General features: G+C 42.5%; 1 protein-coding gene across 1 annotated transcript; it reads right to left on the bottom strand.

Annotated features, from left to right (window-relative positions):
* Window positions 1-20,159: 20,159 nt before the first annotated feature.
* GDA (guanine deaminase) lies at window positions 20,160-92,906 on the bottom strand. The gene is made up of 14 exons (XM_080820710.1): window positions 92,659-92,906; window positions 56,648-56,736; window positions 49,585-49,756; window positions 45,022-45,109; window positions 43,179-43,284; window positions 41,477-41,504; window positions 40,303-40,410; window positions 37,482-37,589; window positions 34,647-34,744; window positions 32,229-32,296; window positions 26,445-26,591; window positions 23,254-23,384; window positions 22,845-22,872; window positions 20,160-21,554 (listed from the first exon to the last, which is right to left on the bottom strand). Exons 1-14 carry the CDS (start codon window positions 92,779-92,781, stop codon window positions 21,484-21,486), a joined length of 1,365 nt encoding a protein of 454 aa, XP_080676836.1. The 5' UTR covers window positions 92,782-92,906; the 3' UTR covers window positions 20,160-21,483.
* Window positions 92,907-108,477: the final 15,571 nt, after the last annotated feature.

Raw genomic sequence — 108,477 nt, 5'->3', positions numbered from 1 at the left:
TGGAAACATCTTTGCCTTTTATCTTCTAGGAACTGAGGTGACTGACTTGAGCAAGCCTCATTTGAGATTTTATAATTTTGTTTCATGTTCTCCCTTGTGAAACTGTCTTCACTAAGAATGATGGGTAAATGACATCTGTTTGCATTGAGAATACAGTTTTCTTTATGTCTGGTCTTTTTTTTTTTTTTTTTTTAAGTCTGGTCTATTATTGAGTCTGGATTCGACCTAAGAGATTATTCAGTGTTTGCAAAGGAAAAGAGTATGTCCAGCTTGCTACTAGAAAAATACTCTCCCAGATTTTACTGTATTATTTCAGTATTTTATGAAAATTGTGCAACTGTGTCCTGCTGGGTGTCAATGTAAAATTAATTTGGTCTTTTTCTCCCTCTGCATCTTGACTTTTTGGTGGGGGACTTTGGTTGTTGCCCAGAGCAGTTTGTTCAAGCTTTGGCCACTAGGTGGTGCACTCGGTAAACATTATCTCCACCTCCTGGGACTGCTTGCAATCTCACCTCTTACTCTCAAAATGCCCATTTTCTATCTTGGGCCAGAGGGCCAGTTTCATTCACTATGAAATAATTATATTTATCTTAGCATTTAAGCCACAGCGAACTATAATTTCTTTCAACCCGATACATCCCCTTCGAATTCATCTATGTGGTCACAGAATGAAATTGAGCTGCTTAAAATGAGTTCCTCATCAGTGGGGGTATGCAAGCAAAGGCAGGAGAGCCATCTGGTGGAGCCAAGTTGGAAACACGATGACGCTTTATCTCGGAATACTTTTAAGTGTATTTTCAGGTCATGATCCTGGGGGCCGGATCGTTTCCACCACACTGTAGGGCCTATTGTGTTACGGAAGGAACCTTGATTGGATCCTGACGGAAGAACCAAGAGGCACTGGGAGACTTTGGAGGTTTATTTAATAAAGGGGGTGGGGTGGGGGTGGTGGTGGTGGTGGTAGGGGGTTGAGAGGAGACTGTTCTCCAAAGTTCTGAGCCCCGAGCACAAGCAGGGAGGGTAATTTATACCCTTCTACTTCCACATACTTGGTGCTTTTGGTGCGTGTGGGAAACGGGGTAGGAAAGAACCCGGAAGGGCTTTGAGACAGGGACTGGAATTCCCATGCTGGTTTGGTCGGCCATCTTAGAGTACAGTTTTTTCCTTATCATTCCTCTTCGATGCTCCTTTAAACACCTAGTTTAGAGGGCCATCATTATCATCTACTATGGGCTGATAGCCCTGCAAGGCTAGTATCTGGGCAGCAGCTTGTCTGGTACCAATGCTTTCTGTGAACTTAGCAATCCACCTTAAGGTTCCCAAGGTTGCCCAAAAAGCAATACCAAGTTTTTGGGAGAAAGTCCAGTCAGAAGGGGCAGCAGCGTAAAGTCCAACTCCTGAAGTGAGGGATATCACGCCGATGATAGCCAGGGACCATAGCAAACAGATGTCCATCTGTCAGTGGGTCTCACCGAAAGTCAGCTGGGGCGGGTCCATGGGTTTGGCTGGGCTTTCCACTGGTGTGATTCATCCGACTGGTGACCCTTCTTTACTCTAAAGTGGGGGACCCACTGGTTGATACCTGAGACCTTGAGGGCAGTAGGCGTGGTCAGAACAATAGTGTGGGGCCCTGTCCACTGTGGTTTTGGGTTTTGAGGGTGTCCTTTCTAAAACTTCTCAGGAGATGCGCCTTAGAGTTTTTCCCAGGGTTTGGAGTTGTTGGGACACTTCTAAGCTTCCAATCTGTTCGAGGTCTCCTCTAAGCCTGCTTATTATGGGCGGTGGCCTGCATGGAGCCTTTGAGGTGAATTATAGCTGCAGCAATCTTTTAAATCCCGTTGACTAGAATAAACAGTATCAATGATTGCCAACAGTCATGCTGTACAGAAGTATGACGTTCAGGTCCAGCCATAAGGGTAGCTGGGTTTCAAGTCTGACAGGTTTTAGGTATTATTTCAGGTGTATCTGCAAGCGTAGCCTGGTATTTAATAAGCCAGCCTCCATCATCCATGATGGCATTAGGTTTCTAAAACAAACCTGGACCTCATGCGAAGTCATTACAGTCAGGGACTGTCCCACAGTGAGCTTTGAGCATCCTTTTACCAGAAGGGCTGTTGTATAGCTTAGCTAAAGCCTTTGTTTGCAATTGTACCTCAAAAGAGGTGGCTTCTAGGATAAATATGACTAAAAAATTTAATACCATTAAGAAGACCTCTTTAAGGTAAAGTGTTAATCTAATTACAAAGGATCACTGGCTGAGTGGGAGAAAACTTATCTCAGGAGATAAGGGCATCCCCAAGCGCATCATCCAATCCAACCACAGAGAAAATGGGGCCATCCATTATCTCTACAAGTCTGTAGTTAACCCTATGGAGTGGTGCATGCTCTGGCTTTTAGGGAATGATTTCATCATTCCAAACACACAGAATTGGTCAAAGTGCTAGTTGAGTTATACAATTGTTGGGGAATTAATCCCATTTTCCAGCTGTTTAAATAATTATGTGTTCATGGAATTCTGTTATTATCCCCACAGAATAACAAACAAGAAGACTGTCTAAATGAGCTATTGTGCAACTTCCCTGAAGTTTACCTCAAGTTGTCTAGCTCAGGTAAACAACAAACATTTGAAAAATCAAATCTAGGGGCGCCTGGGTGGCTCAGTGGTTTAAGCCTCTGCCTTTGGCTCAGGTGGTGATCTCAGGGTCCTGGGATCAAGCCCTGCATTGGGCTCTCTGTTCAGTGGGGAGCCTGCTTCCCCCCCACCCCTGCTCTCTCTGCCTGCCTCTCTGCCTACTTGTAATCTCTCTGTCAAATAAATAAATAAAATCTTTAAAAAAATAAATAAAGAAAGAATCAAATCTAGAATTTAACATCCACAAAGGTGGGTTATTTAAATGTAATTCTTCTAAGATAACCCTCATTTCCAGAGACAGCCAAATTAGGACTTATTTATTTGAAAAACAAGTCCAGGGGCACCTGGGTGGCTCAGTGGATTAAGCCTCTGTCTTTGGCTCAAGTCATATCTCAGGATCCTGGGACTGAGTCCCGCATCAGGCTCTCTGCTTGGCAGGGAGCCTGCTTCCTCCTCTCTCTCTCTCTGCCTGCCTCTCTGCCTACTTGTGATCTCTGTCAAATAAATAAATAAAATCTTTTTAAAAAAAATTAAAAAGCAAGTCCAGTTTTAACAAACTTGACCTAATTATTTACATAAGCTCAGCAAGAACAGTGAGTGATCATATAGATCTTTTAGAATCTGCTTTGCTAGAACTTTTTATAAGGAATCTCTAGGTTGAACTTTCAGGAGCCTCTCCAAGGCAGAAACCAGGCCAAGTACTTGCCATCAGACATGCCTGCAGTACCTGTAAGATTTGGGCAGATTCCTCTTCACAAGGTCCCCAAAGTATCCAGAGGTTCCTGCACCCGCCAGGAAGTGACATTCTTTACTCACCTGGTGAGGCTGCTGGGAACTCTGTAAGCAAGGTACCAGGCCAACATTTCCAAGGGGCTTTATGGCTCCCGGTTTCATAAAGCTGTTTCATAAAGCTGTTCATTCCTTAAAGCTGTTTGGTCCTATCTGAGTCTATGCATGTCTCTCTCAAATATGACATTCCAGTCAAAGCCTTGGTAAAATAACCAATGTTTCCAATGGTGTCCTGTTACATGGAGAACGGATTCTTAATGAACTTATGCAAATGACTAGGACGGCCATGGAAGAAGGACTACTTACCGAGACTTTTGAGTTTCAGAGAGTTCAGATAGAAAAGTTGAATGCTTTAATTTGCTTACAAATGATTACTTTATCATGTTTCTGTAAGTCATAGAAATCTTAAGTTTCCTTAATCAGGAAGAGCGAACATTAAGGAACCAGCAATGTTTTTCGAACAAGGATCACAAAACTACGATCGCCTTTTTAGTTCATTCAGTCCCCGTCACTGATTCCTGTTCAGTCTGAATGCAGCTTTTACTTAGTTCTGGAAGTTCTTTATTCATTTCAGTTCTGACCTTAAAGATACTGGGTACCTGCATTGTCCTAAAAGTCCTTTATATTAACCTCCTTGAAGATGAAACTCATTTTGTAAGGCATTAAGAACAATTATAAATGACAAAAAACTCAGAAATGAACATTGTTAATGATCTGACAGGAGATTCCACTATGATACAATTGACAAGGAAACTCAGTTATTCTGTGATACACTTCAACACTTCAACAGCCAGAACCAGAATGTTACAAACCAACCAAGCAAGCCTAATTCGTCGACTTTTTTCAGGATTTTTCAGGATTTAATCAGGATTTAAATCTTGGGGAAGTTTGTTAAAACCTTAGAAAGTTTTAAGCATATGCCTAAATAAGATTAGGGATGTGAAAGACGTAATAAACGTTAAAGACAGAGAAACTGGTTTTCCTAGGCAGGCAGAGAGAAAACGACTATTTGCATTTTCTTACCAAAAGCAGACCAACAATTGGAGAATACTTTCTTTTTGAACGGAGAGAAAGCAGAATTTCAATCTTATACCAATGCACTTTAAAATCCATTCATTTCAATCTTGGTCCGTCCTGACTACATCTAAAATTCCGTTCCAAAGTTTTCCCTCCATAAACCTTCTACAACTTTCCTTTGCATTCAGATTTTGTCCCAAGCCATTTGCTTCCAAACGACCATCTCATTTAGGACAAAATTACCTTCTTTTACCTTCGTCAAAAATTCATTCCCATTCCTCATCTTTCTTATGTATCTCATACTTTTCCACATACAGAGTTGGTTCCCTTCTTTCCATCAGTCTTAGCAGAATTTTGCACTCCTTAGAGACCTTTATCTCCAGTGAAGACTAAGGAGTAACCAATTGTAAATTGTTACATCAGAATTCTTTAGATGGCAAATCTGTGAATCAGTTAAGCACAAAACATGTTTACCAACAGATTTAAATATCCTTAGTTTCTTTCTTTTTTCTTTTAAGACTTTTTTTTTAAAGGTAGATTTTTCTTTTAAGATTTTATTTGACACAGAGAGACAGCCAGATAGGGAGTAGGGGGAGTGGGAGAGAGAGAAGCAGGCCCCTCGCTGAGCAGGGAGCCTGATATGGGGCTTGATCCCAGGACCCCAGGATCATGACCTGAGCCGAAGGCAGATGCTTAACAGACTGAGCCACCAAGGCGCCCCAATATCCTTAGTTTCTTTACAGTAGGAAGTCAAATTACAAATCTATGTCCAGTAGTTAATGATTTAGCACTTCATCCTATTTGGGATGTCCAATGAACTCAATTCCCATTTATCATCCAAGCAAAACTTTAAGGTTTTAGTTCACCAAAGACTTTGAAAGCTCTTTCAATTACCCAAGAAAACTTCAAGACAATTCACCACCAGTGTAGTCATCCTTTTGCTAACAAATTGCAACAGAGACAACAAGACCTTCAGTAAAACTAAGACAACATTTGACCTTCAGTAAACCTTGACAGAATAAAAGTTTCATGTTTACTGCTGATAACTGCAAAGACACGTCTATCTTAATTAAACCAAGAAACTTGAACACTGAATTATGTTCCACCTGGATCCTCCCCATGATCACTTTTCACCTGAGAGACACGTGGGGAAATCTGGAGTGGGTGGTGTCAGGTGGGGGGGGGGGCACTCTTCTCACTCCTAGACAGTGAAGGGAGGAACCACGGTGCCTGAGGCACAGGGGATGGTCTAGAAGCCAGTAATGCAGGCTGCACCCAAGGTGGTGCAGAACTGGGAGACGGGGCGTGGGGAGGCAGAAGAGACAAGGTGCTGCCAGAGGGCAGAGAAAGGGTTTTGGGTTCAGGAGCTCATTAACTCCAGAGGGGCAGACGGCCATGTTTTACTGCCAAGAAGGGTGGGGTTGGGGGGGGCGGAATAGGCAGTCCATGTGGGGCCAAAGACTGGGAATTTCCCCGAGAAACAAAGGGAGTTTCGGCAGCTGCTTGGGAACATTCCTTAAAGTCCCTGACCTGAGGTACGCCTTGGATCATGACCTGAGTGGAAGGCAGGCGCTTAACCGACTGAGCCGCCCAGATGCAACCCTCCCACCCCACCCCACCACCCCTTAAACGTAAGTATGAGAGCTCCTGTTATTTTACATGCTGCTTCTGTCTGGGTCAAGTGTCCCCTGGGCTGTCAGAGCTGCTAAATCAGATGTCTCCCCGCACATGCCACTGAGAAGCAGCAGGAGCACTGTCCTCCTGCAACTCAGCTTTAGGCCCTGGGTCGGAGGAGGACTGTGGTCCCTGTGCTTCCTGTTGAGCTCATCCTTGTCCAGAGCTCATCCCCGTTGCTGCCCCTGATGCCCCTGGGCAGGGCCTCCCTGATAGGCTTTGCTTCCTCACAGCCTTTGGGCTCTTTTACTTGGGTTACAAATATCCTACTTTGGTCCTTCCTACTAGCACAGAATTGGACCCATGGGGGCAGAGTCTGGGCTACCTGAAGCCAGGAATCAATATATGGGAATTGGTCAGGGTGTCCAGGAGTCCCAACCATTAATTCTGTAAATGACCTGGATAGTGGGTAGGTCTCAGGGCACCCTCGGAGGGCCAGTCGACCCCAAAGGTGGCCCATTCCAGCTCACACAATGTGCCTAATTTTCCAGGACATGTTTTGATCTCATAGTCTCCTGAGAAACCCTTCTTAAAATTTTCGAGCTTACAGTCTAAGACTGTAGGTTTTAAAGAGTTTCCACCCATGATGAGCAGGGGCTCTCTCATCCACCTTGTGTGTGCCCTCCCTGCATCGTTGGCGCAGAGACAAAGGTGAGTGCCTCTCCAAAGCACAGACCAGTCAGATGCCCGCCGGTCCACCCTTCCAGAGGACACCTGGGTGTCTCCTGGCATGAGCGAGTCTGTGTAAACTCTGGACTGGTGCCCCAGGGGCTCGCCTTAGACCTTATGAGGTCACCACGGAAACAGGTTAGGGCCCACTCGGACTCTGTAGGCTTCTGGGGACCCTAAAGGTGCCCGCCGGTGGAGCTGTAAGGGCCTATTCAGCCAGAGCGGCCCCACCCCGGTTGAACTGCCATTTTGTTGTAAAACTTAAATTGACACCCCCCCCCCAAGGGGAACTTACTTAAAAGCAAGTCCGGGAAACCAGTCCCGGGTAACAAAGTTCAGATACAAGGGTGGGTCAGGCCAGGTGGAGGTATTCAATCAGTGGGGGTGCATACTGTCTCCTAGCTACCAAGGAGTATGGGCCCCGACCTTTGGGCACCTTTTGGGTGCCAATTCTGAACTAGGTGATAGGCTGGTTCAAATGTCTACTAGGGTAAATTGTAATTCAATGGGTCACCTAGCATCACTGTGGAGTTTCCTGTGTGTGTTACAATCTCATTGGCCACCTGTGCGTGGCCAGGCCCAACCACATGGCCTTTGCTCTATAAAAGTTAGTCTGGAAAGCAGGGAGGGGTCGTCCTCTCTGTAGGGGCGGCCCCGACCAGACGGTCAGTCTGATTCCTGATGCTTGGTGCGAAATAAAGCTTTGCTTGACCTTCGCTTTGTATCAGTCTCGCTCCTTTAATCGCGGATCCATTATTGGGGTACGCTGTTTTTGGGGGACCCAACAGAGCCACAGTCAGTCCGCCTGACAAGCCAGGTCAAACAGCACATTCATTCCGGCATTCACTCCAGAAGTTATTACAGTTCCTCCCGCCCTGGGAGGCCCTGACCTGTGGTATTCCTTTTGGAAATTCCTTCCTGTCCCCCCTTTGGGGGGGTGGGTTCCTGACCCGAGGGGCCTCCCCCCTCCCTGGGAGTCCCTACCTGTGACTCCTCTAAGAGGTCTCTGGGAAGTAATCAGTTTCCCCTTCCACCCTGACTGGCGGGGGGCGGGGGGGAGCGCTGACTGGTCCTGGGGTCCCAGGCCTTACCAGAATCCAACGTGGGGCCCAGGTCCTCAGAGGCCAAGTCTCCTTTGAGTCCGAGTGGGAACAGCGGGGCGGGGCCGGTCGCGGGCGACCCGGCGGGAGACTGCCGGAAATCAGCGGGGCGCGCCTTCTCCTTTACGACCCTCCTTCCGTCCCCACCGGCCGTGGCCCCAAAGCAGTGGCAGCAATGGGCCGGTGCTGGCGGCTTACCGGGATGTTATGGAACCTGGACTGGATCTTGGAAGAAGAACCAAATGGCCCTCAGAGACCTTGGGGGATCGGAAGTTTACTTAACACCGGTGGGTTCAGAGAAGGCTGATCTCCAAAGGTCTGAGCTCGGAGCACAAGCAGGGAGGGGGATTTCTACCCTTCTACTTCCGCATACTTGCTGCTTTTTGGCACACGTGGGGGAAACGGGGTAGGAAAGAAGAACCTGGAAGGGCTTTGAGACCTGGAATTCCCGTGCTGGTTTGGTCCGCCATCTTAGAGAACAGTTTTTCCCTTTATCAGTTGTAGCTATGGATGCTTTTAAATAATGGAGAACTACCTAACAAGTGAAATTTACGTGAAGTTCTATTTTTAGTGCTGCAGAGACAGAGTTGAGTAGTTGTGACAGCGACTTCTGAGGGGCTCTCGTTGCTGGCCCACAGAGCCCCAAATGCCTAGTCTCTGGCCCTTCCCAAAGACAGTTTGCAGACCCCTGATCTAATCTGCAAACATTATTCAGATCTTGCCAATTATCCCACCAGCGTCCTTTACCAGGCCTTGAATCCAACCCTGTTATTTAATTTTTGGGGGCCTCAGTCTCTGTTGTGAAAGTAAGATGATGATGGTCCCTTCCCGTTAGGTTCTTGTGAAGATCGAGTGGCTTCAGTATGAATCAGTTGGAACAGTGTGTGGCATAAAATAAGTACTCCTCTCATTACATCAATCTTAGTTTACTTCTCATCTTTTAAAGAAAAGTAAGAGAAGACGTCAGGAAATTCTGTTCCTTTTCACAGAATGGGGGGTTGTACCCGGTTGGGGTGTCCTCCCTCTGGGGCATTTGTGTCACCCTACCAAGGACTGCAGAGTCCTGCATGACTCACATGTCCCCTCCTCTTAGAAGCTAAGAGACATTCTCTCCTGTCCAGTGTGTAGCTGAGAAGCCCGCAGGACATGGCAGCTATTTAAATGCAAAGGATTAATTTCACAGACATAAAGAATTTCATTTGGTGGCCAAACCAACTGACGGTCTGTGTTTCACCTCACCAAAGAAGAATCCTAACTCTAACTTGTGTGACTGTCAAAATGGCAGAAGATAGAGCCCCACGCCTGCCTCAAGGCGATGGAGTGTTACTAAGCGAGGATACAGAGAAAGCTCTCAGGTGTGAGAAGGGGTCCCAACTGGTTGCTGTTGGGGACTCTTCATGGGCACTCTTGCTGAGAACTGGCCCAGAAACATGTGGCCCTTAAATTCCCATGGCATGGGTTGTTTTGTTTTGTTTTGAGTAAGGATTCATGAATGGTGAACTTCTCCTTTGAGGCCTGGTCATTTTTTATTTTCTGTGGTCACAAGTGTAATTATTAGGAAAACACTTGAACCCCAGCAGTTGGGAGAGGGTGGTCTGGTTTTTCCTCCTCATCTTTGTTTTTGTTCTGTCTTAGCGTCTGCATGCCTGAAATACCTTCTGAGCCTACTCAGGGACCTCTTACCTCTCCGTCTACACCTGGACCCTTTTCCAGCTCAAGTTCAGCTGCATTTGCCGGGGCGAAGGGATGACAGTGTTGCATTTTAATGGCAGATAGGTCTTTAGGTAAGAGTTGTGGGATTACCAAAGAAGGGATAAAGAAGAAGAAGAAAAAAGGCTTTAGAGGATTTAATACAATAAATCTTTTGGGACCTGCAACAAGGAAGCACATACAGATCTTTTGGGAGTCTTTTTTTTTTATGATTTTATTTATTTATGTATTTGAGAGAGAGAGAGCGTGCGTGTGTGTGTGCATAAGCAGGGGGACCAGAGGCAGAGGGAGAAGCAGACTCCCCACTGAGCAAGGAGCCCAACACAGGGCTCAGTCCCAGGACCCCAGGATCATGACCTGAGCTGAAGGCAGATGCTCAACCGACTGAGCCAGCCACCCAGGTGCTCCCTTGGGGGTCTTAATTGGGGCCAAAAAAAAAAAAAAATTACCAGAGATCCAACACAGCTTCTCTTCTCTGCTTCTCCCTGTGGTCCTATTTTTCTCTGCTGGCTGAGTCTGCTTACACATCTGGCACACCCACGGCTGGTAAGAGCCAACCCCAGAGGAAGACACACCCTCGGCCTCTGAATACAACTGTCATTAAGGATCCTGCCGTATAACCCAGTGGTAAGTTTATTTGGGTCCTGAATCCTAATTCCAGGAAGACAGCATTGGGTTGGCCTAGGTTGGATCAAGTACAAGGACTAATCATCTATGAAGGTGGGGGATCCTACGTGCAGGAATGACCCTAACCCTTTTAGGATAGACGGTTCAGCAATGGCTGCCTGCTCTCAAGAGAGCACATTCCTTTTTTTCCCCCCACAAATGAAACCTTTTTGACTGCATAAAATTTGAGATGTTTTAACAGCAAAGAATATCCTTAACAGGATAATTAGGGCTAAAAAAGCATTACAAAAGGAACAAGTACTTGCAAAATATCAACTCCTCCAAAATAACATAAATTTAGGATAAAACTAATAAAAATATTCCTATGTTTAGCTGGGAGTGTGGTTATTTGAGGGTTTTTTAGCATTGTATTTAAAACTTACTGATATGAATATTTAGTAACTTCTTAGGTTTCTGATAAAAACTCACGGCATATACACATAATCTTTATTGTTTTAAACATCTTCATCCAGTCATGTCAAACCTCTATCAATTTTGGGTTAGTGTAGTGGACTTTTCATTTCAATCAAAATAAAGTACTTATACTATCTTAGAGGAGACAGAATTGAAGTGGAAATAATGTAGTCATAAGAATTATATTAAAACCATCTATATTGGGGGTGTTGTTACTTTAAGAGAGAGAGGGAGCTGTGGGGGGGAGGGGCAGATGGAGAGAGAGAATCCCAAGCAGACTCCATGCCCCAGTGTGGAACCTGGTGCAGGGCCAATCCCATGACCCCGAGATCATGAACCGAGCCAAAATCAAGAGTCGGACACCCAACCTATTGAGCCACCCAGGCGTCCCTAAAACCATCTATATTTGAAAAACACTGCCTTTGGCAATAAGAACAAATGTAACACTAATTAAGTAACTGCAGTCAAACTTGAAAAGAGAGGAATCAAAGTTATTCCTAAAGAGAGAAATCAGGTGATTGCAGATGTTCAGGGTCACCTGTTGCACACCTAACCAAACCCACAGGTGACTCAGATCCTGGCCTCAGTGCTTCCTTGGGGACCTGATGATCCAGGAGATTGTCTGACATGGGGCCTCTGCCCTTGGCTGCATGCGGAGCCGCAGGGAGTCATGAGGGAAAGAGCTGGAATCTAAACTCAGCTTCAGCCAGTTTGTGTCTTTTTGGACCATGTTCTTTGCTATGTCATTGAGCTTTCTCTCATGGACAGAGCTGCCCACCAACCATCTCTGCTGGCAGGACGTGGTTCTTTCCAGTCCTTTCTCCAAGGCTTCTGCTGTCTGCCAGTAGGGGGCGCACTTCTGAGGGCAGTGGCTGATGTTTTCACACACCGTGGAAAGTTTCTCCTCTCTCCAGGGGTTACTCCCTCCTCAACTGGTTTTCTGTCAAGTTGCGTTACATTCTTGAGGCAGTTCAGGCAGTATTTCAAGGCTTAGCAGAAGCTCTTGAATCTCACTTGCGAGGTGTGAATGTTTACCCTGTAAACATACTTGCCCAGGCTGCTGACTTTTTTTTTAAATTTCCGGGCTCCTTATTCCGTTGGCTTTCTTCACGTAATTCTTCAATATGTCCTTGTTTTTCTCTTTCAAGTCTTTTAAGTTAACAGCGTCAATGAGTTTCTTCACATCAACTTCTGCTTCACGGACCAAGCAACCTCCACTTTCTGATTTATTCTGTCTGTTGTCAAGTTACCATCATGTAACATTTTCTGGAAAGAACAGGCAAACTTACCATCTTCGGTGCAGTTTTGAGTATTTGACCAGTGCTTGTCATGTACCCCCTTGCTTCCTCCTCAAACATTTGCTTCCGCCCCTGAGGTTCCTGCACCGCCCCTTCTCGGAGCTTCCCTACTTGGGAAAGCACTTTGGGGCTTCCCTGAAAATGAGTGTTTTCAGCCAGAGCATCCATAATCTCCCTCAAAAGTTGTTGTACGTTCTTCTGAGATGCTCCTAAAACGTTGTTGCCATCAGTCACTAGGGGGCGATGGGATTTTGATGCATTTTTCAAGTGGTTTTGTCTGTCCTTGAAGTCAAGCTTTTCTGTTCTTTTTGGACAAGGTCTACCCTGTCCTCCGGAGAAGATGCTAACCTGTTGGGATATTCACGGACTGCTGCCGGACTCGGCGTGGGTGATTCAGAGGACTGGCCTCCTCCCGGATGACTCTGGGGCTCCAGCAGCCTCTCGTGGAGTTTTTAGTATCCTTCAAACCGAGCAGAGAATCTCTTACTAGCTCTTTTCTCTCCTTGTAGTGGGTTGGTTCTTTTCTGAAACAAAAATCACGGCACCTTAGACCAGAGTCTCCGAGAGAGACCCGAGGACACTCAGGCCTGACCCAAGCATTTCTCCACCTCCACAGGGCACTGAGCAGCACCCCAGGGCTGGCTGGGGAGATGACATATGGCCTTCGTCAGGCCCTCTGTGACTCCAAAGGGACCGCGGCTCTGTCTCTGGTTGCCAGTATCCTGTGGGCCACCACTGACCCATGTAGGTGCCTGGCAGACAGGAGAGGCCATCAGGGGGCTGGAGGTCAGGCTCTGTTAGAACGTGCTCTCTGATACACGTCTGCTTCCTGCACAAACAGAAAGTGATCTTCTTTGTCCACTGTCATTTGCACTTGTGGAAAACACTGCTGCCTGAGGAGTCCAGCCATGAGGTCTGAGTACTCCAGACCTGACCTAACACTGTGGGGCGCTGGGGAGGTCAAAGCAGTGCCATGTCATTACCCATTCTCCACCCAGGAGAAGGGCAGGGCATAATGACAGGGCACACAGCAGTAGAGACTCCTGGCCCCACACCCAGGGGTGAGGTTCACTCTCCTGAGTTCAAGTTTCCTTTGGCAGTAGGGATGCCTGACCCTGCCTACCAAGGTCACAGGGGTCTCCCTCCCCAGGAAACTTCCCACCTGGTTTTTTGGTCAGTCCAGCTGGGTAGGGGCAGAGCCCTGAAAGGCCTCAACAAAGGTATTAACTGACAGCCCTGGATTTCAGTGTCAGAACAGCTGTGTGTCAACAGCTGGTGAATTTTCAGTGGGACCAGCGTTCTCCTTTACATCCATGGATTTCTGGATCAGGGGGGTTCTACTGGGGACTTGAGCCAGGCCACTTCCATCATGTGACTGTACCATCTTTAGCTCTGACTCCCAAGGTTGTCCCCCAATTTTCCTCCACTCTGTGAAGTCCCTTTTGGAGAGGGAACAGGTTCTTGTTTTGGCTACACTTGCCGCCATTCACTTCTTTAAGCAGCATCTGACTCTCCTGGTATCCCACCTGGGACTCTGCCAGGAGCAGCTTGTCCCTAGTTCCTTTACTGGAGCGAAGCTAGAGAACCGTGAGTGGAGGCTGGTCTGGGGTCCCGGAGGGCACCAGGTTCAGGCCCTGGGGGCCCCTATGGATGTGGAGGAGAGAGAGCCTCTGAGCAGGCTTGGGCTGTGGACATGGCCAGATTCCTGGTGAAGTGGTCGTTTCTTTGTTTATCCTTCAGTCCTTTCTTTAAGAAGAAAGTTTATAACCTGTTCCTGAAGAATTCAGCCATATGAGGGGAAAAGAGATTAGAGGGATGTTAGTCTCGGCTCTTTGATTTGCAAGTGGCAGAAACAAAGCTGGCAGGAGCATGAGCCCCCGGAGGACAATGAGGTAGCCCACAAAATGGCAGAGCATTGGGAGCCCCAGCAGCCCTGGGGTCTCTGGTTGGGTCAGGCAGCACAGGAGCTCCTCGGTCTCCAGTCCCAGAGTCAGGAACAGGCATCTGGATGATTATGAGCAGGGTTCACCCTCTCACATTTCTCCTTGTGGCAGGAACGTGGCCGTCAGCATCTCTCCCCCCACCAGCTGGGGTGTAGGTCTGTCTGTACTGTGAGCTCATCACGTATTTGCCCAGGGAACAGGTAAAGGACCCTTGTTGCTCACAAGGCTCCTAGTTCTGGACTCGGTGGCTGACACGTCTTCTCTCTTCACGTTTCATGCCTCTGATCCCATCTGGTCCTTGTCTTCACCAGGATGGTCCTCGTCACTACAGCAGCTTCCTGTCCTCACCAAGGTACTTGTTCGTAATAGTTTGGAGGTTCTAGTCCAGACCCACTGAATCAGAGTTTCTAGGATGAAGGACCTGGAAAACTTCACCCCTGGTGACCTTTATGGTCAATGGATTAGTCCACCTCAACCTTATCTTACTTTTTTTAGAGGTCCAGCTCATGGTGACTGCTGTTGCTAATGCCAAAGGCTCCTTTGGGAACACCGTTTGGAGAATCTTCACATAGAAAAGTCCCTGTTCTTCACAGCTCAGACCCTGCTTCCTCTGTGACACCTTCACCACTAGACTTTGCCCTCTCTTTTCCCTGCCCACCATACACCCAACACGCCCTAGCTTGCCCCTCTGAGCACTCCATACCTCTGTCATTGACTTCTCTACATCTCTTACCTACCATCCCAGGTTGAGTTCCTCAGAGATGGACGTTGTTTTTAACCCTCAGCACTGGGCCATGTGCCTGGTATCTGGTGTGCATTTACTAAAACATCACTTGAATGAACATGGTCTAAAAGGTACCAACTTCATGATCAGCAAATTAAACATTACTTGATAGGCTGTTATTTATGCTTCCTGCAGATACGGATTTCTGTCTTTTTTAAAAGAAGCAACTCGGGGCACCTGGGTGGCTCAGTGGGTTAAGGCCTCTGCCTTCGGCTCAGGTCATGATCCCAGTGTCCTGGGATCGAGCCCCGCATCAGGCTCTCTGCTCAGCAGGGAGCCTGCTTCCTCCTCTCTCTCTGCCTGCCTCTCTGCCTACTTGTGATCTCTGTCTGCCAAATAAGTAAATGTTAAATAAATAAATAAATAAAAGAAGCAACTCATTAATCTTCAGTATTCAGTTTTACCAACACATGAAAGGCCTAGGAGAACAGCTACGTACATTTCAGGGCAATTTGACTTATTATCTGCAATTTCTGTTAGAAGCCATCATGCCGTGAGACATGGCCTATAGTACCACAAACTAATGAAGTCTTGCACATGTATGTTGATTTCTCTCTTATTTTATCTGTGCAGTAATTTTACAAGGAACATGAGGATTTTGTACAAGTTATACATAATGGGTTTTTTTCCTCCTATAGGTTATAATAAAGAACCCACTTGCGAGAGAGGGCACAGTTGTCCTGGGCATTTAAAAAAAAAAAAAAAAGGAAAAAAGTGTCCCCAAGCTGAACACAACAAACACAAGCCCCCCAAACCCCACAGCTTCTCTTTCACACCCATATCCCTGAGTCATCGCTGTGTGGTTTTACTTGGATGCAGACATCTAAGACATGTTCACGATGCCGGAGGGTTGGTGGTGCTTACATAAATTAATCCAGAATATGTAATTGGCCAAGCCTGATTCATCTGTCACAACTCTGCCTGGAGAAAAATGTACATGAATTTTGAAAGAAGTGTGAGCACTGCTTTTTCTGAGCCTCTGAAATTCTCCTTTGAAATAACAAAATTCTCTCATTTCCTTATCTATGGGTTTGGCTTCCATGACTCAGTAGAGATTTCAAAGTGCTTTCCAAGCACAAAGCCGTCCCTCGATTTGTTCTCAAGTTCAGGTGGCAAAGCAACTTTTGCAGGAAAACAAAAAACAAAAACCACCACCAAAGCTGCTTAAAGCCTCTCAAACGCTCCAGGAAGCAAATTGAGCCATTAACACACAAGAGTCAAACTCATCCTTGGATTACTCACGTATGCACTGTGGCTTTGTTGGACAGAAGTAAAACACAAGTCTGATTTGGAGACCGTCCATGATTAGAACAGAAATTAATTTCACAGTGAAGCTACAAGTTTCAGTCTTCAAGCAAATATGAGAACCTTTTTTTTTTTTCAAAGATTTTATTTACTTATTTGACAGACAGAGATCACAAGTAGGTAGAGAGGCAGGCACAGAGAGGGGGGGAAGCAAGCTACCTGCCAAGCAGAGAGCCCGATGCGGGGCTCGATCCCAGGACCCTGAGATCATGACCTGAGTCGAAGGTAGAGGCTTAAACCACTGAGCCACCCAGGCGCCCCTGTGAGAACCTTTTGTCATCAAACTGAATGACAATCTTTCCAGGGACTTTATTTCTTGTATGTTGGATTTTTCTGCTATGACTTTGAGCTCTCTTTCTACAAGAGAAGAGCGAATGTTTGCTGACTTCCCTGTAAGGATGGGCAGAGTCCAGGCAATCGAGGAGGGCTCAAGGGGCTTACGAAACTCCATGTCAGCTATTCATATTTTCTTGATCACTTTTTATGTTTAGGTAAAAATGCTTTTTTTCTGAGTTTCCGTGGAAAGATTGCCCACTAAAGGTTTTCCCATATTTTTTTTTAGCAACCTCTCTTCCCATCCCAAAATACAGACACAACCAATGTAGAAGCATGGAAAAACCCAAGAAGTATGACAGATCTAAGGTAATTTTACAGTGATGGTGGAGGTAGGCTTGATTGTAAGAGGGGATGAGTCTGAATTCGTGAAAAAATTGAATTATACTCTAAAAGAACGTTCTATCACTTTAAAGAACAGAATGCTTTCCTTAACTCATTTAATTTTTTTCTCTTATCCCATTTTAAAACAAGATTAATAAAAAACCCCAAAACCCAAAACCTGCTCTTATTGGTGACAATACTTAAGGGTCCTTGTCCTCTAAATGAGTGGCCTCTAGAGGCATGTGGTCCTGAAAACACCCTAGTACAGGTCCTATTTTGCTATTGACAAGTATTTTTATATCTAAACCTTACTTTATTTAAATGACTAATTTAGTACCATGCAATAATTTGCACGTGCCTGTTGATTAACTATTAACAGAACTCTGTGCCCAGTTACAAATTAGGCATACATTTTTGCTAGATTACTCACCTGAGAATTCTCTCGAGTTTTTTTTTTTAAGATTTTATTTATTTATTTGACACAGAGAGAGAGTGAGAGAGAGAGCACAAGCACAGGGAGCAGTAATCAAGCAGGCAGAGGGAGAGGGAGAAACAGAATCCTGCTGAGCAAGGAGCCTGATGTGGGGCTCGATCTCAGGACCCCGGGATCATGACCTGAGCTGAAAGCGGACGCTTAACCAACTGAGCCACCCAGAGGCTCCTGTGTGAACTAATTCTTGATGTTAATGTGCATTTCTTACTCTGTTGTGACTTTAGGAAATATGAAATTTAACTATGCTGAAATCAAAAGCAACAGCAATCTAAACGGCTGACACTCTATAGCTTAATTTTTAAAAGTTATGTATGTTGTCTATCATAAAATGGAAGATACACATTGGCCCACAGCTACATATTCTATTCTACTTTTAAAAACTCATGTTAAAAGGAGAAACACATTGCAAGATTAATCTCCCTCTGTCAGAGCGATAGAACTCACAACAACAAAAAAATGTAAACACAAAATCTCATTTATTTTTGTCTGAAGCACAAAGGAGCTCACTCAGCACATGAACAGGGAAGCAAATCACACAAATACTGAGTAAAAATGTCCTCATGAATACACACATACATGTCCTTAAGAGCAGCAGTCCGGAGTTTGACATATAATGTAAGGTGGTTTTTGATAGAGAATGCTTTCTGACAGGCTCCTGAACAGGAAATAAACAGGCAACTCAGTGCCCCATGACGTCTGTTCCCCGTGGACGCTGAAAGCGAGTTCCATCACTGGTCTCTCAAGTTTTGCATTTCAGTAAATTTGGACTAGATTTACTGACTAACCCCTCAGCTCTCAATCTCTCACCTTTGGGACTGTGGGCGGGAAAGGGAGAGGCTGGGTGTGAAAATATGCATGGGGTTCAATGCTAGGGCTTTCCAGTAGTGTCTGTTCATCTGTGTACTTCTTCACACACTTTCCTTTACAGACACTGAAAAGGGTCAGGGCCCAAAATCATACCGAAAGGGGCTAGGTAGATCTGAGGTTGCAAATATCTCTTCTAAGACTCACCAAAAAAAAAAAAAAAAAAAACAACACTTAAAAATTCATAACAACCAAATTAAATCAAATCAAATTAAATCAAATTTAATTTGAGAATTATTTCAAGACATTGCCGTGACACATTTCTTAGTCTACCTTTTAAAAACTCAGAACGCTCCTTTTAGACATGCGAATGTGTCCAGCAGCATCAACAACCTTAAAAAATGGACAACAAAGAAAAGATGTCCACTAGGGTACAAAAGCACCCAGGTCTGGGTATCTTCCGTGTACGCACAAGGTAGAACTGATACAATATGCCTTCCAGCTTGCCTTGAAAGCTTTCCATATGTCTAGTTCTGAGGTGAAAAGATTAAAAATAGAAGAGTCTGGAAGGGAATGAAGATTCAGAATACATTGCTGGATCTCACATCCACCATGTTACCTCTGTGACATCCCAGCTGTAGTTGCCAACAGGGACACTCCAGGGCTCAAGAGCAGCTAAGCATAACAGGAAAGTTTGCAACCACTTTCCTCCCTTTGCTATGCAGAATTCTCAGGGAAGTGAAAAAAAGATTCCATGGGGTTCAGTGCTCACAATAGTAACTTAGAAAGACTTCCTCCTGGCATGAAGGTAGCTGGGTCCAAGATATTCTCTTGGATTCTAGAACCTTCGACAATGAAATCAGAGAAAGAACCAAAGAAGGGAGCAGATTCTTAGTCTCAGGTTACGATTACCAGGACAACCTCTCAGTCCTAATCCCATGTTTCATTCCCTTTTAGAAATTCAATTCACCTTAGCCCATCAGCCCGCTTTTGTGTTCTGTTGTAGAAAATATCTTGTAGATGTAGGACTGCCAGCACTATTAACTCTGTTTTTACCTGTTACAGTGTATTCCATTAACAAATGCCATAAAACCCGAGGCAACCTGTACAGGGCGAGGTGGGGGGCTGATAAGAAGCCTTCATTCTTTCTTTCCTGTCAGAGAGCAAAATATTCGAACATAAAGTGACAAATAGGGTTGGCTTGAAAAAACGCCTCTCCACAATTCAGAAAGTCAAGCCACATGAGGCCAAGCTAACATTTCTAGGTGTAGAGGCTCTGACCACATGTACGGCCAATGCCTGCCATATTGCACAAAGCCTACGCCGCATTCAGGACCACTGCGCCGGGACCCATGAAAACACAGAAGTTCTAAGAGATGCAGGGAGAGCGAACTACACGTAAACATTTCAACATATCCTATTTTTACCAGAAAAGATAGGTCTTAACATACTCCCAGGGCTAAATGGAATGTTTGACAGACTGGTTGTAGATGGCCACTCTTCTTGCTGCTGAGGTCACACCTGTTTATATACAGAATCCTTCTTGGAGGTGAAAGCTGGTGCTGGACATCAACACGTACCTCCTTAAGAAGGTACAAGTGTAGGATCTTGCAAAGGCTGGGAATGTAGCTGCTGCCTATGAGAGGATCTTACACATCTAATCCAAATTCTTAAGCCCATTCCTGTGGGTTAGACACCAGGGAACCATGTTCCTTTGGCCCCTGGAAGCTGAATTTATGGAGTCACTTAATATCCCACAACACAAACTGCTCCTATGTCAAATTGTATGTCAACTGTATTCAAGAAAGAGAAATTCTTTAAAAGAGAAATTCTTTAAAAAATGAAAATAAGACCAAAATTGTGTTCCATCATTAGATGTTGTGTGTACGCAATCAAATCTAAAAGTGTTTCCACCGGGAAAAACAGAAAACACAACGTGGGCAAATGACTGCTGATTTAGCACAACTAATCGAGGATCAAATTTATAGTACAAGAGGGGGAATTTTGTTCTTAGGTCTGTAAGTACAGAGTTAGCTATATTCTCTTCTATTCTCTACTCTAAGGTAAATTATAAGGAGTCACACTTAAGTCCTAGGTGGGAGTGTGAAGATACAGTAAGAAAATCTATTCCTTTTCCACATTGGTTCATAGTATTTGAAATTAAATGAGAAAACTGTAGTATTTAAATGACCTTCACATCAGTACTTCTTCAGAGTTTATTTAAAAAATTTGATTTTAATTGTAGGTTATGAAAAAGCACACTGTACTGGAAAGCATAAAAATACTCTTTGTTTTGTGTAATGTTCCTAGATGTCTAGTGCAGGTTAGTCCTATTACTATAAACCTTAAATGGGGCATGTACTTTCATTATCCTAAAATTCGAATGTCCCCAAAATCATTAGGAATTAAAAAGACAACAGGATAAAATGGAAAAATCCAGTGCTTTCAGTAAGCAGGGTTTAAAGATTTTTAATAATGTATTTAACTGAGTTTGTCTTTCATTTTAAAGTTCTACCAGATTGAGATCTGAGGATGAAATTTCAGCAACCACGGCATACCTCTTAGGGAGACCCCATCATTGCTGTGAAACCCTTTTAGTATTGGTAGCTCCTTACTGCCCAGCACGTGACCCAGTTTATGAAGACTCCAGTCTACACTACAGTGGAGTATGGAATTTGTTTCTTTTCAAATAACGCTGAAGCAATAATAGCATCACACATTTATACATTAAGGTGATTTTAAAGTACACAAAAATACCACTATTTGTACCCTGTAGTTATATGAATAATATTCCTAAGAGACTTTAAATCTTTAACACCCAACCTCTGTCAAATACTCTGCAGCACAGAACTATATGAAGAAAGCATGTAGCATTCAATTTCTGACATTTCATCCCCAAAGAAGGCAAAGTACAACAATAACACGTCTCTGAAATGCAAATTCCATTAAGTGCAAACTTCAGAACACAAGGTCAATCTAGAAACACATTTTAAAATTCAACAAGTTCTCCTCTGAAATTAATTAATTTCCTCTGAAATTAATATGCTCAGTACATAATTTTCAATCATAATCTGAAGTGATTTTCCAATGCATGTTCATAGTCTAACTTTTTCTCCCTCATAAAAATATATTTACTAGTTCATTTTCCATTTTCTGATTTTTCACATTTATTAGCTCAACATATCTAGCCTTACAGGAATACCTTTTCTCTCCACATTTCCAAATATGAAATCAATTTGACTTAAATCTCACAATAAGAACCCCACCATGAATAACATTCCCTTATATTTGAGCTTAAAGTAAATCCAAACAGCTCAAAAGGGAGAGATTTTGAATCCTCCCAACCGGAGGGCTGGGAATTAGCACGACCTCCTTCAAACGATTTGTCAAGTGAGTACTGTAACTAGACACAGAAAGATAGAGTCATCCCAAGAACAAGATACTATTTTTGGACTTTCTAACTCAGCCTGGGCACCAGGGAGATGCAGAACCACGTGATCCCAGGAGAATTCGTAGAGGCCGAGGGTCTTACACCGAGCTTGAAAAGGGGACGACCTGTTTTCCGCCCACATAAACCTCCTCAATATTTCGGTCATCTCCTGAAAGAAAAATGAAGGAATCATTCATAAAGTGTTTTTTTTTTTAAAGATTTTATTTATTTATTTGACAGAGATCACAAGTAGGCAGAGAGGCAGGCAGAGAGAGAGGGAGGAGGAAGAAGGCTTCCCGCTGAGCAGAGGGCCTGATGCGGGGCTCAATCCCAGGACCCTGAGATCATGACCCGAGCCGAAGGCAGAGGCTTAACCCACTGAGCCACCCAGGCGTCCCTCATAGAGTGTTTTTATGTCAAAAGGTATTTTTTAAAAAGATTTATTGATTTGAGACAGAGAGAGAGTATGTGAGTGTTGGGGGAGAAGAAGGGCAGAGAAGGGAGAGAAGCAGATGCCCCACTGAGTGTGGAGCCCGACTTGGGGCTCAATGCCATGACCAAGCAGAGATCATGACCTGAGCTGGAACCAAGAGTCCCGTGGCCAGCGGACTGAGCCACCCAGGCACTCCTATGTCAGTAAGTATTTTAATTGCCACAGGGAGGGATTTAAAAACAAATACCACTTCTAAGAGGGAAAATACAAAAGCTACATTTTTTTCCTCTCGGACTGTTCATAATCTGGACAAGGGGACATGACCAAGACAAGGGGCTCCATCGAACTGGAGGATTAGGGTCTGAATTCTGCACCGAAGGCAGAAATGACAGAAAGTTGAGTTCACTTTCCGCGGGCAGCCCTGTCAGCTGGAGTGGTTTGCATTTCCAGCCCTGGCGGTAAAGGAAATGCTTATCTTTACAGGCCAGAATCATCCTCAGCATGGGGAGCTGGAGGGCGTCCAGGAACGGAGCTCTAGAAACGGCACCTGCATCTCACCTCAAGTTCACCCAGGACTCAGAGCTCCCCAGACCAAGCGGGAGGCAAAGTAGAATCTTCCGTACTATTTATTTCTCTCAGTGAACGGAATCAAATGTGAGTACACTTTAAAACGAAACAAAACAAAACACACACACACCAAACATGGGTGGTGAGACTCCACCACAAACTTATCATAAATAGAACATGGTAGGGAGGACTGGGGCGGGTGTTCAGAGTGAACGGGGAGCAAGGGACCCGACGGCCTCTTCCCTGCACCTGCCATTCCTCAGCTTTGGATTTATCTTCCAGAGGAACACAGGCATTTCAGATAATGCCCTGAAATGGGCTTTGATGCTGAGGAGTGTTAAAATAATAAATGAAATGGTCACGCATAGAGTTTAACCTATGGGGCCAAACATGCAGGGAGCCATACCCAAGAAAGACCAGGAAAGATTTTATTTAGCACAGAGACATATATCCACCTACCTAGATAGAGGAACTTCTGGATTACAGCCTAAAATGCAAAATGAAGTAATAATAAGAAAAAATATTCTGTGCATTTAGAAGAGTAAATTCACAGTCAACAGGGGTTGGTAAAGCGCAGACATACAAATTTATTTCTCAGAGGCAAAATCTACTTCCGTTAATGAAAAAGAAATGGACTTATTATAGTCAAATAGATTCAAATATACAAATATATTCAAAATACAAGTTTTTGTCAGTACCATTATTCTTAATAATACATTGACAAATTGAAAAGGATCTACTTTCCCTTTTAAGATTCCCCTGTATTCCCTTAAAATGTTTCCATTTCTATTTTTTTTTTTTCCTCCAGGGAAGATATGGTGACTACTTCATGAAAAAGATGCCTTTTGACGAAATTTGTTTTACTTACTTCAGATGTATCACCAGCCAGATCCCCAGAAAATAAGTCAATGGGAGAGTCAGATGCTTTGGGGTTGATCAGGAGGGCATCGAATTCCTTGCCCACTTCAAAGTTTCCAATCTCTTTATCCAGCCCCAGGGCTACAGAGTGGAATAAATTAGTAAACAGTCAGTATTTGGAGCCATCAGATGGTGAAAATGTCCCCATTTGCAAGGACAGAGTCTGTCCTTGCAGACTATCACTAGAAAAAAACTATCTTAATGGGAAGCAGAGAAGCTCTCATTCTAAGAAATCCTAAAACATTGACACACAGGAAGCAGAAGAAGCATGTGGAAAGCAAAATCTGAGAATAAAAACAGGTCCCCTCATCACCACGATCTCTAATTCAGATGTGTCTGTCTGTTTCAGCTCTATTAGCGCCCTTCACAGTCCAGCTGGCCTATGATTTCCATTCATCCCTCTAAGAAACATGGCGATTGACATAATGTCTTCTTTTCCCTTCCTATTCTCCCCCCACACTCCAACTCTTGCCCTTTTTGTTCTGTGAAACAGCTGACGGGATCTATTTTCATGGCAGTGAAGTGAACCTCAAATAAATAAAATAAGCATCCTTTTGCATCTTCGTCAGTGCAGGCCTGTCCATCCTAAGTTCCTTCGTTTAAATCCTCTGAATGGAGAAAATTGACTTCTGAAAGTAAGTATGTCCTCCTAACTCAAGAGTGCCAATGCTTTGGAAAGCAGACCAATTTCTTGGTAACCTCAAGGACTTTCTGGTTGCCAGGGAAGAATGGTTTTCTAAAATAGGTCAGTACTATCTATTGACTTGATCCATCTCGTAACGAGAATTCACGTTCCATGAATATCGGATGTCAAGGAGGAACATCTGTCATTTTTATGATTTAGTTTCAGAAGATGGGAGTAGTTGGCTTTCCGAGTCAATAAAGATATTAAATCTAAAGCTCCTTAAAGCCTGTAATCTGAGTGCACACTGAGCTACCCAAAGGGAGCGCGCACAGACAAAGGCCAGCTGGAGGGCACCACTGTTTATTTGAATTTTTGCACGTGTTGGTTGAATTCTGTCCCATCAAGATAGAGTCCGATGTGAAAATATTGGATCAGGTACCTCCATTAGACACAATCTGGTACATTCTCTTTCTCTGTATGGATATCCAGCAGACTTTTTGGCAGTTCCCTAAGCACTGATTAAGAAACCCTTCTTGTTCTTAAAAGATTTAAAGGGTAACTCTTTTATTCTCAGAAAAGAACAAGATTTTATAGCTAAAGAACTCTTATAGGCAGACAGGGGTGCAAAAGTAATTAGAAAATGTTAAAGGCAGTTAGGTGACTCCTACTAACTGTGTGGGAAGGACCGAATGTAGTAGAAAAATCATTGGAAATTCTCTCCTCCTTTGCCAATTACAATCTTTCTGCCTTTGATAAAGAAGCTTAACAAAATAGAAGTTTTAATGACTGTATTCAACATAAAATTATTGTGTGTTTAATAGGTCAGATGACCAGCTTCATTTGCCAGAGTTTTGATGGTACGTATATATATAAACTGAGTAGATAGTTCAGACCTGAAGGTCAGGCATGTGCTAACCAAAAAAAGGCACAACTGCTTTAACAAATTTGTAAATTGGTCTAAATTCAGATTATTACAGAGAGGCCCGGGAGGGCTGGTAAGCCGTTCAGACGCATTTCAGGAAACGCAGTCTCGCTGCCTTTGGAGCACATGTGCCTGTGAAGGGGATTTATGCACATCTTGGTCTTGAGAGTGAAGGGAAAGGCTGTGACAAGCTGGGGAGGTGCCGCCATTTAAACAGTGATCCAGTCATCTCATGTCACTCAGAGTCTCACAGAGACACGCACTTAGGAGAAGAAATTCCATCACAGTAAGCGCGGGGCCCAGAAAATAGATCTAAAAGCTACACAACAAGATAGACATGATTTGGTAAGCACCCCATGCCAGCTTGATCTCGTACAGGATCCGGATGAAGCACCTCGCAGAGAGCCTAGAATACAGAAGGCACTTAAGTACAGTCCACTGGCACCATGAAAATCAGACGGTGGGCCAACAATACCAACAGGGATGGGGAATTCTAAAAAATGGATGATTTAAAACTTGGAACTTTAGAAAACAAAATCATAAGACTTAAGAAAATGCAAAGAGCATGACCTCTGCTTGTTTTCCCTGAAATGTTCTTTATGGCATTCATCATAGCCCAGAATATCCAAAGAGCCAGAAGGTTTCTCTTCCCAGGACACTCTCAGCTTCTATCATCCTCCATTTTCTAAGACCCTGGGTATCTTTCATAAATCTCTCTCTATATCTACACTGTCCCTGTTTCGATGTTTTCATTTCCCAATAGCTACCTGAGTTTCATGCTGCGTTCACCATGCTCCATCCAGATCACACTAAAATATGGAAGTGACTAAAAGCGATACAATTACCAATTTCTTTTTTTCCTAAAAATAGGGTTACAGGTGAGAACTGGAAAAAGCTGATAAACAGTCTTTATATATCAATCAATTACACTTTTACATCTTTTTCCTTTTAAAGAGTTTTGGGTAATTAGTGTCCTTAAATATATCAACAAAATGCAGAGTTGAAGTTGGGATTTCCAGAGGAAAGGTAGGAACCTGCACTCTGGCACCAGATTTTCTGGATTCAAATCAGGGCACTCTGTAGCTTGACAACCGTGTACGCCTGGCTCAGGTGCCTCGCTGGTCGGAGGAAATTAGCAGCGGTCGTGAGGTTGAAGTCACAACACAGCATGACGCACAGTGCCTCTTACCTGGTAAGAGTGAAGTCTGGGCTATTATTTTACTATTATTATGAATATCATTACTCTCATCCCTCAGGCCAATAGAGAACATGTTACTCGGCTCAGTGGGAAAAAGCTGATGATTTTCAAAAACTCACCCACATGCGACCATGGCAAATATCCGTCAAAGCATTAATATAATCGTGTGTTGAACATGTCCTCTGCCAAAGACAGGGGATTTGCTGAAGAAAGGATACCTCCACCACATGTCTGAACATTACCCACTAAATTTGGAGTATGGTACATGAGACGCAACATTGGGGTATGAATATGGGGTGCCTGCTGATGCCACTCTCGTGAGCCTTCATACCGTTTCCAAGGACACAGACTGGCGCAGTTATATGCTGCTCAAGAAAGAGACAAAATGGTCATTACCTTGGCTGCCTCCAAGCGTAGCTAGTCTGAAGACCTCTTTGAGGGTAAGGCTTTTCTCGTTGATCTTATTAATTAGAAGGATATTGGAAACCATCACTGCTCTTCTGATCGCATCCAGCATGGAGGCTGAATAACCACCAGCCACATCTACGGTAGATGAAATAAAGCCACAAGAGTAACCTCATTCGATAAATGGAATATTAGGTGTATGACATTGGTTTGGGGGTTTTAGTGACTGATACTCTGTCTGGAATATACTTCCAAGAAAAGATCTTATCTAGACACAGAACAGACACAGACTAACAGTTGAAAGAATTCAAAACCTGCAATTAGTATCAAATGCATATCAAATGTATTCATTTCCTAGGGTCCCTACAAAAAATTACTACTGATGTGGCAGCTTAAAATAGTAGAAATCTATTATTTCACAGTTTTGGAGGACAGAAGTGTTAAATGCAAGTGCTGGCAAGGCTGTGATCCCTACAGAGCTTCTAGGGAGGACTCCTTCCTTGCTGCTTTCAGTTTCTGGAGGCTCCTGCAACGGTTCCTTGGCTTACCGCAATATGATACCAGTACAACATCTGCTCCTGCCTTCAAATGGCCTTCTTCTCTGTCTTTATGTGTCATTCATTTTCTCTTATAAGATATTAGTCATTGCATCTAGGGCCTACCCTAATTCAGAAAGACTTCATCTTTAAATTTCTACCTTAATTGTAACTGCAAAGAACTTTATTCCAAATAAGGTCACATTTTGTTCAGTAGACATCTTTGGGGACAAGGAGTGACAGTTCAACCCAGTGCAATGCCCAAATGGCTAATAAAGCTAAGAGAAGAAACTCTATCTGGATAGTCCCTGCACTCTCACAGAAATATGCCTGAATAGTTATGAAGATAATTTGAATAACATGAGACTTAAAACAAGCTCACAGTTCTATGCCCTTAGAAACTCATCCTAGGGGTGCCTAGGCTTTAAAGCCTCTGCCTTCGGCTCAGGTCATGATCCCAGGGTCCTGGGATGGAGTCCCGCATCAGGTTCTCTGCTCAGCAGGGAACCTGCTTCCTCCTCTGCCTGCTTCTCTGCCTACTTGTGATCTCTGTCTGTCAAATAAATAAATAAAATCTTTAAAAAAAACAAACAAACCTCATCCTAGCTCTATTCTAATACAGATGAGAACTTTGGGAATTAAAAGCTACTTCTTTATGATAATTTTTCAGGGAGAGCTTTTAGAGGGAATTGTGTTTATATTTGTTGTTGTTGTTTATTGACTTTATTGAGAGCAGTTTAAGGCTCACAGCCAGCTAACTTTTTTTTTTTCCTGCTCACTTTTTTAAGGTATTACTTTAATACTGTATATATGCTCTCAAGATACATTTTTGATTTTTGCTTTCATTTTTTAAACTCTTTTACAACTTTTTATGTCTTATTTCTAGTTTAACTGACCTCCCTGATATGCTGTTGTCCCTTCATTTCCCTAGACCTTGGCCCATTGTTTTGTCTCATAACTCACTGAATGCTGTACATTTTCAAGTAATTTTTTCCAAGAGTTCATGGGGAGCATATTTTCCAAGACTTTGTATATTGGAGAATTTTGTTGCCTTTGCAAATAAAGGAGGATCTCGTCCAATATAATATCCTTGGGTAACAATGATTTGGCTCTAAACTCTTTCTTGATCTTGCTATTTTTCATGCCAGCAAAAACACCCGAAACCAAACTGGTTTTTAATTGTTTTATTGATAACTGACTTTTTTCTCTGCCTTACCGTTTTCAGATTTTTTTTTCCTTTTTCTTTGTAATTCCAGTATCTTACCAATCAGTTACGATTTAGCGTGGAACAGGGTAAGTTCTTTGAATATGATACATAGTTCTATCTTAAGCCTGGAAAAGATTTATCCTTCACAACTTCTGTTCAATTTGCTCTGGGTCCCGGGTCAGGAAAACCCCCCGTGTTGTTGTTATTCTTTCTCTGCTCCATGTGGATCATTCTCAAACACCCCCTTTGATCTTTGATCGATGTTGTTTTCCACATCATTGATTTAATTTTCTGCAATAGTTCTACTCATAGCTTCCTACACTGTTTGTTATAATTATAATTAAGACAACATAAAATGCATAGAACTCAGGTGTCTAGTTCGACGAATGCTAACAATTATACTAGCCATTTAACTACCTTTCAGAAAGACAAGATGTTAAACATTTCCATCACTCCAGCAAGCTCTCTCTCAGTCCTTTCCAGTCATTTGCACTCCCTGCCCCCATCCCCAATCCTTGCAACCACTTTCTGATTTCTATCAACATAATGTTAGCTCCACTGGTCCCTAGGTTTCATGCATATGGAAACATACAGCATGTGCTCTTTTGTGCCTGGCTTTTTCCACTTAACAAAATATTTGTGGATTTACCTTTGTTTCACATAGATCAGTGGTTTCTACTTTCTTGAATGCTGAGCAGCATTCCACTCTAAGAATACACCACAGTTTGCTTATCCATTCCCCAGGCCATGGGATTTTGGATTGTTTCCTGCTTGGGGCTATTACAAATACAGCTGGTATATACATTCGTGTACGACTCTTTCTGCAAACATATGTGCTCATTTCTCTAGGGTAAATACCCCAAAATGGAATTACTGGGTCATTTGTCGATGTATATTTAACTTTATAGGAAATAGCCAAACAGTTTTCCAAAGTGGTGGTTGTTGGGTCCATGGTCAAAGGAGCGAGACTGATACAAAGCGAAAGTCAAGCAAAGCTTTATTTCGCGCCAAGCATCGAGAATCAAACTGACCAGCCAGGGACGTCTCTTGCAAAGAGGCGACCCCTCCCTGCCTCCCAGACTAACTTTTATAGAGCAAAGGCCATGCGGTTGGGCCGGGCCACACTCAGGTGGCCAATGAGATTGTAACACACAGAGAAAGCTGCACAGTCATGCTAGGTCCCACACGGGTGGCCAACTGAATTACAGTTCACCCCATAGTAGCTATTTGAACTAGCCTATCACCTTGGTCAGAATTGGTGCCCAAAAGGTGCCCAAAAGGCAGGGCCCACACTCCTTGGTAGCTAGGGAGACAGTATGCGCGCTCTATTGATCGGATGTCTCCACCTGACCCGACTCATCCCTGCATTCCTGCATTCGGGGCGTTATCTCCACCTGACCTGACCCACCCTTGTATTTGGGCTTTGTTACCTGGGACTGGTTTCCCAGACTTGCTTTTAAGTAAGTTCTTCTGCGGGGGCAGGGTCAATTTAAGTTTTACTGCATAAACAACAAAATGGCTGTTCAACCGGGGTGGGGCTGCTCCGGCTGAATAGGCCCTTAAAGTTGTAAAATTTACCCTCCCTCCAGTCATGTAGGATTGTCTACTGCTCCTCACTCTTATTTTCCCCCCAGTTTTCTTCTTTCATTTAAAACATTTCTTTTTCCATCACAACTTGTGGTCTTTTCATAGTACCATGTCTTCTTGTACTCCAAGGATGATGGCAATTTCCTGAGATTTTTCTTCTAAATCCTGAGGTAGGTCAGTTTCAGAGATAAGATCATCTTCTCATTGGTTTTTTTGTTTTTATTTTTCAGAGACAGCATGCGCACGTGCGCACGAGTCGGGGGGAGGGCAGCGGAAGAGGGAGACAGAGAATCTTAAGCAGCTTCCATACCCAGTGTGGAGCCTGATGTGGGCCTCGATGCCAGGAGCCTGAGATCATGACCTGAACTGAAATCAAGAGTTGGATCCACCCAGGCACACCTCATTCTTTTTGATATGACTTTCTCTGATTTTGCAATACTTTTGTTAAGCTTCATGTGAGTTTCTCCTATCTAATAATTGAGAAAGTCCAGATCTGCCTCTTCTTGTTGTAGACAGGGTGAACAAACCACTTTTGGACCTACTCCCGGCCCATAGTATAGGGTTAAATGATCTTCTGAAGCCTACAGGAGACAGGCAGGTTGATATTTAAAGGTCATGTTTCCAAAAGAGTGGAATGCAGTGGGACTATTGCAATAGAAACCATGTAAAATGCAGCAGCATTCTCCCAGTTCATAAGTGAATATGTCATATTTAATCAAATCTTTGGTCAATACACCAACATTGCTCCTTCCCTTTAAACCAATCTTGATTGACTAGTGCAATGTGTCAAGTATGTGCTAATAACCATTTTGTATGCACTTTTTTCTCATTAAGCCTCAAAATAAGCTTATAAGATAGACATAGTTATAACTATTGTTATTGTTACAGAAATTAGAGAAATGAAGTCTTAGAAAATTAAGGAAATTTGCTCAAAGTCTTACAGCTAATAAGTGACAAAACTTTACCTAAACATTTTACCCACCACTATACAACCCAAAGTCAGGAACTGGAAGTCATGTCATGAACTTAAGTCAGGGAGACAAAATCCTAGAAAACTGGAAAGAAATACCTACCTGATTTTTGGCTATCTACAAGATTTCTCATTAATAGACTAGTGTGTAACAAAAGTTCTTGGCCATGTTTTTTCTTATTCATTAAAGCTTTTCTCTGATGATAAAATAACTACCTTAACACCTGTGACTATATCCAAGTATTACCATGGTCTCAATGATTGGCGTCTTACATGAGAATTTTTTAAAAATCATAATTCTTTTGACTTACATAAAATTGGAGTGAACATCTAATCTAGCACACCTCCTTAAAAATATTAATAAGTCAGGGCGCCTGGGTGGCTCAGGGGGTTAAAGCCTCTGCCTTCAGCTCAGGTCATGATCCCAGGGTCCTGGGATTGAGTCCCGCATCGGGCTCTCTGCTCAAGAGGGAGCCTGCTTCCCCCTCTCTCTCTGCCTGCCTCTCTGCCTACTTATGATCTCTCCCTCTGTCAAATAAAGAAATAAAATCTTTAAAAAAATATTAATAAGTCACTTCATTTTATTGTATATCTTCCCGACATTGCTGGTATAAAATAAACTGACGTGTGAGTTATTGCAGGAAATGATGACAACCATCTTCACCATTATGCAAACATCCCAATGCTCTTAAGTATCAGGAAGGTAAATGCATCAAGAATGAAAATAAATCCTTGTGCCCCATACCCATTTAAAAAAATTTTTTTTAGTTATTCATACACAGAAATAAAATGTTCACAGGGGATATGCCTACGCATTTGGGCCTGTCTCATACTTTCAAAGTGAGCAGCACTGCACACAGTCAGGAAAAACAATTAAAATGTATTGTGAGAAAAAAAAAAGGCACCACTAATTCATCAGCCACCTAGGATGTCCTTCATCCCAGCAAACAACAGACTGCCTGTGGGAGTTGGAATCTCATTTTGTTAAACACTGATCAAAAGCAAAGCAAGTTCTTAATATATCTCCAAATTCTCAATGCTGGCATAGACCGAATCTCTGCTCCCTATGGCAAGGTCAAATAATTTTCTTTTGAGATGGTATCTGTAATGACAGAGTTACGGAAAACTAAGACCATACGAATCCAAACCATCAAAACCTAGCCAGAGGGACCAAACGAAAGGTGAAAAAAATCAAGGAGTTAAACAACAACAAAACCAAAAACAATAAAGCGCTACAACACCTTAGAAGGACTTACCCTTTGTCAAGCAATCCCTGATGGCCCTCAGGAGGTTAGCATCATCAAAACCTCTCCCTTTCCATATAGTTTCTTACTGCTGCCATCCCACTGTTTTATTAGCTCGAGATAGGACTACCAGATAAGAAAACTAATTCTTTAAACTGTTACCTGGAAATTAGTCACATCATAAAGTTAGGGTCAACCACTTTGCCCAAGTCCAAATGGCGAACTACTGACCTGTACCCAGCCCTATTTTCACTTCATGTTTCAAGACTTCGAGCACATTGAGAAAGCCGCTGCTGAGTCTGTAGAAAGAGGAAATAGTCAGGACAAGGAGACGCATGTGCTTCCAACAAAAAAAGGACACCAACAATAATGATGGTGATTTCACTAAAATTGTGTTTCCCGTCATAACAGCTCTCATGTTGACACAAACACATTAGTCAAATCAGATCATCTGAGTCCCGAAGTAAAAAAACAATCATAAAGGAGCTCTGCTTATTGGGTTGAGGTTAATCTCAGGAGGGTATAAAGCAGCAAGAAACAGAAGGAAAATGGGATCATTTGTAAGGAAAAATAAATGAAGGAATTCAATCTTGCTGTTCATGCAAAAATCTACTGGTCCTCAGTGTTTTTTGTTTTTGTTTTCGTTTTTAATAAACTCATCCTTCTATGTTCAAAAGTACAAATTGCAAAACATTGTCTTTCCTCTGTGTCTGGGATACTTTGTTACCCTGAATGAGTAGTGACTTGCGAAATCAAAGAAGGAGGGTACTACTGGGAAAGGGGGTGCAGGCTGATGAGTCAGGACCTAACAGTTCACAGGCTGCAGCTGAGGACCGCAGCAGCTAGGAGAGAAGGTTCCAGACTGAATTCCGGACATTATGACCCTGAGCTTACTAGATGTGCTGCCTTTCTATAGAAACAAAGGAAAACCAAAGCGTTTCTTAGAAGTCTGAGAAGAGGCAAAGGTCACAGTGGTCTCCTTGAAGATGCACGTAACTACCACTGTCAAATCCCCAGTGCCCGTGCAATAAATCAAAGTTGTTGGAGAAAGTATAGCAGTGACCATCTAAACAGAAACGTACCCATAAGGAAATTGAACCTCCAACCTCAATTTGCAAAACTGGATCATATTTTAATTTAGATATTGTGTAACTAACCCCGGAAATGTTAAATCCTTTCCCTGTCTGGCCCCCAGACTGTAATTATGGTCACTAGCCATACATAGGCCAGATTCCCTGTCATGTGTGACCACTTAATGTCTGAAAATCAGAAGGCTCTGGAACCTCTCAAAAACACACCAGAAACATAGCTCTGTGGCTCTTATGTCTTTCCTATACTTCTATCTGACATACATCTCTTTTTGCTGGCCAACTCCCTATACTTCCAACTGCCAGCACCTCCGACTCTACCTCGGGGCTCCTTCCCCATCACAGAGCCTGCTCTGCCCTTGTTCCGGGAAGGTCAGCAGTTTTAGGGAATTCATACCTCTTCACTTCACCCAGCAGCCCTCCACAAATAACTGATAGGTGTGTGGGAATAACTACCCCCACTTCCTTACCCCGAGGGCAGAATGACTTTGAGGTCTGTTTTGTACATTGGTCCCCTGAAGTTTCTGGAAGAATTAAACTCCAGGAGCCCACAGTGGTAAGCTGCTTGATGACGTGCTCTTACTGACTCCCTTGCCTTTTCTGTCTTACCCACGGAAATCCTGGGATCACCTCCACATAAACTACTTGTACACGAATTGTCTCATGGTCCGCTTCTGCAAGAACTCAAAATAACAGAGGATACAAAGTAACCCTCAAAAAACCTGAAACCTAGCAGAAGCGAAATACGTTTGCTGAATGAATACATGAATGATCCATCTCAACCTGCTTCCAAGTGGGAGGAACTCTATTCTGAATCAACGAGCACCGGAAGTGAGATCCTTTCTGTATCGAATCCTGGAGCATGGGTTCTTAACCTAGCATCCACAGATCAGTATCATGGGATCTATGAATCCCCTGAAAGGAGATGTAATGTTTCTCTATCCGTGAGCTTTTTTCTGAAAATACAGACCATCATTTCCATCTGATTCACAGATCTATGACCTCTCAAAGGGTTGAAAACGAGTTATAAATAAAGCTTTGTATTCCAAGGAATTACAACAGGACACGGTCCCTCCTGTGTGAACTGGTGTGCTGTTGGATCTGGCAGCACGGTACACACTGTCGGACACTAGCTCGCGGCAGCATTGCACCTTCTCCTGACCTCAGAGCATGCAAAGTAATGGGAAGTCAGTACTCTCTCCCTGGAACACCTGGCCGGCATATGCGTTCTTGGGGTCCTTAGTTGCAAACCCTGAAATGCTGGAGGTTTTGAACTCTTTCTGTTGTATTTCCTATTGTCCCATTTTGTGCAAACGCAGAAATTTTAAGAGATGCTGTGTTCTTCAAATGCATACTCTGCAAAAACTGTCCTCTACTGAGTGCTCTTTCTCCCCCACTGAGGCAGAGGTTGGCCTCGGTGCATCTATCTGGTTCCTGTCCCAATTAAACAGAACTCTCAAAGGGGGACCCTGGAGGCAGGGCTGAGAAAACCGGAGGTATCCAGGCCGCTAATTCGCAACCCAAACACTCACCATTGACCGACCGAGGATTGTCTACTTACGATAAGTTAGAGTTGGGGCAATGGGCGATAGCTGCTCCCCGCTCCTTGAACACCTGTAGCTCTTCTGCTGAAAGGTAGCAGCCGTGCGCCATCACTGTCTGGAGAGAAGAGCGTCCTGTGTGGAGTCTGCCACTTAAAAAATGTTTCCCTTAGTCTTGACTCCCAGCAAGATGTCACAGGTGCAGACTGAAGCTGTGACTTATCTGTGAGCCTCTTCCCAAGAGCACTTACGATTACTTGTATGTTGAAAATCCCTGTGTACAAGTTACCCCTCCCAAAAGGCCTAAAAAATAACAAGGGTCCAGGTGATCTACAGGCTGGGATATCCATCCAGCTCAAAGATACATTGTTGCCTTCAGGCATGCTACTTTATTTCCTAATTCTACATGGTGAGCAGCTGGTGGGGCTGTGTTTGCTCCTATCTTAATCAGAACTTTCTAGAAGTAAGCTTTTCTTTGTCAGCACATGGAAGCTGTGGGCGTAATCCTGGAAAGAGTTGTTCTCATTTCTGCTCCTAGTGAAATACAGGCGCCGATGCTCTTGATACACAAAAGCAAATAATCTTTAATTATCTATATTTTAGGTATTTTTTTAATTGGAATATAGTTGACACAACCAAATAAACTGTTTTATCACCCATATTTACATTTTCACAAAAATTAGGAAATATAATATTTTATATGCATTAATTTGGAAGATGAAGTTGTTCTAAGAAGGCAGGCACTGCCCACATATGACACTTCTCTGTTTAGTCCTGATGGTATTTGTGGGTTTTCCTGAATAGGATTTAAGTCTTTCTTGTGGTATACATACAGTGTAGTATTACTCAGCAATAACAAAACATGAGATCATGCCACTTGCAACAACATGGATGGACCTTGTGGGCCTTATGCTAAGTTATTAGGCTAAGTGAAATAAGTCAGAGAAAGACAAATACCACATGATTTCACTTATATGTGGAATCTAAAACAAAGAAAAATTAACAAGCAAACAGAATCAGATCTGTAAACACGGAAAACAAACGGATGCAGAAGGGAAGGTGTGGGGGGATGTGCAAAATGGGTGAAGGGGAGCGGAAGACATGGGATTCCGGTGATGGAATGAATATGTTATGGGACCAAAAGGCACAGCCTAGGAAATAGTCAATGGTGATAGGTTGTACGGTGACAGATGGTAGCGAACTTGTCATGAGCATAGCATAACATAGAAAAGTTGAGTCACTATGTTGTACACTGGAAACTCATGTACCATTGTGTGTCAACTCTACTCAAATGAAAATAATTAAAATTGAAAAAAAAGGCTTTACTCTTCAAAATTCTTCTTCCTTCAGCACAAAACCTATTTCTAATAGCTTTCTCCTTTGGGAGGCACAGTTCAGTGACCAAAGAATTATTAATAAAATAAAATTTTCCTGGAGCACCTGGGTGGCTCAGTGGGTTAAAGCTTCTACCTTCGGCTCAGGTCATGATCCCAGGGTCCTGGGATGGAGCCCCGCATCAGGCTCTCTGCACAGCAGGGAGCTGCTTCCCCCTCTCTCTCTGCCTGCCTCTCTGCCTACTTGTGATCCTGTCAAATAAATAAATAAAATCTTAAAAACTAAATAAGTAAACAAATAAAATTTTCCCACGCTCTGTGCAAATAAAATTAACATGCAAATGGCAGGTTGATTTATTAATCACATGGAAATATATGTAGAGAAGGCTGAAAATTACAGTGTAGCATTTAAAAGATCTATGTAGAGTATTAACCTTTCAAATGAGTCATATTCAGCTCTCCCTTCACAGTCCCGAAGAATTTATTTGCTGCAGTAGGTTCAACTCTCCTCGCAGTTTGTACAAGTCACTGAAGGCCGAGGCCCAAGGCCAATGAGTATATTGTTGTAACGAAGAATCTCCCCACTCTATTAATTTTAATTAATGTGAAATTATTTAATGATGAAAGTATTATAAACTCATTTTTTTAAAGCATTACCACAGTGTCTAAAAATAAAAACTAACTAGTCCTGTTTTCTCCCTCTTGTAGATCACATTTAATAGTCAATGTTTGTATTCCAGATAATTTTTTTTTTAAGAGACAGAGAGAGGGGGAAAGAGTGCGTAAGTGGGGAGGAGCAGAGGGAAAAGGGGAGGCAGAATCCCAAGCAGGCTTCACACTCAGCACAGAGCCGGAGGCGGGGCTTGATCCCAGGACCCTGAGACCAGGACCTGAGCCCGAATCAATAGTCAGATGCTTGACCAACGGAGCCACCCAGCACCCCAGATACTATTTTCTAAGTGAGCATGTAACCACACATCTATACCCACACAGCAAACAATACCCTGTAAACATTCTTCCTTGTAAGCCCGTATACTTCACTCTCCTGAATGCTGGATAAAATTTTAATTACGGATGTTCTGTAAACTAAACAATCCCCCACTGATAGACACTTCCTAGCTTCCACATGAGTTAACATTCCTATTCATATTCCTTACAGAACGGATCCTTAGAAATGCATCTGCTAACTCAAGGGAATGCGCATTTACATTCTAACGGATACTAACAAAAATGTCCTTGGACCAAGTGACAAGCCCACCCTCAAAGAAGCCTTGAGAGTTATTTACTGGGATGAAACTGTAGGCCGATTTTCAACTGTGCACCCACGCATGCGCATCCTCTGGGCTTTAATCTAGTTTGGGAAATGCACACATATTGGAAAAATCTGAGGATTACCATTGAGATTTATTTATTATTTCATTTTGTTTCCCGCTGCCCCCAAATACTGAGATTTACTGAGATTTTAAAACGTAGATAAAGACCCCCTCCTTGACACTGATTATGTCATGATATGCAACGTACCTTGTTTGTCAGAAGATTGTTCCTATCGTACACATCTGTGTAGTTTTTATAATCTTGAAATAAGTTCTTCACAGCTTCAACTTCACTGACAGTTTCACTTATATGGCTCTACAAGAAAAGAGGTAATATTTTCAATTTTCTAATGTGAAGTACCATTAGAAATTATACTTCCTACCCCAAAAATGATATGGATGGTGTCTACTTGCAAGGTAACACAACAAAGATGCTACGTGGGTTTTACTGAAAACAATTATATGTATTATATATAATACCACATCTATATGAAAAAGAAACTATGAATGTGAACATGATAATTACATGAATATGTAATGTTCTAGCCCTAACCTTAACCCAGGTTACATTCTTTCTATAGCTAGTGGGAATAAAAATAAAAAGTACTTGAAGAGAGTACTTGAACCTAGCTATTTGTGGGAACTTGCCTCTTCCCATTTGGCCATTTAAGAAAAGAGTTTCGCGGCCATAAAAGGACAGATAGCATGGTTCACTCATAAGAAACCTGGAATTTGAACAAGGAGAGCTAAATGTTAGGCCAAGTTCTGAGCCTGGTTATGGGTCTTAGGGTGAGTCACTTCTTTCCTTTGGGTCTTTATATTCTCATGTCTCAAATATAAGGGTTGGTTTAAAGGAGTAATTTTCTAAACTCTTTCAGCTTTGAGTATGTTATCCATATAGAAATTTACAGAAATCCAATATGTAAAAGGCATAAACAGGTTTCCTCTCAGGAAGAAGCAAAGACTGGGACTTTAGAGCCCTGTCCTCTTTCTGTCCCCTTCATCTGCCTCCAGAATGAGTTCTTTACAGAAAATGGTTTAGAAAACAGCAGCTGGACAACCCTGCCGTCACCAAAAAAGGAGCCCATAAACATCCACGCCCAGTCAAAACAAATGAGTCCTGGCTCCCACACCAACCTTTCCTGAGGGCACCATAAGGCCTCAGAGGGCAGAAAGTACTTTGGAGACACGACACTTAAGCGTAACCACCCCACACCCTTGCCTGAAACAAAAATCCTTCCAGACCAACTGGTAATGAGTACATATAATGGGAAAAAACTCATGAGCAAGTTGCCGCTTCCAAGAACGGCAATGCCATTTCCTCTTCTCCATGACGTAAAGTGTGCGCCAAAGAAATCAGAGAAAAAACAGTAATGTCCTAAACACAGAGTGTTCCACCTAGAGGGTGAGTTCCGTGCTCGCCTGGAGGGAATCTAGACCACTGAAGAAATGCACGGGCATCTGAAGAGAACAAAGGACAGCCAGATGATTCTTTTCACTTTGATAAATTTGAGCCAATGTAGGCACACATGCTTACACCCCCAGCACTCGATTTTGTTTTGTGTTCACGGAGTTCTGGACACACAGTCTCCAAACATGGCACCAGGGCACAATGCATAGTTTCAGCTGAAGAAAAATAACTGAAGGTCATTCTGACCTTCCCCCACCCTTCCTCCCTGAAACAGATCATAAAGCTGTTATGTGAGGGGGGACCACCCTATCCTTGAAGGAAAGGAGCAGCCTTATCTCCCAAGACAAAGGGATGCCCCAAAGAATCCAAACAACTATATTCCTCCATGACTGGGCACTTGTCACCAAACCTAACCTACAAATGCTCCTATCTCTTTCTTTGGGTCTTCATTCCCTTATGAAGGCTTCTTATCATGTAAAACTTTTATTAAATACATTTGTATGCTTTTCTCCTATCATCTTTGTCAAGTTAGTGTTCAGACCCAGCCAGGGACTCTAAGTAAGTCAGGGAAAACTTTTTCCTCCCCTATGACTGTGTGGGATCGAATAAAAAATACAAATGTTGGGACGTCTGGGTGGCTCAGCCGGTTAGACGTCTGCCTTCTGCTCAGGTCATGGTCCTATGGTGCTGGGATCGAGTCCCGCATCAGGTTCCCTGCTTGGCAGGGAGCCTGCTTCTCCCTCTCCCTCTGCCTGCTCTGCCTGCTATTCCCCCTGCTTGTGTTCTCTCTCTGAGAAATAGATAAAGTCTTACCAAAAAAACACAACAAATGTCACAGTACCCCCAAAAGGGGGAGGGGATGGTGAGAAAAGTTAATGAGCCCCAACAAAATAAATCTTATCAAGAAAACAAAACAAAATACCCTCCATCGTGATAAAGAATCAATGTGTTGCCTTTCCCCTAACGTGCCCTTTGTTGTAAGATAGTCAACTCTTAAGAGGGAAAATTTTAGTGCAGTCCATCATGAAGCTTGGGTGGGAAAAGGGGAGCCTGCAACTCCCAATTTTAACCCAGCTGGAAGCTTTAAAAAGTGTTTCAGTCCCAAATCGCAACCATTTAATGACAAAGTAAGATATACTTTCTTGTTCCTGATTTTTAAATTAAGAAACTCAGAACAAAAGGGTTTTAAAATGTATTTCTGTAAGGTAGAAATTAGGTTCTTTTTGCTTTTCAAATAATAGGTGGTTCTTCCAAAAATGAAGGACTAGAACACTGAGGAAAGGGTCAAATAAAAGAGAGAAGTAGGAAAGAAACGAATTAAATTTATCCCACAGAGAACAGGTAACCAGTGTGTTATCGATCTGGCTTTGTTACAGATGATGTCCTTGTCTCTCTAAGTCTGATCAGAGAGGTGGGGGGGGTTATTAAAGGAACTTTAAGTCTCTTATCTGAGAAATTAAAGAAGTGGATTTAGGTGATGTCTATAAGAGCCCTTCTTATCTTATGATGTTATTTCTCTAGGAAATTTCAGAAGAACTAGAGATGACTGCCAGAATTTAGGGTACTAAAAAAGTCTTGCAGGCCTGGACAGGGGCACAAACAGGAGAAAAATACCCACCTGAATATGCAAATTATGAGTCTTCGCCATGTTTCCCAGTTTACCCAACAAAGTGTCGGAGCAGGAAAGGGAAAAACGTGGTGTCACTATGGGCTTCACTCTAGAATACTGGAAATAATTTTTAAAAAAATTGATAAGGAAACTATAGCTATCGTGAATGTGTGACATACCCCAACATGCAAATCATACAACATGATAATTTCATATCTTCATTTAGGGGGATAGTCCCCCATTCTAAGAGTGGGTGGAAGCAGTGGGTTTCATGGAAACAGCTCCTGGCTGAGGACAAGAGAGAGAATATTCTACAGCACCAAGTTCAATGGAAGAAGACCCTGTCTCAAATGACAGATAGTCCCAGTCCTACATCCATGTAAGGTTCAGACGAGGCCTTGACTGGGTGGCCCTCCTGGAGAGAAAGGGGAAGCAGAAGAACTTCTAAAGGGGCTGATATGGGGAGACTCAGAGAGAAGTGGTGGCCTGTTCCCCATCTACATCTTGGGGAGGAATGCTGGCCATGGCCTCCTTCAGGACGTCTGGTGGTAGCACTGGCTCTGGAGTCAGTCAGTCACCTTCAAGGTGAAGGCTGAGCAGGACAGAAGGGCTCAAAAGAGGGGTGGGTTGCCAATCTAAGAGATTGCACAATGGAGCTACGAACTGGCCTGCTGGGAGTGGGGGAAGGGACCCGTAATGCCTCTGTAGGCTCACAACACCAGGGCAATGCAGAGAGGAGTGGCTGGCTGAGTGTCTGCGGGCCATGTGACACACCACACGTTAGGCACCAAGGCGGCCAATGCCTGGGGCATCACGGGGGACACCACCTGTGCTCTAGACCAGATCAGGGTGTACAAGAGGCCAGAGCCAATGCTGACGTAGCCAACTTCCCATTGCTCCCAATCTGTCCACAACCGTGAAGGCCTCTCTCACCTCCCCAGGAACCAGTCCTGTGTGATTAGAAGGTTCCAGAGAAAAGGAAGGGAAAACCACTAAAGCCTGATCGCACAGAGCTGAGTGGATGGGTCCACGGTAAAAATAGTCAAAGGCTCCGGGGAAATATTTCTGCATGCATGGAGTAAGCCAAACATACACGGACTAATCTTTACCAAACAACTTAATCACCAATCTTACAAACGACACAAAAGCAATCCAAAATCAAGCTGGGAACAAGCTTACTTACATTCTTTTGGAGCATCCGTGACACAAATCTGAAATGAAGCAACAAATGGCTAAGATAAAAATTTTGGCATTTTCAAATAGATTTTTTAAAAGGGTGAAAACATGATCCTTACATGTCTTAATTTCCATGCAAACATTTCTAACGCCATACATGTTTCCCCAGCACTAATTAAAGATTAACAAGTAGTAATTACTCTGCTTTCTCATTTGCAGCCAGAGAGATAGAGTGCAAAATCACAGGGAAATGCATTTTTACCCCCTAACATCAGCTGGGCTGTTCATGAGTATTCCCATATCACTCGAGCCATTCCACTGGCTTAAGTTCTATTTGGGGAAATATTGCAGGATGTTATGCTCTGTGGATATTCGATCACTGGCATCCTATGCACCTGGAGGCATTTCAAAGCCGTAGGGCTCTAGGGGACAGATGATGGAACAAGGCTGTTGGAAGAGGCCAGAGATGGCTGTGAAATGGAGAGGGCAGGCCGAGGGGAAGGGGGGTGGGTGTTGAGGAACGAGACCAGATGGGATGGGGGTGGCAATCAGGGATGGCGGTATCCACAGAGCATATGAAACGGCGGTTTGTGCCCCAACCGAAAACATTAACTAGCTAGCTTTCTGCGTTGTGGTGGTCCTTTGTTTCAGAATAAAATGTGGATTAAGGCTTGCTATGACCACAAACACACATCCATAGACAAGTTCAGCATGTGGCCAATGGTCAGAGGAAGGTGATGCTTCGGTCCTTCCGTGAGCACATGGTGGCTCCTAAGCCATCCTTTCCAGAGGACACAGTTAAGGTGAAGGAGGTTCAGAATTGTAGAAAGCTGGGCTTCCAAAACTTGCATCAGGATAGGTTAGGTCTTGGGGAAGATTTACAACTAAAGAATGTTCTTCTATAACTCTTGGATGTCGAATGTCAGACAATGCAATTCCTTGTCAAATCAAATGCTCGGGGGACTACGGAAAAGCCATTAAAGAAAGGAAATTAAAGCCATTAAAGAAAAGCCATTAAAGAAAAAGAAATGTAGATAAAGTACTTTTGGGATCCACAGCCTATCCCAATGTAATCTAAAAAAATATAACAGAAGCTCATGATCTCAGGCAAGAGGATGATCTCACCACCAAAAGGAATCTGAAGCACAGACCATACACTTAAAGCAAGTTTAACTTGGGCGCCTGGGTGGCTCAGTGGGTTAAAGCCTCTGCCTAAGGCTCAGGTCATGATCCCAGGGTCCTGGGATCGAGCCCTGCATCAGGCTCTCTGCTCGTCAGGGAGCCTGCTTCCTCCTCTCTCTCTCTCCGTCTACTTGTGATCTCTGTCTGTTAAATAAATAAATAAAATCTTTTTTTTTTTTTTTTTAAAGCAAGCTCAATTTGTAGGAGAAGCCTCCATCTGTAATAAAGGAGAGGGAAGTGGTAAACCATTAACTTTTAAAAAGAATCCTTCATTTCACAAAGGGATTCACCGTAAGACTCCTATAGCAAGTTCCCAGAGGCTTCGAAATGGTACTGACATGCAACATTTTCTTTAGGACCAGACCACCTGCATAAAGAAGGGCAAACCCACATAGTGCCCTATGTGCGTCTGGGCCGGTTCACAGAGTTGCCTCTCTCCATCTCGTTCACAGAGTTGCCTCTCTCCATCTCTCACTCCATCGGTGCCTCAGAGGGACCGCCCACAAGACCACTCAAGATGCATGTACCTCTCTGTTTCCTTGATTGATTCCTCGGTGGTTTCCTTGTACTCTGGAACAGTAGCATTCATATCCATGCAGACCTTGCCCACAAGCGCCCGCTGCCCAAATTTATCTGTGAGAGGCGCACACAAACAGAATGTGAAGTTATGTTTTCTCCCCCAACAGTATATCCCTCCCGAGCCTTCAGAAAACACACTTAAATTGAAATCATCATGAAAACACAAGTGAGCACGTGAAAGGTCATCACACCATGAAAAAACAGGAACAACGACAACAAACCACACCAAATTCTGTAAGTAGTTCAAGGTTTTCCACTGACTATTCCTTGGATTACTACCAGGATGAGGATAATATTTGATTAAGGTCTAAACCCGTATGTGCCCAGCGTCCTCTGTTATGTGTAAGGTTATGAGGAATACACCCAATAATGTCTATAAAGTGTCTGGCACATAGGGCTTAGAAAAGATAGCCCTACTTTTCTTAACCGTAGCAAGGCCAATATTATCATCGGTGGGGAATTTGACTTAGTCCCCTAGCAGCTCTCAGCACTAAGGAACTGGTCCTCACTAGAGGTCCTAGAAAAATTTCATTTCTGCTAGAACATTGAAAATACTGTTTGTCCGATGTCTCTGCCTCTGTCATAAGACTCTAGCAAAGGTCTTTTTCCCTCTCTCTTTCCCCTGTAATCCACTGTGATACCTGACCATTAGATGACACTCCCCTGAAACACCACCTTCACCACATATCTCATCTTGCTCAAAATCTTTGAGTATCTGATGCATATTCAAACCTCTCCACAGTCGGAACCATCCCATCTGCCCGACCTCCTCTCCCATCCCACCGTGTGGTGAATCCTGTCCTCCAGTTCAGCTGTTCTGTTTCTTGCTTCCTCTATCCACTATGGATGTCCCTGTCCCCATACCTTTGTCCATGCTGGGAAGACATTTTCCTCCCCCAATTTGATGTTCCTGTATAGCCCCATTCAAAGGCCCCTCTCTGAATTCTTTCCAGATGATCTGATTCTGAGTCTTCTCTGTTTCCTCCAAAAATAGCAATATATATTTTCAGTGCTACCCTTTAAGCCTCTGGCAGAAACTACCTTGGACAGAGAGCAGAAGTATCAGCGCATCAGCCAGTGGTATTTACTGAGCATCTGCTACGTTCTGGGCGCTGTGCAAGGTACGAGTTTTGGAATTACTAATCTAAAGCCAGTCTCGGATCTGCTTACTAGCCGTGTGACTTGGGCATGTTATGGCCTCTGAGCATCAGTTTATCCATCTGTAACACGAGGGCATGAATGCCTACTTCCAAAGGCTGTTTGCAACTGAGCTGAGATAATCCACGGCGAGTGCTCTGTGTGAAGCCAGGCATCTAGCAAGAGCACAGCTGCTGTTAATACAGTTATTAATCAAGGTGTGCGGTTATTAATTGTTAATCCCGTCTGGCTCCTCAAGGGCAGAGACTATTTTTTCTATTTCATTGTGTTCCCAGCATCTAGCACAGTGCCCTGAGCCTAGCCAACAGCCAAGACATGTCTGCGGATTATAATATAATAAACTGTTGCCACAGTGAGAATTAGTAAACCTGTTCCCAAACGCCCTAAACTAATACACAAAATTCACACCCGTACACATCATTCTGGAACCACAACCATAAATAAATAATCAAATTATGTACACAATAAAAAGCATTCAAGGGCCAGACGCATACACCTAATTACTCACAAGAAACGCAGCGCTCAAATTCTAGCAATTAAAAGGCAGGACAGCCCACACGTATAAGTCACTGCCGGGCACGGTCTGACTGTCTTGGCTTGATGTGCCCATAAATCACACTTTCATTTCCTCACCTGTAATTTCTGCAAGGAGCAGAGATGAGTCAGTGTGAATTGTTCCAAAGTAACAAGCTGTGGTTGTTCCATTCTTCAGTGTTCTCCTCTAAAAATAAATCACAAAAAACCATGAATCGCGTGTGCCCAGAAAAGTCACATGGCAAATAAAGATGAAACAGAATTCTAGTTTTTAATTTTAAAATGTTTTTATTTAAAGGTATGCCACCTTGATATGAAATACGGGTAAGGTAAATGGCAAAAGTATTTATATTCCGGAAGTGTGAGCTGGAGAAGAAGCTGGTACTTCTGATTTCCTAGATTTCACACCGTTCCGTGCTGCGGAATTCACAAAATGTAATACTAATTAATTCCTTGGTTTTTAGGATTATTTAAGGATATCCAAACTTTACTGCATCAAGGGATGAGTAAATGAGATTTTTTTCCCATTTTCTACAAGAGGGCAAAATTATTCAGCCAGATTTCTAGTTTAACCTAACAGGTTAGTAGCACATTTCCACTAACCAAACAGTAAAGGAGTCTAAAATGTATTAACCCAGAAGAAAGAGACACGAGCAAAGGAAGCAATTCTTCATCCTCTTAGAAGAAAAAAAAAAAAAAAGGATGAAAACCTGGAGGTGACTCTGGAAGGAAGAAGGAAGTGTAGAGCTGTTAATAGAGAATTGGTTAGCCATCTGTATACAGATGATTAAACCTGGCAAGACCCTTCTCCTCCTTGCTGAAATCAGCCAACCACCCCAACCAGATACTTGCAGGAGAGATTTGCTCTTGCGGAAACTTGCAGTCGTATTTGAAGACTGGACACCCGCTATGGCAAGGTACGGCAGAGACTGGAAAGAGTTTTAAGTGGATAATCTGGTTGATCCTCTGGATCCTTGGTCACTTTTTCCCCAAAATGTCACATATGCAAGTCCCACCACTGCTGGCGGGACTCAGGAACTCTTTCCTAGAGAAGATGAATGGTTCTAGAAGGAAGATATCCTCACAACGGCATTTGGGGCCCACAGTTGAAAGGGCTGTTCACTGCCATCACTGTTTATCCTATAATGAAGTTCCCTCGTCAACAAGTGCCATCCCAACCAGACTTCCAATCAGTATTTTAAAGCATCGCACTTAAATATGAAATGTATGCTCAAGGTTCAACAAACATTGGAGGAAAGTTAGTATAAAAAAAGAGGAGGAGGAAAAAAGAATCTGGAGAAAAAAAATCTCAGAGGAAAGATGCAATATGTAAGGCTAGAAGGAAGCTTGATTAAAAAAAAAAAAATCTATGGGGGCGCCTGGGTGGCTCAGTCAGTTAGGTGAACTTTGAGTTAGGAACTCAAAATTAAAACAGAAGTATAATCTAACGTTTTCTATATTCTCAAAATTTTACACACATCGTGGCTTGAAGATGAACTCAAAATAGAAAGTGCCGGTTCTTCAGCAGGAAGGACAACGGAAGTGCCACACAGAGACAAGGACATGAAGTCTTTCTAAGGCAGGGGAGGAGGCTTGTTTTTACTAGATGAGAAATTGCACTTTCACATTGGCCTGGGACAAAATAGAAAGTTCAAGAATCTGCCCAAATTATAGTTAAAGAACAGGACAGAGAGAAACCACAGAGAAAAAAGGGCCAACAAAGGAGGGAGAGGAGAAAGGAAAGCATCCCCAAGCTACTCTTACTGGTTCCCACTGAGTTCAGCCCATTTAACAAAGCAGCTACATGTGTGCGACTTACGTAATTGCAAGAAAGGAGTTTGGCTTTAAATCCTAACTGAGGAGGCCACCTAACATACAGCCGCTTCCCTTCTTCATTTGTTCTATATTTGGGCATCCTGGACCCAATGCCACCCTAGTTTCTCATAAGCTTTCAAGAGGGCTCTTCCGTTAGTGACGAGTTTGTATTTTTCCCATTTATAAGAATCTATCAAGAACATCAGGCTGTGGGTAGTGTTTCTCAATCTTTCCCCAGCCTTCAGTTCTTGACAAGAAAGGTTTTGAGACCAAGCTTTTTGAGCTCAAAATAGATGCCAAACATAGGATGACTACAAACTTCAAGACGAGTAGCGCTGGCTTCTTAACAGAGTAGATGATCTGCATTTCCACTGGGCTGAACGAGGGAGCAAAGAGTGGCCTATTTTCTTTCGATTCATCTTATACCTCCAAGGTTTGACAGCTCTCTGGAACTAGCTGGATTCATCAGCGGAATCTTTGACAACCCCACGGAGTAAGCATATTCATTCTGTTACCCAGAATATTCGCTACTAGTTTATCTTGGCACCTTTACCAGGGATCTCAGTCTCTAATCCCTTGACTGCAAACGATATGATGTATAGATTCCTGAGCCTTCTAGTGTTTTTACTTTACTCCAGAGTAATTGGAAACTGTAATCTCTCATCCAGTTTGCAATGCTCAAAGGAGGATAATCCAGGCTTGCTTTACTGGGATTTTTCCCCTAAGTAATCTCAGGAGATGTTTGCTAATCTATACTTTAAATGGCTTGCATAGTAAATGATCAACATCATCTATGGCGCAAAACTCTAGGGTCTTGATTTACCCATTTGCTGAAGTATAGATCTAGAACTGTTTTATGAGGGAGAAAATAAAACAAACAAAAATGGCCTGGATCACTTCATATGCCTGGTTTTAGCATCCCTGAGCAGTCTTCAGTCTAGGGACGGGTTCTAGTTAACAAATCTCAACTTCTACAGATTTCGGCCATATCAGCAGCTCATCTGACTATTAAAGTATGCAGGCCTGCGCATCACCAGAAACACAGGAGTAGGCAATGTAAGTATCTGTCAAGAATAAAATCTATTTTGTACTCACTGACATTAAATACTTAACTCTGCTACAAGAAGTAGTATTTATGGAGTACTGCCTGAAGGATATATGGTACTAGATACTCTAAATGTCTAAACATAAAACAGTGATATATTTGGGTTTTTTTTTAAATACTATAGCACCTTAATAATATATATTTTGACAACATAGCATGCATCTATATGAAATATTATTGAAACTAATTTTTAAGAAAATCAGTATAAGGAATAAAAATGCTTTACCTTAACAAATATCTTCTTTTTTATCATATACACAGTGCAAATTACATCACTGATTTTCCTCCCTGGGTCAGCGGCTAGTAACTTAAAGCTGAACTTGTGGAAATTTCTAACAACTGCATGGACCCCCATGGTATACGTTTACCTCTCAGTTTTATTTTCCTTTCCCCCTTTTTCCCTCTGCCATGCTTTCGTGACTCATTTGCTTCCACTGTGTACTATGCTATTTTAAGATATCGCAAACCCTTTTAAGAACAATGAGAGGGATAAACAAATTTTGAGAAAAGATCTGGTGTGGTTAACACAATTCATTAACACAGTGGCCCAGCAATTTCATGCACTGTGTTAGACCTTCTCAGTTTTTCTGGTGTCACGTGGATGCAGGCTAATTAGGTAAGATCCACTATCACACTGAATTTATGATTAAGGAAGTCAAGCATACACAGGATAGCTCTCGCTTTTACTCCTCAAGGCTTGAATGATACGAGACCAGAGGAAATGGCAGAATGGCTAGGTAACTGTATAAGGCTTATAATATTGTCACCATCACATAGCCAACACTTTAGGAAAAAAACCATCCATGGGTCCAACAACAATGCAGAAATGTTTAGACTAAGCACACTGCATGACAAAAGGTAGGGGTCAGATAAGAAGGTACTAGCAAAAGGTATTCTTCATTGCAGAAGCGATTCCTGGTTGCTGAGTAGGTTTGGCACAGGGTTTGAGGTAGAAAGAAGGGGACTGATTTCCCTGAGAGAGTGGAAGTAAGGACATCTTCTGAGCCCTCACTATACAGTTGGTGCACTTGGCAGTCACTGGTCAATGACTTGAACTAGCTCCATTGCTCCCTCTAGTGGTGTTAATGCTCATCACATTCCCACGTACCCCGCTATAGGAAACCATCCTATTTTCCCTCCTTGGGAAGCTACTAAAATAACGTGAAATCCTTCTAACTGTAATTTTAACTTTTAATTTTAAATTTCCTTGAATTTTTTAAGGCAAACATACACAATGCTTACCATGTGTCAGGCACTATTCTGAGAACTTCACGAATATTAACTTATCATAACAATTCTATGAAGTAGTTACTATCATGATCTCTACTTTATATTACAGATGGGGAAAATGAGTCACGGAACTTTCCAAAGGTTACACAGCTATTCCATATGGTCCCCAGAACAGCACTGTGGATTGGCAGGAGTAAGGGAACACACACGTGCATGGAACTCAAATTTAGTAACTTGAAACACAAGAAGTAACAGATCGAGAGTCAAGAAAGCCCACCAGATAGGGGATTTAAGGACTTGGGTTCAAGTTTTCTCTCTGCTAGGGGTTAGCCTGTGTAGAAGACGTAGATGGTCCACACACCCCTGGGGCTGCGAAAAAAACTGAAAATGTCTCCACGGTCCACTCTAGCCTCAACTGCCTGTGCTTTGTAACTAAAATATGCCCCAAGAAATGGACGTGTCTACAGGTGATTTGGTCATAACACGCTGCTACTCACAAGCAATATACTTACGACAACTCTGGTATATACTTCTTCAGCGAAGTCGATGTTCTGGAATTTGAGTTCTGTAGGAAATGTGTACATGGTCAGCCAGTCCAAAAGTGGCAGGTCCACATTACTCCCAGCAAAAGAATACTGAGGGGCATGGATGTGTGTATCAACCAGCCCAGGCATGAAGAACTCACTGGAAATAAATATAAGGGGAAAAGAATTTAATAACATCTTCAATCATTTTCCATATCTTTAAATCCCATTTTTCTCCACAGTGATTTAATTGTTCACCCCACGTAGGTTAGAGCTAATGCAATCAGATGACTGTAAATTCTCCTCTTATCTAGCGATCAAGAAACAAAAGTGAAGCTCGCTGGGAGACCTACGGCTGGTACACTGGAATGGCAGAACGGCTGGTGTGAGGTTAACCAAAGATGATAGAGGCAGGCAGAAGCACTGCACTGAGAAGAAGCAAAGCAGTCGTGGAACAAGACATCCGATGACTTTGTTCTCATAACTGGAGGTTGTAGGATGGAGCAAAGATGAGAAAAAAGGTCTTTAAAGGTCCTAGAGCCATGCTGAGGAACTACTCCCAAGTCATTAAGGATGACTGGCAATGACAAACAGTGGCCGCAGTGCTAGACTCACCGGTCCTCTAGACCTTGGCTGACTCCAAGAGACCTGGTCCTTTCCCCTGTGAGGTAGGGGCTGGGTTCTGAAATGAAGCATCAGGAGCAAACTGAGGCTGGTTAGCGACAGGCCATCTTGGGAGATGAGACTGCCCTTGGGTGGGGGGTGTCAGATGGGTAAGTGAAGACACAGCCCCGGGGCTCCAACAGCCTTCTCCAGGTGCTGCTGACCCCTCCTGCTCGTCCCTTGGACCACCAACTAATTTTCATATCTCCACTGATTCTTGTAACAGAAAGTCCTGGAAAGATGTTTTGAAGGGTTTTCAGGGGCACTACCCACAGATTCGAGGCAGCCCCCAAACTAACAGACACTTAGAACGAATCCAGTTCACTGGTGTCTGTTAAGTGTCTACACACATCCAAACAGATATCTGTCAGAAGACTGTATGTACCACCACCAGCACCCCCTGAGAAAATATTAATTATATTTTAGTATGAAGAACTTGAGCTCAAAAGTTGACATAACAAAGAATCCCTTATGCTACCAATTCAAATGTATACCATGTATACCAACTCAGTGAAAGGCAAACAAAGCCCAGGGTATCTATAAGATGCATTATGTTTAAAGAAATGGGAACCAGGAATGGTGGCCATAATGTTGATGGTAACCACAGCAGATAACATTTACTGAAGAGGTACATGTACTGGGCATGCCATCCGTGTGTGTTGTTATACTTGTGGGAGGCAGTTTGTTACAGGGGTTAAGTATATACATTCTTGGGGCTCCTGGGTGGCTCAGATGGTTAGGCATCTGCCTTCAAGTCAAGTATGATCCCAGGGTCCTGGGATCGAGCCCCACATCGGGCTCCCTGCTCGACAGGGAGTCTGCTTCTCCCTCTCTCTCTCTCCACCGTCTGCCCTGCTTGTGCTCTCTCACTCTCTCTGTGAAATAAACAAAATCCTTAAAAAAAAGAGAGAGAGAGAGACTTAAAAAAATATATATATACATTCTTGGCTCAGACTGCTTGATTTTGAATTCAGACCCCACCATCTACAAACAGTGGGATCATCGACATGTTATTTAACTTCCTTGTGACTCAGTGTCCCCTTACGTACCACGGAGACAGGAGTTACACCACAGGGCTGTTGTGAGGATTGTTAGCAAGTGTAAAAACAGTGCCTGGATAATAAAAAGCACTCAAAAAAATAGTAGTTATGATGACATAATGCTCACAATAAACTTACGAAGTAAGTTATCCTCATTGACAGAAGAGAAAACTGAAGCTCAGAAAATATAAGTTAAAAAAAAAAAATCACTCAACTAGTCAGCTTTGGAGCCTAGATTCCAATCCAGGCAGTTTGTCTGCAGGCTCAGTACTCTCGGTCACTATCCTTCGGAGGACACTGTCCTCCGCTTTGGCCAGGTAGAGCCGTGACAAGCTCGTATGGCAAGAAGGTGGCGTTAAGTGAGCCTACAACGTGGGGGGCCGCGCAGCACGGGGGAGGATGAACTATGGATTCCTCTCAGGCGGGAGTTGCTGACCTCTCAGGATACCTCAGTCCTGGGGCTTTTCCTGTCTCCAACACCACGAAATGAAATGGCTGTGTGATTTGTTTGTGTTGTTGTATTGTTCAATCAAATAAAATTTCCCAAATATCTGGTAAATTTTTAAAACTTTCCTAAGCCTTGTGGGAGGTCCCAAGAGAAATAAGCTGTCTTCAAAGAGATTATAATCTAGTTGAGCAGATTAGGGGTGGGTGAGGCTATGTCTAGGGTGGGTGGGGAGACGAGAGGGAGATAGAGAGAAAAGCAGATCTGGTCAAAATATAAAGGATCTTAGTGGGCAATTTCACTCCTAGTGGTTTACCCAACTGAAAAAAAAACAGACACTTATGAAAAAGCACTGTACAAAAATATTTAGAGCAGGTTTATGTATTCTAGCCTCAAACTGGAAACAGTTCAAATATCACAGGAAAACAGATAAAGGAACTGTGATATTTCAACACAATGGGATACTATTTGGCAATAAAAAGAAAGAACTACTGATATAAACAACAAAATGGATGAATCTTGGAAACATTATGAAGAATGAAGAATCCAGACACAAGAATTACTGATTTATTTCAGTCATATGACTGAAGTAATATGTGTGAAGTAATCTATGTGATAGAAAAAAATTGAACAGGGACGAGGGGCTGGAAGGGGCACAAAGGAACTTTCTAGGCTGATAGGAACGTGTTATATCTTGATCGGTATATGTTGGTCACATAGTTACAAGTGTCTGTCAAAATTTATCAATGTACATACCTAAGATCTGTGCACTTTACTTCATAAAAAAAAGTTTCAAAACAACAGCCCCCCCCCCAAAAAAAACCCATCTTAGAAAGGGTCTTGAATAATCAGCTCAGTGAGTTAACTGGTGTTGGTTATTCTCTAGCCAGGAGGGAGGGGATGGTGAGGATACTTGTTACTTTGTTTTTTCTTCTCTTTTGCAGAGCTGTGACACACTGAACCTCGGCTGTAAGATTTGCAGAATTTGGCCGTGGCAGGGATGTGCTGGGAGACTCCTTCCATGCATGTCCCAAGCATGACATTTCTGAATAAAGATTATGGTGATAAGAACAAAAAGGAAAAGATGGATACAAAAGAAAAAGCTTGATATTTTATTAGCTCTGGGCAGCAAAGGAGAGGAATGAGTCCAAAAGAGAGGTTCTGAGCATGTGAAGCTGATTATAAGACATGATGTGCAGGGAATGTAGGAGGAAAGCACGTTGAGGGCAGGGTGATGTTTTTAAGTCTAGAGTCAATGTGATCTCCAACGGTCCAAAGAGCATCAGAAACATGGGATAAGAGGTGACCGACTCAGGTCTGAGAGTCTGCTCTGCGGAGGTAAGCCTCGAGTTTGGTGGCGCCAGCGATTTCTGTGGATAAAGAACAAAACTGAATCTTGAGCAGCACCGTCCACTTACAAGAGTAAGAATGAGGAACACAAGGCCATGCTCCTTCCGGGCAGAGCTGTCAGGAGGACTGAGGGAGACCCAGGAAAGAGAGGTATCAAGGACAGCAATGAAGGGAAAGGAGTACAGGACAGAGACTTGTCAAGGGCAAGTGGTCTCAGGCAATGAGAGCTCTCATTTCTATGCAGTGGTTGGGGAGACACCTGATTTCATGTGGATTCAGTCCTACACCGTAGAATACTTACCAGATCTCTAGAATGGTTTAGTTACTGTCCTACGTGCAGAAAAGAAAACCATGAACACGAAAGATCAGTGTTTAGAGAAAGTACTGGGCAGAGGGAGAAATCCCTTTAAAAATATTCGGTAGTGGGAGAATGGGAAGGTAGGGGGAAAGGGAAAGGCATGTTTTGTTGAGCATTTTCTTAAGGAAGCAGAGAAGAAGGAACTCTTTTCAATTTTGCTCACTCACTAGCTTCATTGTCTTAGAAAAGCTCAACTTTCCCATGGGTCAATATCATTAATTTCATATTCTAGACCTGTAGTGCTGGCCAGTCTGTATCAGAATCTGAGGACAAAGAAGACTTCTTTGCCCCTATATACACTTATCAAAACACCCACTCATATTTTAACCAAGTGGACAATGTTCACGAAAGCTCTACCATCAAAACATATGACTATCTAGAAGGTTCTGAGTTGCCCAAGCTGTTTGCTCAACATCGTCAACCCTCATTCACCTGCCAGCCAGGAGGTGTGATGGCCCTGTGGGCTTGGGAACCTCAGGCTCTTTGAAAATGACCATTTCCTTGCCCAAAAATGCAGGGGTATAAAACAATCAATAACATCTTGCCTTTACTTAAAATATTGGTATTTGGTCCATTATGGATTTTTTGCATTAGTTTTGATTTTTAAAAATGGTGCATCAAACTATTACTTATCTTGATCCCTGAGTTTTTTCCCTTCCCGACTACCCTTAAATTCCTTGCCCAATGTGAATGCCTCACTTGTTTCAGCCTAATCCTGGCCCTGGTCCATGGCCACAATCTGATCCACTTCCATTAAAGCTCTGCTCAGAATGCTCCGGTCGTAATTTTCATTTAAGAAAACCCACATCCTGGGCCACCCGGGTGGCTCAGTCAGCTGAGTCTGCCTTCAGTTCAGGTCGTGAGCCCAGGGTCCTGGGATCAAGCCCCACGTCAGGCTCCTGGTTCGGCAGGGAGTCTGCCTCTCCCTCTGGCCCTCCCCTTGCCTGTGCTTGCACATGCACTCTCTCCAATAAATAAAATCTTAAAAAAAGAAAAGAAAAAGAAAATCCACATCATGCTGAAATAGACCTGCAGGTACAATTAGTCTGTTAAACGCACTATCGGAGACACCATCTTCTGTGCTATCTTCCTTGTGACTTACAGAAATTCAAGTGCACCTATCTGTGTGTTTGGTGTAAGGTTTTCTACAAAGACCTCAGTCTTCCACCAAGGTTTATGTTTTTTCTTACCACTTCTCTGTGTGTGGTGCCTACAGAGGCCCCAGAACCTATATTTGTCTGATGGACTTTCCAACAAGGGCAGCCTCATAAAGAGGAGCAGAAGGATGTGAAGACCCACAGCAGTGTTCACCCCTCCCCCCACCCTCAACCACTCCGCCTCCTACCCTCAGCTCATCTGCTCCCACAGGTTCTGCCCCCTTATCCTGAAGGCCTGCCGGCAGGAGACCAAGGTCAGTCATTCCTCAACATACATTCTCATACCAATCTAGCAAGAGGAAGTAGACAATAACACAGAAGTGGCTAGAATTATCTCCCTGCCCACTGGATTCACTTCCGGGCCCACTGCCCAAGACCTCCCAAGCCCAGAGAGGCAGCAGGTAGGAAACCTGAACACAAACACGGGTGCACCAAAACTTCATTATGAACAGTCACCCCATCTGTCAGGACTGGGGCCAACCCCTCTGCCTCCAAGCCTTATGGGTAACCCAGTTCACGGAGCTGCTGCAGGGTCCTTAGGAGGCATCCACCATCGCTGAGAACAATTATTTGCTAACAGCCTGGGAGACGGGCTCAGAGAAGGGAAGTGACTTGCTTTCACGCTGTAGCGAGAGGATTCAAGCCAGGTGTTCCAGTTCCTAGTTCACTGTTCTCACCACACCGCTCTGAAGTCACTTCCCAAGTTAAAACAATGCCTGTAGGGGCGCCTGGGTGGCTCAGTGGGCCTTCGGCTCAGGTCATGGTCTCAGGGTCCTGGGATCGAGCCCCGTATCCAGCTCTCTGCTCAACAGGGAGCCTACTTCCCCCTCTCTCTCTGCCTGCCTCTCTGCCTACTTGTGATCTTTGTCTGTCAAATAAATAAATAAAATCTTTTAAAAAAATGCCTATAGAATGAAAGTGATTTTTATTGATTCTGGAACTTCCATTGACTTTGGAAACATACTTGCCCTGAAACAAGATAAAATCTTTGAGTTCAAAAAAAGTATTTTCCCCTTGGGTACCTGGGTGGCACAGTGGGTTAGGCAGTGGGCTCTTGGTTTCGGCTCAGGTCCGATCTCGGGTTTGTGACCTTGAGCCCCGAGTCTGGCTTGCACTCAGCAAGAAGTCTGCTTGAACTCCTTTTTTCCTCTCCCACTGCCCCTCCCCCTCCAAAATAAAGAAATAAATCTGTAAGTTAAAAAAGTATTCCCATCTCTACAAAACAAATCAACCACGCTATGAAGAATGAGCCAATCATAGCAAACATGTTTTGAACAAATATTAAACGCCCCTGATACACAGGGCGCCTGGGTGGCTCAGTCAGTTAAGCACCTGCCTTCGGCTCAGGTCTTGATCTTCAGGTCCTGGAATGGAACCCTGAGTCTCGGGCTCCCTGCTCAGCGGGGAGTCTGCTGCTTTCTCTCTCTCCCTCTGCCCCTTCCCCCTGCCCATTCTCTCTCTCTCCTCTCTCTCTCACTCAAATAAATGAATAAAATATTTTTTAAAACCCATAATATAAAACCACAGCTCAAATGCACTTTGGGGGATGGGTGTTCCCTAACTGCACTGTCACTTACTGCTCCCCAAGCCTCCCCATCTCCCCCCAACCCCCTCACCCCTGGCAGTTTCTCTCCCTCCCTCTTTATTTCCTTTCTTCCTTCCTATATACCTTCACGGAAGGTAGCACAACCTATCACTGGCGTGCTTCCCTATCTGCGTCCCTGCTTGCTCTCTGAGATCCCCGTGGGTTGTAAACCCTGCGAGGGCAAAGACTCTACACATCATTTTCTCCAGATCCTGGTTGTTGCACACAGTAAACTCCACAAAGATCTGCTGAAGAATTAAATGGATGATGGCAGCCTCCCATTCTCAAAGTTTCCATCCTTCAGCTTCCTGTTCTCAAATTCCCTTCTCGTTCTCACCTTGCCCCACAAGGAAAAAAATAAAACCTCTCCGTCTCCGAGGCAGGTTTGTAATCATCTGAGACTAGTGAAGGGCACTATTTAACAGCAAAAGGGAAGACGTTGACTGTACTTACTGGTTGCTTAGTTCTCTTACTTCACATGGCTTGAAGCACCATTCTTTGGCCAGCTTTTCTTGTTGGGATGCCTCTTCTAAAAACACTATCTTTAAAAGAAAGAAAGAAGAATAACAGATCAATAAACCATAGGCATTTGCTGTAGTTAAATATCTAAATCTTTTTAAAAGGTGTTCGATAACCAAATGGGATACAGTTCAGAGACAAAAGGACAGGGGTTTGCCTTTGCTTGACCAAGGAAGCAAACTGCATGAAATTTCTTTTTCTGCCTTTCTACAGATACACATAAGACTTCAAAAATCCTAATTTGAAGACACGGGGTGTTAAAAATGGCTAATTGATATCTATTTCTCCCCACATCCCAAAATGATTAAAGGAAACAATTACTTATAGAAGGTGTACCTCACTGCAGATGAATAAAAGACTTTTGTTAAGCTGTTAAAGGAAACCCATGTCCAGAGTATGGTAGTAGTATATCATGGGGAAAGTTATTAACACTGAATATAATCGCACATAATAATTGCCTGACAATCAAATCTTAGCATGAATGATGTTGATGCTCTGGTTCTGGCCATCTGCCATAAAGAGGTCTGCTATATTTTTCTAGTACTGTGGATGAGAGGCTAACAGAGCGATCTCTTACGCTAACAGAGCACTGACAACATGCACAACAGCTGGGGAACTTTGGAGGGACCTCTTAATTCTCTCTTGGTCTGGGTTCCCCATCTGCACCCTGGGGATAACATCAGTACATATTTCATAGGGTTACTATAAAGACTAAATATGGTAACATGTTAAAGATATTAGCACATCCCTAGAATATATTAAATGCTAGACACATTGTATCTATTGCTGATTCTTTTTTAAATACAGTATTACTGTCTTCTCTCTAAAAGTGGACTGCAAAGCCAGAAAAAACAAGGGACAATGGAATATATATGCAGGAAATATCCTGTATCTCATTTCTAATTGTAATATTGGGAGAATAAATGTTTTATGGAACATAAAATATTGAAAAAAGACTGCTAAATAAAATGTATCTAATTAATTAGAAGCAAGGCACTATACTGTGCAAAAAACAGTGGAACTGAAAATAAAGTAAAATATGTTGATTTCTTTATTCATTGACGATGCACTTTTTTTTAAAAAAATGGGATTTTTTTAAATCTCAGAAGAGAAAATGAAAAAGTAATTCCTACAAATGAGAAAATATAATTTGATGATCCTGAAAACAGACTGGAATCAATAAGTATCAGATCTGTAATTAATTTAAAAAACACAAAAACAATTTATCTCTATAATTCAGAGGTGATTTACCATTAAACACATAAATACATACATGCATACCTACGTAAAAATAGTTGTAAAGCACCTGTATTCATACATTTGAACATATATTTGAAATAAGTGGTTTCTGAGGAAAACGTAAATGATCAAAACTTACTCTGGAGAGACAGGGAAACTGAAGGAACTAGTAACCCTGGAAGAAACCGAGTAAGTTTATTTGCTGTTGTTTCTTTGGGGTTTTTTTTGTTGTTATTTTTTAAGAGAGAGAGTGCAAGCAGGTGTGGAGGGGCAGAGGCAGAAGGAGAGAATCTCAAGCACACTCCTGCCGAGCGTGGAGCCTGATGTGGGACTTGATCTCATGACCTGAGCCAAAATCAAGAGTCATTCGCTTAACTGACTGAGCCACTCAGGCACTCCATGAAGTTTTACTAACACATTAAGTAAGCTTGTGGTTCAGAAACATGCTGTCTAATAGAACTAAAATCCCTGTCACAAATACAAGTTCCTCCCTTCTAATAATTGGGGCTCTCCCCTGAGGACATGGTTTTCCCCGTGCTTCTCAAATGGCAGGTGTTCACACATCAGAGTCAGGGAATGAATTGGTTCCTTCCATACCCACCACAATCCTTTCCAAACCATTTCTTCTGAAGCTCCTTGTAAACTAAATTCTTTTAAGACCCGCCCCTTCCAGCTTTCAAGAGCCCCTTTCTCTCATTTTCCAGATTTGTTGATGCCTGGCTCATATTCTTTCTCTCCACTCCAAGCCCTGCTTTCATTCCTTTGAAAATCACTGTGGACTTTTGACACCATGACCACCTGAGTTCCATGAACTCATTTTCAGCGATTCTTGCATGAACAAACGAACAAATGAAGTTCACAAACTTCATATTATGGTCACACCTCGGACATGTTCATGACCCACAACTGCTCCACCTCCAAAACTCCTGCATCACACGTCAGACAATGACCTCTCTTTCCAGTTTGCTATTTCAACTACTCCGACCAATCTCCCACCTGGAAAAGCCCTCCTTTAATCTTCTCCTCTCTACTCTTCCCCAGTCCATCAGCGGTCTTCTTCCACAGTGTCCTTGTCTGGCTCAGAGTCTACCACCTATTATTTTATATTTCTTATGTCTTAGTCAACACACAACATTTAGCCTTAACTGAATCCAACTCTCCTCCTCTCTGGGCTACACCTGCGGAGCCAGACAGTGTTGGAGCAAAGCACACGATATGATAGAGGGAATATCCATAATCATCAAGGTCAAGTGTGCTCCTATCAATGCCTATGCCTTGCACCCTAAGACATCTCTCTAGCACTTGCGGTCTTTACTCCCAGTAAAACTTAAAGGAAACATAATTGTATAGACACCAAGAGATCATTAAAAATGTTTTTCCAGTAATAGATTAATATTATCAAATAACTCAGAAGGAATTCAAAGAATTGAGAGATATTGCTATAAAAAAAGATCCTCTCAGTCACATCTACTTGATTTATGTGAAAATGTTTCTTAGCACTTACAGCTACAAAAATGGAAAATAAGAAAAAAATTGATGGCGCTCCTATTTCATTCTACCAACAAGTAACACTTGTCCATACATATATTATCTAGTTGGAGAAAAAAACAGCTTTTTGTATTTTACATTTCACAAATTACCATATGGTCCCAGGAAATTTTAAATACATTTATCCACATAAATTTGATGGCAATGCTTGATTAATAAAAGACTTTCCAATATAAAACTATATCGCATTAGCATAGACTAAGGAAAGTAGAATAGAGTTAATAGTTCCAAGAAGAAAAAGGGACTATATAGCATTTCAGATCATTAAAGAGAAGCTAGTTCATGATTTTTTTTAAAAAATAGACTAAGGTAGATATCAAGTCACTATATTTTTATTCTATCAGATAGATTTTAAAAAGTAATGTCACAGTTCAATTTTAACAGGTACGTATTTACAATCTGCCAAAAATTATGAGCTTTACATGTATTTAAATTTAATAAAAACTGCATATATCAACTTTTAAAAGTGCAAAAGCAAATAGATTTTTAAAAATTCCTTTAAGGGGCACATTAATTTAAAAAGAAAAATGTGAACAGCATTTCTCTAGTCAACTCGTTCTAGCCCTCCAGCATGAAGATTTGAAATCTACCCTCTCTTCAAGCTTCTCACCGCCCTTACCCCCAAAAGCATACATCACACATGCACAAGAGTGAAAAATTGAAAACAATTTCAAAGTCAGTCAATAAGAGGTTGGTTAAATACAATGCAACACAAACTAAGAGTGAAGGGGTGCCTGGGAGGCTTAGTTGGTTGAGTGTCTGCCTCTTGGTTTGGCTCAGCTCATGATCTCATGGGTCACGGGAATAAGCCCTGCGTTAGGCTCCGAGCTCAGCGGGGAGTCTGCTTGAAAGATTCTCTCCTTCTCTCTCTCTCTCATCAATAAATAGATCTTAAAAAAAAAAAAAAGTTACAATGAAGGCTTAATATCTACCTAATGGAACATTATCCCTGATATGATCTTTCGGTGTTTTTAAAAATTCAGGTTACTAGATAACATGTATGGTATAATCACATTTTTAAAAATATTTTGCTTTTCTTTACTAGTCTCTCCCTCCCCACCTCCCTGCTTTTTAATCACATTTTTTGGTAAGAATATGGTGTGTGTGTTGGCATGTCTGAATGTTGATAGTAGTGATCATTTCCTTACAGTACATTCTTTGGGATTCAAAATTGTTAATAAATAGTTTCTCGTAACAAAATCACCAAAGTTAATTCCATTTTAATTGTACATGAAAATGTAAAGTAAAAAAAAAATAGAATACATAAATGTAATCTCCACTCATGGAGCCTATGGTTGGGGAATTAAGATTCACAAAGACAGACGATACGTGAGACAAGGAAGGGATAAAGAGAGAGTGCAGTGCCCTGGGGTTCAGATGGACAGACAGTGGGTGTGTTCAGTGAAGGTTTCAAAGGCAGAACTCTGGCCAGAGTATCTGAGGTTGGAAAGAAAAGGATGGAAAGAGTACATAATGATAGGAACAGAAGCACAGAGGCAAAAAAACTGCAAGACGTAGTGTAGACAGGAGTCTTCTTTAAATACCATTGCAACACTGGGTTGGAGAGAACTTTAATCCACAAATCAAGTACTTACTAGACGGTTTTCTTGCTCTAGCTCATGTATTCACTCAACCATTACTGTCTGCATGTCAAACACTATCCCAGGGAGTAGGAACAATAAATCGATAGGTGAATATGAGATATATTGCTTGTATTAGTGAGCGCTGTGATGAAAGATAAAGCAAGGTAAATGGATGAGATAAAATGTGGTGTGTGATGGATCTCTCTGAGCAATGACAGACTTGCATAAAGGAAGGTAGTAAAACGCTCGCATATTCTGGGAGGAATAGTCCAGGCAGAGGGAAAAAATCAGGACAAAGGCTCTGACACGTCTACTTAAATTTAAATTAATGCTTGGCAAGTTTTGAGACACCAGGGATGCCAGTTAGGGGTATGGTACAAGGACTAGAAGAATAGAGATGGTAGCCAGGGGCTTTGTAGATCATGGTACAGCCTTGAGATTTATTTTTAAGGAATCTCTAAAATTATTTTAGAAAATGAAAACAGCAAAATTATAATATATCACTGATATTCTCTTTATGGGGCAATGGCTCTTTGATCCTGAGTTTTTCTGGGCTTATGGGGCCATTCATTCCCACTTTCCATCTTTCACCATTTCATGGTACCTGTTATAACTCATGACTTTCCTCCACAAGCCACAGTTTAGGTGGGCTGTCTGGCACATACAGAAATCATTAAAAACCAGGTTTCATAAAATCATAAAATCAGACATAGTGCCAGCTGACCAGAACCTTCTCATCTGAGTTCCTTGTTTTCCAGATGAGGAAATTGAATCCCTTCTGTTAAGGAAACCACTCCAAGTGCTCTCTCACTTGAAACTGTGCTGTTTAGGATGAGCAGTACTGAGAATGTCAGCAATACTAAAGCCAAAATCAGATGAGTAATGACTGTCAGCTAATGAAAAAACTCCCTGCAAGACAGAGGCTTCAAACACCAGATGGCAAATTTGGGCAAGATGTTTGTTGTTATGAAGAGTAAACTGTTCTTTGGGTCACTGCAAAATAGCTGGGTCATCCAACAAAATAAGTTTGCCAAACTCTGCTACAGACTCCTAAAAAGACTCATGTAAGTTAAAACTGTATAATTTGAAAACCACCCCATTAGCTTACATGAACATGTCCAAAAAGCTTTATCCTATTTATGACTGGTTTTTTGATTGGCAATAGCTTTTAATAATTATTCCTTTTAACTTTAGAGTTTAATAAAATACTCTTGGAGGGGCGCCTGGGTGGCTCAGTGGGTTAAAGCCTCTGCCTTCAGCTCAGGTCATGATCCCAGGATACTGGGATCCAGCCCAACATAAGGCTCTCTGCTCAGCAGGGAGCCTGCTTCCTCCTCTCTCTCTGCCTGCCTCTCTGCCTATTTGAGATCTCTATCTGTCAAATAAATAAATAAAATCTTTAAAAAAAAATACTCTTGGAAAAGTGTAGATTTTGGCTGTCTTATTTTTTTCTTCTGGCTGTCTTATAAAACCTTATTTTGCTATAGAAAAAATGTGGTTTTCGGGGCGCCTGGGTGGCTCAGTGGGTTAAAGCCTCTGCCTTCGGCTCAGGTCATGATCCCAGGGTCCTGGGATCGAGCCCCACACCGGGTTCTCTGCTCAGCAAGGAGCCTGCTTCCTCCTCTGTCTCTCCGTCTGCCTCTCTGCCTACTTGTGATCTCTGTCAAATAAATAAATAAATAAAAATGTGGTTTTTGATAGATAAAAAAGTAATTGTAGTAATTCTTCTGATCTAATGACATTTAGTAACTTTTTGGCATTTAGTAACTTTTTATTAGAAAAATAAAATGTTCTAAAATGATGGGACATCTGATAATAATAATAATAAATATTATTAAATGTACTTATTGTATGCAGACACTGTCCTACACATTTTACATGTGTTAACTCATTTAACCTCACAAGAATCCTTCTGAGGTAGGTAGTATCACTAACCTCATTTTACAGATGAGAAAACTGCGGCACAGATATATTAAGCATTTTACCTAAGAATACGCAGCTGGGGGGCGCCTGGGTGGCTCAGTGGGTTAAAGCCTCTGCCTTCGGCTCAGGTCATGATCCCAGGGTCTTGGGATCGAGCCCCATGTCGGGCTCTCTGCTCAGCGAGGAGCCTGCTTCCTCCTCTCTCTCTCTGCCTGCTTCTCTGCCTACTTGTGATTTCTGACTGTCAAATAAATAAATAAAATCTTAAAAAAAAAATCTGATTGACTTAAAAAAAAAAAAAAGATTACGCAGCTGGTAGGTATCTAAAATTCGAACTACAGTCATTGTCCAGGCTGAGGGCTATTAAACACTATACATTTTTAGAAATTGTCTTTCATGCAAAACTTTTAAAGAGAGCTCCCCCTACAATTTCTCTTTTCTTTATAAAATATTTTTTGGTCCCTTCCCTTTCCTTTCCCTTCCCTTAATACATCTCAGGCTGGTGGGCCTGGGGGGGCCAGGAACATAAAAGCAGTTGGGGTTAAAGGGATCGTCAAGGCTGAGAAAGCTAACAGGGCCACAGGGACTGGGGTGAAGAAGTACAGAGTCAAGGAGGCAGGTTAAGTGGGCAGGGATGGTGAGGAGGCAGCCACAAGGGTCAAGAGATTGATTCCACACAGGGTCTCCAGCAAGTATGTAAATATACGTGGTTAGTGATAGTCTTCTCAGAGGTGAGCTACAAATATGGAAAGGAAGGACTAGCATACGGTGGTACTGGACTTGAATTGGAGGTACTGGTGTCAACTCATAGTTTTAATTTAGACAGATCAATAAAGAATGAAAAAATATATATGTATACACATGCATACTTACATACATATCCACATGCATACATAAATCCTTCCTAACTCTGTCTGCTAAGAGGCATAGAAACAATGACACCTTGTAACAATTAGCACCCACAATGCTCAGATGGTGATTTCTATATACTATTCTCCACTACAAAGAAGCGGATTAACTCCAGGGCTGGAGCAAAGCACAAGATAAATTGGGAATGTAACTTTGTACCAAAAAGGAGGCACACACACACACAAAAAAATAGCCAAAGACCTTGAAGAAGTTCCAGCTAGCAAAATATGGATCAATTTGAACATCAAATAATAATAATTTTATTATTATTTACAATTATTTATTTATAATTTGTTATTATGATTGTGAATTAAGTCCCAATGAATAAAAGATGTATTCCTGAATCCACATGAATGAATGAATGAATGAATGAATGAGGGAGAGTTTTTCATTACAGTAGAACACCAACTAACACATGTAGAAGGAATGATAGAAAGTTAGCATTTGGCAACCATCATTGTAATAAATGATTCATGCAAAAATTATCAATGAATGTGGTGCATAAACAATGAATTCTGGAACACTGAAAAGAAATAAAATAAAATGGAAAAAAAACTAGTGAGTGAAAATTTTGTAGGAGAACAGGATAGTTATATAAATTCAAAATATCTCCCCACAAAATTTATTTTACATAGAAAATAATAACTTCTCAGTGGAAAAATCTGGCAATCACTACCTGAACCAAGTGAACAAAGTTAACATTAAGAATAATGGGATTAAAAAAAAAAAGAATGGAATAAACCAGTATCATGCGTCTGGGCTATGATGCACCAAGAGCACAGCACCAGTTTCTTGGTATTCCTGCCAAAAAATGCAGAATCTGAGTCTAATCGTGAGGAAACATCAGTGAACCCAAACTGGAAGACATCCTAAAACAAAACAAACAAACAAACAAACTGTCCTGTCTTCTTGGAACTTACTCAGGACAGTTATATCTTTTTTTTTTTTTTTTTTTTTTTTTTTAAAGATTTTATTTATTTATTTGTCAGAGAGAGAGTACACACAAGCAGGCAGAGAGGCAGGCAGAGGCAGCGAGAGAAGCAGGCTCCCTGCTGAGCAAGGAGCCCGGTGTGGGACTCGATCCCAGGACCCTGGGATCACGACCCGAGCCGAAGGCAGCGGCCCAACCAACTGAGCCACCCAGGCGTCCCAGGACAGTTATATCTTGAAGACCTAAAAAAACAAAACAAAACAAAACAAAAAAACCCCAAACAAACAAAAAAAACAAACAAGGGTGCCTGGGTGGCTCAGTGGGTTAAAGCCTCTGCCTTGGGCTCAGGTCATGATCCCAGGGTCCTGGGATCGAGGCCCGCGTTGGGCTCTCTGCTCAGCGGGGAGCCTGCTTCTTCCTCTCTCTCTGCCTGCCTCTCTGCCTACTTGTGATCTCTGTCTGTCAAATAAACAAACAAAATCTTTAAAACAAACAAACAAACAGGGGTGCCTGGGTGGCTCAGCGGGTTAAAGCCTCTGCCTTCGGCTCAGGTCATGATCCCAGGGTCCTGGGATCGAACCCCGCATCCGGCTCTCTGCTCACCAGGGAGCCTGCTTCCTCCTCTCTCTCTGCCTGCTTGTGATCTCTGTCAAATAAATAAATAAAACATTTAAACATTTAAACTTGAAGACCTGTCCCGGGTGAAAGGCAACTAAAAATTCATGGTGTATATACAACCTGTGAAGTTAGTGGGCATCCTGACCCAGAAGGAGGAAAAAGCTATCAGGGACATTACTGGGTCAGTAGGCAGGGTTTGAAGAGATCTGTGGACAATAAAGCAGATTTAGATCTACATTAATTTCCTGATCTAGATGATTGTACGTGATTATGTAAGACAGCATCCTCATTTTTTTTGTTTTGTTTTGTTTGGAAATACATACTGAAGTATTTAGACTACAACAGGATGTTTGTAACTTATCCTCAGTTAGTTCGGAATAAAAGTATGTATATACATACAAAATACATACACACATATAAAACATGTATATATACACGTATCGGTGGGGGGAAGAACCATGAAACAAATGTGGTAAAATGTTCACGGTAGGGCACCTGGGGGAAGGCTATATGAGAGTTAGAGTATTCTTGTAGCTTTTTAAAAGAATTTTGCAATGATTTAAAAATAGAGAAATCTTTTTAAAAAAAAATTTGTCTATTTATTTGTCAGAGAGAGAGAGCACAAGCAGTGAGAGAGGCAGGCAGGCAGAGGGAGAAGCAAGGAGCCAGATGTGGAGCTCGATTCCAGGGCCCTAGGATCATGACCTGAGCCCAAGGTAGAGGCTTAGCCAACTGAGCCACCCAGGCGCCCCTAAAATCTTAACTACAAAGCAAACAGTGTACTGTTTAGAAATACAAATATTCAAATGAAAGTATAATGACAAGTAAGGACATGATAAACATAAAATTTCGGTAATGGCTCCCTGAGAGGGGGAAGGGAAGGGAATGGGATGAAAGGGGCATCTGGGAGGCTTCAAAGAAAGCTGATGGTTCATTGTGTCTTCATTCATACCCCACACACACGCATTATAACTTTTCTTTTTTATGTGAGCAAATATATGAACAAAAGCAAATTCTCTGCTCATAATAAATGTTATTTTTTAACATCGAAATCATATCATACAAAATGTTCATGCTTAGCATCTGTGGAACACTCAAATCACCAATAGGAAACACTGCAAGCAGGGTAGAGGCAGTGGGAAAACAGAATGACACAGATCTAATATTTACAGCACCCTAAACTAGCAATCTAAAGTGAAGTCATATTAGGGTACTTGGGTGGCTCAGTCAGTTAAGTGTTTGACTCTTGTTTTGGCTGAGGTCATGACCTCAGGGTCCAGGGATCAATCTGCTTGGGGACTCAATCTCTCTCTCTCTCTCTCTGTCTCTATCCCTCTCCCACTCACACTCTCTTTCTAAAATTTAAAATAAATAAATAAATAAATAAATCTTTTTTAAAAATTAAAAAAAGAATTAAGTGAGATCATATATGTCTCTTTAAGCAGTCAGTAACATGGTAGACGACCTCTACATGCTCCTGATAGTTTGTGAATGGCTTTTGGATATAAATTGTTACACCCAAATTTATTTGTTTCCTAAACTCAAAATCCCTTGAAGCCTTAATCAGTTTCGGGAATAGGGGTACAATTGTCATCAAACATTGAGTCTAATTCACCCCAAATCTCAAAACCAAGGTTAAACAACACATTTGAATCATTAACCTATTAAACAACCCAATAATTTCAGTTGCTGTCTCACAAAAGACATCTTCAGAAACAAATTCAGCAAGTGGACACCTGAGCATGAATTTAGGAAAAGCATTCATTTTCTCTTTTGAAAACTGAAAGGTGAAAGCAATAGTCTACAAAGTTTATCTCAACAGACTGTAGCAGGCACATAAATACTAGTAAGAAAATGCGGGCATGCACGAAAGTATGGGCCACACAAATTTACTCCTTTGTTTTTTTTAAACATGAAATCTGCCTTAGGGAGCTGGTACGGGTTGGAGTCAGTCTCCCTAAAATTCAGAAGTTGAAGTCCTAAACCTCCAGTACCTCAGAATGTGACTGTATTTGGAAATAATGTCTTTACAGAGGTAATCAAGTTAAAATTAAGGCCATGAGGATGGGCCTCAATTCAACAGGAATTGTGTCCTTACACAAAGGGAAAGAACACAGGGGGGGCGCCTGTGTGGCTCAGTTGTTAAGGATCTGCCTTTGGCTCAGGTCATGATCCCAGAGTCCTGGGACTGGGCACCATATAGGGCTCTCTGGTCAGCGGGAAGTCTGCTTCTCCCTCTCCCACTCCCCCTGCTTGTGTTCCCTCTCTTCCTGTGTCTCTCTCTGTCAAATAAATAATCTTTAAAACAAAAACAAAAACAGGGAGAAGATGCCATCAACGAGCCAGGGAGAGAGGCTAAGAACAGATGCTTCCCTCACATCTCTCAGAAAGAACCAAGTCTGCTGATACTTTGATCTCAGACTTTCTTTTTTTTTTAAATTTTTTAATAAACATATAATGTATTATTAGCCCCAGGGGTACAGGTCTGTGAATCGCCAGATTTATACACTTCACAGTACTCACCATAGCACATACCCTCCCCAATGCCCATAACCCGACCACCCTCTCCCTGGCCCCCCTCAGTTTGTTTTGAGAGATTAAGAGTCACTTATGGTTTGAGAGATTAAGAGTCACTTATGGTTTGTCTCCCTCCCGATCCCATCTTGTTTCATTTATTCTTTTCCTACCCCCCACACCCCCCATGTTGCATCTCCACTTCCTCATATCAGGGTGATTTCAGACTTTCAGTCTCCAGACTAGGAGACAATGAATTTCTGTTGTTTAAACCAACTGGTTTGTAGTACTTTGTTCCAGTACTCCTAGTAAACTGGTACCAGACTCTATAGGAGGAAGGACTGGAAGACTAGTCTAATCAGCAAAGGAAAAACACTGCAGAGACTCTCTTTGTTTTCCTTAGGCACCTCATCTGAGAAGTTTGAGGTAGTTAAAAAAATACTAGGGGTGCGTGGGTGGCTCAGTGAGTCAAGCATTGGGCTCCTGATTTCAGCTCAGGTCATGATCTCAGGGTCATAAGACTGAGCCTCGACTTAGGCTCCATGCCCAGCAGGGAGTCTGCTTAAGATTCTCTCTCTCCTTCTCCCTCTGCTGCTCCCCAACTAAAATAAATAAATAAATAGATCTTTTTTTAAAAAAACAACACTATACTGAAGAATCAAGATTCTGCTATTTAGGAGTTCTGTGAAAACAGGCAAATCCCGTACCCTTTCTGACTTACTGCTCTCAAAAATGTGGTAATAATATGTGCCACGTTTTTCGACCCTAAAAGACAAAATATTTTTAAATGGATATATATAAAAGTGTTGAAGCTCTCTGTAAACATCAGGTATCATCAGTAGTGTTGATTTTGGACACAGTAACCAGAGTAGTATTTCAGGAGACAACTGCTGACACAGTGTGCCTTGATTTCAGAAAGGCATCCAATGGCACCAGTTAGCTTTGTTGGACAAGACTGAGAAAGGGAACTGGGTGACGAGAGGGTTGGAGATTTCATATCTGGTTATCTATTTCTACTCGAAGAGTTGATTAATACAATGACCGACGCATGTCTGGAGATCTCAAGAAACATTACTGAGCTTTGCCCCAGTTGTGTTCTTTTTCACAGGTTAGATGTGAAAAGGATAACAATTTGGAAGGGATAATTTATTCCCCAGGTAGCAAAATCAAGTTTTAAAAAGACATCCACAGGCTAATACTAAAAGGAGAAAGCTTAACCAGAATGTAAGTAGAATCTGACATTTATATTTAAGAAAAATCAAATGCACAAGGTAAAGATGTTTGAAACTTGATAACCACAAGGACCATGAGCTCAAAATAAGCAGTGTGGAATAACTGCCCATAAAAACAGATTCTAACTAAGGTCAGATATGTAGAAATATACGCAACCCTTGCTTTGCATGGATCTGATACACATCAATTTCAGATAACACGGTTTAGTTAAACAACACCAGCTCCCCAACGACATGGTTCAAATAGCAGTTACTATGGTCTGTCATCTGTTACTCAGTTCACACACAGACAGCAAAGTGTGTAGTTGTGTTGCCTCCTTGACTTCTAGCAATAAACTCCTGTGGCATTTTACAAAAATAGAGAATCGAAAGAGTGAATTGACTAACACAGATGAAAGTTCAGCAGAGAAGTGAAAAGCAAGAGCACAAGAAGTGAAATTTGGATCTAACACAAACGGAATTAGAGAAGAGATAGCTGAGTACAGGAATTTTGACGGTGACATTATTTGAAAAATTCTAGATCTACAGCCAGAGGAACTTAGCAGAGTGGACATATCAATGTAAAGGAGAATAGTGATTATCTTAGAAGAAGTGATACCAGCAAAAGCTTCCCATTAAAGGAACTCTTAGAGAAGTATCTCAGAGAAATTTCATAACACTGAGAGTTCAAGAGATAAAATCTTGGAAGCTGATCTAGAAGCTGGATGACAGTTTGCCAAGGCAAACGAAAGACATCCACTCTGTGTAGTAAATTATAAAATTAGATGAAAAACGCAAGCACTGTCCAACTACTCTTGCTAACTGCTTTTTAATGAAGAAATAAAACACTGCAATTCCCTATTTCTAATGTTTTAAATTAGAGTGTACTAAATGAATACTAGTTTTACTGTTTTTTTTCCCCCCCATGTATTCAGATTGGAAAAAAAATCTTTCAGGTTTTAACAAAAGCTTTTAAAGATCTCAATAATCATCATTTTCTCATTGATTCTGATTCTTCTTCTTCTTCTTCTTTTTTTAAAGTAAGCTCCACGCTGGGCCCAACATGGGACTTGAAACTTGTAACCCTGAGATCAAGAACTGAACCAAGACCAAGAATCAGACGTTTAACTGACTAAGCGGCCCAAGTGTCCCTTCTCGTTGATTCTTAAGATTACTTTGCATGATTTCAGTTTTCATAGTCATTTTTTTTCAGTCCTGCCCTATTGTGCCAAGTGAGGACAGCTTTTTTTGGCCGTGTCCTTTTAAGCATGGGGTACAGAACTAGTTGCTGGTTTGCAGTTGTGCAGGGATGAACTGAATTGAGATATTTTCAGGAAGGTGACCAGATTGTGGAAAAACCCTGACATCAAAACATGAGAGGAAATTCTAAGTGGAAATGACAGTATTTCTCTGAAGAAAAAAGAAGCCAAGAAGATTACCATGTTCACAAAGAATGGATACAACATCACATAAATGTGTCACTCCAGAGCAGCTGAAGCAGCTTCAATAATAGAATATTCATCAACAGAGTTTTTCGATTTCATGAATAGAAGAAACTTCTAACAATTAAAAGTGGGTATAAATGGAAGTCACTGACTCACAACACAGTGAACTTCTCCTAGTTGGAAGTGCCACACAGAGGATGATTGACCATCTGTTCGGTTTGTTGTAGCAGAAATTAATTTCTACACAGGGTGAGAGGGGAGGCTCCCTCCACAGCTCAGATATCAAACACCCATGTGGTGGCTCGAAAACATGTCCACAGATTCTTTAGCACTCTTCTCTTCAAAAGGTGGGGTCTGGTTCCCTTCCCCAACCTTACAGTGGGTCAAACTTAGTGATACACTGGGCATGAAGCATGTATGACAGTATGTGCCTTCTAGCTTTCACCTGGCTCTCTCACTCTTGGGTTGTTTTATTCTGGGGGAAGCCTCTAGCCATGCCATGAGTTTACTCAAGTAGCTCTAGGAGAAGCTCTTGTGTGGAAATACCATGGGTTGCTGCCAACCACTGTAAGCACTAGCGTATAGTAATGTAAATAAATGTGAACATTGGAAGTGGATTCTTCAGCCTGAGTCAAGTCTTTAGTCTTGGCCAACATCTTGACGGAGGCCTCATGAGAGATCCTGAGGCTGAGTCTTTCAGTTGAACTGCTCCTGAATCCTTAACCCAAAGATATTGTAAGGATAATACAGTTGTTTCAAGCCCCTCCATTCTGAGGTAATCTATGATGCAGCAATAGTTAACCTAGATGATCCATTTTTGATCCAAGCACTATGGGTATGTTGCAGTCTCGAGAAGCCTGCTCACACAATCTTTTCTTTCCTTTCTTTCTTTCTTTTTTTTTTTTTTTTTGCCACTTCTCTTTTAATAGCTCCAAACCACAACTGCCAAAAATTAGTTCCTATCACTGAAGGATACATGATTATACAATGGTAATCTGTTGTAAAAGTAGAAAGTAGACAAGGAATTTAAAATTAATTCCTCCCACTCTGCCTGATTATTACCCCACATTCAAATCTGCTGAGAAAGATGAATGCAGACCTCACAATTAGATCTTTAAGTTCTCTTTAGTAGGAATGAAGCCTTTCAATAGTTCATCTCTCCGGTGCAAATGGTCAGTTAAACAAGTGCTGAGCCTTTCTACTCTTCATACATAAAGGAACCAAACTTAAAGGTCTAACCCAGACTTCTAAGAACTCCCGATTCGTGTATTTTACATTTTACTTGATATCTCATTAGTATTTCTCACAAGGCACTTCAAAGTCAACATGTCCAAAACGGAATCCATGATGTTAGTCCCAAACCTAGTTCCTTTCCAGGGTTCCTGTTCTAGAGAATGAGACCTCATCAATCCAGCATACAATGCAGAAACTTTTCTCACATCTCTTTCTTACCCTCTGCTTAAACCCTCAATGGCTTCGCAATTCATTTAAGATGAAGAAAAGATTATAACATGATCTACAGGGTGGTGATGGATGGTTGCCTAATCCAATTTCAGCCTAATCCAGCGCCTTGTCCACACCTCCCTTACTCTCTCTGCTCCACCACACTATCCCCATTCATACCCTGTAAGCACCCTACTCTCCCCACCATTGGGCCTTTACATAAACCTTCCCTCTGCATAAACACCTTTACCTTCCTTTCGCCCAATTAACCCTACGCCTCTTTCTTATTTCAGTTGAGCTGTCTTTCCTTAGGACACCTTTCCTGACTACCTCAAATTCCCCATCCCTATCCCCAATTAATGATTCTCAAAGCACCAGGCACCTTTCCTTTATGGAAATACAACATTGTGACTAAATGGACAAAATCCAGAACCAGTCTGCCTGGCTCAAGTCCTTTCCCGTTGCATGAATTTTCAGCAAGTTACTGAAACTCTCTGCTGTTCTCTCATCTATAAAGTGGGGATAAGAGTTACGAACACTTTGTGACAATTAAGTAAGATAACGCACGTAAAGTATTTAGCATGGTGGCCAACACATCATAGACATCATGACAGCCTGAACTATGGTTTGACTACAGTTGCAATTTCATAATCGCACGTGTATTCGTAATTAATGTTTTATTTATATCTGTCTTTATCATTAAATGGCAAATTCCACAAGGGTGGAGCTGTCTGTTTTTACTCGTTATCATACTTTCATTTCCTGCCACAGTCTTAGCATATGAGCAGTGATTGCTAAATCCTGGATGGATAAACACATGAATGTGATGTAGTGCCTAGACTCTGGAGAACCTTGAGATGTCACATTAAGTTTAGACTTTATGCTCTAGTAGTTTTCTTTAACAAGAGTCACATGTGAAAATTAATGGAACAATGATGGTAAGGTAAGTTGGGAGGAGAATTTAGTGACAGAAGAAGTCTTACTCTACCATTTGAATGGTTCATTTGGGTGAAGGCAATCGCCAGTGTAGAGTAGCAGGATGTGGGCAGAATGTTAACGAAGGATCCACACAATATGATAGTACACAGATGTGGGGGAATGGTTGAGGAAATGGGGTGTGTGTGTGTGTATACATTTATATGTATATATATACTAAAGACTCTGGATGAAAGAACAAGGACAGAAGGATAGAACTATGGAAGTATGGAAGCCAGGAGGAGATGTTGGTTTGTGGGTAGGGAGAAGAGATGGGGTTGAGGAGCAAGACTTGCAGACAGAGCTGCCCCCAAAACAGGGGCGGCCGCAGGACTGAAGCTCTGACGGTATCCAGGTCTGGAGACAGAGACTGGAGTCATCTGTACAGAGGTGAATGTCAACCCTGTGCAAGAGGCTGACATCTGGGAAAGACAAGATGGTGGAAAGGATCAACAGGAGTAGCCTTGGGTTTGCAGCTTATTTAATGAGCCCAGAAGGGTGAAAGGAGCCAGGAAACGAATTGTGAAAGGGAAAGTCAGAGAGACAGAACTGAGGAGTAATGACATAGAAGCTCATTTCCACCCACTCTTTAAAAATTCAGGTGAAGGGTCAACCACTTATTCCCTGCAACCTTTTTGACCTATGCCCTCAAGCAAAACAAGGTGCTCCTTTGGCACTGTTTGCATGCATCTGCCAACAGCAACGTGGAGGGCTGAAAAATGGCCAGTCACAGCCAGTTCCTAATCCTTGTAACCTGTGAATGTTATTTTATATAGCAAAAGAGATTCTGCATATGTGGCTAAATTAAGAATCATAACATGGGGAAATTATTCTGGATGATCAGAGTGGGTCCTAAATGTAATCATGGGTCCTTAGTGAAAGGGAGATAGAGATTTGACACAGAAGCAGAAGCCAAGGTGACCACTGAAGCCAGATGCTGGTTTGGAAGATGAAGAGAGGGTCCATGAACCAAGGACAGAAGGAAGGTAGCGCTAGAAACTGGGAAGCGCAAGAAAACGATTCCTCCTTAGAACTTTCAGAGGGGACAGGGCCCTTGATTTTGGCCCAGTAAAACTAACTGCAGACTTCTGACCTCCGGAAATGTAAGAGAATCCACATGTATTGTTTTAGGTTACCAGGTCTAGTTAATTCATTAGAGCAGCCATCGGAAATTCACACAAGCTCTTCATTCACTGCATTATCATTTTAAGTTAGGATATATGTCTCTCCATTAACATATAACCTCCTCAAAAGACACTGATGCTCTCAGACCTTGGTATTCCTGGCACCAAACAGAACACCAGACACACGAAGACACTCAAATAAATACTTGGAACATGGCTAGAAGGAAGGAAAAAGAGAATCAGATAAAGAAGAAAAGAGAGGGAGGGGGCTTCAAAATAGAGGGGTGTTTGACAAAGGCCGACTCCTGAGCTTGAAACCCATAATACGAGTGCGCAGAACTGGGGCAGGGTTGAGCTTCATGCCCTCCATTCCACTCCCCAGAAGCCAGGAATCCCAAAGCAAACTGGGAGCAGGCCATCTCTAGGCAGGACATCAGGGCAGAGATCAGGTAGACGCGAGTAGATCCTAAGCTGAATCCTAATCCCAGCCTTATCTCTAACCCTTGCCCTAAGTCGAACAGGCTAAGCAGGTCGATTCCTCTGAAACCCCAAAGGTAGCATCACCTGAGGGCTGAGTGTCCGGGCTCGGGATCCACGAACACCTGGTTTGCATCCGAGCTCTGCTTCTCACTACCTGAAAAGCCTTAGATAAGTTACTGAACTTGTGTAAGGCGCAGTTTCTCACCTGTAAAACAAAAATGAATAATTCTTCCCAAGATTAAGCGAGATGATGAATGAGAAGCGTCAGGCACGGAGTAAGAACTCAAGAAATGCGACTTTCTTTTTTTTTTTTCTTTTCTTTTTTTTTTTTTTTTAAGAAATGCGACTTTCTGACTTTCTTATTTCTATTTTCTATCAAAGCCAGACAGCACAGAATCAGGTAAGGCCCAGTCCCATGAAAATTGGGGCTGGAAACAAAGCAGGGAACAGGCCCTGGTCAGAGCTCAAAGATTCCAGGGGAGGCCATGGCCCGTGGCTGCACTGGAAACAGAACGGAGGTCCCTAGAGGTGAAAGAAGTGGGAGATCACATTGTCTACAGGGTAATCAAGGAAGTGGGAATTTGTGTTCATTATTGAAAAAAGAACCTCCCTGCTTCCAGACTCCTCTGCATCCACACTCTCCTCCCTAAGGCCATAGGGACTATCTTTCGACAACAGAGCACTGGTCACATGTCACTCAACTACTGAAAAACGTTTCTACCAACCATATGACTGGAGGGTTAGAGCTTTCAGTCTTACCCCCTGACCCCCAGGAGGCGAAAGGGGCTGGAGGTTAAATAAAACACCCATGGTCAGTGATTTAACCCATCCTGCCTACATAACGGAGCCTCCACAAGCCCACGGGGATGCAGTTTGGAGAGTTTTAAGATTGGAGTGCTCCATGCCCTTTCCCCACACTTTGCTTGTGTATTTCTTCCATCTGGCTGCTCTTGAGTTGTTTCCTTTTACAATAAGCCAGTAATCTAGTGAAAAATATAAATAAATAAGTAAATCAATAAATATGTTTCTATTTCCTCATCATTTCCAGAATACAGAACGGATGTCCAAGACAAAGCATCAAACAGTACATTTAGGGTACCACTATTTGCTAGGGGAAGAAAAGAACACATATCAATATTTTAATATATAACATATATATATTAGCTTGTATGTTTTGTACATGATCTTTAGAAAAATACATAAGAAATTGGAAACAGAGGGACACCTGGGTGGCTCAGTGGGTTAAGGCCTCTGCCTTCGGCTCAGGTCATGATCCCAGGGTCCTGGGATCGAGCCCCACATAAGGCTCTCTGCTCAGCAGGGAGCCTGCCTCCCCCCTTCTCTGCCTGCCTCTCTGCCTACTTGTGATCTCTGTCTGTAAAATAAATAAATAAAGTCTTTTTAAAAAAAGAGAGAAACTGGAAAAAGAAACCGGTTGCTTGTTGGAAGGGGGCAATACCATGTCAAGGCTACAGGAACAAGGAAGGGCACTTTCTAGTCACTACACCTCCTTTTTTGCACTGGAGATTTCCTATCATGTGTGTGGACTTTCTCTCCAGGTATATTTTTTTTAAATCCCAGTTCCAACATTTATCAGCTGTTCGACATTGACAACTCGTTACTTAATCTCACTAGACCTTTGTTTCCTCCATAAAATGACAATAAAACTACTACCTCCCTCATAAAGTGGGCATGAGCATTACATGAGATAACACAAGTAAAATGCTCCACAGAGTGCCTGGTATAAAGTAACATCAGCGCTACTGGTTTCCATAAATCCGCTGGGCAAGACACTCTCTCATCCAAGCACTAACCAGGCCCAACCCTGCTTAGCTTCCGAGATCAGGTGGGATCGGGCGCGTTCAGGGTGGTATGGCCATAGACTGGGCAAGATACTCCAAAGGGCCCTCCAGTTACAAAATAATTATATGTTGCCTAAGACCTTTTAAGTAGTGCTTTTAGGTAGCACTTGTAGGACATAGGGAAGCACCAGGGTCTTTTTTTCTAGTCTGAAAGAGGAGCAGTGAGCGGCAAGCTCAGAGGAAATGCACAGCAGCCCCAGAGGCCCCCAGCTCCCAAAAGAAGAAAATAAAAATCCTTTCGAGTGGACCACATCCCTGTACTCATTTCACAGAGAAGACACACAAAGAATACTGACTAGCCCATGATCACGCAATCGTCTGAATAACAGAATCCCTCTCCAGTTCAGGTATCCTAACTTCTAGACTAATATATTTTCCCATAATATTGAGTTTATAAAGTCCCCTTTACACACAGCTCCACAAAAGTCCAGTTTTTAAGGTTTGAAAAAGATCTGTACTGGATGAAGACAAAAATGAGCTTTATTTTTTCTCAGACTTTATGTATATTCCTTGCCTCTTGCTGTATCCTTTATATAGTTCCAGGAGAGTCATTTTTGCTAATGAGAGTTCTATCCTTAAAATTCATATGTGCAAATCCCCTCCCTCCTCCCAAACTACTGCAACTGGTTCATTTCAAGAGCTCAGGGATAATTATGTGTTTTCATGAACACAGCATCATTAGTCAAACCTGTGGGTCCAATCCAACTTTCCTGTTGTATTTTTGTGGCAACTATAGAATGGTATTTGACGTCATATTCTCTAAGTTTAGAGGGGAAAAAAAGCTTTATCTTTCTTTCTGTTTGTTTGATTTACAATTCATCTTTCTTCATCTCCTTTGCTCACTGGATGGGACACAGCTGTAAGAAATAATAAAGAGGGGCACCTGGGTGGCTCAGTGGGTTAAAGCCTCTGCCTTTGGCTCAGGTCATGATGCCAGGGTCCTGGGATCGAGCCCCACATCGGGCTCTCTGCTCAGCGGGGAGCCTGTTTCTCCCTCTCTCTCTGCCTGCCTCTCTGCCTACTTGTGATCTCTGTCTGTCAAATAAATAAATAAAATCTTAAAAAAAAAAAACAATAAAGATTGCCTCCTCCTCGAGGTTCAGATGTAGGGCACCATTCCTGGGTCTCAAAGCCACATTTTTAAAAATTTCTATTTTTTTCTATCATATATAGTGAAATTGAAAACATCTTTGTTTCAGTGGTCACACTAATCACAAAGCTTTTCCCAGTTCCCCTGGAAAACCAAATGTTTTTCAATTTCTTTTTTTGTTAGTTTGGATTTTTGGAGGGTATTTTTTTTGTGTGTATGCTTTGTTTTGTTTGCTTTTCAATTTTTAACGTCTGGTTGGTTGTTGTTTATTATTTGTTTGTTAATTAGATTGACTGCATGTGGAAAGTTGGATGAGAGCAGAAACGCAAAGTTTGGGTTGGTTCTTTCTGCCAAGACTTCCTACCTGTGATTTGGGGTAGTTCTTCAAAAAAGTCACACCAGGACAGTTGCTCCGAGGTTTGATTTGCGAGGCCTACTTACAACAAGGTCGATATGAGTATGTAACAAAATCATGGTGGCATCCAGACAGCATGCATTCACAGCAACTAAATTAAGTCAAATCATGGCTCCATTGCCAAAAGAGTAGATTTTAAAAGATCAAATCTAATTCTGACAAATATTTCATGTGACTTAAAACTCTCTCCCTCATTTGCCTGTGCTCTCTTTATAGTAGCTCTAAATACACCTGACGTTAGGTTTCACATGCCCGACGTATTGTAAGCTTCTCCGAACTCCACAAACTCAACTCCCAAAGCTCATGAAAGAGACTCGGACGTCCAGCTCGTGGCCTTACAAATTCCTCTCCTGGGTGAAGATGGATGGCGGCTATGAACCGATCCTAGTTTACTTTCCACCTCTCCCAAAGCCAAACTACTCACTGTTTCTAAAGCTCTCACATGTAACAATGCAACAGTGTTGTTGAAAACCTGGTTAAGAATTAGCTAATTGTGGATCTCGGAAAGGACACAGAATTGCTTTAGAAGGTGCACTGACAAACTGTCAGAACACCTTATGAGTTTTCTTTTGTGTGATAAAAAGCCAAAAGCAAGCAAAAATTTTACCACAGAAACTGCTGACTATACCCTGAGGCTGCCGTGTATCCCCCCACCCCACAAGGCCCCCGGCACAGCTGAGCAACAGCCTCGCTTTTCACTGGGGCCAGAGCGGCTCAAAGTACAGACTTAAGAACTAGACCATATGGATTTAAATCCTAACTCTGCTAGTTACTAGCTATGTGACCTTGAACAAATGTCCCTTAAACTGTTGATGACTCAGTTTCCTCACCTGCAAAATGGAGACATAACGGTACTCAAGTCCCAGAGTTGTTGCAAAGATTGAGTTAGTATATATCAAAGACTTAGACCAGTGGCTGATACATCAGAAGTGCTATACAATCTTTTGCCTTTATTAGAAATAATCATTTTCTTGGTTATTCATACCCCAATATTTGCTGAGCACATTCTATTTACTAGATGAGCTTGGAGCTCATGGCAACGGCACCACTAGTGAAAAGAAACTACTTTGATGGCGGTCCGTCTTCCTTTGCTTATCAGTTTTCTCAAGAACATTCCAACATTTCTAAAAATGCCAAGTTTGGGTTGTTTTCCAACTGTTTCATGAGAGTTACTGCATACACACACACACACACACACACACGCACGCACACATATATACACACACATATATATATATGCCAAGGATGGGGAATTACACTGAGGTGCGGGTGCTGACAAACCAGGGCAGCTCGTGTGCTCGCCAAGTGATACCAACCAGTAGGCCAACACGCGGCTTCTGGAATTCAGTCATAAACCTCCATAAAATTGGAGACACCTTCAGGTTCATCTGTCAAAGTCACATCTCTGCATGCCAAGAGCCTGTGACTGGGCGCCTGACAATCAAATCACTGCGTACAGAGTTGGGGAAGAGAAATCCCAAGATTTGGCAGGAAGTTGCTTAAAATATGCTTCTCGACCTCCCTTTTGTCACGTTGTGTCATGCATTTCAACTGGTAACAATCCAAGGCAGCACACATATATGCCCATCAGACTGCTAAGGATTCCGGTATCTGTAAGAAAGAATCCTCACCTTTCAAGAGTTTATCTTCTAGCTGAGGAAATAAAATATGGGCGCATATAGGAAACTGAAAACAACGCATGGCGGCATGTTTGCACGGGCCAAATTGGCATTACAGACCGAGCTGAGAAAACTCACAGAAGGGAGAAATCAGGGAGAACTAGAAAAATTCGGTCGGTTTTAGGGGGAGGTGATGGGTAAGGTATGCATAGGGGAGAATGAGAGACAAGAGTATTCAAGCTATGGACAAAAATATGGGGAAACCCAAAGACAGGACTCCATGTAACTGATGTGGGTTTTTATTGCCATTTGTCACTTCACTGTATTTCTACATTCTCTCCTCTTACTTCTTACTCTATCTGTCCAATGATTTGGCATTTTGGAAGCATCCAGTCCTCTCCGGGTTTCTGGGTATAATTCTCCTCATTCTAATTTCAACTTGCATAAATCTACCATAAGTTTTCCTATTTCTCTCCTTCTTCTACTTGATTGTCTGGACAGAGAGAGAAAATGAGAATGATTACACAAGCCTGTGTTCATACATGTAAGGATTGCACTTCTCCTTCTTAGCATGAGTCATTTATAGTTGTTTTTCTCAGCTGGATTAAATCTTCTTTTGTAAGCAATCCACCAGGAAGGAAGGAAGGGGTGAGGTTTTCTCAGTTGCGTTAGAGAAACTGGAAGTCCAAAACCACTTTCCTGTAATCAAACTGCATCTTGAAATAAGGAAAACATCTGGTTTTTGTGGTCTTTCCTCATTCCGTTTATTTATTTTTGTTCTCATTTTTTAAATCATTTAAAAAAAATCTCAAACCTAAGGAAAAATTATGCCTCTCCCATTTGATCTTACTAACATGAGAACAATTTCACTCCTGGAAATGGGCACTAGAAAACGAAAATACTGTCTGAACCCCCAAGATTTCCAGTAACAACGAGATGCTAAATTTTATTTCTGAGATAAGACAGTAAAATGATTATTAAGTAGGCTGCAGCTACTTCTAAGCTGTGGCATATACATGTTTGCCAAAGCCTTGGCATCTACTCAAACATTTGCAAGTGGGCAATACCAGCATGCTTACATAACTTACGGAAGTGAGACATTTGTATAAAGAGTCCTCACATAACCTAAGAATTGGAGAATAAAACATACGTGATTTATTTGTATTTTGTTACTATTAAAGGTACCCTATTATTTTCCTGGTGGGATAAGCAAAAATATTACACATTTATTCTCTCAAAAGAGTTGTCTATGATCACCATCTGCATTTTCTTATCTTCCGCCCATTCCAAAACCCAAATCAAGCAGATTGTCATCTTCTCTCTTTAGCAAAATAAGTTTTCTTAAGGTCAACAATAACCTCAGGTTGTTAAATCCATTGCATATTTTCCCAGTATTATTCCTTCTGTAATATCTACCATCTGCTCTGTTCCCTCCTTCTTGAAGTGGTCCCCCATGCTTTGCCTTCTATAACACCACCCTCCATGGTTACCCTCTGACACTTAGGTTGCTCTTCTCATCCTACTCATTCTCTTTTAATCCAAACTCAACCACTCGAGTTAATATATCCCTGTTCTCTTCTCAACCCTATTCCACATTTTACATTTCCCACTCAGATATCTGCTCGGAGCTTCAGACCTACAAGCCAACACCTACCTATTTCCACATGGATGTCACAAGGGCACCCTAACTCAGCATGACCATAACAGAGCTCTGTGTCTGCCCTCCCTGGATGGATCTCTTCTTCTGGTCTCTCAACCAGTGATGGTCAACACATCCATCCAGTTGTATAAGCCTGTAACCCAGGGGAAGCTAGTCCCTAGTCCTTTCTATCCAGCTGGTCACCAAATCTCACTGATTTTTACCTTGCTCTTGTGTCACAGATCTGCCATTTCTCTCCAACTCTACCACCGCCTATGTATCTCTTTCCTGGTCCAGTGCAATGACCTTCCAACTCATCTCCTCTAGCAATGACTCTTGCCCTTCTCCACAGTCCAGTCTGTTTACCTGCAGTTTTACTCTCTTACTCTGCAATTCTTGTTTACATATACATTTTTCAATGCAAATCTGATCTATCTTCCTCTACCTAATATCCTTCCCTGGCTGCCCACTGCATTGCCCTGGGATAAATGGAAAAGCCTACAATAGCCTGATGCTTCTCTCTCTGGCCTCTCTCTCTGGCCTCATCTATTTCCACCAGCCTTCCTTCTCCATCCTCCGCCACTCGGGTTCCAGTTCTTTCTCCCCATTGAGTCTCTGCACAGGTTCTTCCTCTATCTTTCTTTGCCTAATGATCTCCCTTTGAACCTTCAAAACTCAACTCCAGTGTCACTTCCTTAGGGTTGCATTCTTGGAGCATCTCTTTAAAATAAGCCAAGTCCTCTGGCTTCACACTTCATGACACTCTGCAGCTTTCTCTTTTAGAAATTATATACTTTTTCATACTCATTTGATTTTCAACTCTGAGTGCAAATAAGGCAAAACCTGCCTCTCTTTGGCTCACCCCTTTATCCCAACCCCTTGAAGTCTTTGCTCTTTCCTCACCAGCTATCAGTTTGTATGCGCTCCACGTGTACTAGCCCCACAGGACTGGGGAGGTCACAACAGGATGCATCATGGGGAGGTTCCCATGCTCCTACTGCCCGGGGACCTAGAGTGGCTTCTCTCTGTGCGTTATACTTCCAAAAAGGGTTAAGGTTTCCATGAGACCACTCTACACACGGCAGGAGGAAAACAACTTCTAGATGAATATTATGGAGGGAAACCTCTGCCCCATCTGTGCTCCCAAAGGAATAGGATACAGAGCACAGCAGTCTGTTCCGTCCTTTCTTTTATTCACAAGCATTTACTGAATGCCAATTTGTGCTAAAACACTAGGTACTAGGAGGGACAGGAGATGGATAATAAGAGCTATTATTCATGGAGGGCCTACCATGTTCCAGGACTGTAAATTGTAAGTGGCAATTTACAAGCAATATTTTAAGGAAATTACCATTTTATGAAGAAGTGAACACTTCACAAAGCACAATATAAAACCAAAGGGAATAAACAGGTCTCTATAATCTACAATATTCCAGATCCTTAACATAGTCCAAGTTAAAGACATTTGAGAATTTTATGAGGTCTCAGAGTTCCAATTAAAACCTACTTTTCCAGGTTCTAAATTATTCACTAGGACATGAAACTAATTACAACTCCCAGTGGCCAAATACGTTGTATCAAGCGTCTAGATTAGAAAAAACCCGAGTTCTTATTCAAACAATTGGTTATTTGGAAGATATTTTTAGCTAGCTGCACATTTTGCTGACTCCTAAAGTGAACTTTTCCAACCTGGTTATCTTGTGATGAGAAAATCCAAACACCATTTATTTATCCAACAAATATTCATCTGAGTGCCTACCGGATGCTAAGAGTTGTGGATACGAAAGTGATAAAGTCATAGCCTCTGCCTTCCACGTGAGGTTACAGGGGATATTCAAGAGATAAAAGCTGTAAAAAAGTGCCAAGCAGGGGCGCCTGGGTAGCTCAGTGGGTTAAGCCTCTGCCTTCGGCTTGGGTCATGATCTTGGGGTCCTGGGATCGAGTCCCATATCAGGCTATCTGCTTGGCAGGGAGCCTGCTTCCCCCTCTCTCTCTGCCTGCCTCTCTGCCTACTTGTGGTCTCTCTCTCTGTCAAATAAATAAATAAAATATTTTTTCTAAAAAGGAGGGGGTTGGATGCTGGGGATATAATACTGTTTTTGTAATATAGCATTTCCTACAAAATCTAAGTTTATACTTTGAGAAAAAAAAAAAAGAAGAAGAAGAAGTGCCAAGCAAAAAGTGGGGCACAAGGAGATTAGCTAGGCCTGGAAACAGGAGGGCTGGAGTGATAACGATGACACCACTGAAGAAGTGACACTTAAATTAGTCTTGAAGGGTGTGTTCATCCAGCAGATAGAAGGGGAAGGAGGAACATAAACAAAAACACAAAGGCATAAATGATATGGAAAGTTAGGTAAATACTCAAAGAGGCCAGGTGTAGGTTCACTCCATAGTTAAGCAATGGGGAGCCATAAAAAGATTTTAAATAATAAACTCGTTTTTTATTTTATTTTTTAAAGATTTATTTATTTATTTATTTGACACAGAGAGAGAGAGAGAGAGCGAGAGCGTGTGCCCAAGCAGGGGGAGCAGCAGGCAGAGGGAGAGGCAGGCTCCCCGCAGAGCAAGGAGCCCGATGCGGGACTCCATTCTAGGACCCTGAGATCATGACCTGAGCCGAAGACAGCCACTTAACCAACTAAGCCACCCAGGTGCCCCTAAACTGGTTTTTAAAACTTGCACAAGGATAGTGGTTGTGATAGCAGTGATAGCAGAACTGTTGATGGTAGGCAAAAGGTAGAAACAATTCAAACATCCATCAACTAATGAATAAACAAAATATACCCATAGAGTAATTATTCAGCCATTAAAAGGAATGGCGCTCTGACTCATGCCACAACCTGGGTGAACCTTGAAAACATTAAACTAAGTGAAAAAAGTCAGGCACAAGAGGTCACATGCTGTATGTGTCCATTTATACGCAACATCAGGAATACGCAAACCTAGAGAAAGCAAGTGAATTAGTGGTCGCTGAGGGGGGAAGGGAAGAACAGGGAGTGATTGCTCCATGGTTAATGGGTTTCCCTTACAGGTGACAAACACATTCTGGAACTAGGGAAAAGATGTGGCTGCAGAACATGGTGATGGTCATAAATGACACTGAAGTGTACACTCTAAGATGGTAAACTTTACGTTAAATCATCAAAGTGAAACAAAAACAAAAAACTAACAATACAAAAAGTTACAGAGTACAACATAAAAAATCTCCTAAACATTCCCAACTCTCCATTCCTACCCTACAAAAGTATTATCTAGGTTTGTAATATTAATATTGCCTTCTGGAAATGTGTTTTGTATATAAGGCTGTGGGTGCATGGAGGGGGGGCTGGGATCACAGGATACACTTTTTCTGTCCATTTCAGTTATCGGGGAACATTGGGTCTTTAACATTTCTAGAGCATTATATGTAAGCCTAGAAGAAGCTTTACTTCAATTAGTTACTGTATCATTGCTTTAGCCTTCCAAGATGTTTCTTAACTCATCAATCAATAGCTTGTCGATAAATTGAGATAGATACAATTGGGTTTTCAGGTGCGGTTTTTACTGAGAAAGGTTCATTCTGTCAAAATAATTTTTAAAAACCCAGTAACAGGCTGAGAAGAGAAAGGGCACTGTGACTATAGAAACAGGAGTCATGAGGGTACCAAACTGAGCAGGGCCAAGAGGGGAAGAAAGGACTTGAGGGTAGTTTGCTGTGAAATGGTTTCAGGTAATAGTGCCTGAATAAATAATGCCTGGGGGAAAAATCAGCATTTCACAAGCAGAAGCACCAAATACAATAGTTGAAAGGCTTTGAAAACCAGATCTCAATTAGAAGTTAAATTTAAAGTTAATGTGATTTATTGTTTAGCATTAATAGATCAATTTAATAAGGTTAACCAAAAAATGTCTTCACAAAGGAAAAGGATATGGCTTTTTAAAAAGTAGGAAACAATGTCAAAATCATGTGTGAGGTAAGATCTTCCGAGAGATCATCACCTTTTATTGCTCAATCTTAGAAAATGATTGCTGAGAAGTTCCAGAACAGGAAATGTTAGAGATGCAGAAGGGAAGCAAACTGTTTACACCCAGCAGTGTTGCTCCAAAGTCTCAAATAAGTCCAACTGTGCTTTTTAAAACTCTCTGGGGGGCACCTGGGTGGCTCAGCTGGGCAAGCAACTGCCTTTGGCTCAGGTCATGATCCTGGTGTCCCAGGATGGAGTCCTCCATCAGGCTCCCTGCTCAGCGAGGAGTCTGCTTCTCCCTATGACCCTCCCCACTCTAATGCTCTCTCTCTTGCCCTCTCTCATTCTCTCTCTCAAATAAATAAGATCTTTTAAAAATTTCAAAAAAAAAATCTCTCCGGGATATCATCTTACACCTGTCAGGATGACTAGAGTCAAAAAGATAAGAAATAACAGGTGTTGGCAAGGACGTGGAGAAAAAGGAACCCCTGTGCATTGTCGGTGGGAATATAAACTGGTGCAGTTGCTCTGGAAAACAGTATGGAGATTCCGCAAAAAGTTAAAAGTAGAACCACCATACGATCCAGTAATTCTACTACTGGGTATTTACCCAAAGAAAATGAAAACACTCATTTGAAAAAGATATATGCACCCCAATGTTTACTGCAGCATTATTTACAACAGCCAAGATATGGAAGCAACCCAAGAGTCAACAACAGTCATCAACAGATGAATGTGGTATGAATATATGATGGCCTCTTACTCGCCCTTAAAAAAACGAATGCGATCTTGCCATTCATGACAACATGGGTGTGTCTAGAGGGTATTTATTATGTTAAGTGAAATGAGTCAGAGAAAGACAAATACCATAGGATTTCACCTGTAGGGGGAACCTAAAAAACGAAACAGATGAATAAACAAACAGAAAGTAGAAACAGACCCATAAATATAGAGAACAAACTAACGGTTGCCAGAGGAAAGGAGGAAGGGGGATGGGCAAAACAGGTGAAGGAGAGTGAGAAATTCAGGCTTCCAGTTATGGAAAGAATAATTCACGTGGATGAAAGGCACAGTGTAGGAAATAGAGTCAATGGTATTGTAGTCGCGTTGGATGCTGGCAGATGGTAGGTACGCTTGTGGTGAGCACAGCATATAGACTTGTAGAATCACTGTTGTACATCTGAAATTAATGTAACATTGTGCATCGACTACACTTTAATTTGAAAAAAAAAAACCTCTGGAATTAGAAATGTCTTTTCTTTTTACACATGACACATGAAAGTCTTTGTATTACATGTCACATTCAACACACTTACTGACCACCTAATTTGTACTGAAACAATAGGACAATGCTTAGGGGCCCCATGGACAATAGAGGGTCAGCCCTCCTCATGATCGGAGGCATCAGGAACTCCTGGAAAGAGCACAGAGCTTGGAAATCAGACTGGCAGGGGTGTGGATCTTGGCTTTGCCATTTTCTTGCTGTGACTGCTGCGACAGCAGCCAAGACAAAAAACCCTCTGAGCCTCCATTCTTCATTTGTAAAGGAGGGATGATGAAGAAGAAAAAGACGATGATGATGCTATCTCATCTCAAGATTGTTGATATTCAAAGAATCTGTCGGAGTCCGACACACAGTATGTTACCTTCTCTCTAGCTCACCTCTCATTTGTCAAAGAACTTCGCATCAACTCAGTGAGTGAGAACGTTCTATAAAGTTAAGCTTGATGAAAGGTAAATATGCAACAATTACTTTAGTGAAAGAAAAATAAGAACAGTAGCCAATATTTATTGTGCAATTACTAGGTACCAAATGCTTTACACACACTATCTCGTCTATGCTACCATTCCTTCAGGGTGCTGCCATTGTCCACATTTTGTAAATGAGGCTGTCACGGCTCAGCTATGATAGAAAATTCATCCAAGTAAGAGGCAGAGCTGAGATTCGGATCTGCATAGTCTGACTCCAGAAGCCATGCTCCTGACTACTGGAAAGACACTGGTTTCACCATCCATGCCAACATTTATGGGAGAACGAAAGGTAACCCATTCCACCTGAAGGATGATGGCCAGGGAAATTGGAGAAGGCAACATCAGAATGGCTTCTTGAAGGAAAAGCAAGATTTTATTTTCAACAGAGGTAGAGTGGAAAGGGGGATATAAAAAGGAGGACTATTCCAGGCTCTGAGATTGGCACCCACAAAGGAGGCAAAAAAGAACACGACGTGCTGGAAAACAGTGAGAAATTGGCAGGGATAGACATCCCTCAGCTCATGGATACCTTGTGGTGTGAACCAGTCAAGGAAATCCTCCTCCTATTTGCCAGAGAGAAGGACGGAGCAGGAGGAAGTATTAGAAAAGCAGGCTAGAGCCAAACCACATCATGCGTAGAATGTCCATCGGGGGCATTTGGATCTTAGAGAGAACAGGGAGCCACAGGTAGGTTATGACAGAGGACATATGCGATTCTACCCACGCTCCAAGAACAGAACTGTCAGGCGTGAGGAGGCAATATCAGAATGGGGGACAGCAAACAGCTAGGGGGCTCCTCTGTTCATTTAGCCAGAGACAACAAAAGGCTAAACAAGGTCAATGACAATGGAGAGGATTATATATACAAAGATAGACAGAGGTAAACCGGCCAGGCTTGACTACTGACAGGAGTTCCTGAAAAGGCACTGACATTTTGGGTCAATAAGGAGAAGACAGAAATGGGAAAAGCAGAGGGCAGTGAGCAGTCCTTTGGAAAATAATACAATTCTTTGAAAAAAACAGTACAGTTGTTGGAGGTGCCCTGGGCTGCAATTAATAGAGATGTAGACAAAAAAGACATTTCATTATCACGCATAAGTCTGAGGGCAATGAGCAGCAGGAAGTTCTAGGGACAGTTAACTGTCCAGTGATGTTATTCATGGACATATCTGATGATGTTCAAAGACAGACTAGGTACGTGTCTCTGAGATTCTCTTAACGTTTTCCTCAGAGTCTCAAATGATGGCAGCAGCAGCAGCTCCACTCCTCGCATGAAAGTGTCCAAGAAAGGAAGACCTTCTCTTCCCACATTTCTTAAGGAGAAAAATATTTCCAAGAAGCCTCTTAGCCAACCTCCCACATGTAAGAATGTCATTCTTGGTCACCCTTTCACCACCAGGAAGCTGGGAAATGAGTGTCCCACCATATGATTCAATACAGTCACATATATCTCTCTACTCTTTCATCAAATCCCGATGACTTGACCTAAGTCACTGTCAATCCTGTCCACCTCTCTCCGTCTCCATTGCTGATAACCGCTGACGTCTACTGGGCATGTGCTACATACTAGGCATATTCAATGTACTTCACAACTATTACTTCACATAAGCTTTCCACCCAACTCTATGAGGTGGATTACACTAAGTATTTTATACATGAGGATACTGGAAAATAGAAATGTTAAGTAACTTCATCAAATTCACATAAGTAGTAAGTGACAGAAGCACTCTTAAGAGTTCATATCTTAAGGGCGCCTGGGTGGCTCAGTGGGTTAAGCCTCTGCCTTTGGCTCAGGTCATGATCCCGGGATCCTGGGATCGAGTCCTGCATCGGGCTCTCTGCTCAGCAGGGAGCCTGCTTCCTCCTCTCTCTCTGCCTGCCTCTCTGCCAACTTGTGATCTCTGTCAAATAAATAAACAAAATCTTAAAAAAAAAAAAAAAGAGTTCATATCTTACCTAAAACTAATGTAACATTGTGTGTCAACCATACTCAAGGAAAAAAAAGTACAAAAAGAAATTTGTATCTTGACACACTACACTGCCTCTTTTTTTTTTTTTTTTAAGATTTTATTTATTTGAGAGTGAGAGATAGCAGGTGAGAGAGAGCACGAGTGGGGTAAGGGGCAGAAGGAGAGGGAGAGGGAGAAGTGGACTCCCTGCCCAGCAGGGTTCAACCCCAGGACCCTGGGATCATGACCTGAACTGAAGACACGTCTCAACTTCCCCACCCATCAGTAGGAATAATGACCCAGTGGGACACTAAATATGATGTACTAGGGAATCTGTCAACAAATGCTTGTTAGCTCTTTCTTCCCAGATGCATCTTTGTGTCCCAGCAGGCCAGTGACATGAGCTGTGAGGCTTCAGAGCTGAGATCTGGTGGCTCCCTCTTCCCACATAGTGCCTCGCAGACCATGGTTTTCTTTTCCACTTGTTGGTCTGCAATGATGCCACCATGTGGAAATACGCAAAAAAAAAAAAAAAAAAAGCAACAGTGAGCAAGAGGTTAAGGGTTGGCTAGTGATGTGGGAAATTAAAGGCAGAAGGAAAGGTAGATAAAATTAAATGTCCTTATGACCTGCAGCCCATTGACAAACACTTGAGATAGGGAGGTTGCAATATTCCTCCAGGATCCTGAGTCTTCTTTAGCAGATGAGAGTCCTTTTAGAAGTTCCCTTATCTGTACTTCTGCCAACTCCAGGGTTGCTCTCACAACCCCAGAGCAGTATAGAACAGCAGGCAAAAGCTCTTCCTGCCCAAGGGTCCTGTCCCTGTACTTTAATAAAACCACCATTTTGCACCAAAGACATCTGAAGAATTCCTTCTTGGCTGTTAGTGCTGGACCTCACCCCACCAACACCAACCCACCAACATTCAAAAACCGTATCACTAGGAGCAGAGGGAAAGAAGAGGACAGAATGAATATGGTTATGTTAAGTATCCACTAAGTGCCAGGCATTTTCATAAATTATCTCCTTTAATACTTAGCAATAGAAAATCTGATTCTACAAATGAGGAAATGGAGATTCAGACAGGTTTAAAGTCTCGTTCAGAGTCTCGGAAAAAGTAAGTGGTGAAGACCGAGCTTGAACCCAAGCTCCATAGGACCTCCTCCTGCCACCCCAGGACACTACCCCCAAAATGAGTCTCTTCCTCGTGCTTGCTTCCAGGTTAAGTGTGCATTAAAAGACCCAAGGCATCTTTTAGGCAAGTTTAAAGTCAACCTGATCCTGTTCTATGTGGGAAGAATCAAGTATTTGGTAATATCAGAGCACAGAGAATCTCCAGACTTAATTAAATATCTGCAAATAAATTATACGTGCTGAAGTCTTTCTTTTTAAAAGGTACATGCCTCTCAAGTAGGAAAAACTAACTCTGAATTCAAAAAACCAACACTAAAAGGTTGACTACAGCATTTTATAAATTAACCTAATTTTGAGTGAGCTTTAATTAATGAATTCAAAGTAGTTAGTCATTATCATGCTCTGGGTCTAAATGAAGTTACAGGACATGAGAGATGAGGTCTAAAAGGGAGAGAGAGGATGGAGGAAGTCATGCCACTTCTCTCTCACACACAACCCCAATCGTGAGCTCCAAATGAAGAACCAGGCTCCAAGACCCCACACAACTGGTCCCAAGGCACAATGTATACACTGTGGTTGCCCAAAATGTAACCCACCACTACTGGCCTCCAAATCTCCTGGGACCTTTGCTGGAATGCCATTTCCTTCGGCTCGCTCCAGGCATATAGATTCACGTTCTCCAAGGACGACCCCCCAGGAACCAGCATTTTAAAAAACACCCCCTCAATGTTTCTGATCATCTCGAGGTTTGCAAACAGCTTTAGGAGCTCAGTAAAAATGTAAACGTCATGATGACTCCACACTTATTTATTTTATGGGGAGATAATTTGGTATAAGAATCTTGACATTTTTTGAAGAAATACTACCTCAACGACTATAAAGGCAAAGCATTCCAATCACTTTCAAAATGGGAGAAATCAAATCTTGCAATATATGGGGCACATATATGAGGTCCGCAATCAACTGCCTTGCAGCTAGAAGAGAAATCAACAGTTACCAATTCACTGATTAGGATGGTTTACAAGGCACTTGGTTAACTCACCTTTGTATCCAATTCCTAGCTAATTTTATCTTGTGAGGGAATGGCATTTTTCTAAATTTAAAACTTCAGTATGCTCCTCAGTGGGAAATAGACTCCCTGACAATGCCTTCCTTCTGTACAACCCCCAGAAGAGGTAATTTTTTTTTTTTAGATAAATTATTTCCTTTTCTGACTCCTCTCTACTGGTTGAAGACAGTCTTCAAACCCACCCTCTTGCCTGCTTTCTTACCAATTAAAGTTCTGGATATGGGAAATTAATTTTTAAAAAAAGATACCCAAGAGTTGAACAGCTCCTCGTGATAGGCAATCTTCTCTAATTTCTCCCCAGTTTAGAGGTCTCTGTTCCTTTGCTTCTTGGGACTTGCCCCAAGCCTAAGGTTCCCCCAAACTTGACGGTCAAGTACACAAGGCAATAATTAAACAGTCTGGGGGTTTACTGAAGTCTCCCCATTTGGGGGAGCTCTGAGAATTCCATCACCTTGGAAACACAGCAGCAGGCTCCCTGAATATGCACAGAGAGAATTTTTTTAAGCACCATAAGAAAACAGGGTTCACTTATCCCCAAATGTAAGAGTCACGATTCAAAACTGTCACTGACTGGGAAGCATCTTTAGTCAGGAATAGTATCTTCAAGCTGACAAGTCACAAATAGGTGTACTTTTGTTAACCAGATTGGTAGTTGGGAAAAAGCTCAAAAATATCCCAACCTCATCTTTATTTTTTTCTGCTAAAAATGGAATGGCTTCCACTTATCAAACCAGCCAAGCCACTGCTGATGCTATTACCACCTCCGATACCGTGTGTATGAACAGTAAATATCAGACATCAAGTCACCTAGGTCGTTTGTGCAAATTCCGATTTTGGAAAAAGAAGTATAGAAGATACACTCATAGAAGACATTTTGAGCCTTGAAATGGAACTGCTTACTTTGATGCAAATGGGCAAATGGCTATGGGGAGGCAGGGGGCACGTGGATAATTTCTCTCAGACTACCCTTTCTAGTATTATAAGTTATCTGGTTGGAATCGTTGGTACACTGTTGAGGGAGCAAGTGAATGAAATCAGTTCTTCGCTTATTCTGTGCGCCGAAAGGGCTAACCAACATTAACCAAGTGTCCCTCTCCTCTGTTATTTCTTCCACAATAAATTCAATCAAATTTACGGAGCGCCTAGCCTGTGCCAGGCACTGTGCAGGCGCCGGAGACACAAAGAGGAATGAAGCAAAGTTCAGGTTTCTTAATGATTTCTCAAGATTTGCGAGGGCATAGCCTTGCTCCCCCTTCCACTGCAGCCTGGACGGCTGTCTAACCAATCGTGGGAGTGCGTACTCCACAGCTCCCAGCTTCTGGGAACGTGTTACTCCCAGGCCAGCCCACGAACCTAGCGCCAGTGTTCTCCCGGCGTTCTCCGAGAGTCAAACCATCAAGTTCAACTCCGGAGCGGCGACTCCCGCTCAGCGCGGAGCAAATCCCGGCTCCGCCGCGCACCGCGCACGATTCCTTCCACCTGTCCGCGCGCCCGTCGGGGTGCGCCCGGACCCCGCGCCCGCTTACTTTGCCGCTGTCGCTCACGCCGAGGAGGTGATCCCGCAGCACCTCCATGGGGCTAGTCCAGGTGGAGTGGATGAATGTCCCTCGGAAGATGTGCGCCAGGGACGGCATCGGGGCGGCACACATGTCAGCGGCGGAGCGCGGCGCGGGGTTCGCGAACCGGCGAGAGCGCACCGGGCGGAGGTGAGACGAGGGGTCCCTGCAACTTGCGGGCGGCTGCCGGGCGCACCTGCTCAGGCCTCGTACTGCCCCCGCTTTCCCGAGCTACAGCCTGCCCCCTGCAGGCCGCGCCCAGGGGCGGGCTTCCTGCCTCCTCGATGCCAATAGGATTTTTCTCCTGTGACTTGGCTCCGCGCTCCCTCGGGGTGTGGTCTTTCTCTCCTCCCCGGTGTTAGTTTTTGATAGGTTAACTCTTTGTTTCCGAAATCACCGCTCACGACGCAGTACTTTTAACCTCGGGGGGCTGAGGGACCGACCCAGGGGAGACAAGAGAGGGAGATAAAGGAAAGGGCAGGAGGAGCGGATGGTTCCAGCCCTGTCTGTACCTTAGCTGGTCACTAAATTTGCTATTGCTCCCTGTCCCCCAGCCTCCTCCACCATCCTTGATTGGCTTACCTAGAGTTGCGTCCGCCTGCTTTCTCTTGCCTTGCAAACTTCGGGCTATTTTGTGACCAAACCTTGTACTTTCTTAACCTATAGCACCCTCAAGGTCTGAACACGCACAAGTTTGGGAAAAGGTGGAAAGGTCCGTTGGAGCTGCCTGCTTCACGGACTAGTTTCATTTTCAGTTCCTGCAGGTTGCAGAATCGGTCCTAATCTGGAGTTCTGACAGCATCTCTTAACGGAATTACTGGGGGGCCCCACCGGCCCAGGCTGAACTGTACCGCAAGGTCCCTCTCTTCCAGCTTGAGGCAGTGTTTTGGCCCTTGTGTCCATCCATAACATCCACAGACAATTCCATCTCCCATCGTTCTCACGCTTTTAAGCGTGAATGAATAAATGAATAAATGAATAAATAAATGAATCTCGTTGATTCAATTCCACTTGCGCCAGGGGAGATTAAGTTCTCCAGCCGAGCGGCTAGGAATGGCAGCGTGGCATGGCATGCTGGAAGGAGCCCTGGGTTAAGGAATCAAGACTGTGGGCAAGGCAGTGGCCTCGGAGGCTTTATCTTCATGTGCGAAAACGGCACTTAGATCGGGTGGTGGTGAAGACTGCTTCCAGTTGGGCATTCCTTCCTGCACTGCATTCCAAGTCCTTTACTAAGTTCCCCCAGGGAGATCACCTGGTTTCCACTCATGCCTCACACATTCCCCTCCTTTTGCCCCTAATGTCCCTGTGGACCTTCACATGACTGGCTCTTCTCATCACCCGCGTGCCTCCAGTGTAGCCCTTCAGGGTAAACTTCCCCTGAAGTAAACCACCAAACTTGTAGCAGCACCCCCAGCCCCAAACTTTCTATTCCATCCATCCATCTTATTTCTGCCATCGTAGTTATCGTATCTTTCCTCATTTATTTCATGTGTTTTCATTTATTTCTGCCTCTCTCCTCTCCACACACACACACAGAGTAAGGGAAGCGCCACAGACCAGGCTCTTATGCCTAGAACTGTGCTTGATGTTTCATACATATTTACTGAATGCATGTATGAATCGTTTTGGGGGGAAACCGAGCAATAACCTGAGCTAAATATGTTTCTGGCTCCTGCCTACAGGATAAGGGTTTCTCGTTTCAGTGCATGAGCGGGCTTTCTCTGAATTGTCACCATTACGACACAGGGCTAGTTTGCATAAATGATTCATTACATTCTCAGCTCCTTCCCCTCAAGGAAATGCTGCAATCCTAGGCACAGCGAGGTGGCTGGTCACCCTACCAAGGACTCAGAATTAGGAGCCCCTGAAGCTGAGAGCATTGCATTTGCCTCTTAGGGTTGCCTCATCAGCCCCTTCCCCTTGTCATCTCCTCCTGATTCTGCAGACTTTGCTCCCTCCTTGTAGTCCCCACGGCCAGAACAGTGAAAACATCCTCTTGACCCAGGCTTGTCTACCTACGAACCTCAGAAAGAAAAGTGAAGAAAATATGTGTCTTAGTTTTTTAAAAGGAGTCAATAAATGTTTCCAGAAGGGGTACTGGGTTCTCTAAAACAATGCAGCCAAAGCTCTTTTAACGAAAGCAACCTGAGTGACCAACAATAGAGACTAGTTTAGTCCATTAGAATCTAGTTACTCAGTAGAGTATTATGCAGTTGTTAAAAATGGGGAAATCTGTAGCCACATGGGAATTGCATATAATGAAATGGTAAGTTTTTAAAAATGTCATTTATGCTATGGTTAAAATCATGAAGAACCTGTAGGCACAGAGCCTAGAATTTCAAAGTGGATCCAAACAGTGGATATCATTCTGTTGAAGAAATGGAATTGCTGGGGAATTTGGTTTGGATGTTTGTTGACATTGTTATGTGTGGCTTATGCAATGAGTAATTATTGTGTAGCTTTAAATAAAGTTCATCTTGGGCGCCTGGGTGGCTCAGTGGGTTAAGCCTCTGCCTTCGGCTCAGGTCATGATCCCAGAGTCCTGGAATCGAGCCCCACATCGGGCTCTCTGCTCAGCGGGGAGCCTGCTTCCCTCTCTCTCTCTCTGCCTGCCTCTCTGCCTACTTGTGATCTCTGTCTGTCAAATAAATAAATAAAATCTTAAAAATAAATAAATAAATAAAGTTCATCTTAAACAGAAGGAATGGTCCTGGGCTTCCGGGCAGCATAGCATTAGCACTCCTTGGGGTTTAGCTCTTCCAAGCAGTGCTCTCTCCCACTTCAATTCCCAGCTGAGTTGTAGGCACCTCGCTTAGGATCTGGTAGCCGCAGCTCAGGCAGGTGTCAGGAAATCGTGGCTTTCCAGCTATTCTCATGTGTTCTCCGTCCTGGTCCTTTACTTCGCTGGTAGCCCTACAGTTTCGACTTCCACCTTGGTATCCCCAGGGAAATGTTCTCAAGGCCACCGAAGTTTGGAGGAAGGAAGGAGTGTGGCACTTTTATACTTAACCTTTGAAGCATGGCCCAAGGACATCACCAGACAGCTTCTGGTTAACAGGGTTATTCTGACTCAGCAAAGCACGTACCAATGGTATTTACTGTGCCTCCAAAGTCTCAAGGACATAGCAGTTTCTATTCATCAGCTCTTTCTATAGCCCACATTTATAGCCGTGCAATATTAGAACTGAAAGGACCTAAGAAGATAGTATTCAATGTGCGTTTCCCTGCTATTTCCTAGTATCCCTATTCCATCAGCAATGGCTCCTTTCAACCCTCACCAACTCAGTTTCTCAAAAGGAAATCCAACAATGGTATGCACTTCCAGTGCCCTACCCCACGTATCACTTCCTTCCAAAGAACAGACACGCTCCTTGGTATGGAGGCTTCCCGAAGCCCTCGCTGTTTCTTCAGGCTCTTCTCCCTCCAGTATCCCTCACACTGTGCACCTGCTTTGCTCACGATCTCTGCCTGCAGTGCCCTTCTGCCACCTTACACTGTGCCTGCCTTATTCTACTACCCACTCTCCCCTGGCTAAATCCTTCAGCTTAATTGCCCATTCCCAACCCCTTCCAGAACATCTTTACACCTCCTCGCTCTCTCTCAGGTACTAAATACTCCTTCTCTGAGCTTGTGGGGTGCTATAATTGTTCCTTTATTATCTGTCTCCACCAGAAGATTGTGTTCTACTTAAGGACCACGTCTCCTTCCTTTCTTTCTCTGTATCCCCTTAACATAGTACGTGGCAAATAGGAGGTACTCAACAGACTTATATACATGTTAGATTTCAAGTGTTGGCTCTCTTGAATTCTTCTCTTGTATTGAAAAATACAGATTTTAGGGGCGCCTGGGTGGCTCAGTGAGTTAAAGCCGCTGCCTTCAGCTCAGGTCATGATCCCAGCGTCCTGGGATCGAGCCCCACATCGGGCTCTCTGCTCAGCAGAGAGCCTGCTTCCTCCCTTCTCTCTCTGCCTGCCTCTCTGCCTACTTGTGATCTGTCTGTCAAATAAATAAATAAAATCTTAAAAAAAAAAAAGAAAAATACAGATTTTAGTGATAAAAGAAATCTCTAGAGGTGTGTGCTAATGGTGATCAATTGATTAGGACTAAAAGTGAAGAAAGAGTTTCATTTCACTTAGTTTTCCAACATTTTCTTATGAAAATTTTCAAATACACAGAAAAGCTGAGGAGCTTCATTTCTCAAGATCACATTTCTCCCTACTTTAGATGAAGCCAGTGGTCTCAAAACTCTACGACTACTGGTTTCTTCTTCCACTATCTTATTCTGAGCCTCACAAGAATCTTATAAAGTAGAGGATATATTTTAACCATTTTAGAGATGGAGAAACTGAGGCTCAGGGGAGTTGGCTTGTCTATCTAGTTAGTATAGGATGGACCTGGGTCGTGACTCCAGCTGCTCTCACACTCTGTCTCATCACAGTAGACTGAGAAGAATTTTCCACTCGATTTTGCCATGACTATGTCGGTGCATCGTGGGCTGTCATTTACAACTTTCACATTGTACACGGTTTTCCAACAGTTGCCAGTGGCACACAGATCTGCCCCAAAGTGAAACCAAAGCAGGACCAATGGACCTCAAGGAGAATAATCCAATCAGCACAGGCCAATAAAATGATGCAGGGCACAGGTCATAACATGATGCAATGAGTAACTCATGTTTTCATGAGGCACAGAGAGTACGGGACAGGCAGGTCAAGTGAGAAGCCACTTTGCTCTTCAAGGCAGGAGAGAAGTTGTCATTGCACAGTGAAATAAATGCCTGCCTATTTTATTTATTCTTCTTGTGTAGCTAAATCTATCAGTTTCCATGGTGCCCCATGTTCACCATGGAAACTCTGACAAGCTTGTTATGCTTTAGAGAAGAAAAAAAAAAAAGCACACCAAAAATCTGAGATGGGATAAATGCATTCCTTTTAAAACTGTGTTCTTCTGAGTAGGAAGCCTTGATGGATAGCAAATCATAATGATCTTGATTTTCCAGTTCTTAAGTGGGAACGCAGGTTTGCATTCCCATCAAAGGAGCACTCTTGCCCACCCCCAACACTACTTTATCTGTGCAACAATAGTTATCCTGTATCTCACTTCTGCATTTCCTGGCAACAGAGAGATGGCTCAGTCCTCACTTAGCTGATTTTTATGAGAATATTGCACTAATCCCCTATATATTTTTTTCAGTTCGTACATTCCACCTTTATTGGAAATCTAAGTTAGAACAGGCACTATGCTAAGTTAGAACAGGCACTATGCTAAGCACCGTTGATATGACATTGTATGAAACAGATATTGTCCTGCCCATATGTAACTTACACAATTCTTTCATGAATTGGTGCAGGAAGAATTTTTATGCACCCTCCCACCAGGAAAGCAAGCTCAAAGCAAATACAACTGACTGGTGTTACTTTGTCTACATTTCTGCCCTAACAGGGACTCTATTATCCAATATTTAATATCAAGGTATAAGCACTAGATAGAATTACTATCTCTGGGTCCCAATCCAGCACAGCCACTAGCCAATGATGCCTTGGGAAAGTCATTCTACCTCTTCTGGTCTTGGTTTCTTCTTCTCTAAGGTAGGAGGTCACATACTATCACTGGTTCCATATTCTTTTAGTCTCAAGGACTCATTTTTTTTTTTAATTTCTCCTACTTACACCTTGAGTTTTAAAACATTTCATCCATCAAGATGAGATAGATAATGTAAGTAGATGTTGAATGAATTATTTCCCCATTTTTCATGAATTAAAGACTACCAAGCAGAACTTCTAATCCATATGAACTGTCTAATATCACCATGCTGAGTTAACATACTTGAAACCCAAAACAGAGGTAACATTTTCTTTTATTTTTTAAAGGTTTTATTTATTTATTTGAGAGAGAGAGAGCAAGTATCAGCCGGGGAGGCACAGAGGGAGAGGGACAAGCAGATTCCCCTCTGAGTGGGGAGCCAGTCACCAGAGCTCAATGCCTGGGCCCTAGGATTATGACCTGCCTTGAAAGCAGATGCTTAACTGACTGAGACACCCAGGTGCCCCAAGATGTAACATTTTATTTAACCCATGCAATCTATCTCAAGTTGGACAAATTCTATTATGCTTTGTGAATTGCTATATATAGCTTAAGAGGAGCCTGGGTGGCTTAGTCGGTTAAGCAACCGACTCTTGGTTTCAGGTCGGATCATGATCTCAGGGTCCTGAGATGGAGGCCTGTGATGGCTCTGTGCTCAGCGCAGAGTCTGCCTGTCCCTCTCCCTGTGCTCCACCCCATGCTTTCTCTCTCTTCTCTCTCTTCCTCTCTCTAATAAATAAAACCTTTTCAAAAAATAGCTTAAAGAACACAGTTTTAAATTTGTTGAATTATCCTCCTGAGTATCCTGGGACTGTGGGTTGATAAAAACCAGAGCAGGGTAGAGACTCAGGGACATGACTTCACATGTATTTTGGAAACTAGTTGTCAATGCTTCTGCCTTTAACTACAAGAGTTTACACATACCTAACATGCCACATCAAATGGAAGGCCCAGAGGATCACAGGGTCTCTTCTGGAGACCACGAAGAAGGATTGGCTTTCGTCAAGGCTATCAAGGGGCTCGAGCACGTAGTGGTTATGGAGCTGGGAAGACACTGGCTGCGGCTAACAGCACGACACCAGATATGCTAGGAACCACTGAATGCAGGCAGAGTCCATGCTCCTGGAGGCCATGCCAAATCTGAGGCCTACCCTAGCAGAAAGCCAAATGCTACCATCCTTGGGGAGCTACACAATTAAGTGCCCCCAGTCTCATATGGAAATTAAAAACTAACTGAAACTCAACTTAAATGACAAAAAATGATGTTTTTTATGAAAAAAAAAGAATTTTTGAGGAATTCTTATAGTATTCTTTGGATATATAAAATTAAACATATTTCAGAAACTATAAATGTTAAAAATTTCTTCCTCTAAAGGGATAATTTTTAATATTATGCATAAATGAAAGAATTTATCCTTTATGGAATACTCTTCCAAATGACATGCAAAAGCCACTAATAATTGTATCTGTGATTAAAAGAAAAAAAAAAGCTAGCCCTAATGGGAGAGGGAAAAAACATTTTTGCTGTTGCTTTTATAAGTTTGGTTTGTGTTTTCAGAATTCTTTAAGCAATGGCACATAATAAGGGCTCAGTAAATATTAGATGAATTAATGTTAATTATATACATTAAAAGCCCAGTTCAGATTCATTTATTTCCCTCCTCCCGGAGCATTAAAACTGATGTAGTGTACATAATACTATAATATTCCATGAAATGAAGAAAATGTAATTTGAGTTTGGAGCATGTATAGAACTATGAGTTGAAAGTGGTAGAAGACTAGCTTAAGCAGTTTAAGCCAAAATAGAGTGTCTCACACAACCAAAAAAAAAAAAAAAAGAAAGAAAGAAAGAAGAAATCCGTGGTCACACTACCTTGTGGCACAGCTTAGTTGCAAATTAATCTACGTCTACTGCTTCCAGTTAGACTGCCCTCCTCTCTCTCTCATTCTCTCTCTCTTTCTCTGTCTCCCTATCTCTCTCCCCTCCTCCCACCCTCCATTTTCTGGCATCTCGCTCCTCATGGCTACAAGATGGTGGCAACAACTCTAGACGTTATATTCTCTCAAATTCGGGTGAGGGAAAAACCAAGCAATGTGCTTCTCAAATTCCAGGAAAACAAAAACAAAAATCCATTGCCTTATTTGCGCCCAGCTGAACTAATGTCTTTTCATCAAACACTCAAGGTAGCAGGCCGATATAAAATGTGGTAGCATGACCTGAGTCCCATGCTCACCACGCACAAGAACCGAGAGTGGGGAAGAGGGTGGTTTTCCAGACGGAGATGAAGTATCCAGAAGGAGGTGAATGGATGCTGCGTAGCAAAAACAACAGATACATATTAGGGTGTGATGAGTACCAGCTTCTCTATTCAAAGTTATTGACCTAATTCAGTGGAATGATAACTGCACACATAATTGGAAATATATCAGGCATAAATCTTGATGAAGTATAACAGAATGCATGATGTACATGAAATAATTATAACATGTTTCTTCTTTTCCCTCAACAAACTTTGTTTGTGCCTATTTCAGGGACGATAACGTGCTATGTGTTGTGCGGGATATAAAAATAAGTATGGTGTGGTCCCTGTTCTCACACTAAGAATCCCAAGTGTAAGGGACGTTTTAAAAATAATGTGCATAGGGGCGTCTGGCTGACTCAGTTGGAAAAGTACACAACTCTTGATCTCAGGGTTGTAAGTTCAAGCCCCATGTGGGTGTAGAGATTACTTAAAAATAAAATCTTTTTTTTTTTACGATTTTATTTATTTATTTGACACAGAGAGAAAGATCACAAGTAGGCAGGGAGGCAGGCAGAGAGAGAGGAGGAAGCAGGCTCCCCGCTGAGCAGAGAGCCCGATGGGGCACTCGATCCCAGGACCCTGAGATCATGACCTGAGCCTAAGGCAGAGGCTTAACCCACTGAGCCAGCCAGGTGCCCCTAAAGATAAAATCTTTAAAAAAATAAAAAATAAAATTAAAATAAGGTATATAGTAGAACTACTCTTTTAATTTTTATTTACAGACTGCTCTTACCTTAGAAGGACATGAACACATAGATCTGGGTCAGAGTTCAGCCAATATGACTCAGAAAAAAGACATTTAACATTTGTGATGCCATATGGAATTTCTCAAACACATAGCATTACAATGTCAATCTCATTATTAATCTTCACAGTTTTTATCTATCCCTCATGCAATCCTGAAATTGGTAACAAAATCTAGTAAAGTTGCAGTTTGACCAAATGCACCAGAATTCCTGGTTCAAATGGGCCACGACAAAAAGCCCTGCTTTGATCATTTCTGAGGCTCAAAACTTGACCTGTTAATCTTAAGGTAAAGTAATAGAAAGAGGAATGGCAGGCCATGCCTGGCTCATATTTTTTTCCTATACCAAGGGGTGTTAGGATAGGCGGCTACACTCATAAAAACAACATATGATGAAACTCATGAAAAGATGTCATGATATTAATGTATCAGAAACCCAACAAAAACTTAACTATATAAATTGTCCTCCACCAATCAATAAATATGGTTGATTTTGTTGTTGTTGTTCAATGTACTGGGTAAGTTACCACTTCCTACCCTTACCCCATCCCCTACCCTCTCATTCATAAGTCAGCAAACATTTGTTGAGCACCTACTATATTCTAGGCATTTAGCTAGGCTCTGGGAATCAAAAGATTAAAAAGATATGGTTCTCACCTTTAAGAATCTCACAAGATAATGATGGAAACAGATAAGCACATGGGTTAACTATGATAAACCCTATACAAGGCTGCCTCTTCTCCCCTCAACCCCTGGAATCCTACCCACCCATCACAGAGCTCTGTGAGGACTGGGTCTGTCCCCCTTACCACTGTAGCCACAAAGCTCAATGTGGCATCTGGCATATTGTACATACTCAACAGATGTCTGTTAGATGCATCAAGCACAATGGTAAAAGTATGCATGAGCTATAAATATTCTGAAAACTTCTTACTGATTCCTGTCTCAGAAGAGTAAATTATACAAAGAGAGAAGTGGTCTCAAGCAGTGATCCTCAACCAAGAGTGGTCTGCTCCCTACAGGGCACTTGGCAGTGTCTCAAGACATATTTGGTTGACATAGTGGACAGTAGACACAGTGGGAGGTTCTGCTAACTTCTAGTGTGGGTAGAGCCCAGGAATGCTGCCAAACATCCTACAATGCACAGGACAGCGCCCCCTCCCAACAACAAAGAATTATCCAGTCCAAAATAGTTGAGGTTGAAAATCTTTGCCTAGAATAAAATCCTCAGCCATAGGATCTTCTTTTTTTTAATGATTTTATTCATTTATTTGTCAGAGAGAGAGAGAGAGAGAGAGAGAGCGAGCACAAGCAGGGGGAGCAGGTTCCCCACTGAGCAAGATGCCCAATATGGGAGTCGATCCCAGGACCCTGGGATCATGACCCAAGCCAAAGGCAGATGCTTAACCAACTGAGCCACCCAGGCAACACCCAACCATAGGATCTTAAATGGTCTAGTGATCTTTAAGCAACAAAAAGCATCATGGAATCTTAGAGAATGATGGAATTGAAAATGATCTTGAAGTTCTAAAGGATCTTAGAGTTGACTCCAATCCCTGAAATAAAATCATTTCTTTAATATCAATCTTGGAAGATGGTCAGCTATCAATTCTCACGGGCAGAGACTCAATGCTTTGAGCGGTGGTGGTTTCTATAGCTAGTTTTAATATTCAAAGTGTATATCGTATGGAGCTGACAGTTGCATTTCAAAATGTCCCACAATTTGTCCTACTGTGACTTCCTTGGGCAAAAGAGAAGAAATTAGTTCTGTTTTCTACATGTTAGCCCTCCAGGATTTGAAGATGCTGGTGATTGTCCCAAGCCTGTTCTCTCTACCACATTCATCATTCTCCTACTCCTCAAGGCAATTACGAAGAATTGTAAAGAGTAGATGAAAAAAGTACTGGATATGAGCAACTGGGGGAACATAAGATGTCTTTACATGATGGTTCAAGAGATTATTTTAGCTGTCTCACAGATAGTGCATTAAACAGCTTTGAATTATGTTTAATTATAGTGAGATAATTACTTCTATTTGAATTTTTCAATCCTTAAGTCAAGGAGACCTTCTCAGTATGAAAAGCTTTAGTAACCTCAAAAGTTTCCTTTTTTTTTTTCAGAGAGAGAGACTCCAGAGCTAGAAACTTCCAAGGCAACAGTAGCTAGCTAGAATCCAACACTATTAATGTCTTTATGTTTGTGGCTTCTTCTTGCTTATGGCAAGGGGTGCTGATTTCTCTTTAATAGGTTTGGCTGGTTTCTCATTTATGGTTTTGTATACAGTTCTGTAGATAAAGTTTTAAAAAGGAGACTTTAAAAAAATAAATGAATTACAGTACAGATTTACAAATTGGGCAAAATCAATACGGGTGCCATGTGGAGTATCCAAAGTTGAGGAAATAATGGCCAACTATGGTCACTGAATCAAACAGATGAGTAGCCTGATTCTGATTCCACCACTTGTGCAACAGATGATCTTGGGTGAGTTATTTAGCCCTGTGAACCTGTTTCCTCATATGAAAATGGGGATGTGATAACACCTATTTCATTGAGTTACTGTATTATTAATCAAGGGAATGCATGTTAAATATCTAGCAAATAGTAAATGCCTAATAAATGTTAATTTACTTCTCTACTCTTACCCATATCAGTGCATTCCCACCCATACGTTGTTTCCTTCAGTGGCTAGTATCCTCTAAGAGCCTGATGTAGTAGAGCGGATACGAGCTTTGGAGTTATATCAATCTGAGATCAAATCTCAGCTTTACCGCAAACAACTTTGTTTTTTAAGATTTTATTTATTTATTTACAGACAGAGATCACAAGTAGGCAGAGAGGCAGGCAGAGAGAGATGAGGAAGCAGGCTCCCCGCCAAGCAGAGAGCCCAATGCGGGACTCGATCCCAAGACCCTGAGATCATGACCTGAGCCGAAGGCAGAGGCTTAACCTACTGAGCCACCCAGGCACCCAATCCAAGGCTTCACATTATCCTTAATGTTGATTGCCTTGTTGGTATTAATCTAATGTGTCAGTAATTTCTTAGCATCTCATGCCATTCATAGATTTTTATGTGCTAACTAAATCAACGATCTAAGGGACTGTTAAGAGAGACGAATAGGTCAGGGCTATGACAGAGCCCAGCGGCTCACCTCTAAAACTTCATGCCAGCTTGACTTTGACCATTTGTTAATAAATTTTAACATGGGGGCTCAAAAAATAATAGCAATGATACAGAGGACGATCAGTTCTGATTTCTCCATATTATACTGTCATTTACATGATATTTCTACAACTCTCCTTCAAAGATTTTATGAAACATTTCCTGATATATTACTTACACATATTCATATCCTGGGACTGAGCCCCACATTGGGCTCCTTGCTCAGCAGGAAATCTGCTTCTTCCTCTGCCCCTCCCCTCAGCTTGTGTGTGCACTCTCTCTCTCTCTCTCAAATAAATACATAAAATCTTTAAAAAGATCCTCAGAGTTTGGCAATTAGTCCAAGGCTCTTTCTAGCACCCCATTTGGTCTTTCATTTTTGCAAACTATTTCAGTCAAAAGGTGGTGTGTATCCCTATTTGCTGAGGCCTTTTCCCCTTTCTTCCTCACATATTTTCTTTTTCACAGTCGGTCTGCTCCCTGTTATACCAATGGCATCTACTGTTGACATGGAGTAAAGAGAGAATCTGGTACGTTCTTATACAATAAATGAAAAACACAGGGAGAGTCCGATGTGTGGCGCAAAGGACCAGATTGCTAAATGGCAAGCAAAACCTGGTAACACATTTCTGAACAGGACTGGGGATTGGATTCATCCTCACAGCGGGATGGCCAGGCTTCCGTCTTGAATTTTGCACTAACACGGCACTATTTTGAGTCCCATTCATAAACTATGTCAGTGATTGATTGATAGATTGATTTTAGTGGAATTTCTAGCACTTCTGGAAGAATATTTCTAGGAAGCCAGCTAGTATAAGAAGAAATGAGGGAGCTCTCCTAAGTCTCTCCTTAAATTGTAACCAGAGTCAACGTCTACCATATCCACGGGAAATCAGAATGATAGAAGGTCACAGAACTTAAAAATACAGGACCAGAGGGGTGCCTGGGTGGCTCAGTGGATTAAAGCCTCTGCCTTCGGCTCATGTCATGAACCCAGGGTCCTAGGATCGAGCCCTGCATTGGGCTCTCTGCTCAGCGGGGAGCCTGCTTCCCCCTCTCCCTCTGCCTGCCTCTCTGCCTACTTGTGATGTCTGTCTGTCAAATAAATAAATAAAATCTTAAAAAAAAAATACAGGACAAGGGACTAATTTCCATGTGGGCTAAGGTCACTTGGCTAATCTAAAAGGAGGCATTCTCGGCTCCACATTCCCAAATACAATGCTCATATAAATAAGGGATGTCCAACTAGTATCCAAACTATATACCATTGCAGATTTTTAAAATAGAACAGAATTTGTGTAAAATAGCTGATGTGCTGGAACCTGAAAATCAATAGGTAATATAGATTGAGGCCAGAAAAATGAAAGCCCAGAGATTGCTTCCTAAGCAAAAACTACTTCTTGTTATCAGAGAACAGTTCTCCTGAAATTGATTATCAGACTTTCTTTCCTCTTATTACACTTTGTCCTTGGAAATGATAGGCCCCATCTCATCGGTGCAAATATCCAGGGCTGCCCTGCCTGATAGGGTCTCATAAGTCAGAGCCACAAATCTGGACCATGAGGTCAGGTACAGGGATACTGTTCTGGTTGGGGATGGGGTGATGGGAGGTGAGGGAACTCCAGGAGCTATAATTACTTGGGTCCAGCAGAACCATTAATGGCCCAACAGTCTCTTGGTGTGTCTGGACTGCGGGGTCCCCGTGAGACATTCTTGGGGTACTATTTCTGACATCAATTTGCATCCTCTTGATTGATTTGGACATCTCTGGAATGACACAGCAATAATAAAAAATAGACTGAGATTGCTGCCCAAGTCATTTACCATCAAACCAGGCAAGGAAGGACAGGTGCCAAATACCTTCTTCCCTTTCTTCGTTGTGTAACGCTGTCATGGCAATTCCATCATTTCTACCGCACTTAATATGGGTCAGTGCTTTTTCCACGATTCTAGGAGTCACCCCACAACATGCTCACACCCTCTCTCAGGTCCTTGCAAGGGTATTATCACAAACTGTATTGTAGCAGAATGCTCCCATATTGGTACATTCTCTTGTATCCAAATTCATCTTCCACCCACCTTTGTCAGGCCCCCTCAGAGTCCAGTCCCAGGCATACTGTCCCAGTTGGCTGGTGCTGAAACTGGACTCAAGGAGTAATCGTTCTTTTCCTCCCTTAGCCATCGAAGCAGGTCCTTGGCAGAGTTATTCCATGACTTAACTCCAGTAATTAACCTGGTGATCAGGAGGGGCTATGGGGAGGATCCCAAATAAAGTACATAATGTCTTGCAAAGGAGAGGCCTCTGTACTAAATTCAAGCAAGCATGTGTGTGTCTAGTGCTTAACAGAGAAGACAAGTTGCCCATTTGTCCATTTGTGCAGGCTCAAAGGACTCAGGGTAACCTGGAGATTTAAAATTCTTGGAGGGACAGTGGCTCCTGGGTACCTCAGTGGCTGATTCTTGATTTTGGCTCAGGTCATGATCTCACGGTCATGGGATCACCCCACGTGGGGTCTGCTTGTCCCTCTTCCTCCCCCTCTGCCCCTCCCCTGGCTCATGTGCACCCTCTCTCTCCTTCTTTTTCTCAAATGAATAAAAGAAATCATAAATAAATAAATGAGTAAATAAAATTACTGAAGGGACATCAACACAGATGTACCCATACTTTCTGTCAGGGGCCCATTTGCCCAACCTTGGCATTGCAGACCGGCCTCAACTGTTCTTACAATAAACGCCTATCCTTGGTCTTCTTTTTGATCCCTTCTCCTCCCAATTTAAGAGATGAGAGCCTCTTTGTGTGTTTCCAGGGAGGCCCTCTGGCTTTTTCACTCAGCATTTAACTGTTGATTTATTTCAGCTTTTTGCTACCTTTTTCCAGGGCATCAGCAGAGCCAGATAATTCACTGTCCTTATGATTAATGTCTCCCTGTATCTCCGCCTACCATGGACAGCATCCTCACCGGCAGCCAGGAGATGGTGGTCGGCTCCAAAATCCCATCTCAGTGTTGTGCTTGGGACCCATCGCGGTGCCTAACGTCTTGGGCAGGAGTCACTAGATGCGGGTCCTGAGAAGGAGCTTCATGAGTGCTCTTGGGATCCACACCTGTGGAAGAAAACAGGCTCAGGCACAGGAAAAGGCTGAATTTCCATTACCCATGGGAAGCTTTGGTGCCGAGATGGCCCCTCAGGTCCGAACAGGAGGTTAAGGGTCCAGTTCTTCATTCCTCCCAGAAAAATAACTCATGAGATGAAGGCTGTCCCAGAAGAGTCATGACCTGAGGTGATTCTTCTTCCAAGATGGCAGAAGGCCACCAGCCAAGTGCTATCTTCTGAGGTATCACTTCTGAGATAGCCCTGAGAGAGGAAATCCTCCTTCTGAAGAGGAATCACAGCATTCACCAAATACGGAGCACTTGATTATTAAATCACTGTAAAAACATGCTGCAGCTTTTGTGTTTATTGTCCTGTTACTCCCAAGGAAACTGAAGCACAGAAGGGTTAAATAGCTATTATCTCAACTGAAGACGAAGTTTTGGAGAGTGTTCTAAATTTGAAACAATTACGTGATTCTGCTGTTGTAACACAAAAGCAGCCACAGACGATACTTGAAAAATGAACATGGCTGTGTGCCAATAAAACTTTATTTACAAAAGCAGGTGGTGGGCTGGATTGGGCTCACAGACCATAGCGTTCTGACCCCTGGTTTAGATGGTGCAACTAGAGCCATGGTTATGAGTGGGAATGAGAGGTGAGGATGGCGAATGACAAAATGGGAAATCTCTGGGTATCTACCCATATTAAAGAACAAAAATTCAACCGAGCAAATTTAAAGATCTAATTGACTTTTTTAACAATTCATGAATTGGGTAGCACCCCACCTAACAAACAAAAGGGTGCTCCAAGGAGCTGTACGAAATGGGAGGCTTTTAAAGACAGAAACTGGATGGGACAAGGAAGTTACTAGCAAAGAAAAAGACTGTTTCAGGCAAGGTTACTTC

Source organism: Martes martes (assembly GCF_963455335.1).
Source record: "Martes martes genome assembly, chromosome: 12".
NCBI classification, from domain to species: Eukaryota; Metazoa; Chordata; class Mammalia; order Carnivora; family Mustelidae; genus Martes; species Martes martes.
Note: the sequence above shows the minus strand (reverse complement) of the source record. Positions and strands in the feature narration are given on the sequence as shown.

Bases quoted from the DNA above. Each gene is read 5' to 3' on its own strand.
- GDA (XM_080820710.1), bottom strand. From the start codon at position 92,781: ATGTGTGCCGCCCCGATGCCGTCCCTGGCGCACATCTTCCGAGGGACA. The intron at 45,110-49,584 runs GTAAGTATATTG...ATTTATTTTTAG, and splicing joins AAGTATATACCAGAGTTGTC to AGGAGAACACTGAAGAATGG. The intron at 26,592-32,228 runs GTCAGTAGTTCG...CATCTACCGTAG, and splicing joins GAAAATAGGGCTGGGTACAG to ATGTGGCTGGTGGTTATTCA.